Below are 121,896 nucleotides of genomic sequence, written 5' to 3'. Positions count from 1 at the left end.
TTGGGTCCTACACAGATCTCAACCCTCCCCTACCAAAGAAAGTGTTGAGTCAGCTTCACGCTAAATGTATTAATACCATGCAACTTAGCAGAAACTAATGGAAATATTTGATGGTAATCACCATGAGGATCATGATGATGGTGATAATAGCTAACATTTATTGAGAACTTACTGTGGTCCAGGTCTTGTGCTAAGCTAGAAAGAAGGGAAAAGTGGGGAAGTGGACAATATGGGGTACAAAGATGGAAAAGACATAATCACCATCTAAGGGACAGACACACCTAAACAAAAGTTCTCACAATAAAATGAGAGGAGAGTTTTGATTTATATAAAATGCAGTGGGAGGGCAACCAACCCGCCAATTATTTCAAAAGGCAATAGTGGGCAACCAATCATTTTAAAGGTCAACCCATGATCCATGCATAGTCAGCTTGTGCACAGCTTGTGCACCATGGGGATAAAAGGCATGCTGTTGTTCCGGTCAGGGTCCTTGCCTGCGAGAGTGGCCACTGCGTTGGTGCTCTGGGGCTTGGACCCTGGCTAGCCAGAAAATAAACCACCTCTTGTATGATTGCAAAAAAATAATAAATAAATAAATAAATTAAATAAAATTCAGTGGGAGCATAGCAGATTTAGAACCTAGTTCTGCCTAGAGAAGTCTAAAACGGCCTTCTGAAAGAGTTTCATTGAATTAAGTCTTCAAATACGAGTGGGAGTTTCCCAGATGAGTAGACATGAGGATATAGTGAGGCAGTGTTGCAGACGGAAGTGAAATTATAAGTGAAAGCATGAAGGTGTGAGCCAGCATAGCCAAGGAAGTGCAAGAGTTGATATTGAAAGGTGGGTGAAAGCCAGAGCCTTGTACACCTTGCTGAAGTATGAATATATCCTCTCAGTATATATGGAATCCATTGAAGGTTTATGAGTTAGGGATGTGACATGAGAATGATTTGGATTCCAAAAAGATAATCTGGTTACAGTGTGTGAGATAGATGGTAGAGAGATAATATTAGAGGAAAGATAGTTTTAAGTCTACTGGGATAGTTCAGATAAAAAGAATGAGGGCCCCAACTGAGGCACTAACAATGACGGTGAATGAAAGGATACAGTTTCATGATATTTGGGAGTCACTCTGTGTCCAGACCTGGTGCCTCGATGGATATGTGGATCCAGATGGGTAGGTGATGATGATCATGATGATCATGATGATGATTCAGTTTTCGTATATAGATTTTTGTGAAGTGGGATGTCTTTTCTAAGTGCTCCCATGGTGCCCAGGCTTACCTCTATCTCAGAACTCACTATATCATATTTGTCTGTCTATTCCAATGGGTGATAAGCTTCTTGAGGTGGGAAATTATGTATATTTTTTCGGTTCTAAGCAGTGTGCGCAATAAACATTGGATTGGATTAGATTGGCCTTAACTGAAATAAATGGAATAACTCTAAGCTTTCTAGAATGGAGCACTGGGTGGATTACCATGTCTTTAACCAAAATATGGAATAGAGGAGGAAAAGTCAGTTTGGAAAGATGCAAATACATGGGTACATAATCTGCTTCATTTTTAATTAGTTACATTTAGGTGACTGTCAGAGATCTCCTGCAAGATACTGTTGATACTATGTATTAGCATTGAAACCAGTGCTTACCAGAGGTAGGGAAGGGGAGGTACTGTATTAATTTCATTGCCATAGAGTAGGCAAAAGTCTCTTTTAGAAGCTTAATTACTAATGAATGTTTTGCTTTTGCTTGTTAAATCATACAGCAAGATAAAGAAACGACTATAGCACCATGGCCTTCAAATGAGAGAGGTAAATAAATAAATAATATCCATAATTGTACTGTGTTTTTCAATTAAATAATTAGTTCTGTCATATAGTTTTTCAAGTTTGGCTGACCCCTGATTAAAAATCTGTGTTCATTTTCGTACAGGAAGATAAGAAAATATTCATGATTATAAATGTTATCATCCTACATTTTGGGGTGATTATTGGCTGAATAGGCCTTTTGGAATTTGCAAAGTATGGACAAGTTAGAGTCCCTTCTGTGACTGCCTATCCTCATAGGCAGAGTAAGTTCCTGACACCTTGTGATTTGGGATTCCTGATGCAGAGAATTCTCCCCAGGAAAGTCTTCATCCTCTGTTGCCATCTTTTCTTCTCAGACATAAAAACACTTCCTATTTCCCATCTCTGTAGGGCTGAACTAGAGGTTAGCTAAGTCTCTGCCAGTCTCTGCAAAAGATTTCCATGTGAATTCTACCTACACCAAAAACACTAGTACATCACTCAGGTGACCATGGAGCACCTCAAATCTCAAATACACAAAACCAAATTCATCATCCTCGAAAACCCTGTTCTCAGTTCCTCCTGTTTTTATCCAGGCACAAAACCTGACTCATCTTTGACACTTTCCTATTGCTCATATTCTGCATCCCAAAGGTGTCACATTCTGTCTAATCTACTCCTTACACTCTCATAAACTTCCTTCCCTTTCCATTCATGTTACCCCTGCCATTAACTGTTGCAAGCATTTGTCTCTAATCTCTTCTTCTTCCTTTTAACCTCTCCTACATTTTGCTGTGAATGCAATCTTCCAAAAATACAGCTTTGGACATATAATCCCTCTACTCAAAAGTCCTCGGTGGTTCCCCCTTGCCTACTGAATAAAGTACAAAACAGGTCATTCTAGTGGCAGGGGGGCAGAGTGAGGGAAGATTAAGCTGGCAAAGGAATTTAGGGCCAGAAGTTAGGGAGTTCAGGCTTGTTCCTAAGGGCAGTGATGAGCCACTGGAAGTTTTCAGGCAAGGAAATTCAAAAAAATCATCAAGTCATATTATCCTTGGAGCTACTGCCTTAACTTGCATAAGTAAATACACCCTTGACAATGGTGATACCAGACATTATGGTACCCAGCAATGAAAACTATGTCATTTCTTATCTTTAACATTATTTCTTTCCCCTAGGAATGAGAAGTGCCTCATTTCTCACCCCAGCTGTTTCTGCTAAAACATCAAGTGTCACCAAACAACCTCTACCAGATGTTCCAAGACAAGAAGCAAGTAACATTTCTTTTGTACCAGATATACACAGAACAAATGAAGTATGAAATTATGATCAAATATTGGTATAAAACACTTTCATTCATTAAGTGACAATTTAGAGCAGACTTACCTCCTGAAATTTGCTAGGCACTACAGTAAGATTTTATAAAAATTGAAGTGAAAACCCCTGTAATAGTCCTAAGCTACTTCAGTGTATCAGTGTTCATGGCTATCATTGATTTTAGTATTGCCAAGCTACAAATGTGGAGAATACCAGTAACAATTTGTCAACTAGCAAAAGAAAACTGGTGAGCCTGAGATTTTAAATTTGTTAGAGACATCCAAATTTGAATACTGTATTTGTCTCAATTTTTAATTTTTAACAGTGATTACCTGAAGCAACTTGAGTGTTCCCACTTAATAGCCCTTAGGTAATGGGCTTCCTAACTGGTGAGCTACAAGAGATTCAGGGTACATATTTGTGCCCTGGAGAGGAAGCATCAGACTGAGCTTTTGTGAGTCACTTCTCTTCTAGTGCTGCTGCCTGGTGCAGGAACAGCCATAGTGTCTCACTCTGTTCCCTTTGTCACCAGTGCTCAGCCATCTAATATTGGAAAGTTAACAGCAGACATTCATGGTGCAGCTCTTGGTCACAGCATAGGTTGCCTGTGTGGGCTGCCAACTAGGTATTACAGGAATGAAATACACATCCTTGGCTCTGTTAGCACTGTATTATTAATAATTGGTTCTGCTGCTCTAAAAAGTTATCAAGCAGGAAATTACTGACGTCTTCCCAAATGAAATCTATATAACTAAGCTAAAGAGTGACATCATGTGCCATATCCTGTGTTAAATACATAGTAAGTGACAGATTCACTTATGTGTAATGGCTAAAATATAGCACGTCTGCCACAATAGGCTTCATTGATAAACATTTATGAAACACCTGCTGTATGCAGAGCACAGTGCTACTCTGTCAACATCCATAATCAGTATAGTCAGTGTCTAAAGAAAGAAACTTAACTACTTTGAGATATTAATAGTTTAATAATTGTACATAGGAATTAATTTTTTTACTAGCCTCAGAATAGAGCCAGAAAAAAAGCATCCCCTGAGTATGCCCTGGATGGCAAACTTAATAACTACATATCTCACCAAAAAAAGTCAATAAACCAGTTTAGATCACCAGTTTCTAAAGGAGGCTTTGAAATATGTTGGATAACATGAGTACATCAAACAGTAACAAATATCACATTTATTTTGACAAATAGCATGAACATTTTATGACAATAGAATAAGACACTATTTTCCAACTTGTTTTGCCCATCCCACCAGTGTCACGAAACTACTTCTGGTGGCTTGTGTTCATCTCTCAGGCCTGGAAAAAAATTAAGTCTACTTTGTTAAATTTATCTCCCTGTTCAATTACCAAAGCAAGTAGAATTCTTGGCCAGGTCAAAGAGTCACATTCCATGTTTGCAGAGAACCCGCTCTCTGTTTCTCCTATAGTTAGCTTTGTTTAAAAACCTCACATTGGCCAGGCACAGTGGCTCATGCCTGTAATCCTAGCACTCTGGGAGGCTGAGGCGGGAGGACCATTTGAGCTCAGGAGGTCGAGACCAGCCTGGGCAAGAGCGAGACCCCACCTCTAAAATAAAAAATAGAAACACGTTATTTTATTTTAACTGTTCAGGTGATTACCTTCCATGCTGATCAGTGTGTCTCTTCAGTTAATTTTGGAATACCGATAAATTCAATGAACCTTAGAATTATGAAACTAATATATATATAATCTAAAACAAATAAAATATGGATATTTGTTAAAGTGGGCATTTAAAATAAGTTATTAAATCATTTTCTTAAATTTTTATATTTTATATGTGAAAAATAGCCAATGTTCATATTATTTAAAAACTCCTTTGGGGACTTTTGTTTCATTGCTGAATTTTTCTCATGGCATACATAGGTGACACATGCTGATTCGAGTATAAAAATGACTAAGAAGTCAAGCTTCAGCTATGACTCAGGTAAACATTATCAACAATTATTAAGTATATCTTACAACCCATTAATTAATTCATTCACTTAACTAACATTTATTGAGCTCTCCTGCTACATGCCAGTCACTATGCTAATTATTGAACATACAAAGTAGAAAAACCATGATCCCTATCCTGGGTTTTTACAGTTTAGTGGGAAAAAGATACGTCAATAATCACAACCCAATATGATAAGTACATACTGGAGGTATATACAAAGTCCAGTAGAAGCATAGGGAAGCAGAGGAAGCTTTTATAGAAGAAGCCACAGTTGAGCTACAAGTAAAGGAGGAGAAATAATTTTCTAGGCAAACAAGTGGAAGACGGTAGAAAAAGCCTATCAGAAGAAGGAAATACATTTACCAAGATATAAACATTAGAGCATAGTGTGTTTAGAATTTCTTCAGCTAAAAGTTCAAGTTAGAGAATTACACAAGATGACACTTGACCGGTAGATAAGGGATGGTCACGCTGGAAGCTCAGACTTGTGGGGGGAGGGGGGAGGGACACTTTTTGAAACCTTAAAATTTGTACCCCCATGATATGCCAAAATAAATAAAAAAAAAAAAACTTGGACCATTGAGATAGTGGAAGGCCATGCCAAGCATTGACCTTTTTTCCATTTATCCAAGAGTAACTGTTGAAAAATATCAGCAGGGGCATAACGTGGTGAGAATTGGCCTTTTCAAAAGTGAGAAAATGGAATTAGAAGTAAAGAGACAATAAAAATAATAACAGCATTTATTAAACACTTGCTATGTACCAGGTACTATGTTAAGACATTTATATCCCCTCATTGAACCATCTCAATAATGAGGTCAGTAATATTGTTATCTACCATTCTACATATAAGTAAACTAAGCCTCAGAATAGCAAATTATCTAGCCCAAGATCACACAGTATGTGGCAAAGCCAAAGTCTGAACCCATGTCTGTCTTAATCAATCCTTACCATAACACCATGCTGCCCCTTAACTACAATTAAGGAAGTTATTATAATAGTCAAGGTGAGAAATGAGTCCTGAAAAATGCAGTGGCAGTGAGGATAAAGAGTTGGACCTAGATTTGACTTAAATTAAGGAAATTGAATGGCCGAGATTTGTTTACTAATTGAATATGAGAGATGAAGGAGTTGAGGACAACACCCAGATATCTTGACTGGGCAACTAAGTGGATAGTGAAGAGTGGTGCTATTCAGTAGATAGGTAATACAGAAGGAGAAACATGTTTGGAAGAAAAGAAATAGTTCAGCTTTGAATATTTTTATGAGTTTGAGATGCCTGCAGGCATCCAAGTAGGACATGTAAGTGAAGCAGTCAAGCAAGAAGTTAGAGATACTGGTCTAGGACTCATGGGAGAAGCAAGAAAAAGAACACTTTATATCAAAACCTATGAGAACAGCTTTTGTTATTTCCCATAAGGTTTGATATAAGGTGTACTTTTCAAGGTAGAATATTCTATCTCCTTTTAATTCCTTCTTTGATCTAAGAGTTATCCATAAGTATGTTTCTTAATTGCCAAGAAATTAACATGTTGGGTCACATTTTTTATTACGTTCATAGAATTTAGCCGGGAAATCTCTACCACATTAAAGTTGTTAAGGTTTTCTTTGTGGCCAAATATGTGATTGATATTTGAAAGTGTTTCGTGGCCATTCCAAAAAACATATATTCTCTGCTTGAATGGTATAAGAGACTCTAAATGAATATTAAGTTATGGTTATTGACATTATTCAATTATTCTATCTTTTGTCTACTAGACTATCTTTTCTTACTGTGTACTAGATGTGTGCAGCCGTCAAAGATGTGTATTGAAATTCTCCATTATAAATGTGTTTCTATCACATTCCCATTGCATTTCTAATACGTTTTACACATTTAGGCTCTTCAAGATATTTAATCCTCTGTATTGCTGGAAACCATAGAGTTATTTATTTTTTTAGAAGTTGCATTACAGGCCAGGCACAGTGGCTCATGCCTGTAATCCTAGCACTGTGGGAGGCAGAGGTGGAAGGATCACTTAAGGTTAGGAATTTGAGACCAGCCTGAGCAAGAGTGAGACCCCATCTCTACTAAAAATAGAAAATTTAGCCGGGTGTGGTTGTGTGTGCCTATAGTCCCAGCTACCCAGGAAGCTGAGGCAGGAGGATCGCTTGAGCTCATGAATTTGAGGTTGTAGTGAGCTATGATGAGGCCACTGCGCTCTAGCCAGGGCAACAGTGTGAGACTCTGTCTCAAAAAAAATTTAAAAAAGAAGTTGCATTAGATACCTATTTCTGAGTAGCAAATTACCCTAAAATTTGGCGACTTAAAAAACAAAACAAAACAAATCATCTTCTTACACTTTCTGTGGTCAGGAATACAGGTGCAGCTTAGCTAGGTCATTCTGACTCAGGGTGTCCCATGAGGTTACAGTCAAGGTATCATCCAGCAGTGCTGCAGTCATCTGAAAGCTTGATTGGGACTGGAGGATTCACTTCCAAAGTGGCATGCTCAAAGGGCTGTTGGCAGGAGGTCTCAGTTTCTCACCATGTGGTCCTCTCCATAGAACTTCCTGAGTATCCTCATGATATGGCAGCTGGCTTCCCCTAGAGCAAGTGATCCAAGAGAGAGGGGCTGAAGTCACAGTATATCTTATGATCTTGTCTCAGAAGTTACACACCATCACTTCCATCATATGCTGTTCATTAGAAGCGAGTCACTAAGTCCAGTCCATGCTCAAGAGGAAGAGAATTAACCTTCACCCTTTCGAGGGAGGAGTATCAAAGAATTTGTGGGCATAATCTAAAACCACTACAACAGTGTTATCTTCACACTTAATTTATCAAGCTTGCACAGTATTAATTCCAGCTCCTTCCTTTCCAAAACTGAACGCATGCAAAAACATACTCGCCCACAAAGAAACTCAAGAAGTTACATACAATTTAAGTAAAACTTTTAAAACAGACCATTGGAATTTATTGATTACTCACAATACACTTGACATTTATTGGGAAAAAATAAATACCAATTTACCTTGACTTTGAACCAGCCCTAATTGGTAATACTACCTTCTATTATTCAGAGAAGTCTGTTTGTCTAAGACTTTCATTTAATCATGTTTTTCCATATTTGATATGCACCATTCCAGGATTCCTATGGACATGTTCTATATGAAGATTTGCTCTAGTATCATTATCCAGATATATTCACTAAAATCCACTTGTGGAACTATATGTTATACAAACATGTTAGACAGTGTTTGAGTGGGAAGAGATTAATGATATGAAGACTAATGAACAAACTTTGAGCAAATACATATATAAAGAATTCATTTAACAAATAAATGGTATTGGGTGCTCGCTATGTGTCAGGCACTAAAAACCAGTCATTCTAAAACAGCATAGGAAATTCTATATAATAAAAGGGCCTTTTGGGGACACTGACAGAGGATGCCTGGGCAGACTGCAAGGAAGATTTTCTGGAGGAGGTGGCACAAGATGAACAAACCCTAAAGGATGGGAAGTTTAAAAGAGGGACACAAGAGTTGCAGACAAATGGAATAGTAATGGCAAAGGCCCTCGGGTGTGAAAAACGTGACACGTGTAGGGAATTGAATGTTGTTCAGTACCTTTGGACTACAGAATACATGGCCGGAGATTAGGACGGCAAGGTGGGCAATGGCTCCAGGTTTTAAGGTATATTTTGTGCCACACCAGAAGCCCCTGTAGAGTTGAAACAGAGGGAAACCACAGGGAATAAGGACCTAGTAAGATATGTTAATTACCATTTTACAAGTAGCTTGTAAAAGATACCAAAAAATAATAATTTTCTTTTTTCCGTCTGAAAATCTACCTGCAGCTCAGACAATCATCCCTCCTCAGGATTCACCAAAAAAGTAAGTGTCTAATTCTGATTAGAACATAGAATACAATATCATCATACCTAGAAAAGGGCTTCATCTAATCTGGTATTGAATATGATTAGAAAACTATAATTTTAATCAATCATTATCAAATAATGATCTTCAGATGTTTTCTTACTGTAGAGCAGGGGGAGGAAACTAGGAGTTTTGAGGAGTTGGTAGAAAGTTAATTATGAGACAGCTCTGATCAAGCAGAGCAGGTAAAAGGGACTCACCTATCCTCTCTGCCTCCAACCCCATGTTCTTCCCAGCTCACTACAAAATAAACGTAACTCTGGTGGATCAAGAATCTAATATCAGAATTTGAGGGAACGTTCCATAAATTATTAGCCCAAGTTATAAAATCAATCTCTCTTGACTTTTCAGGCAACAGAGCAGCCATCAAATCTGCTGTCAACAAAAAGTAAGTATGATGAAATTCACTCAAAAAGCAACATATTAAGGATATTTTCTAATACAGTATAAGAGAAAAATATGTGAATCAGACAACCAGCAATCATCTGTTGACAGTCATTCTCCCTCTTTGCCCTTTTCTCTTCCTTGACTTTCACTCTCAGTTAATCTTAGGTTTTGCGGGGTCCAAAGTCAATGTTAAGAGAGAGTGTTGGCTCTTTGGGCAAGGGGGCTCAGGAGGATAGGTTAGGGAGCTTTAGGAGGTCTAGCTATCACAGGAAGAGCATCACATATCACAAACCCATTCCATAATGGGAAGCCATTAAGGGAAATGCCTTTGCAGTCCACTGCAGACCTGGCTCAGGGATGAGCATCCTGCGCCGCAAGCAGGCGAGCCAGGCTGCCTGGATTTGTCTCTTAATTTTCTCGGGAGCAAGAAGAATCTTAGGTTGGCTACTCTTCGTGATCACCTGAGAACTGCAATTTGGACCAGGCAAAGATAAGAAGGTGAATTTGATAAGCCCCAGCTCTGGGGCTAGACAGCAAACATAAGCAAATCAGGGGTTCAGGGAAGTAGCACACACTCTCACACACTCTTTCACACATACACCAGTTCAACTTATATACCATGCAACAAACACAAAGACACACTGGCACCAAAAGAAGGATATTTCTCAGTTTAATAATATAGTGAAAATAAGCTGAAAATCATAGAGTATTTATCACATTTCACTTCATTAAAAATTATTTTAAGAATGCCCCTATTTTGTATATCAAGCTTATAAATGCTTCTTCTCAACTGTCCTAAAACCAAAAAGGTAGGTCTGCTATATATGATCTCTGATAATAAGAAAATAATACATATTGAAATTCTCAGTTCATATGTATTAGAATGGATTTAGATTAATTTAAACTAAGAATGAGTTAGTAACTTCTCTTTTTATGTCTGGATATTATTCTTAGAAGTGCTTGCTTTACTACATGTTTATGTAAAACAAGTGTTTTTCAACCATATGCTATCATCCCAAAATATGTTTTGCAAACTCAATTGCCATTTTCCAGTCTGTGGTTAAAAAAATAAATGCAGTGAAAGAACTAGATAGTTGTGAAGGTTGCACAGTATTGTGAATGTATGTTATGCCACTGGACTCCTTGCTTTAAAATGGTAAAATGAAAAATTTTATATCATGTGTACTTTATTATAATAAAAACGTATTAAGAGAGGAATAAAATGACTCATCCCTGGGTTGGCCTTCAACCCTCTAATGGGTCAGGAGAGAGTATGCTACATACAGCAAGGTGTTAACTTTTCTTTCAATGTTGGCCTAAACCTAAACCATCTGGGAGCTAACATGGAGATAATTGGGCTGGGGGCAACAAGTACATTATAGGGATCCTATTATTCCCCCTGGTGCCCAAATACCAGGTGTTCAGCCTTTGATGCCACTGACTTGTATATAGCCTTGAGGAGTACAGTTCCTATGGAAGGTAAGTATTCTGGGTCTGGCTGCTTAGAAGGTAACAACGTAAAACCATACTGTTTTATTACAGGCAAGAGGATTTTTGTGTTCCCAAAATACATCTGCAATAAGTAGGAGGATATAAACAGATACAGAGTTTTACAGATACACTTTTGTTCTATCCATGAGCCAGTCTGAACTGTGACAGTGAGCATAATTCACCACTGAGGAAATGGTCATTCATGTTTGGTCCCTGGATTTATACTTCAGCTCAGATAGAAGGGGACCCCAACCTCCCTCTATTGCTCAGCCTTCTTGGCTCTCTTTGAACCCCATTTCTAGCTAAGCCCTTTTTTCTACCTAAATTAAGATGTTTCTTTAATTCATCATCTGTCCTCTGCCCCCTATCCAAGATAGTTTGCACTGATAATATTTTGTTGGACCCAAAGCCTATTCATTCTCCCTAAATTGTCCGTGCTAATTGTTGCCCATCAATTAACTCTTAAAAATTAGCTATAGTTATTTGCATATATAAACACAGCCAATTGAAGGAGGAAGATACTTGGGCAGGTCACAGAGGCCACAGGCTGACTCTTGCCACTAGGGGGCCTTAATTTTATCCTTATATCCTAGCTAAACAGATGCCCAAGCAGAAGGAGGCTATCTCCATGAAAGCACATAAATGTTTTGACGGCAAATTTGCTTCATGAAATAGTCTGTTAGAGGTAATATGGTCTGTATTTTTAATAAATATTTCCTAGATCATAAACACAGTTTTACTTCTTGCCAAAGCATTTCTTTTGTATGAGCCCAGGCACCCACTTGGCTAATTTTTTTAACCACAAAGCCATTTCACTCCAGTACTAAATGCTAAAAATAAGACTTCCAAGGGCTGTTGAACCAAAGGGAATCATATTCAAAGACTAGATCACAGCCATGGATAATAAACCAACTTGAAATTTCTGATATTCTAAAGAGACCCTTTCCTATGTTCTCTCTATACACCATGACTGTATTCTAGCTATGCACTGTTTGACATATGAAATTAAAGGTTAGCCCCCATCCCTAGAATAGAGTAAATTTATATTTGATTTTCCTTGTATCCTTGCTCGCCTTCTTTCCAGGTAACCTCTGAAGAACTGAACAGTATAATTCATAATGTAATGACATGGGTTGTGGCTGCAGTAACCAGTATATTATACCCAGCCATCACAAAATATGAAGAAAGGTTGCAAAGTAGTACATACCCAATGTCTGCTGGCTCCCTCCAGTCTTCAGACAGTTTGAGTTGCTGTAGCACATGCAGTGATACATTTATATGGGAAACAACTAAGATATTTCAGGCAGAGCCCTGTATAAAGGCAGCAGCTGACAGGTCAATGAGGCAACCAGCCACACCTTTAAAGCCATCTTCTGCCCATAAAGAAAGAACAGTTGTGGAAAAAACTCATCACAGGACAGAACAACCTATAACCTCTGAAATCAAACATAGTGAGATCTATAAAGACCCCAAGATCAAAGCTGATAAGCCCGATAGTAACCTTTTCACATCAACTGAAACAGACACAAAGGAATCTAAGAATGCTACCACTCACACGGATGACTTAGAATGCCCATTGTCTTCTGATGGGAAAGCGAAGGCTATAAGTGAGATGCAAGAGTTAAAAAATACCTTTGGTAACTTTAAATGTTACCTAAAAGAGGAAACTGAGTTGATTTTAGGAAGCATTTTTCAAGAAATGCTGTCTGATTTAACCCAGCCCATTCCCACCCTTCCCTCGGTTACGGCTAAAGTTTTGGTTGACACAACCGATACTGACAAAGGAGACTTGCTGTCCAGTGGTGCTATCTCCTCAGCAGCTGGTGAAATTGTAGAAAATGTGCTTGAGAAGCTACAGTCTGCAATCGAGAAAAAATGTATTGAGGTATTTTCACAAGAAGATGTGTTGGCCCACTTTAAATCAAACTTAAGAGCCAGCGGAGAAAATTTCATTTCCCCCAAGGAAAAATCTTTAAAAGCTTCACTGATGGCAGTGACTTTAGAGAACATGAGTGATATTGCAGAAGACATGGTTCACATGATTGTAGAAAAGCTGATAGCTCTTGCATCTTCTAAGCAAAATGAACTTGCTCATATTGAAAACATACATGAACCTGCTTATCAGCAACAAATGAAACATCCAATATGTACATTCCTTCAGGGAGCCAGCAAAAGGAAAGCTAGTGCTGAGCCTGGTGCAGCCAATTTGTTCACCAAACAAGAAATACAAAATATGGTGTCAAGTAGTTTGTCCCAGTCCTCTCTGATTGATTACATAAAGGAAGCAATTGGCATTGTACTAGGTCATATACAAATTGGACTTAATAATGATAGCCTTATTGCAACTGAAGAAACGGTGGTCATCCTTCAGCTACTTGATGATATCTTGACTCAGCTACATCGGAAACCAGTGAAAACAAACATCCAGAAGAGTAGACGCCCCAGACTGAGCAGTCCTTCTGACACTGAAGAAGAGAACAGACTCACCGGCACTACAGTAGCTGATAGTCGTCCTAGATACGGGCAACAATTTCCACCTGTTAACGTTCCTGGCATGGCTCTTTATTCCGAAGATGAAAATGAAGAAATAAACAAAATTGTGGAAAATGTGCTGATTTCATCTATCAGGGATGAAAAAGCAAAATTACAAGAACAGGTTCCTCATCACTGGTCATCAAGGGGAAATGCTGGTCTTAAATTCAAAAGAAATATCAACTCACCTACAGAGCCTGCTTGTCAGGGCAAAGTGGCATTTCAGGATTGGGGTTCAAAGAGTGACCTTAAAACATTTAATATTAAAAACCTTTTTGAGGACAAGCCATGTTTCAATAAAGACATTCGGATTTTCAGCCATGATGAAAAGCATCAAATACAAAAAGCATCGGAAAACATAATTACAAGTATTTTATTAGAAGTGCTCAAAGACATATCTTCTGTGTCCCCTGATCACTTAGATAATAAAAATGGTCAAGAAACTTCACTTCTTACCTCAAGAAAACCACAAGGTCTGTCACATCAAGAGTGGATGGACCAGATGTTCTCTGTGTCAGAAATACATACAGTAGCTCAGGAAACAGCAGATGTTGTGTTAAAAATACTTCATGTGGCTTCTAGTGACATCACCAATGCCACCAAACATCCTGTTTCTTCAGCAGTACCATCAGTGCACCAGACTTCTCTAGATGATGTTGACATACCATATAAAGACCCATTAGAAGTATGGTTAGAGAGTAAGAAGAACATGAAATTTTTAGCAGCACTTGATGTAGAACCTATAAAACCTCCCTGGTTAGAATCTGCAGAAATTGAATCAATATCTGAACCTATAGTTCATGTTGATAATAAGATCACTCAAACAATTTTTAAGATGCTTAAGTCATTTATTTGTCCAAAATTGCAAAAATGCTTCAAACCAGAAAGCCATGCTACCGGTTTGAAGCCGGCATCTGGCAAGAAATCTTTGTTTCAATCTCAACTTGGAGCATATACAACTAAAGTGGTAAAAATTGTTCTGGATACTATCCAGAAGGAACTGAAATACAATCAGAAAAATCTACATCATAGGCAGAGGGGCCCTCCCAAGAACTTTACAGATACAGGATTTCTTGATGACACAGAAAAGGAATTTGACTATATTGTCACAAAGCTAAACAATGACATTATGACAAGTTCATTAGCAACTTGCATTTGTGAAGTGTTAAGTGGGAAGACAGATGAAAGCAATGTTACACTCCCTTCAAAGAAGCAAAGATCTAAAATTTCATATGGAACTGCTGACATTGATCAACAAACATTTTCTCCTTTTCATTGTCCTCCTAAGCAAAAGGGAGTTCACGAATTTTCCAGATTACAAGTATTAGACAGAATTGGAGATACCTTATACGACATGTTATGCACACTCGTAGGAGACCATTCGTGTTCTCCCCCATCCGATAATGAGCCAAAAAGAGAGTGGATTGATGAGAATTTGAGAACAACCACTGCATTACAGCCTGATATTCATCTCATTTCTCATACAATTCTGGAAGATATTGTTACAAAATTATGCAGTGCCGAGATGAAGAGCAGTTTCACAAGTTCAGACATTAAAGCTATCTCGAAGTATATTGACCTTGACAGCCTCTCATTTGCTTCACTTATTGAAGAAATGAGCAGGTGCTATGACATAATCTCGAGCATGGTGTCCAGCATGATCCAGCAAGGCAGTCAAGAGGTGACCACCAATGAGGAGAAAACTAGTGCCCCCAAAACAGGGAGCATAAAAGAAAAGTGCCTAAATAAACTGGAAGTCATGACTTCAGACATCCTTGAAACAGTTCTTGCTAAATTGGAAGCGTTTGTCAATAGAAATTCTGAAACTCTGGGCACTATCCTCAATGGAGATAAAAAGAGCAAGAAGACAGACTGGGAAAAGGAAAGTAGCAACATTTGGGCTAACCCACTTGAACTGTTACAGTCTGCTTTACAAGTGCATGCAAAGAAGGTGTCAAGTGCTATTTTGAAGGCTATTCAAACTGAATTAAATGTGAGCTTGCCAGATTTGGAAACATGTATACACAAGCCACTACAACAGAAACAAATGCTGAAGAAGCTAGTCAATTTAATTTTAGATGTGATGTCTCCAGATATGTTTGATGAAACTGAACCCGAAGAGAGAGACATTGAAAATTACAAATACAGGCCAACCTATGGAAATTTTCTTCCTGGAGGAGCTGGGCCAGACTCCTATCTAGAAGATCCTGAAGATACAGGGAAAGAAAGTGCTGGGGCAGAACAACCACCAGAAGAAGAAACTAAATCAGATTCTCTTGCACAACAGAAATTAGAAAGAACATTGAAAAAAATTGAAGTAGAACTCAAAGAGCCACAAAAGTCCCCAATTGCACCCATTATAAGAAATATTCTGAATAAAATTTTTCAGAATGATTTAATTGATCAATTAAATGTACTTCCTTTCCCCCAGTCCCATTTATCTGACATCTCTCATGCTGGCAATGAATCAGTTACTCAAACATCTGTTCAATCTCTGGATAAAACAATGTGTTCTTTAGTGTCAGAAGCAGATGTAACCATCGTTTCAGGTGATGTTGTGAGAACCGTATTTCAAAAACTTTATTCTGCTGCCGTGATAGATAGAAATGCAAATGAAAATAAATGTGACACTATCACCATTCCAGCAAACATCTCTTTTCCTGAACATGCCAGTGGAGGAAAGGCCTCTGTGTTTTCCTCCTTACTGGACAGAAGTCGATATACACTTCAGCCTACATTCAACATTGAAAAACTACCCAAAGGAAATGTAGTTGAAGATATCATACAGTCAGTATTAACAAATTTAGAAATGTTTGCTACTTCCAAAGTAAAATCTCTCTTTTGTCCTCATATCAGTTTCACAGTTCCAGTGACTTTGCCTTTCCAGCAGGATATGACTGCTTTAAGCCAACCATGGTTATCAACCAAAGATTTATATTCTGGAGATCAATCTTCCTGTTGCTCAGTGGATAATAATAAGTCAGGAAAGAACACCATAGTATGTCAACTGACTGTATCTAAATTAAATATATATGCGACACAAGTGGCTAGACAGATTTTACAAGGAATCAAACTTAAGTTAGATAAAGAAATTAAAAGTTCATTCTTAACTCATAATGTTGTAGTTTCTGAAAGTATTACGACTCAGATTGTTAACACAGTGTTAGATATTGTATCTACTAAAGGCAAGTATGAAAAATACATATCTGACAGAGGGTTTGATCCAGGTTGGCCAAGAAACATTGTAGAAGAGTTGCTCAATAAAAGTGATTATCAAAAAAAACTTCAGTTCCAAATACTAGATACTGTTGGAAGTATCTTAAGTGACATTTGTGAGGAAGCACTGGATGAGAGTCATTTCTCACTCAATGCATCGAGTCTTAAAGGTAATGTAGGTGGGATACAACTAGGAGCAAAATCTGGAATGTTCTCTGAGTACGCAAATAAGGCTATTCCAACTCTTTCAGTTCCTGAGTCATGGGTTGTTATGATTTCCAATGATATGGTGAATATTATTCTTCAGAATCTCAGTTCTGCTGTCATGCTTCGCATAAATGCAAAGGATTCTATTTCTGCAAGATCGTCCTTGGCATTGTCTGATGCATTTCCCAAAGCAGAGTGTCAACCATCTCCTGTTATGGACTCATCCAATGAAAGGAATAGAAAGAGCTTTCTGTTACCAAGAAAGATAAAAGGTGTACAGCTGAAATCAGCTTATTCTGATGATAATCAGACAACTATACTTAAGAAACAAGACACCAAGCAATCTGCTCCTGACCCGTGTGAGGAAAATGCTAACTTCATTACTAAAGCTATTTTCAATAGGTTAAAATCTTTTGCCTCAGAAAGAATAGATTTGCTGTTTACCCTTGATTCCAAGACTAGGGAAAAACCATTTGTCGGCCCAGAATTTACAAATTGTAAACAAGAAAACAGCATATTTCTTGAATCACACCAAATCCCATCAGGCATGAATAGCCTGAAAATATCAACAGGTGAAACCATTCTCAGAAAAGAGGCCACAGATTATGCATTTTCTAATTACAGAGAAAAACATGGACCTGAAATTCACATATCACAAGCTAGTCTTGAGGAATATGCTGACACCATTGCTAGTACCATTTTGATACTTATTAAACATGACATAGACCTAGAAATCCAAAAGATGTATGCATATCCAAACAACACTTCATTCCAGGAAAACATCATTGCAAGTGAAACTGTCAACAATATCTTGAAATGTCTGCATAATAAAATATCTTTAAAAGAAAGTAGGTTTTACACAAAACAGAAAACTATTCTCTTCACACAACAGGCTGCTGTACAAAATGAAATATTGCCAGTTCGAGGAAAGATAGAAGACAGTACTGAACTGTCTCTCTTGTCTGAAGATCAAAACCAAATTATAACAGAAGGGGAAAACTTGAAAAGGGTTTTAGAGGAAATATTTAGAAATGGAGAATCCAGACAGGAAAAAGCACCTGCTTTGTTAAGTGCAGTTAAGAAAATTTTAAAGAAGGTATATCAAAGGGTAATGGAAGACATAGGCCATTGGCCTCCATTTAATGAACTCTCATACTTTACATCTGATTCTAAAATTAAAACATCATTAGCACACAAAAAGCCCTTGCAGTCACATATAAGCAGTGTCGCACATGACATAATTGAAAGTGTTTATGGAAAAATGTTCTCCATAGTTGTGACATCCTTATTTGAAAATGAGACCAGGAGAGAATCAGAAACATCTGGCAGTGATGAACGGCCCATGAATCCATCATGTTTTAAGGTATTGAAACAAGCAGAAAAAAGAAATGCTCCCCCTGGACGTGTGATACTGAAAGCGCATCCTTACACACGCATTAAAAGTGTCACTTCACTAGAAATTACCCTATTGCAATTTTCTCCATTAAGAGTGGGTGAAGAATTGGTGCAAAAGGTTCTCAAAAAGATCACAAATTTTGCTTTGCTGAATCTTGAAGAGAGTTCATCCCCTAAAGGTCGGTCTGATAAAATGCGATCTCTGAGGCCATGCGGTTCTAAAGCTGGTCCTAAGGGCAGCCTTAGGCCAGGTTTTGGGAAAAAAATTGAAACAAAACCAAGAGCTACTTCTTTGCCTAAACTTGGAATAAAACCACAGCTAGGAACTAGTGGCATTAAGGCCAAAAGCAAGACCAAGTTAGGTCCTGGAGAGAAGACTCCAAGAGGCAGTCAATCCAAGACTGCCATTGTGCTGCAACATCTACTGTCAACAGACGACACAAAAAAACCCTCAGTGAGAACAGAACTCCCCACTGGGGAGCTAAAAATGTATGCCAACGATACAGTATGCAATATTCTGGAAACAATTATGAGTGAATTTCAAATAGTAAAGCAAAACAGAGGAATGGTCAATTTAACAGCTTTACTTGCTAACCTACTTGCGACAGCAAGTGAAATAGTTGATACAGTTTTGCAAGGATTATATGCTATCAAGAATAATTTATCAAGCCCAGTAAAAGGCTCACATCTGGATAACCTTAAACTTTCACAGAATTTAAGTACAATCGGTCTTGCAAGTCCAGAAGCACATTTTTCTATGGACAATGTTTCCTCACAGCTAGAGAAAATTTTTCCTAAAGAAGATATTTTTAAACAAATGCTTGATAAATGGCAAACAGAAACTAGTAACAAAGAAAATGAAAAATACAAGCTACTGATGGTAGCTGAGACTGTTTTGAATGAAATTTTAATAAAAGCAAAAGAATTAGAGCAGTCTGTTTCACTTTTAAATTTGTCAACTCTTGAGGCTTACGAAAGCAGGCAACATACCTTTAAAAGAGCTTCCACTAGATCTGAGGATTCACAAACACAGATTAGTATATTTGGCCAAGAAATTGTTGCAATGCTACTCGAAAAATTAGAGCTGTGCTTCTTGACTCCGATGTTCATAACAGACAGTAAAGAAACTCAAGTAAGAAAAAGACAAGCTCTAGGAAGGACAAACAGCACCAACAATGTAGCAATCTATAATGCAAAATTAAAAGACAAAGTTTGTGTGGGCTCCGGCCACCAAATTGCTCAAGAGATCATTGAAGGAATTCTAAACACCTTAGAGTTGTTTGTAGACCTACAGTTTAAGCATGTTTCCACCTATGCTCTCTCTGACATTGTGAAAATACCTATTGAAAACTTTTTTGCTGTCCAACAGAAACCATCAACGAAAAAAATATTGCCAAAATTACAACCACTGGAAAAGTTCCCAGATGGATCTAAGTCAAATACTATGATTTCTCAGGAAAACATACAGGAAACACTACGACAGCTTCAGTCATTCCATTCAGAATTGCCTACTTATACTGTTAATACTGTCAATAGCATGCTTGGCATAATTAAGAACAACCTCGACAAAGAAAAACACCAAGTGGAACCATTTTCGATTAGTGTATCCGAAGAAAACACTGTAATAAGTCAGATCATTGGCACACTTATGGAGCAGTGTATGCATGTCTGTGATTCGTTGATCAGAAAGCATCCAAAAGAAAATCTATTTCAAGGAGCTGAAAATGCCTACACTGTTAATTGGGCCAAATTCACAAATGACATGGAAAAGCCGACTTCAAAGTTAAAGGGAGTTAGCTGCAAGGATGATCCTCCACAAATCCCTGACTTGGCGTTTTATTCAGAGGAGGCTATGAAAAGAAAGGACAGGGCTTCCTCAAATTTACCTTCATATTTTAGATACTCTGCGGGATATACAACTAAAACCACCGATGCGATGGGAAGGTGTGAATCAGAACTTAAATCATCATACTATACAAGTGATGCCCAAGACATCGGCCATTTTGATCAAGCCATGAATGGAAACAGTCCTCTCCCCAAAGACAGTGTCTTACAAAAACTATCTCACAAATCCAGTGTTTCTGCACAACCAGCACTAGAGCACTCCATGTCCTTTAGGGAAATGGAAGAAGGTGAAAAACAAAGAATGCTTGACTCAAACCAAATACAGACAACTGTTTCTCCACTCAAAATATGTTTAGCTGCAGAAAATATCGTCAATACCATACTGTTGAGTTATGGCCTTCCAGGTTCACCCACAAACACTAATGAAAGTATTGAAAGAATGAAGCCATTTTTTGTATCGAAGGAAACAGCTTTCTCTGGGATGTCTGAAGAACACAATGATGAGAAAGGCTTGTTTAAAATAGGGGAAGAAAGAATCACCTGTAAAACAGAAAAAGAAAACAAAACGCTTGAGGCAAGTGGAGATTTCACTTTACTGAAAAAGTGGGAAAAGAAGTCCCCATGGTTACAGAAAATTGCAACCTTTGAAGAGGCTGAAGTCATTGCTTTTACAGAACAAGAACTGGGACCAAATGAAATCCATCAAGTAGCAAGATATGTTACTACATCTCTGGTCACACGTTTCAAGAACTTCAAAACCATTGGTAAGTGAGAGATGATTTATAAAGAATAGATACAATTTTAGGGAAGAAATCAATGATAATTTTAAGAATTTTGTTTTTTCTCTCCTATGCAAGAAGCTGCATTCACTGGCTTGTGTGTTTTTCAACTGGTCAGCATCCAAAAAGAAAAAATGTTATGCATTTTCACAATTTTTATTTCGAGGGATGTTGTTCAGTTTTCTCTATCTACAGATGAGAGTAATCAGGAATAATTTAAAGCAGGAGATTTTGGTTGGGGCACAAGGTATGTTTAAAATGATAAGACCACTTTCCTTGTATGGTACATACAACTGCTCTAAAGGAAATTTCCAAAATGAAGTTCCAAGGGGGGTTTTTAATGGTTGTTCAAAAAAGACCTCTTACATTATAGTCAGACCTCATGTGTAGATAACTAATGGCAAAGTGATGATCCAAATTCTTTTTGAGGTATATAGTTAAAGTCATTGCCATTATTATTGGCAGAGTTTACAAGGACAATGGCATTAAATTTCTTGTTCTGCTCACATTCCAGTGTCTGACAAATTCTTTTTAGCTGTAAAGCCATAAGCCCATACTCACAGAGATGGTATTTGCGCTTCCTGTCTATGAATGAATCCTTACATACATAAATTGGATTGAACCATATGAAATAGCCATTTCTGTATGTCAAAAACTGTCAAACATCAGCAGTTTCATTCAGTTCAATTTAATATATACTAAATAGGATAATTAGATGAATCGCTGAAAATTTTTTCAAGGATTATATGAGGTCTCCAGAAGTCATTGGAATCCTTCTAGGACACTGTAACACTAAAGCTAGAAATCATTTCTCGGCCTTAGGATTTCCAGCTTCTTAAACACAGGTATTCAAGGAAGAAACCAGCAATTAGAGATCACAATTCTGCTAGGCTATCTTTTTTTTTTTTTTTTTTTGAGACGGAGTCTCACTTTGTTGCCCAGGCTAGAGTGAGTGCCATGGCATCAGCCTAGCTCATAGCAACCTCAAACTCCTGGCTCAAGCAATCCTGCTGCCTCAGCCTCCCAAGTAGCTGGGACTACAGGCATGCGCCACCATGCTCGGCTAATTTTTTGTATATATACTAGTTGGCCAATTAATTTTTTTCTATTTATAGTAGAGACGGGGTCTCACTCTTGCTCAGGCTGGTTTCGAACTCCTGACCTTGAGCAATCCGCCCGCCTCAGCCTCCCAGAGAGCTAGGATTACAGGCGTGAGCCACCGCGCCCGGCACTGCTAGGCTATCTTCTTAACTTCCTAGCTGAAGTAAGGATTCCACAGATGGGAAATAGACATTTGAAGACTTGGCTAGATTTTTCTATTTCTTGAGTGAGGTGCACCCAAGGTGAACTTCATATGTAAAATATTGTCAGTATTTTGAATGGTCAACATTTTTCCTTAATGCATATTGAAAATAGCAGTATTTTCTGTTTTAAGGTCTTCATGATGAAAACGTATCTATTGTTTCCACACCGTCAAGGAAAATCTATGAATCAAAACAGCCTCTAAAAAACATAAGCAACAATTCTTCACTTAATCGATTTTGTGAACATCTCACTAAATTGGTTATTTCGTATATAATTTCAAGAATTTCAGATTGCCCTGAAGACAGTGGATCAAAACAGAAAGCACTGGAAAGCCATGATCCAACCTTTAACAAGGTTATTTTAGTTCATTCTCAAGTGTTTGAGAGTCGGTCAATTTCTGTCAGAGAACTTGCTTTAAGCATTTCTGAAATCATTATTCGAATCCTGTTTAACAGTGACATTTTAAAGACAGACGTTACACAAGAAATGGTTTCTGTAAAAACAAAATATATTTACTGCCCAACAGTGGCTGTGACTGACTTTGACGATCTCTTTCAGGATCTCTTAATAGGAGTGATCCATATTCTGTCCAAAGAAATAGGAATAAATCATCAGCCTAACTGCAAAGGAAGAAACAAATCACTTTCCATGCCTAGAAGCCATAATTTGGCCATTTGCAACAAAACCAAAACTACGAAAAGACAGACAAGCCCCAGCATTTGGAAATCAGCACCTACTCCCCAAATTGATCAACTCATACAGAAAAATAAAGTAAATTATCTGGCATGTCAGTTAGGTACTATGGTTGGTAGTCTAAAAACACGTGAATCCAAAGAAGTAGTCAATAAAATTTTTAATATTGTCTTAGATTTGTTTTTGCCAGATGAATGCCCAAACTGGTATATGGATTCTGGTAGAATAGCAATGAAGATGTTCCCACCAAGTAACCAGCAGAGTCATTACATATCTAGAAATAACCTGCAGCTCTCCCCCAAATCAGATTTTCTTCTGAATGTTGTATGTGAGAAACTTATTAGAATGCTTTTGGAAGAATGCACAAACAGCAACTCCCTTACAAATGACCCCCTTTCTGATGAAATATCAGCAGAATGCCGACTGTTCAATGTACCTCAAAATGTAGAGGATGAAGAATTTGGTTATTGCAGGAGAGCAATCAACCATGGCTCACCATTTGAAGAATATGACATGTCAGGACTTTTAGAAAATCTGGCAGAAATAGATCAAGAATCTATGCTTAGTTTCATTTCCCATAACTTGGTAAAATCCTTAATGGAAAAACTGTCACACCATGTACAGCAACCCCCGAGAAGTCCACCCTTGGCAAACAAGCACTTAATGTATAGGACAAGAGAGAGACTTCATAGTTTTGCAAAAGCAAAAGGGCCAGAATCAAAAGAACCAAGACAGGGTAAAGGCCCTGTAAGTTTCATGAGTTATGACAGCAATTCTTTGACGGGGGCATTGCATAATCTCAGGGCGATCTGTTCAGAAATAGAAGCCCCATTTGGTAAAAAATTTCCAAGAAAATCCCCTTGTCTACCTCCTCTTCAAAAACCAGAACAAAAGGCAATGAATACAACAGGTATTCATAACATAAAACGTCCAGGAGGCATGAGTACAGCAGTTTACTCCACCACATTTTTAGAGGAAATAATTGCAGGCATTTTTCTTAAACTCTGTACCTCATTGCAGGCCAAAAATGCAAACGTCACTGAGGCCCGGCTCGATGAGATGACTATAGTAGGGGTTAACTCCGTGGTGAATGAATTTAATAATGCTGGAGTCTCTGTTTTACAGGGTGTCGAAGAAAGGATATGTTTCCCACCAGTCTACAAAGAAATTGTTCATGAGATTGTTGACTCAGTTTATAAAGATGTTTTCTGGGAATATGAATTGCAAGTGACCTTCAGTGATCATAAGGCACAGGCTATCACCTCAGTAGCAAAACAGATAACGAACGGCATATTGATAGAGCTTGTAGACTACCAACTCCCATCATGCTTTGTAGAAAGGCTCATGCCTAATTCATATTACCCTCTCAAAGCTGGAAATATACTACAGAAACTTCAAAATAACCTGAGGGACCTTAATTATCAAGTTCAACATTCAACAGGCTATACTACCATGTTGTCACACTCATTTTTACAAGATGTCATCGGAAGGCTATTATCTCAACTCCTTCCTCTATCCAGCATGGCTTCACACTTGGGAAAGAACTATTTAATGACTTCAGATTTCAATGAGATATGCACTTGTATAACAAATAAAGTTATGTTAGCCATTTCAAAGCATAAAATTTTGCTCACTAAATATGATCATCAATATCTATATACAGAACAAAACCTCCACAATATTGTAGAATCTATTTATGATAACATTTTGCAGATGTCTGACTCTCCTGTGTCAATACAGAAAAGTATAGTAAGCCAAAGCCCAATTATGGTTGACCTAATGGCCAGTCTGATAATTCAAGAGATTATTGAAAATCATCTTCAACCCTTTTTGTGTGGAGAGGGCTTACCTCATTCACAGACTCCACTGGATGAAATATCAAGTATGGTTAAAGAGGTCCTCAGTGAAGTCACAGAGTCACACAAACCCCAGAAGACCTCTTCATCACCAGGTATGGGGTTTTGTCCTAGTTCATTTGTAGAAGAAATTATTGCCAGGCTTCTATCAAAGATCTTCAGTCCAAACCATAACACTGAGCATGAACTGGACAAAACAATCCCCAAAATAGTAAACGCAATAAATAGTCATTTTAACAAAGCTAAAATCTGCATTCTTTGTGATGACCAGGAACAGTCTTTTCCTGCTATAGACACAGGCACTGTGGATGAACTTGTCAATTCAGTTTATGAGAATATTCTGAAACAGCATGGGCTCACCCCTGAGGTTGAGAATAAAGAACTCAAAGACAGTGATATTTTTGCAGAAAATATTAGCAATTTAATTGTGGCAGCTATTTCTGATTATCTTTTTCATCCACTGTTTTCTGGGGATTTGTCAGCATCTTCCTATGCTGCTCTAACAACAGAGAATATTATTCAGAACATCTATAGTGGCATTAGTAAACCTACCAAGCCAAGCCAGAATTTATCTCCATATAATACCTTACTGCCGTACACATTTTTGGAAGACATAATCAAAGTACTATTATCTAGAATCTGCCCTTCTGTAGCTAGCTTGCTGTCATACAGTGAAACCTGGGAAGACAAATCAGAAATTAACTTTGATGAAATCTCTTCAAAACTAATTGGTGATATTAGGATGAGAATTTCCCAACATGAAATTATATTTTCAAAAGATGAAGAGGAAACCAACTCTGTTTACTCAGAGGATGATGCTCAGCATCTCGTTGATTCAGTGTTCAGAAATATTTTACAAGACTCTGGGTCTCAGGAAGCAGATGGGCACAATATCATAAGCACAAACAATGTTCTGATTGATAAAATAGCAGGCTTTATAATTAAAAATATCTGTCAGCAACATCTTCATCCATTTGTGTATGGAAATTTGTTACATCCTCCATCACATACATCCCCTGATGATGCAAGAAGGCAACGGTTTTTTGCTGGTGTCTACCCCTCAGCCTTTTTGGAAGATGTGATTTCTGGGGTTTTAAGCAAAATATTCCACAGGGTGTCAAGCACTGTGCAAACAAAATCACAAAGAGATTCAGAAAGAGAACTTTTGGAAATAGCTAAAGAATTCGTATGTTTGGTAACAGAAGAATTCTCAAAAGCTCAAGTTAACATCCTAGAAAATGCCGAGGAACAACTGTGTTTGCCACCAGTAGATAGAGGTGTAATCATCAAAGTTATTGACGTAGTGTATAGCAAACTCTTACAAGAATATGAAATGGGACTACTACCTGATAAACATTTTCTTAATGACATGAAGACACTGGCTGAGAGGGTAACTAAAATTATCCTGGCTGAAGTTTCTGATTTCCAAATTCATCCAAATTTCATAGCAAAGCTGCCTTTTAAATCATATTCAAACCTCAGTGTTGATGCTTTGATAAAGAGAGTTCATTACGGTATTAATAAATCAATCCTCCAAAGACAGACCTGTACAACTTATACCACCATATTATCACATACACATTTGGAAAAAATAGTCACTCAGGTTTTATCTCAGATAAGTCCATTGGACTTCTGTGTGGAAGACCCAGAACTTTCACAATCAGACCTCAGGAACACAGTCATCAGACTGATAGATGAAATCATGGCGATCATTTCTAAACATGTAATATGCGTTATTAAACACGGAAATGAAAAACAAAATGTGATTTCAGAAAAAGATGTTCAGGCTATGGTTGATGCCATTTATACTGATATTTCTCATTCAAATCTGTGTCAGTCTCTTACAAAAGATAAAAAAGGCATAAGTAATATACCTGTTACAAAAATAGCAAGTTATATAATAAAAGAAATATTTAACCATCATCTTCAGTCATTTTTACCTCAAGGTAAAACTCTTCCTTCAGATATAGCTGGTCAAATGTACAAACAGAGAGCAAGAGATCCTAAACAAACAGAATTATCTTTTATTGTGAATTCGGCTGTCTTTTGGGAGGAAGTAATTTCTGAGCTTTTGTGCAAAATCCTTTATGTATTCTCACATAATATCTTGGCTGCTGAAAACCCACATAAAGCAAAAGCCAACATTACTGATATTGTCACTACATTAGTAAAATCAATTGTGCTGGAGTTCACCACATCCCAAATTTTAGTTGCAGATAACTTGGATAAAAATCTGTATTTTTCAGAAGGATATACAGAAATGGTTCAAAAAACTGTCAACCTAATTTATGAAAAAATACTAGATGATTATAAGTCTCCGATTGATATTTATACAGCTATCCAAAACAATGCCATCAGTTTTGGAAGTAAAATATATTGTTTGCTATTAGAAGAAATGTATGATTATCAAGTGGAGTCTTTAGTTGCAGGAGAATTAGCAACATCATCTTACTCCACTCTCCAAGATGAAAACATCATCAGAAATGTACTCGACATCATCAACGATGATATCCACATCTTGCCACCGTGCATCACTGTTTTGCCTCGTTCCCTTTTAGAAGATATGGTTTACAAGCTTCTAACATATATATTCCCTTCATCTGAGACTGAAACCAAACTAAAAGAGGAAGTGATGCCTCCAGATTATGAGTTTGTGGATGCAGCTTCAAAACTGACTGATGAAATAATAGCAGAAATTTCTGAACACGAGATTAGACTTGCTCCTGAAGAGGAGCAAACAGAAACCATGCCACCAGAGGCAACTGAGAACTTCGTTGACTCCATAAGTAACAATATTATGAAAAAGTTTAAATTCCAAGATACATGCAAAAAGGGAGGCTCCTTCCTTGGAGGAATAGCTGGTTTTATTATCAAGGAAATTGTGGATCGCCATCTGCAGCCCTTCTTATGTGATGAACAGTCATCTCCCATATCAAACGACCATGTCGTTGAACTCTCAAATCCCGATAAAGAAAAAACTCCATTCTTACCACAGGCTTCTGTGTATTCTGCTACGTTTTTGGAAGATGTTATCATCGACCTTGCTCACAAGTTTTGTACTCTCCAAAGTATTGCTGAAAATCCTAAAGACAAAGAAGTATCGGAACAAGACCTCATGGACATGGCTATAAATTTTGCAAATGCCCTGGTAGGGGAATTTAGGAATAATGAAATTAAAGTTCTAGAAAATGCTGAGGAAATGTTTTCTTTTCCACCAATAGATAAAGAAACAGTTGATAAAGTATCTGATTCTGTGTATCATGAGGTCATAGAAATGTATGGATCTCACAATGTTCAGAAAGATGATAGAAGTAACGTTATTGAGATGATTGCTGCTTTAGCCAATAAGGCGATCTCTTCTTTTAAGATTCAACCACTTTTTTCAGGAGACTGGTCTTCTACCTTCGCTTCATTTCTAGATGTGGATAACATTATTCAAAGAATTCAACACTTGCCATATAAAACCTTCACAAAGATGAATGGAAGCTTAAAGGAGAACCCAATTTCTTCTTCACTAGAACAACCATCCACCTCAGGCCTAAAAAACAAAATGGATGTTTTGGAAATAAGTAGAGGAGCATTCAGTGGCAAAGAGGATTTCAAAAAGGAGGAGATAGCAATGAAAAAAAGCAGCATCCATGAGCCAATGTGTACCACTAAAACTAGCATTAAGAAGAGCAAAGTAACTACCCTAGCATCAGGGTTATTTGGAGGTGTGGCAGATAAAAAGAAAGGGAATGATAAGAAAAGAAGTTCAATTAGAGAAGACAATGAGAAGGTATCAAGAGTTACTTCTCCAACAACCAGTGCGAAAAGTAAGGATACTCAGGGGCCAAATTGGAATGCCCCACTTATGAAGGATGAAATTAAGAAAGATGGTTCAGCTAGAAAGGATGAAAGAGAGCAAGGTGATGAAGTATACCAACATTTTTCACCAGCTACCAGTGACACAAAACACAAGAACTTTGGACTGGAACAAGATTTTGAAATAGGCAATAAACAGAAGAGTGGCAAGAAAAGAGAAAGTTCATTAGAAAAAAAGGATATACCTTTTGAACTACCACCCCTGAAATCTAAGGTGAAAAACACAGAGACTCAAGAGAAGAGGAGAGATTCTCCAACTTACGGAGTTATGGATGACAAACAAATCTGGCATGCTAAACACATCCCAAATATCCCTAAAAGCTTTTACAGCAATGTTTCAGAAATATCTTCTATTCAAGGACCAACATATGATTCAAAATCCCAAAGTCCCCTAAATGATAAAGCAGCGTATGTAACTCAGGTGGATGGCAAGGATTTTGCACAGCCTGCTTTAGTGAATTCAGCTAGCCAAAATGTTCCTACGACCAAGGAAAAGAATGAGAAAAGTAAAGATAAAGAGATTAAAAGTAAACCTAGTAAAGCAGAGGATCCTCAAAACCAACCAGAAAATAATAACCCTGGGATTTTGCCTGCCAACTTTTTAGAAGATGTTATCTCTGAAATAGTTAACAAATTGATTTTTTCTTCCTCACCAGACACAGATGATGCATGTCAAAATGCAACCAGTGATGTAAATCACGATGAGTTGTATGATGCAGCTATGAAACTGATTGATTCCCTGTTAAAAGAGTTTTCAGATGCTCAAATTAAAGTATTAAACCCAGATCAGGAAAATCAGTCCTTTCCGTCTGCAAGGAACGTTTCGTCTGTTCATAAAGTACCTCTCAGGCAGAAAAAGCCATCTGTGGATAAAGCACCACCTGAGATTAAAATGATAATTATGGATAAAATATCATCCATGCATAGAATGCCACCTGCAACTAAAACACCTCCCTCGCATGAGATACCATTAATGGCTAAAACACCATCGATTGATAAGACATTGGTCAATAAGGTTGCTCACTCCTCTGTATGCGATATTTTGCAGGAATATGGATCTCAAGACTCCATTTGTAAGGACATTAATAGTAACAGTGAAAATTTAGCAAGAAGACTAGCTAGCGCAGTAATGGAAGAAATTTTTCAGCATCAGTCAGACTTGCTACTTTACGATGAGTTTCCAGCTTCAGGATGTTTGCCTCTAGAATCTAGGGAGTTTCTTAAAAAGGTCCAAAAGGTGCCCCAAACAACCTGCAAAGAATGTCAGACATCATGGCCATATACCGTAATCCTGTCTCATGAATTTTTAGAGAGTATAATTTCTTGTCTTCTATCAAAAATTTTCTCAACAGTAGCCAACACTACAACAGAAATATGTGAGGATCATTTATACACAGAACTGGATTTCCTTCAAATGAAGTTAGTAAGTACAATTCTGACAGCGCTCTCCAAAGATGAACATATGATTGTACAGTATGTAGAATCCTTACATCCTAATGATGATGAAATTATACAATTAGTAGTTCAGACTATTTATAATAATCTCTTGCCACAATTTGGATCTCAAGAGAACATACAAAATTGTGTCACCAGTGGTTGCAGAATGCTTTCAGAGGCCATAGTTAGTTTAGTTGTACGGGAAATAGCTGGCAATCAGCTACAGACTTATTTTTCTGGAGAGCTAACTCCGTATCAGTGTACAGAAGTCGACAGTGTGGTTGAAAATATCCTTAAAGATGTTGTCCAAACCACTGAAGTCCGCCAGAGTCAGCCATCACAGGCTTACAAACTAACCTTTAACATAATAGAAGAAATTTCTGTAAATTTCTTAACAAAGCTTTTATCTATGTTTCCAAAAGTGCATAAAGAACCAAACAAGTCTCTAAATGCTGAAATGCAAAAAATAACCTCAAAAATCTTACATTCATTCCAAGAATATATGTCTAAAAGTCATATTAAAGTTGTACCACAAGCCAAAGGATCACCCACTGTGTCTGTAGCAGACAGGGCAACTATTGAAAAAGTAGTTTCTTCTGTTTATAGCAGTGTTTTAAAGCACTCTGGCTCACATATTTCAGTGTATAAAGATTTAATGGGTAAGAGCAATGTCCTGTCTGATATAATTGGATTTTTAATGGTGAGGGAAATTTCCAATTCAGAATTTCATCCTCAAGTGGAAGAAGAAGCATCGAGTTTAGAATTAGTTCTGGAAGCTGTCAAAATTCTGGAAAAAGTGGTTAAGATTATTGATGACCTTAAGACAAAGGAACAGGAACAGCTGTTCAAAGGAACAGCCAGACAAGATGCTGTGGTAGATGCCACGTTTTTAGAAGAAATATTGGCCTTGTTTTTGGCCAGACTAGTGAAGTTGCCAAGTGCCTCAAGCAAAGATGCTAAAACCTTATCAAAGCCTGAGATAAGTAAAATTGCATCTCAATTAACAAAATCCGTGACAGCTGAAATTTCCAGGAAAAACATCAGTGTTATAGCTGCTAATCCTGAAGAACACGTTTTAAATCCAGAAAGTGTAGAAATGATTTCTCAGGTTGTTGATTCTCTTTATAATCATGTACTACAACAATCAGGAACAAGTGAAGAACTTTATTATCATATGAAAGACACAAACAACTTCTTCCCTAATAAGGTGGCTTCTTTGATTATTAGCAAAGTTTTAAATTGTCCATTAGAAACAATTCGCTCAAAAGATGCACCTGCTCATTTCTTTGGCGATCTGGACGTTGGTCGAATTGTTGAAAGGTTGCATGAGCATGCTGATAAAATGGAGCCTGAGCTAGAGAAAAAAGAGTTAGATCAAGATTTAACTGGAGAGGAACTTCCAGTTAAAATAATTCCTCACCGTGGAAAACAACCAATCAATATCGATCCAGATATTGTTGCAGAACACTTAGGAGTTATTTCTGTGAAAACGCAGCCTATTGAGAAAATGCAGATAAATTGCTTATTTAGCACTGGATGCAACATAGAAGCACTGAGAAGAGCGGCAATAACTGGGAGGAGATACTCAAAAGACTCATCTGCTGCAAGAGACAGGAAGAAGGACAGACGAGTGTCATTGGATAATAAGGGACAACTGAATGTGAAGCCATTGGAGGTAAGTGCAAAAGGCAGTGATGAAAAAAAGCGAGGGGCTACTGAGAACTGGCTGTCCTCCTGTGACTTCCTTCCTCAGGGAGGTCTACGGAATACATTTGCCAATGTGATCAATTTGCTCCTACCCAGCCCAGTAGAATTGGGTGCTCTTGATTCATCTGATGCAACTCTCTGCCTTCCTAGAACTTACCCCATCAGCTATTTGGCTCTGAATAAAGGTGTCATGCTAGTTTTCGTTAGCCAGTCAGACTGCACTGCCATTTCTTAAAGAATGGCAATACAGGGAAATACCCTTAACAGCGAACCAGACTGAATGGAATTGTAGTCCTCATTTGGCAGCTTAGAAGAAATATAATCTTTTACAATTCTCACAGTTGTTGAGTATGGATATGCATTATAGTAGTACTCTATGGGTGCAAAAGGGCCAGTCAGAACCACAGCTAAACCAGCCTCTACTAGTCATTTAAATCCTCTGACTTAAGGCTCCCCAGTAGTAGTGTTTTTTTCTTAGCGACATTCATCAACAAACATGAGACTGCAAGCTCTTTAGATTTCATCCTTCTTATTTCACTTCCATCATATAAAACTTTGCCCAGATATGGAGTTACATTGATCCAGCCCCACGTTCTCATTTAGTACCAAAGCCCCTTGGCATAAATGAGCCTCTTGCACTGATGGTGAGCTTTCATACTGAAGATGTGGCCTGTGGCTTAAAAACTGAGCAAAATTCTGTAAAACCAACCTGCCTGGAGTATAAAGCATGTTTTCCTTAGCATTATTTTCCAACTCACTGAACTAAGACTCAGAGCTAGTAAATACATTGATGGATACTTCTTTAAGTCTCAAACACTGAGATTGTTATGGGCTGGGACACTCATGGAGTCTCCTTGGTCCTTAGTTTCTGGAACCAGATGAAGGTCCTTTCCAGCTCCAAGATGTCCTTGTCTCTCTGGGTTCTCAAAATAACATTAGCATTTACATGATAGTCTTCATTTATATGTAAGTAATTCCTTGGGCACAAGATCTGTGAGACTAAACTGTAGGACATTACCCCAAGTCTTAATCATCTGCAGAAATATGTCACACTTCTTATTCTTGCTTGCCTGCTCTCTTCACTTGCACCCTTTATCAGTACTTTAACCATCTCTTTATAGCCCTTAGAAAGTTGGAAGAGAATATTTAATCCAAAACAATTATCCCTGCCACACTTAATGGGAGCAAATGCAGTCTTAGGGAAAGTTAAACAGACTTAGGCAGCACAGCTAAGACAGATGCTTTACAGCAATCTGGACAGCAATGCCATTCATCTCAAGATTGGGGGTAGAGGTTGTAGAAAGAACAACAGAAGAGTTTAGGGAACCCAGACGACTCACCAGCTACTCCTTAGTCAGGAATCCACCAGCAGAGGTTTGTTTGCTGTTTTGAGGCGCCAAAACATCCCAACACATCAGATACATGCATATTAAAGGCCCATATATTTCTTGGTAACTCATGGTAAAGAGGGAAAAAAAGGCCCATACAGTGACAAATTCCAAAGCCATTTAGCATTATTTTTTGGTTTGAATTTTGAGCGACTGTTCCTCTCCATCAGCATAGATAATCAAAATTGATTGTTTCCATTTCTTAGAGAGTTCCTTTGTTTGGTTTGCACACAAGACATTCTTTTAGGGAAACATTTATTGGAAAAGCTAGTGTACAGTGTTTCAAAGAGATGATGAGATCTAAGATTGATAACACAAATTAATTTAAAGGTTTCGTAATATCATCAATGGCTTTGGAAAAGGGAAAATTCATTTACGTAATTATAACGGTCTCTTCCTTGAGCCGTCTTTAACTTTGCAAGATGAAAAGTGACATTTGACTATGGAGGTGAGGAGAAATGAAGATTTATTTTTTGAAGCTTCTTTAGGAAAACATGGTCAAAGAACTAGGGGCAGAGGGGTGAGGAGAGAACATTCCAGGGCCTTCACAATTTTGACTATTATTCATCATTTTAAAAACTCCAGGTCAGCCAATATCTTGTCTTTCCTCATGGATATATCTGTATTTAGATTAAATTATGACTAGTTCCCTACTAAGAAGTTTAGAAAAACATGTTCTCATGGCTAAGTCTGTTATAAAACCTTTAAGGTAAATGATGAAAACGGAACATAATTACAGTATTTGTGCATTTTGCATTTCTTGGCAAGTAAAAAGTAAACTGTGAAGCAAAAGAAAGAACCTTAATCAGGTTCTCTTCCTTGGACTGGAATGACATTATTTATGAATGCAAAATCCTTTGAAAAATGAGCAAATACTGCTTATGATATACATTTATTTCTTTTAATTATATCATTAATATATAAATACAAGACATTTGAAGAGAAATAATTTTATTAAATTGAAACTGGAAACCATATGAAAACTGCCTTATTACAATAGAAACACAGGAAAAATGACTGAGGCAATTGTTTCTAACACTCATTGTCTCTTCAATTCCAGATAGCTAGTAGGAATTCCTTTCACAATCTAATAAAGCCTGACATCACCAAAGTAGAACTATTAAAAGATGTCCAGAATAAAAGAGATCTTATCATTCGGCTGGTAGCTCATGATATTGATCAAGAAGAGTCAGTAAACGAAGTAGAAGAGAGCTTAACTTCTGATGAAGATGAAACTATTTTACAAGAAGTTTTAAAAGAAGACTTTTCAGAAGGCCTACTTGAAGATCAAGTAAAAGAAGACATGAAGCCCACTGCAAGCTCAGTGGCTCTTCCCACACCACCAATGAACAAGAGCAGTGTGAAAAGGTTTCCATCTCCAGACAACAGTCGTCAGTTCAAATCCGGGCTAAGTACAAAAAGTACTGAAGCATCTCTAAGCCAAACAGAATGTGAGGAGATAAAAATAACAAGATCTTTCTCTAGAAATAATGAAGCTACCTCAAAATCTACAACAGACACAGACAATTCTTTATGGAGGAGTAGGACGCACTTTAGTGTAAGTGAGAAATGTGACTATCAGTGACGGGATTTCTATGGCAAGGGTAGAGGGTTTCACAAACAGTCCCAGCAATGTAGGAAGAAATGGGATTCAGGCAGTCTCTCCCAACTCTGATATTTCCAATAAGAGGGAAACGAATCCAGGAACCTTGATCAAGTAAAAGGAGATCATGGGAAGAGTCCTAGGTTAGACAAGAACACAAGAAAAACAGAAAATAGAAGCCAGTTAGGAGAGATGCAAGGTACTTATTTAAAATGGTAGCTTTCATACTTTTTTGTACTCTGGCTGGTAAATACTCATTGAAAGTTTGGTGCACAGAAACTCCATGCCAGTGGGCAGGACCAAAAGATGGGCTGGACATAAAAAGATTCATGCAAATTCAGCCTATCTGGGTTAGATTTCTGGCTCTGCCCCTTACTAGCTATGTGACCTTTGGGCAAGTTTCTTAGCCAACTTTTTTACTTTTTTCCTTTCCAACTTGTGAACTTGTGGAAACATAGCAAGTTCATCAAAATAAGTTGAATATTCCTCCTACAATCAGCCTGTAAACCCCACTATTGCTTTGACGTACAACTCCTATGTCTTGTTCCCTATCCCTCTATTAATAGTCTAGGCCTCACTAACCTCTTGGGTTGGCCCTACCCGAAAAGTTGTAGCATACCCTATGTTTGGAGAATACGTATGATTCAGGATTTCCTGGTGAAATAATTACCTGGATTATCCATTTGCAATGATGCCCAAGTTAAACCAGAAGCTTCAGTGAACCGAAACCAAAACACAGAGATACAACCCTGTTCAATTCAGGAGCTCACTAGGCCAGTTTCCTTAACACAGACTCTGCTCTATGTTCTGGGAAGCCATGTGAGATTGCATGACCAAACTCAGAGTACCTGGTCAGAAATGCTGGCTATGAAGATAACTAAGGAAATGTTACAGTAGATTTTACTTGATTTATTGTAAGCTCTACTTTGTATAATGCCTGCCTTGTATTTTTCTAGGAAGAAGAAATGACATCTTCTACAGAATCAACATCTTTCTTTATACACAGAATGATGAGTTCTTCCTCATATAACGAAGAGGATTTGCCTTCATTTTCTAGGTACTATCGATTAAAGCGATATGAGTTGGCTAAGAAAATAGAAGTCTGAAATGAAAATGATGCTTACAGGAAGAATAAGGCCCTCAAGTATGTCTGTGAGGAAGCCAGTATTTAGCCCCTGAACCTCCCCTCACTCTCCCCTTCTCCTGGTTCCCTGCCGTGGCTACTTCCTGGGCCTCCCCTTCTCATCTTCTCTCCCATTCCTATTTATCTGGCCCCTACTTCCTTCTCCTGGGACATGCTTTTCAGCAAAGTGATCTATTTAGTATAGTTAGATCAAGTCATTCATAGGTGAGGTTCCTGAACCTGAGAGACAGGCACTGGGTCATTAAGAATTGACTAATGTTCCATCTAATGGTCCATCCAGAGGGGTTCTTACTTAGTTCCTTAAGTATATAAATACGCAATAGTATGGCGCTATCAGAGGAATCCCAAGAAGGAAAGGGTGGTACAAGTTGCAGCATTCAGACAATAATTCTCCAAAGCAGTGGAGTTTGAGTGGAGCCTTTAAGGATGGGTAAGATGTACATAAGAAAAAGACTATCCAAGTTGGGGAAGGCTATGGGAGCAAAGGCTAGACTGTGTGGTATTTATAGGGGACAGAGACAAACAAAATACATTATAGACTTGCAGTCTGATTAACACTTTTGTCTGGCATAGCCAAAAAATGTTTAAAATTATTTTTCCATTTATAAGAATATTCACAAACCTCAAGGGGTAGCACTTGGTATTATGGGAGAAACTGGGCATAAGGAGCAAAATCTACCTGGTTGTAACTACATTCTTTTCCACTTAGCACTATGAAATTAAGATTTCTTTTTTACCTGATGCCATTTTAGGACATTTACTCCTGGCCCACCATTGACAATATCACCCCTCATGATGGTTTTAACATAATTAGTAATATAGGCAACTCTCAATTATTTCTATCAATGGGAGAGAAAAAAGGGGCATATATAAAACCAAATAGGCCGGGCGCTGTGGCTCACGCCTGTAATCCTAGCTCTTGGGAGGCCGAGGCGGGCGGATTGCTCAAGGTCAGGAGTTCGAAACCAGCCTGAGCAAGAGCGAGACCCCGTCTCTACTATAAATAGAAAGAAATTAATTGGCCAACTGATATATATATAAAAAATTAGCCGGGCATGGTGGCGCATGCCTGTAGTCCCAGCTACCCGGGAGGCTGAGGCAGAAGGATCACTCGAGCCCAGGAGTTTGAGGTTGCTGTGAGCTAGGCTGACGCCACGGCACTCACTCTAGCCTGGGCAACAAAGCGAGACTCTGTCTCAAAAAAAAAAAAAAAAAAAAAACAAATAAAGTCAATGTAGTATTTTCATTTGCTTTGACAACTCAGAGATACATTATTCCTGTCTGTTTCTATGTGCACAATGAATTTACAGATTGTTCTTTGGCTTAACCAGTATTCCTCATGTATTAAATACACACAAAATGAAATGTCTTTTACTTTTTGTTTTTAGTAGTGATGTAGACCATCTCCAAGATCCAAGTGCCAAAATAACAGAAGGTTGGACTGATTTTTTTTCTTAATTTTAATTAGATAATATTTAAAAGACCACTTTGTTCATTGCATTGATGAAATTGCCTGTTGTCAATTGTGAAGTTAATAGTGGGTTTTCCAGTGAGTTAGCTACCTTAGGGGACTGCTAGGTCAATAAACTGGATACCAGGAGCCAACTAGATTGCTTTGCCTGACTCACTACTAAGATTTCATTGATGATTTGAGTGTAGAATATGTGGTGTGATATTATGAGTTTACTGTTACTGTGCTTCTCTGGGAACTAGCCAGTAATTAAGGGTTTATCACATCATCACGTCCATAGTTTAAGTAGGGACCAGAGCCCATACTACTAGGATTTTATCATCTCTTTAAGAGTATATACTTGATTTATATAACGACCCTTGCCCTACTAAAATATATAAAAAGCTTTTAAAGCTAAAGATTAAACCTATTCGGTTACATTAAAATCTAGCTAAGGTGGACCCGACTTTATTTTTTCTCTCTGTTAGAACTGACTCATTAAAATATTTATGTGTTGAGGTTTTGGTCCTCTATTTGTTGAAACCTCAGGATCAATGTGGTTCTAGCAAGGACAGCACTGGACTAGAAGTAGGAGTGTCATGTTTACTGTAAAAGTGGCCTTGAAACTCAAACCACAGGGCTAGAGTTGACCTTGACTATTTCAAGCCTCCAACCTACTCAAGGAGTTAAGAAAGCTATCCTCCCAACCCAGGAGTGGAGATAACATTCATTAAAAGATGAACCATAGAATAGCAGTAAGTATACCAGAATTCCATGAATATGTCATAGTCAGAAGGTGATATATCACTGATATGTATGCTGAATTGTGGAATCATGGGATGTGACAGCCAGAAAGAAGCCATCTAGTATAATTCCCTGGTTTTGGAGATGAAGACACTGAAGTTCAGGGTAGAGAGATGACTTGTCCAAGGTCATACAGTGTATTAGAGTATACATCCCAAGTCTCCTCAATCTGAATCCAGTGTCAGTCAGTATTTTCTTCAACTTCATTGCTTAAGTGTCATGCTTAGTGCCTGTATCCTTTGGTAATATAACACCTGCACAATTCATTCATTCATTCATTCAGCAAATATTCACTGAGCACTTTCTTTATGCTGGACACTGTGCTAAGTGCTGGGGATATAGCTGTGAATAAGATAGACAAAGTCGTTGCCTTCATAGGACTTACATTCTAACTTGGAGTAAGTATGTTTATGTCAGGGTGGTGGGATATAAACATGATAATTCTAGACAGGAATAAGTATTTCCCACGTCACCTAGGGATTACAGAGCCCTCACAATGGATAAAAGTCCCTAGATAGTCTGGACACGACTCCCCCTCCCCATGACTTCTCTGACCACCTCAGCTGATGATCCCTATAATCACTCCACTCCAGCCAAAATGACCTCAAACATGCCAGGCATTCTCCTTTCTCAAGGATATTGGCACTTGCTAGGCTGCCTGTATAATTCTTCTCCCAGAGATCTGCAGAGTTCACTCCTCACCTCCTTCAGGTCTTTGCTCATATATCACCTTCTAAATGAAGCCTTCCCTGACCAACCTCTTCAAAATTGCAACCTCAGTGCCACCCCAATATGTCCCATTCTACGTCTCTGCTTTCATTTTATCCCTACCGCTTATACCACCTGATAGACAGATTTTTATTGTTTATTAACTACCTCCTCTCCCTGGAATGTTAGCTCCATGAGGGCAGGGATTATCTGTTCACACTACCCCCCATGCCTAGAAAAGAGGCACATAGTAGGTGCTCTGTAAATACTTGTGGAATTCATATATGAATTTGAAGAAAATGAAGAGTACACATGATAGAGAGGAACTGCCTATATTTGTTAGTTTGGTCCAAGAAGTCCAGAAACATCTGACCTTAATGACAAGAAGGAGAGAGCCACGGGAAGATTTGGAAGCAGAGGGTCTCATGCTCAGGATACAGTAAGTGCAAAGAGCCCATTGGTGATGAGCTTGCCATGTTGGAGGAAAAGAAAGGTCATTCCTGGAGCACAGTGAGCAGGAAAGTGATATAAGATGAGGCTAGAGAGATAGCCAGGGGCCAGATCATTTAGGGACTGTTGTAGGCCATGGAAAGGAATTTGGGGTACTTTCCTACTTGCAGTGGAAAGCCTGTGGATGATTTTAACCAGAGAAGTGACATAATCTAATTTATGAATTTGAAAAAAAAAATCCCTTTGGCTAGAGTTGGGAGAATGAGCTGAGTAAGGATAAGGTTAAAGTAGGAAGACCAGTTAGGAGGCTGTTACAACAAGGCAGCCAAGAGATTACAGTGGCTCGGACTAGAGGTCGCAGTGGGAGGTTGTAAATAGTGAACAGATTTGGAAAATACTTTTAGGATTGAGTCAGCAGATCCTGCTGCTGGATGGGATGTTGGGGTGAGGAAAAGAGAAACATCAGGCTGATTTCTATGATTTTGGCTTGAGCACACCCGTGTGGCTGGTGGTACCATTTGGTAAAACAGGTAACACTTCGAGAGGAACAAAAGTGAGGAGGAGAGTCAGGACAAGAATTCTATTTGGACTATGTTGAAACTGAGAGGCCCATCGGACGTTCAAGCAGAGAGATCGCACAAGCAGTGCCTATTGAAGTCTGGATTCTGCAGGGAGGTCAGGACTGGTGATACACATTCTTAGCTTCACAGAATAGACAATAAAATCTCAACTTGATTCAGATTATCTGGGGCCTTCAAATACACTGAATTTTTCTATGCCCTTTTCATCAGAATGGCTTCCTAGGTATATCTGGAGGGGTCAGTATGCGTTTAGCCTAGACTCTTAAAAACTGATATTTGGAATGATGGCTCTGAGTGGCCTCAGTCATCAAAAAAGTCAGTTCAGATGTGTGCACTATACAAAACTTCCTAAGGTAGAAAAGTATGTTCTGATGTTTTAGAATAACTAGCAACAGATGAGGAAATTTACAGGATATTCTGGTTAACCACTTTCACCAAATAATTCAACTATTGGGACCTCCCTCTTATTCAATGTCACTGAGGTTTTATTAACAATACATTTTTTCTAGAACACAAGGCCCAAAGGATAATCAAGAAGAGTCCTCTCTTCTTGGTCCCTTATGGTTACATATTTATAAAATGCATATCAAATACATACACATTATTTTATTTCATCCTCTTGTGAGAAACTAGGCACACCCCCATATGACAGATGAGGAAACAGAGTCAGAGAAGTTAGAAGTAACTTGCCAGTGATCACTCATTTCTAAGCAGTGAAACTAAGTGAAGTCCACTGCTCATTTTACTACCAGCTGCCTCCCTAACTGTGGGTCTTTTTGAAAGTTCTCTTGCTAACATTTCTATCTTCTTGGGTGAATTTTAGTCACTGGCATATTGATATCTCCTCAGACTCAGAGTGGTGCCTCAGCATTCTCCATATTTTACAGGAAATACTGATTTCCTACAACCAGCACCTTCTTCTCTCCCATTCCTTTAGCTGGAAGATTTGTTCTATGTTTTTAAACTATCTATGACCAGAGAGTTGTAGGGTTCTTAGAAACCATCCATAGCCTCTCTCATTGTACAGATGATTTGCCCAGAGTCCCACAGAGTGTGAGTGGTTGTGCAAGGACGTGCGGCTGGTTTCAGACCCTACCTGTCTTGGCATTCTGGCCAGTGCTCCTTCTACCACATCTCACTCTATCTTTCCCTGGGTCTGAGTAAAGAGCCAGGAGCTGTGCCCAGCATTCTAGTGATCTCACCTCTCTCAGCTTTCACTGTTTATCCAATTTCTATGATTCTTTGACAAATGCATTGAGATTATTTTTGTACCAATCATCTCTACATGTTTCAGAAATAACTACTTTCCAACATTGTCTTTGATCACAGAAAGTATTGCAGTTTCAGAGAATGCAAGCCATGTTGCCGTAAGTATTTTTCACTGCCCCATCAGGGTGATGCATGGTGCCTTGACAGAAATGGCCCAGAAGTCAAAGTGAAATACGAGGGACCACCTGTGCAGTGTGCTGCCAAGGGCTTCCAGAAGCACTCCCGTGTTGATACCTTCCCATAGCCAAATATCTCCCAGCCAGGGCTGGCTTCTGGGGCCTGAAAATCCCTTCATCAAAGTCCTCACCTTTAGGTTAAGTCACAGAGTAAGCCACCATTGCCCTTATCCCCATAGCACACTTCCACTCATCAGCATTTTTTCTATAGCCTCTGGAGAAAAGCCAAAAGGGAGTGAGTCACATGACACTCGCAGGCAGACCAGATGAGAGGCCTGCTGGGGGCAGAGATCAAAGAAATGCTCAGAGAAGAGGGGCACTGCTAGAGCGAAATGTGTGCTGACTCCAACTGTTTTCCAGTGTCGCCAAGGACTGGCCCTTTATAGGCAGCTTTCCAAAACACTGGCCAACTCCTTGCTGTGATCCCAGGAAACCCCTTTCTCTAAGCCCTCTTAGGAAGTCTCCCATGAGGCCTGATTGTACAGATCATCTCTGCTTTGTGTCATTTTTGCTTTCCTCTTGGTTCGCTTTAATTCCCATCCTGGCAAGTACATACACACACACCACCATCACCACCACCACCAACTTTCCAGTCACTTCACATTTATCAATAATAACATTGATTTGTCAACCTCAAGCTTTACTCAGAGGCCACAATTTCCAAGTAAGACTATAAAGAGGAGAGGTAGAATCCTGAGTCTGGAAGCCTACTGCCAAGCCATTCCTTTTGCCAAGCTGATTCCCTGGTTTGTCTGGACTTTCTTTGCTGATCTCACTTGCTAGGTTTTTTTTTTTCCTTTGTAAAACTATAGTTAAAGATATTCTCCATTAAGATACTCAACATGCTTTATTGAATAGCAAAGAAATTCCTTCTGGCATTTACCTCCATGAAAACAGTAGTCTCTGTATATATGAAGACATATGTTCTCCAGTGTCAGGCACAAAAAAGAGGCCATTATCTTTCCCTTAATGCGAAAGTTCTTACTGTGCTCTACAAGTCCCTACATGGGCTGCCTACCACTTCCCTTCCCCACATCACTGTTCTGTCACTCCACTCCAGCCACACTGGCCTCATTATTGCTCCCCTAACATGCCAAGCATGCTCCCACCTCAAGGCCTTTGCATTTACTCTTCCTCTGCCAGGAACTCTCTACCCTCAGATAGCTGTGCAGCTCACTCACTCATCTCCTTCAGGCTTTTCTCAAGTCACCTTAATGTGGCCTTCCCTGTTACCCCATGTAAAATAAACACACACACACACACACACACACACACACACACACACACTATTCCCCTAATCCTGCTTTATTTTTCTTTTAGAGTTAATTCACCATTTAGTCATTCACTCATTCAACAACTGTTTATAAGGTGCTTGCTACCTGCCAGGCAGTAGAGATTCAGCAGTAACAAGGCAGACAAAAATCCGTGCCCTCACCCTCTAGTTAATGATATATTTACTTGAATATATATATATATATATATAATATTCATGAAAAGCAAGGATTTGCCTGTTTCATTGACAACCACATCCATAGCACCTAACACAGTGACTGGTGATGTACAGTAGCCACTCAACAGACATTTGTTGAATGGACTAATGCTTTAGCTGCCAGAGTCAAATTTAGTCTCCACATCAGTTAGCCATGAATCTGATTTGTGAACTACTACACAGAGCAGAGCTTCTCAACCCTGGCTGCACATCAAAACCATCTTGCAAATCTTACAAACAACTGACGCCAAACTCCCCCACACCCTCAGGATTCTGATTCCATTGGTCTGGGTTGCAGCCCCGGCAGTAGTGGCTTTAAAAGTTCCCGAGGTAATGTTTTGTTTTGTTTTTTTAATGTACAGCCAACACTGTGAACCACTGACTTAATATACTCCTGTCAGGGATTTGGTAGCTACTGCCCCTCTGGCTTCTCAACCTGGCTGCACATTAGAGCCACCTGGAGAATTTAAATTCATGCCAATACTTGTCCCACCCTCAGGGAGTCCTATTCAATTGGAGTGAAGCCCAAGCATGTGTGTTGTTTAAATTTCTCCTGGTGGTTCTACTGTGCAGCCCGGGTTGAGAACCACTGCTTTAGATTTCCCCTGTCCAAGTTTATCCCTTTAAGTATCCTACTTTGAAATGTCTTAATCTATAATCTGCCTCAAATGCTCTTTGAAAACTTAGAGTCAAGGCCGGGGGGTGGAGGGTGGCTCAAGCCTCTAATCCTAACACTCTGGGAGGCCGAGGTGGGTGAATTGCTCAAGGTCAGGAGTTCAAAACCAGCCTGAGCAAGAGTGAGACCCCGTCTCTACTAAAAATAGAAAGAAATTAATTGGCCAAATAATATATATATAGAAAAAAATTAACCGGGCATGGTGATGCATGCCTGTAGTCCCACCTACTTGGAAGACTGAGGCAGTAGGATTGCTTGAGCCCAGGAGTTTGAGGTTGCTGTGAGCTACGCTGACACCATGGCACTCACTCTAGCCTGGGCAACAAAGTGAGATTATGTCTCAAAAAAAAAAAAAAATAAAAAGCGTCAAATTGTTAATGCTCTGCTCTCCACAAAATCAAAACACACTTCCCTCATCTCACACGTATTTAGGCCTTGCTTCATTGATTTTCTACTTCCTTTTGAACTGCTACCACCATGGATTGGCTACCCTGTAGCCCAGCCACCTGCCTCAGCCTATTCTGTGCCCTTCTGAGACCATTCTGCCTCTACATCCCCAGAGGTGATAAAAGTCCACAGAAGAAAGCCAATGCCTTAGCCATTATCTCCCCTTTCCAATACATTCATACTCCTGCAGCCTCACCTGCCACTTTCTTGCTCAAGAACCCATGATTGCTGAGAATTTCTTAAAAGCAGATTGGAGTGGTAAAATACAAATTCCTCCCTCTCCCTCTCCCTGTCAGACCTCTACTATCATTATCTTCCCTCAGAGAAGGACCCCATAATATTTTCTTAATTTTTCCAAGCCCCAGGAGGGAGGGGCAGGCATGGCTGGCATGTTTCCGTGACGTGGGACACCTGAGCCCCTGAAATGATCCTATAGGGGCAACCGAGGTCTGCATCCAAGACTGGGGCCCGTGCTGAGTGTCATGAACACTGAGAATTGTGAGAAATCAAGCGTAGGAACAGCCAAAGCCTCAGAGAATAATTCTTTGAGACTGCAGAGCACAGAGATTGCTGTGTAGGATGCCACAGTGGCTGTGCTCCATCCCTTGAAGGTCTCTAGTTGTTTCTAGTATTCACTTTCCAACAAAGGGCAGAGGCCTAACATAGTATTTCGCTTTTGTCTTCACAGTTCAGCACACTATATCAATGTGAAAGTATCCTTAATCCACATACTTCAGATGCTGCTGCTGCAGGTACAAAATATCTATCATTTTATAATACAACTCTCAGTTATGTCATTTTAAATATAGACCGTTTTTTATTCACCCTCCCTGCCTTACAGCACCTCCACCCACCACCAGTTTGGGGTTGAAAGAATATCACCTGCTATGTATACAGATTGCGATTTGCAGGTTATTATGCAGTTCTCTGACTTAAACCTCACAGCAGATGGGTGAGGGGTACTAGAAGTAACATTAGGTTCCAGCGATGTGCCAGGCATTCTCCTAAGTGCTTTTCTCACATCTATACTGCGAAGCATTATCTCCATTTTATTGACAAGGAACCAGAGTCACAGAAGTGAAATGTTATAGCTTACCATACCATGAGTCCTCAGCAAGTTTTCATGTCCTATTTTACAGAAGCCTGAGGTTGCACAGCCAGAAAATGGCAGCACCAGGGCTCAAGCCTCACAAGGCTTGCGGCTTTCATCACACACACCTTCTAGCCACCAGCCAGGGGCTACATATTCTTGCCACTACCTCCCAGAATTGAGCAATGATCAAGGACAGCCTGCAGCGTTCAGTAGCAAGTAAAAAAGACGCCATCTAGTTTTCCAACTATGTGCCCCACCAAGTAGGAAAATCACATTCTTCTGTACCTTTAGTAGGACAGGGATACCTCCTCCCAAACCCTACCATCTGCACAATGCAGGAACTCCCAGGGCAGGTTATCAATTCAGATAATTATTTTTGCTCTGATAACAGCTTTTGGAGGAAGAAATGCACAAATGGCCAAACTCGTGCTAACTGGACAGCTCATGACAGGAAAAAGCACATTCCAATATTGCATTACTAATTGGAAAAGATAAGCTTTTCCCTTTTTGTTCAAGGGTAAATTCTCTATCTACTACCTTAGCTTAAACCCTAGATTTTTGAGGTTCACAAGGTTATACTGCTGGAGAAGATAAAAACTAGGTAACCACAAGAAGTATAAGAGAACATAATCTTTTACAGGAAATAAGAAAAGATGTGCTTTATGATCCTGTACCCTGTGTCTTTTCATGTGATATCACATCCTGTCATGATGCATCAGCAACATAAAGTTCATTTCTGCCCTTACAGATACAATAACCATTTTGTTACCATGTACTAGGATGTGCTTTTAAGAGCCCTATGCACAAAACAAGTGGTGCAGAAAAATGGGTCCAAATGGAGACCACACAAGTCCTTTATAGCTCACACAACAAACAGATCACTTCAGGTCAACTGAAAATTTACCCAAAGTGGATGAAAAATGATGGCCTTTTGAAACGCACTACTGCTTTCACCTGGACATGCTGAAATGGATGCCCACACTTGAGCTGAAATTTACCTTTTCATATGGAATTAGCTCATTAGGCTTTTCAGACAGACATGCGCTAGGATGAGGGAGGCAGGCTCTGCAGAGCTGGCTGGAAAAGCATCAGGGCACACAGAGTGCAGAGCTGGCCCCAGTGCCAACTCAGGCCACTTTCTACCCATGTGACCTTAGGCAAGGTATCTGGCCTCACTGTCCTCTCTTCTTCTTTCACAGGATTGTGGAAAGAAGCAAATACTCTTTAGGAAAGCACCTTAAAGGCCATAAGTTATTCTAGAAATGCTTCTTTCTGAGCCTTAAATTATCAATCCCCTAACATGACAGCTTCAATTGGAAAGTCCAGTAAACGTCTGTATCTCTTTTGGTTTGTTCACAGATGCTAAGCCCAGTACTTCCAAACAGGGCTTTAAAATGATGAAGAAGGTATCATCAGCTCTGTCAAAGGTGTTTTCAAAATCGAACACCAATCTTCCCAAATCTTCCCCACCCTGACTTTCTAACCAGGACAGAAGTTGAAGTGCCTATACCTGACATAAATAAGCATGCTGACCTTCCTCCAAAAATAAATGGATTTTTAAGTATGACATGCTATCCTACATGCTGATCCTTATAAATACTGAAGAGAAAAATACAAAACACAGCAGGAGAAAAGAAGGGTTGATACATGCTTTTACAATCCATTCTGGCTGTGGGTCATATACAGATTCAACGCCCAGGCACTGTGGTATTTAAGCTCTGCTCCCGAGGGCCCTACAGTCTTGATGGGAAGATAAGACTGACAAGCAAAAGTGTGACACCAATGAGACAGTATGTCATCAAGTATTTCAGGTGCTCTAGGGGGTTCCAAGAAGGGAGTCATTGCTGTAAGCTGGAACAGTCAGGAAAAATTTCCCAGAACTAGAATTGAACCGACCCTCAAAGGACCGGTAGAGTTTAGGTGGGCAAGGAAAGCTCCAAAGAGGCTTTCACCGTGGATCAAACAGCTATATACATCCTGCTATGCCTGAACAGTCCAGTTCAGCACTTTCCAAGAGAATATTCTGGGAAATGGGATTGGCTATATATGCACAGTCCACTACAGGAGTCACAAGCCACATGCGCTTATTGAGTCACTAGTGTGATGGAGGACCTGGGTTCTTCATTTTATTTCAATTTAAATAGCTACATGTGGCTAGTGGCTCCCTTACTGAACAGTGCAGGTCTAGGTAGTACATGGCCTCATGGGCACAAGCCAATTCAGGGGAGATTGAGGGCTTCCCTGTAAGTTCGTTTCCAAAGTCTATCCCTGAACATCTAGGGCAGGCAGTTCAGAGATTTGACTCCTCAGAGGGGCTGTGAAGCCTCCAGGTGTCCTCTTGACCTCTCTAAGACACATGAACTACTGATGTGGCCATTGGGCAGCTCATGCTTTTCAGTCATACCCGTTCCCCTGCAATTGCCAAAACTCACCTGATGGAGAAAGGACAGGCCCCATCTAGAACACCAAAGCCAAGTAATCACAAAGAGCAAATCAGAACCTGCACGCATCAGCTGACCTCAAACACGGTGCTTGGCTACAAACAGCTTCATACACAGAAACACCACTCTGGTATGGAAACCACCACTCTGGCCTCCGTCTATCCACTCAGTATACAAGAAAATGCTCACTCAACTAGTTGTTCTCATACCCTAGCCTTCAAGAAGCAATGTCAGAGGAAGGTCCAGCCTTATCCAGAACCCCACAGAGAAATATTTTTAGGCAAGCAAATTTCACTTATGGTGTACCTAGTCCATAAATGTCAGGTTAACTGAAAGTTAGAAAATAGAATGGCAAGCAGTTCTACTCCCCAAATATCACCTACACCCAGACTTGGATGCTTCCATCTGCTTATTCATTCTTGCCTGCCCTTACATACTGAAGTTCATCACATGTAGTAACATAAGCTTTAAACCCATTTGTTAAAGGTCCACAATAATGACAACCACTGATCTTACATAGGGCTTTAATTCATTTTTATTAATAGGTAATATACATTCAGTACATAATTCAAAAGTAAAAAAGATACAGTGAAAAGCAAGCCTCTCCCTCCTCCTTTCCCTCCCCTCCTCCAGCTGCTACCTGTTTGTCTTTTCTAGAAGCAATCTCTATTACTAATGGATGAAGTATCCAAGATAGTCTATGGCAGCGGTCCCCAACCTTTTTGGTGCCAGGGATCAGTTTCATGGAAGACAATTTTTCCATGGACTGGGGATAGGGGGGATGGCTTGGGGATGATTCAAGCACATTACATTTATTATGCAGTCAAACCTCTCTGCTAGAGATAATTTGTATTTGTAGCCACTCCCTAGAGTGGCTACAGCATTGCCGCCTCAGCTCTACCTCAGACCATCAGGAATTAGATTCTCAAAAGGAGCATTCAACCTAGATCCTTCACATGTGCAGTTTACAGTAGGGTTCAAGCTCCTGTGAGCATCTAATGCCACGGCTGATCTGACAGGAGGTGGAGCTTATGCGGTGATGTGAGTGATGGAGAACAGCTGTAAATACAGATGAAGTTTCACTCACTCACCCACTACTCACCCCCTGCTGCGTGGTCCACTTTCTAACAGGCCATGGACCGGTACAGGTCCACAACCCAGGGTTTAGGGACTTCAGGTCTATGGGACAGCAAGTATATTAACATCTGACTTTACAAAGAAGTCTAATTGTGTATCCTCCCTCAGAAAGGCAGAAAATAGGGACAGGCAGAGAGATAGAGAATATCAGTGTGTGCTTATATGGAATCCACTATTTCCTGGTGGCACTACTTTGATCTGTTTCTATTCTTGCAATTGTAGCTTCAAGTAAACAGCCCGGCCTCATTTTCAAAATGCTTTTTGTCAAAAATATGAAAAGTTGAGGACCAGAATGGTAGGAAAGGTACTTTCATAGCTGTTCAAAGCCTGCTGGCCAACATATATTAAAAATGTATGACTTAGTATCTACTGTCCTTGGAGATGGAACCATTTAAATATTTTTAAAAAGACAAAAGCACTACAAGGAAAAATATACAAACAGCCTCACTTGCAATGATAGAAGATGCAAATTAGAATAACCTGAAGGTATCACAACACTCCTTCCTGAGAAGGAAAAAAGTAGTAAAATGGTGAAATCCAGGGTTGTCCTGAATGTACGAAAAGAATTACACTTGAATTCTACAGTGATCATGGTGCTGCAAATTTGATATTTCTGAAAAGCAATCTGACAATACGACAAGATTTGATTCTGTCTGTTCTTTTGGACCTGATAACTCCACTTTGACGAGTGTCATCCAAAAGAACCTTAAAGGAAAGGAAAAAAATTTAAAGGCCCTCAGTATAAAAATGTTCATAGTGGTACTATTAATTATAATAAAAACTAAAACAATCCAAGTGGGAGACTGGTGCGGTGTATTAGCAGGAAAGAATGCTGTGTAGGCACTGAAAATGATAATATAGTGACAATATATAAACACATATAAATGCACCTATAAGTGAAAACAGCACACAGAGTAAGACATACACTCCAATAACAATCACACAGTATACTTTACCATTTAACAGTCATATGGTGTACTAATAAAAATTCAACAAACTTCGGGATCTAAATAATCATGAAAGTCCTTTTGCTATTTTGATAGCTCCTTGTTAATAAATCCCTTCCTCTTGAAGAAACATTATCATAATCATCACCAACATTTCTTAAACAGATCCTAATCCCAACCTAACGTGAATGGAATGACATCAAACGCCTCAGCTTCTCATGAGGCATGAGAAAAAAAGCAAGCATTCATTCAGACTTCTTCAAACAGCTTAAAAAGGCTAGATCATCTTCAATAACCCCCAAAGTATTCCAAATTCTAAGTTGGCAAAAAGTAACCAAATTTTGACTGATTTTCATTTTAGAGAGCATATTGGTTTCACTTTAAATACACAATATAAATATACAATAACAACAGCTATACATCTCTGTGACAAGTGTATATTTTAGAATAATATAATTCAGGTAGCATATGGTTTTGCCCCTTTATAAGACCTGGCACATAATTTCAGTATTTTTAATGATACATCTAGGGACCAGTTATCTTCGGTGACATACTATTGGTCATCCTTAATTTATGGAATATCAAATGCTTATCACAAATGTAATTGTCAATTATTTCCTGCTGAAAAATAAGGCCTGTCCTTATAATCCATTTTATGATGCAGTTCCCAATAACACCTGCAGAAATCAGGGGCCACTTATTTTGTAAAGGAAGAAGTCTAGGTTAAATCCTTCATAGTGAAAATAATAAACCCAAAATTATGTCTTCTAAATTTACATTTTCAGATAAAATAAAAAACACCAGGAAAGCTTTGGCTTTATTCTTAGGCCATAACAGCACAATGCAGAGCACTTTACACTTCACTAGAATACCATTTAGGCAATGACCAGGTTATTCCTTTCAAAGAGCTTCAAAATATGTTTACAGAAAGAATGGCCTATACCAGACAAGGATTATTTCCAATTTAGGATTCACTGAGTCCATAAACTGCCCAAGACAGGAACTTACTGGGTACATGTCCCACTAGATTAGTGGGAGCAAAAAAACAGAGAGATGCACTCAGGTGTAGACCACATCCAAAGAATATTGACACACCAAGAACTAAAAAGCATCATTTGTGAGCATTTTATTCAATGTGCCTGTTTAGGTTTGAGGTCACTGGGAATTTGTCCACCAATGAATTCCAACTGTCTTCTGTGAAGTGAACCCATGAAAGCAAAAAGTAAACATTCACTGTTCCCAAAGCTTAACAAAAACCAATGGCTAGTGGGTTATTTCAGGCTTGGCCCAGTGCAGGGTATATATGCATTTCTCAGGTCTCGGACTGCAGAGAGCATAACTGAATGATGGCCACAGCTGTTGAGCCCAGGAATACAATACTGTTGTGACTGAAATACAACATGGCTGAAACCCACCACCCATCACTGCATTTTCAACACACCCAAACTCCCCACGTGCGCTTCTTGGTGTGGCAGACACTAAAGCAGGCCATTTCTATGTGACACAGGACTCACCTAAAAGGTGACTTTGGGTCAGGGATGCTGTCAAGGCAGAGCACCAACCTCAGAGAGGATGGCAAGGAGTAAACCTGCCAAAGCTTCATAGGTGTGGCACCTAGACAGTGAGACTTCATGGGTTAGAACAAGACAGTTCATTACAACACAGCAAACAGCATGAGCATCAGTGCAGTTTCGCTCTCCAGCCCCGCTTCCCCCATGTCCCACAGGCAGTGCAATGGCTCAGGTGGATGCTACGCATGCAGGGGTTTGCATCGCAGCTGAGGAACCTTGGGCCAAGGGTTCAGGACTTCCTGGGCAATGAGAAAACAAAATAATGCCCCTCCCCTGGGAAGTGAGCAGTTAAACAGTAGTCACACTGTGGCCACCTTGCACTACTTGGTTGCCTTTGTGACTATCTGCAGCAATGGCTCAGTATTAGGAGATGGATAAGTCTTGCAGTTTAAGACACTCACCACAAATGTGCAGGGGTGCTCAGGGCCCATGATGAACTGCCATTCCCAACAGACACATTTGTTCTGCTGAAACGTTCTTAGAACTGCACAATTCGTGATGGATGTGTTATTTAGCTTCATCTAACCGTTCCACATTTTATTCATAAATCATAGCATCATTTTGTACACACAAATAATACAATTGTAATTTATCAATTTACAATAAAGTAAAATAAAAATAAATTTGAGAACTGCACCCCACAGCCTAAGACTCTTCCCTCTCTCCCTCCCTCCTCCACAGGGGTTAGACGCGCATCTGGGCTCTCCCGGAATCCTCTGGCTCCCTCCTCATTTTCTCTATGGGTGTTTTCCCTAATAAATTTCTCATATGTCTAATCCCATCTTGGCATCTGCCTCTCAGAGAACCCAAACTAGCACAAGCAGTGGTCCAAACAAACAGGCATGATGAGCTGCAAGGATTTCTGTGGAGATAACCTGGGAAAACTGGGCGAATGGCCTTGCAGGTGTGCTTACTCAGACCTTTAAAAACTCTTGGCAGAATAAGTCCTGCAAAGATAGTGGAGACAGCTGCATAACTTAAGAGTGTTAAGTTGTCTTGATGCCCTACAGCAGGGTAATGAGAAATGGGTGACTTCTCATTTAACATGGGTGAATTCTCAGTTAAAAACGGCTAAAGATTGTAAGAGAGCCAGAGGGCTTCCATGGAGGTTACCAGGAGAACTTCACCTCGTGCAGTGGAGGAGCAGACACAGGTGAGCCAAAGAGAACACATGATCGAGTTGCAGAACTCCAGGGAGATTAAACAATCGATATTGATTACGCAGCAGGTCTGTTTGCTGAAGTCAGGGCCAGGCGACTTCATGTAGTTGGAAAGACTCTGAAATGAGGGATGGGAACATCTGGCCGGACAGCCCTGGGGGTGCGGGCTCTGCAAATATTCTTAGTTTGCAGAGGGGCCCACACTGCCCTAGTAGAAGCCAGCACCTCCCCTGTGCCAGAAGATGCCGCATAGGCTGTGCTCCACACTGGGCAACCAGTGGGCCCCTTCAGAGGAGCTGTCCCCAGCCCTCCCTCTCTTCCTTATTAAACTGGTAACTAGCATTTAATCCCAGCATGACCTGGCTGAGGAAGTACTGGGCCTAATAAAGGAGAAGGGAGTACACATCAAAGAGCTTCGAAAGTTAGGGGGCACTTACTGGCAGGAACAAAGCCAGCACTGGGTTTAGATTTTGAGAGTGCACAGCAAGAGTGCAGGAAAAGCAAGAATTCAGAGACTTGGAAGCACTTACTCAGGATACAGGATTTATATTTACTCCTCTGGCAAGGGTCACAGACAGTGAGAAGTGTCTACTATGGCAGATCTCAGAGGCCTGGTGAGAGTAATGGCCAACGCTGGGCAAAGTAGAAAGGCCTGAGCTGCCCTGGCAAATGGCAGAGGAAGGAATGAAGGGAAGTAGGTATGCTGGAGTAGACGGATCACAGGAGGTCAAAAACCCCACCAGAAGACATCATTCCACGACAGGGCCAGAGGACACCCCATGCACCAAGGACATCAGGAAGGCAATGGTGAGAGGGGCACCAGTATCACTAAGATTAGAGGTGACCTCCTCTGCAGGCCAGGACTGACAGTTAAGAGAGACCATCACAGATCTCGGCTCATCAACACCCAGGGCTATGGTGGGACCCCCAGAGTTACAGAGACCAGGTAGAGATGCATAACCTCCAGAAGGCAGGAGGCTGCATATACCACAATGAACCACAAGGTCTAAAGGACAGTCAAGGGGGCTTTACCTTCAGGGAGTTATGGAGACGGCTAAATGAATATGGTGTCCTTAGGAGCAATATAGTCAGTAAACATGGGTATTGCTCAGTATCTACAAGCTGAGAAAGAGTGGATGAACAGGAGGCAGAGGCAGGTTCCTCCAACACAAAGTCCTACTGCCTTGCTCAGCTCCCAGACTTCAGCCCGTTTTCAGATCCGGAGAGTGCCTGGGTCCCCAGGAAGGACAATGGCAAGTATGTGATGATTCACCCAGTACTTCCTCGAAGGGACCTACAGCCACTTACTTGGGTGTATATACGCTGTGGAAAGAATACCCAGACATTCAGAGGAATACTGGACTCCAGATCTACGTTGATTGGCACTTGGAGAACCGACACATCATCATGGCCCCAGTTAGACTGGGAGCTTATGGAAGCCTAGTAATAACTGAAGTGCTGGCTGAAACAGGGTTCACAGTGGGTCCGCTCACCCTCCCAGTGGCCATTTCCTAGCCCCCAAGAGTTGTAACTGGAGTTGACTTTGTAGTTGGCAGTAACCCTTGCATGGCCCCTCGGCCTACTGAGGTAAGAGCTGTCATAGTGAGGGAAACCAAATAGAAATCTCTGAAATTGCTCTCCCACCGCAGACAAGATAGTAAATTGTGACAGTAAATGTTGTATCAATTTGCCTTAGACTACAGTACCCAGTTGTCCAATCAGACACTAGTTTAGGTGTTGCTGTGAAAGTATAGTAGTCCCCTCTTATCCTTGCTTTCTTTCCATGGTTTCAGTTACCTGTTGAATGCAGGTAACTGAAATGCAGCATTCAACAGCTGTCGGAAACTGTAACATACAGTAAGATTTTGAGACAGAGACCACATTTGTGTAACTTTTACTACAAGATTGTAATAACTGTTCTATTTTACTATTATTGTTGTTAATCTTACTGTGCCTAATTCATAAACTATCACAGATATGTATGTACAGGAAAAAGCTATATGTAAGGTTCCGTACCATCCATGGTTTCAAGCATCCTTTGTGGGTCTTAGAACATATCCCCTATCAATAAGGAGGGACTACTATACTTTGTAAATGTGGTTAACATCTATGATCATGGGACTGCAAACTGGTTCAGCCTCTGTGGAAAGCAATATGGAGATACCTTAAAGGGATACAAGTAGATCTACCATTTGATACAGCAATTCTACTACTGGACATCTATCCAAAACATCAAATGACACTCTACAAAAGGGACACCTGCATCCGAATGTTTACAGCAGCACAGTTCACAATCGCAAAGTTGTGCAAACAACCCAGGTGCACATCAATACATGAGTGGATTAATAAAATGTAGTATATGTATACTATGGAGTACTATTCAGCTATAAGAATCAATGGTGATATAGCACCTCTTGTATTTTCCTGGATAGAGCAGGAACCCATTCTACTAAGTGAAGTATCTCAAGAATGGAAAAACAAGCACCACATGTACTCATCAGCAAATTGGTATTAACAGATCAACACCTAAGTGGATACACAGGAATAACATTTATCGGGTGTCAGGCGGGTAGAAGGGGAGAAGAGAGGATGGGTATATACAAACATAATGAATGAGATATGCAACTTGTGGGGGATGGTCACGCTTGAAGCTCTGACTCGAGGGCGGGGGGGCATGGGCAATATACGTAACCTTAACATTTGTACCCCCATAATATGCTGAAATAAAAAAAAATCTATGATCAATTAAGCAATGACTACCCTTGAAAATGTGGGTGGGCCAAATCCAATCAGCTGAAAGCTTTAAGAGCAAAACTGAGGTTTCCTTGAAGAAATTTCTGCCTGTGTCCACTCTCGTCCCGTGAATTTCAGGCTGCCTAACCAAGCCCCCACAACTGTGTAATCTAGTTCCTTGCCATATACATAAAAACCAGACAAAATGACCCAGCCAAGTGCATGGGCCTTTGTCACTGGATACCAGAACTGACACGATGGGCACATGATCAGAGCAGCCACAAAGGCTGAGATGGAAGCCGACAGCATGAACTCCTGCTTACCAAGGAGACCTAGCAGGACTCCTCTGATGGGTGACTCTAGCTCAACTCACCTTGGTCTTGAAGATTCTTAGAACTGTACCAGAAGGCTTCCTACCCACCCTTCCTTCTTTCCCTTTTTTCTCCAAAGCTTACACCTACATTATAGTCTGATAGCTTTCCCAGACTCCTCCACTTCCCCATCTTCCCTCAAAATCTCCTGCACATCTCATCTAGGACTCAGACTAACATAGAGACAAATCTAACTTAGTGTACTCACTATTGAAGCTCTGTTCTTCCATTCTGCTTGGTCAGAAATTCAAGTTTAATAATTTACCAAGGGGTATTAAAGGTCCTTTGAGCTAGTTCCTGCCAAACTCATAACAGACTGGCAGATAAAAGAAACCTAAGCTCAAAATGAGAAGGAATTACCCAGCAGACCACAGAGATTTCTAATGGAGCTAACAAAGTCTCTCATCCCAGAAGGAGCAGCTACTTGAACAGTGGACTAAACCTAGAAGGTAGCCTGGTATGTCTGGAACACAAAAAGGAAGCTGACTAGCCAAAAGGTGGAAACAAACAAAATATCCACCTACCAAGGAGTGGATAAACAAAATGATATAGCCATAGAATGGGATACTATATAGCCATAAAGAGGAATGAAGTACTGAAACATATTACACTGTAAATGGACCTCAAAAACATTATACTCAAACAACTCCGTTAAAAAGTGGGCAAAAAACATGAACAGAAAGCTTTTCAAAAGACAGGCAAAAGGCCAATAAACATGGAAAAATGCCCAATGCCATTAACCTTCACGGAAATGCAAATTAAAACCACAATGAGATATCACTTTACCCCAGTTAGAATGGCTTTTATTAAAAAGTCCAAAAACAACAGATGCTGGCATGGATGCAGAGACAAAGGAATGCTTATACACAGTTGTTGGGACTGCAAGTCAGTACAACCTCTATGGAAAACAGTACGGAGATTCCTCAAAGAACTAAAAGTAGACTTACCACTTGATCCAGCAATACCACTACTGGGTATTTACCCAAAGGAAGTCATTTTATCAAAAAGATACCTGCACCCAAATGTTACTGCAGCACAATTCTCAATTGCAAAGATGTGTTATCAACCCAGATGCCCATCAATTCATGAGTGGATTAACAAAATGTGGTATATGTATACCATGGAATACTACTCAGCCATGAAGGATGACTTAATGCCTTTTGCAACAATATGGATGGAACTGGAAACTATGATCCTAAGTAAAGTATCTAAAGAATGGAAAAACAAATACCACATGTACTCACTATTAAATTGGAACTAACTGATGAGCAAACATGTGTGTAGAGGAAAGTATAACTCAATGGAAATCAAAGAGGGGAGGGAGAAGGAGGGGATAGCTGAAAACCTACCTAACAGATACAGTGAACACTATCTGGGTGACATGCAAACTTACAATCATGACTCAAGCATTACAAAAGTGATCCATGTAACCAAAAACATTTGTACCCCCATAATACTTTGAAATTTAAAAAAATTATACTAAGTTAAAGAAGCCAGACACAAAAGGCCATGACTGTATGATTCCACTTCTTTGAAATTCCCAGAATAGGCAAATCCACAAACATAAAGCAGATTGGTGGTTGCCAGGGACAGGGGACCGGGAGGGCAGGGTAGGGAGTGGGGCCAGATAGAGACTTAACTTATTGCTTAATGAGTACAGGGTTTCATTTGGGATGAGGAAAAGGTTTTGGAACTAGATAGAGGTGATGGTTACACAGCACTGTGAATGTACCCAATGCCAGTGAACCGTTCCCTTTAAAATGGTTAATTTTACCTCAATACAAAGAAATAAATAAATTGCAAAGAAAAATGTGAAAGGAGACATATCAACTAAAAATGATTTTAAAAAGTGAAAAAGACATTTAAAAAAATTTTAACACAGGGGTTAGGGAAGGAGCTGGCTGATTTTAAGAATCCTTTCACATTCACACTGAGCTGTCTAAACCTAGCATACCACACTTCTCACTGCATAGTTCTACCTGCCAACTGGAAAGGTCCTACGATGCTGGTTCTTCAACATCTATTAATAGCATGAAGACTAGACTTCTAGAGTTGTCTGGTATTTTCCCTTTCCTGGCAATTTCATCTTAAATTGGGGTCTGTGGGTCCAAGGGTCTACACGAACCAAATTCGGGAAACATATTCTGGTAAGTACCAAGTATATTCTCAGGGACAGTGAATTGTGGATATGTGGCTATTGAAACTACAGCTCTTTCAATGACTCTAACATTCAAGGGATTAAAAGAATTCAGCGGTTTTATACACAAAAATAGTAACAATATAACTGAATTTGACTGCATTTTAAAAACACAGTTCATTTCCAAATCTAGTGAGCAGCTGAACAGGCTTCAGTGATGCCTGCGGTCCCTGGGATTCGAGGAGTCCCGCTCCCGGGAGCGCCGGGCCCTTTTATGCCTGTGGGATTTGTCATGGCTCCTACTTCTACTTCTATGACTACGCCCTTCAGAACGCCCGTTGTTCCTGCCAGAATGTGTATCTGAGCTTCGCCCTCTGTCCCTGTCCCTGTTCTTTTCTTCTCTTGCCTCCCTCCTACTTGAGGACTTGTGCTCACGTTTGGGTTTCTCCTTCTTCGGCTCCCTCTCCAGGTCCTCTGCTCCACCACGCCAGGTGGTCCTGGCCTCAGGGGAGGCTGAGTAGCGCTTCCGGCCCTCCTTGGACTCTGGCTTCTGAACTCTCTCGGAGTTCTTGCTGCTGTGCTTCTTAGGGCCAGGTTCATCCTTCTCCTTTATTGCCTTGCTTCTGGGTGATGAAGAGGAGGACGGCTGCTCTGCCTGTACTGCCCAGTCAGTCTTCTCCTTTTCTTTCTTTCTTTTCTTTTTTTCCTTTTTTTCTGGAGGAAAATGGGGGGGGGGGGGCGGGCAGACAAGAAGAAAAGGGAAAAAGTAAAGAATTCCTTCAATAAAAGGAGTTTTATTGACTGACTACATTACTGTAAGACAGATGTTGTAGTTCAAAATATTCACATGCTAGGAGGTCGAGAGTGTGCATAAGGAAAACATCCTTGGAAGCAGCGTGAGGCGGTCATAGTCCAGCCTTCCAGAAAAGTGCCTCCGAGAAGGCCACTGGGATGTCTGTCACCCTTGAAATGTCAAGTTGCTGTACAAGGCAACTCCCATCCTGAATTATCACTTTGAAGACATTATCTCCAAATACAGTCACATTCTGAGGTACTGGGGGATAAGACTTCGACATACCAACTTGGGGAGACACAGTTCTACCCATAACACTAGCCTTCCACTGATACCTCCCCTTTTCCTAATTAGAATAAGGTACCCCATGCCTTCCCTCTTCACACATAAGAGCTGATTATCAACTATCAGTGAACACTAGCAAGAGCATATACTAAAACGACCCAGAATCTTCTCTTGGGTCTTAACGCTTTACCTTTTTTGTGTTTTGTGGGTTTGTCATCTTCAGAGCCCTCAGAGAAACTCAGTGGGGGGGTACGAGCCCCACAGCCCTTCTCTTGGAGCTCTCTGGTCACATCATCCAGTTCTTCTGAGTCCTTAGGAGCCCGATAGTTAGATACATGATCCACTCGGATAGTTCGCCCTTTAATCTAAGCAGACAGGAAACACAGCCTTCATACCAAACTATTTGAACCCAAGCTACAGAGAACCATGGTTTGAACCACATCTGTTACCTTCCTGTTAATTCTATCACTAAAGCAGACCTTCCCCACTGGTGTTTCACAGCACATATGTCTAGACAATAATACGCTAAGCCCTCAGGGAAGTCAGGTGGGGGCCTGGGGCAGCTGGAGCCCCTGGGACAGTTGTACCATCAGCCTCACTAGTTTACCTCAGGGTGCCATACAGATAGCCTCACGTTCTACCTGTGCCATGAAGTGTAAAAAGACAGGCAAGCACTGCGCCAAAACACGAGCATCAGGGAAAGTGTGAGAATTAAATGCACAATGAATTATCCCAAATCTCTAACATTAGTTTACGGTGAAACATACCCTGGGAAAGCTTGGCAACTGGAAGGAATTCTTAAAATCTACCTTAATGCTACCCTGCTTTCTCAACACAGAATTAGAAGAAGGCAAAGTCAGACCAATAATTGGGAGGGAGGATGGAATTGAGAAAAGGCCAGTTTCTTTTTTCTTAAGCCCTCACACCTTGCTCTATCCCTACCATAATGGAAATGGCTCACTCTCGTTCTTGTGCTATGATTCACAACTGTCCTAGTGAAAAACAACAAACACTTAAAATAAAAATACTGTATCTTCAGGAAGATACAGACTTACTCCATAGGAAATGCCATCCAAAATTTGAAAAATGTGGCTTTTATTGTTTCAATAAAAAATCAGATTTTTATTCTTACCCTGAAGCCTGAGTGGCCTCTGTCACCTATCCTAGTCCCCATTTTGAAACATTTTTTAAAACCTTCCTTTTACAGTGACTCCCTCTGACTACTGGCTCTCTGAAAAATCAAGCCTAGAACCTGCTCCACCCTGTGCTATAATCTCTGGCTGTTCTATAATCTCTGGTGTAATCAGTGACAAACTCTCCAGGTCAAGGGTTATCCTCACCCTATGATCATGTTCATTTCAAATGCAGCATTTTCCTCAATGTGTACAGGGACCCCGTGGAGCATACATAATAAGCCTGACTTGCCCTGTCTCCTTCTCTCAGCTGAGTGCCCCACAAGGGTGAGGATGAGAGGGACAGAGGATAGAAAATTTCAGAATGAGTAACTTTTGTAAAATTTGTCATCAGATTTTAAGTAGAGGATTCCCAGCGCCCAATATGTAGGTCACTGGAGACATATGACAGATATACATGGCTGTGTCTTAGGTTATGAGGCCATGACGAAGCCCAAATCCCCTGACACAGAACAATATGGAAGAGCAGTGTTTGCTAGTCTCTTGTTCTCCAGTGTGCCAGAGGTGAGTGGAGGGCGAGGAAGAAGAGAGAAAAAACAGAGGCCTGGATGGGGAGCAGGCCTGGTACATAGGCTCCTGGAGAGATGGTTTCCTAACAGATGAGGGAAAAAACAAGTCCCGACAGGGCCGTGAGCGAAAAGAATTATTCCCTGGGATTACCTCCTGGCCAGTATGTCTCCACACCTCTGCAGCCCTCAGAACACACACAAGCTAACCAGTACTGTCCTTATGCCTGTGGGAACCAGGTAGAAAACAAAACCTAACTCTACACATGGAAAGAGTCCAGCCAAATCCTGCTTAATAAACACACTTACCTTGATCCCATTAAAATTGTCAACGGCCAGAATTGTGCTCCTCTGGTCTTCATAGCAGAGGAAACAGAATCCTTTGGATTTCCCAGTCTTCTTGTCCCGCACGAGATTGATGTTAACAATCTCCCCATACCTATTTATTTCATAAAAGAGTAAGACACTATTGACTTAAAATGCAAAAACTTGTAGATTGGGTCATAAAACAAAATTCAAATAATGTAGTCTGTACAGGAGATACATCTAGAACAAGATGACACAGAAATGTTCAAAATTAAAAGTCAGACTAGAAAAGGAACACACAATTAAAAAACGGGTGGCAATATCAAAATCAAAGACAAATTCAAGGCTGAAATAAAAACATTAAATAGGACTAAGAAGGTGATTTTACACTGAAAGAGGTGCTAATACATAACAAGGGTCTAAGTCAGGAAACTTTATGCATCAATTAAGAAATCAAAAATTTAATTAAAATAATATTAGAAATACAAAGAAAAACTAAAACAGAAAGTTATAAGAGAATTGAATACATCATTTTGAACTTTATAACATACAAAGTTGACAGAAATAAAATCAGAGGAATTTATAATTATGTAATATAAATATAAATCAACATGTTACTATAATTATATTAACAAAAATTAATGTCAGACTATTAGATACACAGATGTCTTTGAATCCTGCATGATGACAATTTATTTTTAAGAATTCATGAAACATGTATTAAAATTGACTATAGATTAGGTCTCAAAGCAAACCTCAATAAACTCCACATAATAGACCATGTTCTCCAATCCCAATGTTATCAAGCTGGAAATAATATTTTAAACAAAAAACACCCTACTAAAACTTGAAACCTACTCTCCTAACAACTGGATGAAAGAGAAAATGCAACAGAACAAAGAAAAAAAATTAATGGCAGACTATTTTGAAAATAACAAAAGTGAGATGAACACTTACCGAAACTTAACAAATATGGAGAAAGCCATACAAAGGAATATTTGTAACCTTAAGAATTTTATTGTTAAAAAAATGAGTATAAGAGAAGAAATTAAAATCTAATGAAAGCAGACAGGAGTTAATAAAAAGAAAAGCAGAAATTAAATAGTAAAATGTCAACCTCACTCGTTATAAAAATATAAACTCAAATAAGTTAAAGCGTTATAAATTAAAGTCATAAGAATAAAATAGAAATTAATAGATATGTTACATGATCACATACATATACCTCAGCCTGAAATCTAGCAGCTTACTTAATGAGAAATACTAGAGGTGATTCTACCAAGGCTGGAACTATTTAACACTGTATTGAAGGTATAGGCCAATGTAATTAGTTAAAACATACAAAAAATGAAAAAGTAAAACTACCTCTGTTTGCAGATTATAAATGATAGTATCTATAGAAAACCTAAGAGAATCAATGATAAACAATGATTAAAAACTATGACAATCCAGTAAAGTAACAGGATATAAAGTAAAAATCAATCACCCTCTTACATATAAAAAATAATCAGAAGAAATACTGGAAGGGAAATCCCATTTATAATAACAACAAAAAAGGTAAAATACTTAGAAATATACTTAACAACCCGCAATGTATTACTGCAAAGCCTATATAAAGAAAACTTTTTAAAATCTCCTAAAAACTCACATAGATTTAAACAAATATAAAGGCATTCCTGTTCTTACACAGGATGACTCAGTATCATAAAGATATCAAAATTTTCTCCCAAGTTAATACATAAATTTAATGCGATCCCAATAAAAATACAAGTTTGTTTTTTCCTGGAGCTGGGTAATTCTAAAATTCTTATGGAATAAAAATGCACACGTAATAGCTAGGAAAACCAAAAAGAAAAAAAATGAGGGGAAGTAACTCTACCAGATATTAAACATACTGAAAGCTTCTATGAGTAACCAGTGTGGCAAATGAATAGACAGACCAACAGAACAGAATAGAAAGGTGAGAAAGAGACTCAAGTATATGTGAAAAAATTAGGATATGATAAGAGTGACATCCCAATCTGCTGAGGAAAATATGGACTTTTTAATAAATGGTGTTGGGACAACTAGGTAGCCATTTGAAAAAACACAAAACTGGATCCAAACCATACACTGTACAACAGAATAAACTATAAATGGAACAGAAACTTCAATGTACAAAATTGAAACCATACAAGCACTAGAAGACAACATAGATGGGTAAATGGGGAGAACTACTTTCTACTTATGACTCAACAATGCAGAAGCAAGAAAAAAAAACTGATAAATTTAACTATATAAACATAAAATACTGAAGGGGGAGACTATAAAGGGAAAGGAAGAGGGATTTTAGGAGGATGATGGAACTGTTCTGCATTCTGAGGGTGATTACACAAATCTATACTATTTGTACAGATGAGTATTAAAACTCATACACTCCCCCCATAAGTCAATTTTACCAAATATTAATTTAAACATATAAATGAATGAATGCATAAAAATAAAATGATTTTGCTTAGTAAAAAAATTGCAACAAGCAAAGTTCAAAGACAAATGACAGAAAGATAAAATGAGAAAATATTTATAATTTCTAATTATAAATAATTTAAGTTATCCATAACATTTATAACATATTACATGTAAAGAACTAGAAAACATTTTATTCTTTTGCCATAAAGGACATTATCAAGACAACTGATAAAGCTGAGTAAAGTCTACAGATTAGATAATAATACTGTATCAGTATTGATTTCCTGAATTGGATTACTGTACTGAGGTTAAACAAGAGAATGTCCTTATTTTGAGGAAATACATATTGACGAATTCAGCAATAAATAGACATTATATCTGCAACTGACAGATGGTTCAGAAAAAAATTATAGTATATATATATACACAGAAATAATACAAAAAATGTGGTAAAATGCTAACATTTGGGAAATCTAGGTGAAATAGATACAGGTATTCTTTTTTTTGATACAGGTATTCTTTATACTATTTTATATCACTTTCCTGTTTTAAGCCTAAAATTATTTCAAAATTAAAATTAGAAAAAGAATATACCGTGTTTCCCTGAAAATAAGACCTACCCATAAAATAAGCCCTCGCCGGATTTCTAAGCATTTGCCCAATAGAAGCCCCACCTCGAAAATGAGACCTAGTGATGGGCATGGCTACACAGCATATCTGCACAACCCATGCATCTCTGAGTGGTAAAGAAGACAAGCAGCCCATCTGTCCCATGAGAGCTCTATTGCTCGACATGCGAGATTGCGGCCAATGATTCTAAAGGAAACAGTCGCAAGAAATTCAGAATGGAATTTGGGGTTTGGAGAGTTATGATGATGTTCCAGAAGAAGATGACTTAACTATATTTGAATAAATATAGATTGTTGTACCGTACTTAAAAAAATAACACATCCCCTGAAAATAAGCCCTAGGGTGTCTTCTTGAGGAAAAAAAATATAAGATCCTGTCTAATTTTCTAGGAAGCATGGTAGGATCTGGCTTGAAGGGACTCCTGTTGACCTTCAAATAGGGACAGCTTGAGCATGAAGAAAAAATAATGAGGCCTGGCGCGGTGTCTTACGCCTGTAATCCTAGCATTCTGGGAGGCCGAGGCGGGCGGATCGCTCAAGGTCAAGAGTTCAAAACCAACCTGAGAGAGATGCCATCTCTACTAAAAATAGAAAGAAATTAATTGACCAACTAAAATATATATATACAAAAATTTAGCCGGGCATGGTGGCGCATGCCTGTAGTCCCAGCTACTCAGGAGGCTGAGGCAGTAGGATCGCTTGAGCCCAGGAGATTGAGGTTGCTGTGAGCTAGGCTGAAGCCACGGCACTCACTCTAGCCTGGGCTACAAAATGAGACTGTGTCTCAAAAAAGAAAGAATAATGACAAGACATTATATAAAATTTTTAAAAAAATCCATAGTCCTGATTGAGCATCCCTAATCCAGAAACATGAAATCCAAAATGCTCTAAAATCCAAAACTTTACAAGTGCTGACCTGATGCCATAAGTGGAAAATTCTACAGCTGATATCTCTGTTTTCTGACAGTTCAATGTATGCAAACTTTGCTAATATTCCAAAATCAGTAAAAAAAAAAAAAAAAAAAAAGGCACAAAATCTTGAAACACTTGTAGTCCTAAGCATTTCGGATAAGAGATACTTGACCTGTAATACACTGGATGCCTAAGGGTTGTAGCAAAGAATTAAATTCTTAATACAAGAAGGGCTCACATAAAATAAACAAAAAATAAGGAAAACATCACTACAAAAAATTGGCAAAGGATATGAATAAAAAATTCACAAACACAAAGAAATAATATTAGGCTGCAAATTTATGAAAAGATATTCAACCTTACTGAGGATTAAATAAAGGCAAAGTAAAATAACGATAAGAAACTTACTTGGCAAATATTTTTTTTCCAGCCTCCGGGATTTTGAGCATTTTTTTTTAAATAATCATTGTTCATCAGGATTCAGAAAAACAGACTTTCTAGTGAAAAGAAATGAGTACAACCTTTCCAGAGAGCAATTTGGCAACGATTACAAAACATATTAAGAATGCTAACACACTGATCCATATTCCTTTTTCTCTAAGGAAACCATCAAGGATGCATACAAGTATTCATACAATATAATGTACACTGCAGTATAACTTATAATAGCAAACCACTGGAAATAATACCCAACATTTTAAAAAAGACAATAATAAAGAAATATACCAAACTGTTAAGTCTTTCCTTCAGAGCATTTTCTATTTTTTTTTTGCTTAGTATATTCTTTTGCCAAATGTTCTATAATGACTGTACATTACCTTCATATTCAGAAAAGAAATCATTTTTTCAAAATCCACTGTTATCCATGACAAAGGCAATCTTCATGGGGAGCAATGTGTGTAGCCAGAATAGAAAATGAAAATGAACACATACACACTAACTGATCATCACTCAATGCAAGTAAAACTAAAACAGCTCCAAGATGGAAGGCTAGATCAGGTAGAGGTATCACAAAGGGATGGAAATTATAGGCTGCACCTTCTGTGAACTTTCTGACAGTCCCAGCCTTTGTCCCTGCCAGGGCCCTCTGCCACAGCTCTCTTATACCGTGTATCCTGTGTATTGCCCAATTCCTTTCCTATGGCCTTCTGCCCCGTAAGCTGCCCAACCACTCAGCCAGGGCCATCTGCCTACGGATAGGCCAACCATCCTGCCACTGCAATCCCTCTCCAGGGTATGCTACCTGTGTTTACTTGGCTAGCCCCTTTGGCCATGGTCCCCTGCCTGTACATGCTGTCCAACTTCTCTGAAATAGTCCTGTGCTCCTGAGGGCTACAAAACCCAAAAGTAGTGGCCCCCTGCTCCTGTAAGCTGCCATGGTCCTCTTAGCCTGTGCACTGTCTAACCACCCTGTTTAGCTCTGGGGTTGTATCAGCTGCCCAGCCTTTCTCCTACCAGCTGCTACTACCAATGTGAGCCGCCAACATCCTCTCCCACCAAGCGCCACTACTATAATCCCATAGCAAAAATAAAGAATATACAGGTCTCCTAATCATTCTTATTCCTCATCAGTCTGTGATTCTCAGCCTCTGGGTAAAGAGAATGACTCTGTTCACTAACCTTATACTCCTTTAGAAACAGAGAAAGCAAACTACCACCTAAACCTTCTGTTTTTCCCCACAGTTCCTCTGTGCTTTGCCCCATTCCTACATTGCCACACACATGAGGGCCTAAAAATGTCCTGTGATCATGGGTTACCCCCAGTTTGCAGAAGCCCAAGGAGGTGGGCCAGCATAGTACCTTCCTGAGAGTTCCTCCAGTCTGTTCCAGTATAGGCCCAAGCTGAACAAGTCTCAGTGAAAAAACAATACAAATAGACCAGAATTCCTAAGATACCCTTTCCAAATTATCCAAATTCTGGGATCTTCCACATGGGAGTTTTCTAGAACCATGCCCTGGGAATGACCTAGCCTAGAGCAGAAGCTCCAACCCTCCCCATGTAGCCATACCATTCGGCATAGAATTCAAATAAATGGTTTTTATGACGCCACTACTCTGTTGACTCAGAAGGCAGGAAATAAAAGAGGACTTACTGTGAGAAAACACAGATGATGTCTCCTTCAGTCAGTTCATAAGGAAGCCCTCCTAGAAGACAAAATCACATTTCAGTTCAACAAACATTTAGCAAGCATCTACTAGGTACCATGCACTAGACCAGACACTGGAAGTGCAAAGAATGAGCCACAGGGAAATCACAGTCTGATGCAACGACAGAAGTGCCAGTAGCACAGAAAAACGATTAACTTTTTGAGTGGAAAGGTTAGGGGGACACCACTAACCAAACTAATCTGATCAGTCAGTCTTCCTCACATCCAAAATCCTATAGACAAAGCAGAAATTTCCATCACAAAATTCTGCTTCCAAAAATATACCTTGAATTCATCTGCTCATTAGCCACAAACTGCTGTGACACAAAAGGGGTTTAAATATGTCAGTATTAACCCCATCTATGTATAGACTAAGGATTATGAAGACACTGTTAAACATGTCATAGGGAATAATTTCTCCTCCAAATGTTTCTTTACTCATGTGTAAAATCGGGATACTAGTACTTACATCACAGGATTGTTTTCAGAATTAAATAAAGCAATATATGTTAAGTGCTGAGCACAATGACTGGTACAATAACCTCTTTGAAGAGTCAAAGTGTAGAACTGCTCATTGTGACACAAAGTAAACACAGGGATGGTAATATGGTCATGGACAGAAAGCAGGAGCTAATGAGAGAAGGAAAGTGAATTCTGAGGGAATTGAATGGGGGAAGGAGGTTAGTAGTGATATCCGGTAGTGGCTAAGATCATGAGTTCTAGAATCCTACATTTCTGGCTGTTGCACTTACTATCTATGTGAGACCTTAAGGAATCCCCTTAACTTCTCTCCACCTCAGTTTCCTCAGCCGTATAATGGGTCCGTGTGTGTGTGTGTGTGTGTGTGTGTGTGTGTGTGTGTGTGTGAGAGAGAGAGAGAGAGAGAGAGAGAGAGGGAAAACAATGGTCTCTGAGCCTTAGCACGCTAAAATGGCAAACAGTAACTCTCGTGAGCTCTGATTTGGCAGGGAGAGCAAACTAGAAAATGGGGAGAAGAGAGGTATGGAACACGGATTCACCGGCAGACAGCACATGGAGATGAAAGTGGACAATGAATGTGCAGGGGAGTGCAGGGCGGGAATGGTGAGAAGCAGGCCAGGAGAGAATGAGGAGAGCGTTACGGGAGAAAGATGTGGACCTCACCCAGGAAGATCCAGGCGCTGTCCTTGTACTCGGAGTGCCAGGACACCTTATCAGCCACCCCAAGCTGGACCTCTCGCTCATTCAGCTCGTTGATCAGCTTCACCTTAGTTAAAGGGCTGCACGGGGGCGGGGGAGAAGGAGGAAAAGCGGACAAGTGAGTGCGGCCCGCCCTGAGCTGAGGGAGAGCAAAACTACAGGCCTAGCTGTTCTCGTCTCCGCGCCTCCCCCGCCCGTCGCCCCCGCAGACGCTCTGCCATCCCAGCCCCAGTGAGCCACTCTCGGTTGCCCGCTCCCCGTTCCTCAGAGGAAAACTGACGCCTTACTTCATCTTAGCGGGTTAACGGCCGCTACCAACTCCTCAGCTTCCGGACGAGGCTGCAAGACGCATGCGCGGCGCCGGCGCTGCGCGCCCATTGGACTTGATGAGCTTGCTCCGGAAGACCTCGGGCCGCGCCGGCTTGGCGCCTGCGCACTAGCGCGGGAGCGGCTTTCCGGCTCCGTGAGTTTCACTCTTACAAAGAGAGCTGTTCTGTGGTGTCTCCCGGCTCCTCTCTGAAGTGAGGCAAGGGTATGTAACGGACCTTCACCTACTGGACGATGCCTGACACTGATTGAGTTAGCTGTAAATGGTTGCTGAATGAAGACTCAACAGGTGCCTGATGTGGCGACTTTAGTTCAGCCCTCGCTCCTAGTCAGAAGCCCCAAGTGGTGCTTACGGATATCCCCTTCAAAGCATCCCTGTTCGGGAGTTACAGCAGAAAAGTGAGGCAGACAGGTGAAAGAGTAAATCTTTTGATGTCCGTCAAATCCCAACACATAGGCAACTGACCAGTCTGCTTCTGTAGGCTGAATCCCACAGATTTGTGTGAGAGCTGCTACACTCACTCTTTCCATAGTCTCTCTCCTAGTTGAGCAGGGGCAGAAGTTAGTATTAAATAGCTAACAATTGAGTAGATCATATGGTAAAGGATGCTAGTTTATGTGCTAAGCAATTTACATGTATTGTCTCTCCGTCCTCACAACCACCCCAAGAAGGAGATACAATTACCTTCTCCATTTTATAGAGAAAGAAACTGAGGCTCAGAGAAATTCATTGGCCGGAAAAGCACTCCGCCTGCACCCATCAGGTCAGGTTGATTTAGTCAGCCCTCACTGAGCATCTGTATTTGTCCTGTAGAGCTGATGTCTGTAAACACAAGTGTATGGGTGGGTCTCCTACCCTCAAGGAGCTAATAATATAATTGAGGAGACAAGATATATTTGCTTGATAGATTTCACTCCAGAGACATCTAGAAACCAGTAGAAGAGATGCTGGTTGACATACAATGTGTGATTTAACCCATATGGAGGATCTGAATCCATTTTGCATGTGTCCACATCAATATCTGGTTTTGGACCATGATGTTCTAAAAGTGAAGGTCCAGAGCTGTGTACTTCCCTGTGTAGGCCTGGCTCAGAATGTCAGACATAAGGCACTTCATAGAGGCATTATAATGATGATGACAGCTGTACCCTCCGTGACTCACCATGTAACCAGTGTCCTGCCAAGAAGCAGTACAGAGGATGTCCATCAATGACAGTTTCTCCTCATTCTATCTGTGCCCCCTCCCCCACTCCAACCCAGCTATTCATTAACTTTGTAGAATTATCTTGGCATTGAAAAATAAACAGTGACAGATTGCAGATGGGTTTTATCTGCTCCTAGGAATCTCAGGTTGCTTAGTTGTAGGTTTGAAGTAGCCACTGCAATGTGGTGAACTAGCATGCAGCATGGACTTGCTGTCTTCTTCAGATGACTGTGAAATGAGACAGTTGGGGCTACACTCGGAGCTCAGTTATCAGCATCCAGAAGGAAGCTGGAGCAAAACAGCAGTGTAAGACCAACCAAAGAGAAGAGCAATCTAGATTGAGAACATGAAAAGACTGTAACTGTCCAGCTGGTGGGTTCAGCAGAGGTATTCCGAAGCTGGGAGAGCAGAAATCCACCCCAATTTGTCTGGAACTGAGAGATTTCCTGGCATTCCTGACTTTTGGTGCTAAAATTGGCAAGCCCAGAGCAAACTGGGATAGCTGATCATCCTAGGAGAGCCTGAAGTAAATAAAGAAGCAAGGAAGTTGGATTCTCCATGGATGTGCTAGCAGTTGGTAGAGACTGGTAGGTAAGATTATGCCTAGAGATATCCATAAGTCTGAGCTGAAAAGAGATGGGGATCCAGAGAACCCTCTGAACTTAACATCTGGAAGGAGGGCCAGGGTTTGCCATCCAAGGTGGCTGTTAGTGATCTCTACTAATAACATCCATTTAGCGCCTATTATATGCAGTATTTAGTTCTCTCTAGCTTCTGCAGGTAATGCTAAGGAAGTGAAAGGCAGTCCCCACATCCAAGGAAAGGCTGAACAATTATCTAGCCAGAGTCATCTTATCAATTCCCACCACCACACCACATCTCAAAACAGTTTTTCCTCCTAACCTCCCTATTTTGGGCAATGTTATTACTATTTTCCTCGTTACCCAGGCTGAAAAACATGAGTGTCATATTTCAGTCTTCCCTAATCCTCACCCCAACATAGCCATTCAATTACACAGTCCTAATAATTGTACTACTGCAATGTCTATAAAATGCATCTCTTCCAGTCACAGTCCTATTCTGACTCATTATCACATGCTTCCTGGCTCTTCCCGAACTCCTCTAACTGTCCAAGCCCCTATTCTCCAGTCTTTTCTCTCACTTCTCCCGGATACAAATGCTCGACATCAGCCAGGCTCCAAGTCTAGCCATTCTCTGGATGGCCCCTTTCATTACCCAAGCTAGACGCTTCTGCTGAGAGAGCCCCATACCTCTCTTACTAAAATCCGACCAAACTCCAAACCCCCATCAAGTCATTTCTCATGCAAGAAACCTTTCCTAATCTTGCCAGCCCACAGTGATGGCTCCCACATCTGGACTCTTCAGCACCATAAGACTCCTTTATGTTCGCCCCCAAGAAAGACTGTGAGATCCTGGAAGGTAAAGATTCTGCATTCATAAGCTTCTCAGCACCTCAAACACTTTCCTGTACACATAGAATGCACCCAATATACTTACTGGTTAATGAAATTGAAAAATCATATAACTGTGGTTACCTTTAAGAATACAGATGAGGGTAGCGGGAGAGAATCCTTTATTTTCCCTCTGTTCCTTTCTATATTGTTGGAATTTTCTTACCCTTATCCAGATATCACTTAGATTTTTTATTGTCATGTTATCTTAGCAAAAAGTTCATGATCTTTATTTTTTTGCTTTTCTCTTTTATTCATTGATTTAATAGATATTGACTGAGCACCTATTATGTGCCAGACACTGTACTAAGTGCTGAGGTTATAACAGTAAACAAGGTAAGCAAAGTTACTATCCTCATGAAGCTTACTTGATCCAAAACTTGTGGAAGAGAAATGAACATACAAATATAGACCTGCTGTTGATAAGTGCTATGAGGAAAAAATGAAGTAAGTTAGGGAGACAGAGAGTACTGGGGTGTTGCTATTTTATAAAGGGTGACCAGTCGTAAAAGGCCTCTCTAGAAAAGTAATATGGAGACAGAGACCTACAAGAAATTGGGGAGCAAGCCATCGTGGCCTCTGGGGGAAGAAGAAGAAGCAGGAGAAAGTGTATTCAAAAAGAAAAGAGAGTGAGCATGACCAATCTTATCAAGCACTTCAGAAAAGTTCTCTTGGTAGAAGCGTCTTTAATTTTTTACTATTTCCACCCACTTCTTTCAGTTGATCCAAAACAACGTCACGAGCAGGAAAGTTGACTCAAGAGGACCCATAAATCTAACCAGTATGCCATCCTGTCCTGACCTGCTCCCATGTTGGGGACTCATGCATAATGCTGTCTGATGGAAGCAAAACACAAGTCTAAAAGGGTGGAGGTGGGCCACACTTTCCTGTGTTAAGAAAGCTGCTTAAGTGTATTTGTTTAAGAGGTCTGTTCTTTAGTTGTAGGTTGCCTGGGAGAATAAAGAGAATAAGAAATGAAGCATTGTGTTAACATATCACCTCTTCTGGGATCCATGACATGGGCTTCAGGAAATTTATGGAGACCCTGGATCTGTTTGTATGACATGTATGTGGGCAAAGACTTGCAGTTTCTCTGGCCTGCAGGAAGCACGGCTAAGATGCAACACAGTCAGAGCAAACCAGAAGTGCCTAAAAGGATCTTTCCTTTTAGAGACCATTCCTAGTTATGTAAACAGGAGCAGAGCCTTTCCAGGGATCGCTTTCTCCCTGCAGAGTGCCTTCTGCTGAGCTTCCTGGCTGCTGGCATTTTGGCATCTCCAGCCAACAATGCTGCTCTTTCCTGGCTAACAAAGAACCTTTGTATTAATAGTATTGCAACCAAATGCCTCTTGGGCAGTAGCCACTGCCAAGAAGTAGTATAACTAAGGCCTAGTTTTTTAATTGTCTCCTCATATTAACCTTTTAACCCAGCGTAGTAATTTCCTTTGGTGCTTTAACAAATTACCACAGACTTTGTGGCTTAAAACAACATAACTCTTCCAGTTCTTGAGGCCAGAAGTCTAAAATCAGTTTCACTGGGTTAAAGTCAAGAGTGTTGGTGGGGCTGGTTTCTTCTGGCCGCTCTAAGAGAGGATCTATCTCCTGACCTTCTCTGGCTTTTAAAGGCCACCTGAATCCTTGGCTTGTGATCCTTTCCTTGCATCACTGCAGCCTCAGGCTTCTGTTGTCACATCCCCAATACCGCTCACTCTGACTCCCTCTGGTAGCGACCCTTGAGATCATATCACTGGGGCCACCTGGAAAATCTAGGATAACCTCCCCATCTCAAGATCCTTAACTTAATCACATCTGCAGAGTAGCTTGCCATGTAAAGTCACATATTCGTAAGTTCCAGGGATGACAATGTAGACATCTATTGGCAGTGGGGAGAGGGACTTTATTCAGCCTACCACACCCAGGCTTCTGCAACATGGAATACCAAAAAGACCTTTTGACCAGGAGTAAGGAGAACTAGATCCAATCCCAGCTCAGCTCTCCCACTCTTTTCTAGTTGGGTAACCCTGAGTAGGTTCACCTCTCCAGACCTCAACTTCTTCACTCGTAAAATGGAGATGATAATAACCCCTCGCTCACAACATGTTAACTGATTGTATGAAAAGCTCTTTCCTGGTACAGTAACTAGCATAGAGTAGGCACTCAAACGTGCTAGTAGAGGGGGTGTTTATGTGGGGAGAGACAGGATGAGCAGTAGTGCAGATGAAAGATAACAAAGTACTAAATGAAAGAGGAAATAGCAAGAATGGAAAGCAGGAGTGGGAATATAAATGGAGAGGTATACATGAGTCCAGATTTACACATTTCCTTGGGCTCAGGGTAAAAGGATCTTCACTTTCAATGATCACTGGATTTTATTGACAAAGAAAGGCTTCCACTTCCTATAAGCCCAACTACCTTTGAAAAAGCCCAAAGCGTACAAGTGTTAGCTTGAAGGTCAGAGGTAGTAGGATGTGCAAAGGCACAGAGACACAAACTGGCAAGGGGACAACGTGTAGTCTCTATGGTGCATGTGAGACAGTACAACTTTTGGTGGCTGTCCACAGGTCCCACACAAGCTGCTGACCTCTCTGACAATTTCCAACATCTTCCACTTACAAGCTGAAATAAGTCGCCTCTCTGTGTGCCTTGATTTTCTCATTTGTAAAATCAAGGTGTTAAAGTACCTGCCTTACAGAATTGTTGTCAGGATTACATGAAAATCCACGATGTATATTTAGCACAATACCTGGCACTTAAAGGCCCCATAAATGTTAGCTGATATCATTGCAACAAGGATCAGATGCCAAGAAGTCTAGGGTTATTTCTTCAAAGTGCCACCCACTCCAAGAGGAGATTAAAGCCTCAAAAACTGACTCTCCCACCCTGTCTTGCCCTACCATTTCTCTCAATCCACACATACGCTGTCTCTACAACTGCAGCACAGGCAGGTTAAAAGCAATATGAGCAAAAGGAAACATACATTCTCTCACTCTCTAGTCCACAGAGAGAGTGTATATATATTTATGTGCATTTTAATGTTTATTATATAGTATATATGTATATATTTTATATATATGTATTACATATATACAATAGTGTATTACATATATACAATATACTTCTATGTATTTACATATATATATATATACACACACACACACACACACAAATCCACAGAGTCATGTGCCACATAGCTATGTTTCAGTCAATAATGGACCGCATATAGGACACTGGTCCCATAAGATTATACCATATTTGTACCGTAGCTTTTCTATGTTTAGATGTACAAATACTTACCATTGTGTTACAACTGCCTATGGTATTCAGTAGAGTAACATGCTGTACAGGTGTGTAGGCCAGGAGCAATGGCTATGCTCTATAGCCTAGGAATGTAGCAGGCTATGCCATCTAGGTTTGTGTAATTACACCATGTTTGTGTAAATACACTGTGATGTTCACACAATGACAAAAATTACTTAATGATGCATTTCTCAGAATTTATCCCTGTCTTTAATGATACATGACTGTATACTGTGTGTGTGCACACAGGCACGCATGTATTTCCACATGGTCTAGAAAAGCCCTTTCTTTGTAAAATGGTGTCTGAGCTGAAATAGTACATTTGGGAGAAAGGTTTTTCTTTCAAAATCACATAAGTACATTCTTAATGTGAAAACATATGACAAGTAAGAAGTATTCAAAGTAAATCGTGACTCTTCACTCCCTCATCAATCCCACGCCCCTCTTCAAAGTTATTCACTCTTTGTTAACAGTCTCCTTTCTATGCATCCTATGCATTTATATACACATATATTTGGGATTTTTGTTTTTTTCCATAAATGGACCTAGACTGTACATACTGATTTATGCCTTGATTTGTCAATCATTAGTATGTCTTGGAGGTCTCTCTGTGTCAGTACATATAAACCTATTTCATTCTTTTCACACAGATACATATTTTGCAGTAAGTAATATATGTACCAGTCATTCAGGAATACACATTAAGTGCCACTGAGCATTTGTCCTTAGGCAAGATGGAGCTAAATCATTGCAGGCAGATGGCTGGTCTAGGCACCACAAGAAATCAGGCACACTTGTCTTGGCTGCCTTCCTAGAGCTCCTCTCCAAGGAGCCTGGCTTCAATGCTAGGCTCTGCTGAAGGGGAGGATGGAGAGGAAAGATAGATAGATAGATAGATAGATAGATAGATAGATAGATAGATAGATAGATAGACAGACAGACAGACAGACAGACAGACAGACAGACAGACAGATAGATAGATAGATAGATAGATAGATAGATAGATAGATAGATAGATATAGCAGAGAATACCAGTGTGGAAGGCAGAAAAATGCCTCCCTCAAAGATGTCCATGTCTTAATCCTTGGAACCCATGAATATGTGACTTTACATGGCAAAAGGTACTTTGGAGATGTGAGTAAGTTAAGGAGGTTGAGATGGGGAGGTGAGCCTGGATTGTCCAGGTGGACCCAAAGTCATCACAAGGGTCCTTAAAAGAGGGAGGCAGGAGGGTCAGAGTCAGAGAAGTGAATATGGAAGCAGAGGTTGAAGTGGTGTGTCTAGGAGCCTAGGAGTGCAGGCAGCCTCTAGAAGCTGAAAAAGGCAAGGAAATCGATTTTTCCCTAGAGCCTCCCAAAGGACACAGCTCTGTTTATACTCTATAAGACCCATTTTGCACTTCTGACCTTCAGAACTATAAGATAATACATTTGTATTGTTTTAAGTCAGTTTGTGGTAGTTCATTACAGTAGCAAACTGAAACTAATGCAGCTAGGCTCCTGAGATTAGGAGACAGGGAAGCATAAATTTAATGTGCATACAGATCACCTGGAGATCTTGATAAAATGCAGACTATTTCAATAGGTCTCGTGCAGGGCCTGAGATTCTGCATTTCTACAAAGCTCTCAGGTCATACCAGTGCTACTGAGACACACTTTGATTATCTGTGTTTATATGATTAAAAGAGTAGAAGACAATGATAACTGTGTAACATTTTACTGCTTATGAAGCTTTTTCACATCCATCGTACCTCATTTTATCTTCCTGAAAGCCTTGTGATGTAGGTATTATTGTACCCATGTTACACATGAAGAAAGGAAGGCAAAGTCAGAAAGGTGAAGTTACTGGCCCAACCAAAGTCACAGAGATAATGTCAGGTGGAACCCAGATGTCCTGACTCCAGATCCTGTGCTTTTGTCATTGGATAGTGGTTCTCAACCTTGGCTGAATACTAAAATCACCAAGGAGCTTAAAACTCCAGATGAATAGATCCCGCCCAGACTAATTATGTAAGAATCTTTTCCTGTGTGACTCAAACAGCAGTATTTTTAGAATTGCCAAGTGACTCCATTGAACAGGTAAAGTTAAGAGCCATCGCACCAGAGCAGTGGTTCTAAAAGTGTGGTCCTGGGGATCCGAATCAAGATGGTGGACGAGAAATACTGCCAGACAGAGTGTCTCTGCAGAAAAGACAGATTCTAGCAGAAATTAGAAGAAAGAAGCAAGAAGCGGCCGGGCGCTGTGGCTCACGCCTGTAATCCTAGCTCTTGGGAGGCCGAGGTGGGCGGATTGCTCAAGGTCAGGAGTTCAAAACCAGCCTGAGCAAGAGCGAGACCCCGTCTCTACTATAAATAGAAAGAAATTAATTGGCCAACTGATCTATATATATAAAATTAGCCGGGCATAGTGGCGCATGCCTGTAGTCCCAGCTACTCGGGAGGCCGAGGCAGAAGGATCACTCGAGCCCAGGAGTTTGAGGTTGCTGTGAGCTAGGCTGACGCCACGGCACTCACTCTAGCCTGGACAACAAAGCGAGACTCTGTCTCAAAAAAAAAAAAAAAAAAAAAAGAAGCAAGAAGACAAGCATACATCTGATGAGGGTCGGAAGGAGGGGTACCTGAGACCACGGGAGACTCCACGGGAGGAGGTTGCAGAGGAGACCTGGAAGCACAGACCTCTGGGGCAGCGTGGAGACCAGCAGCAAGGGTAGGTGGAGTGGTTAAATTTCCCCTCCCTTGCATCTTGGACTGCTGGTGGGCTCCCTAGTGGGTGGAGAGACCTGCAGACACCAGCCCAGAGATGGCAACCACCAGTGAGCGGTAACCCTATAGCAGACACAGCACCAGGCTCCCAACTCCCGTAGGGCACTTCCCTGTGCACAGACCCAAGCTGCGCGGCAGGCCCCATATTGCCTCATTCTCCCCTCCCCCGAACTTATCCTTGGCTGCTGAGAGAGACAGTGGAGCCACCAGCCGGAGGCACCTCCAGGGAACGGGACCTTCCCTTTTGGGGCCCTATAGCTGACTGAGGGGAACTCAGACGGTGAGCTTCCCACCTGCCAGCCCTCCCAGGAACTGCTGGCCCGGTGATCCCAGGAGAACGGGGCAGACCCTGAGGCTGAGAGACATAGACCCAACTTGGGTTCCCCATGGGTGAATTGGGACCAGCACTCATCTCCCTGGTGGGGATATAGTTTGAACTCTGGGACCCAGAGGTCAGACCTGCAGACCAGATCCCGTGCACCAAGGTCTCGCATTGCCCGGGACACATAAGGGATATATGCGAACAGCCTACTGAGGTGTGTGTGCCTTCAGAGGCAGATTAGCGTCCTAGAGGCCAACCCTCCTCCCAAAAGGAGGCCGTGCACCCAGCCCAGGTGGTGTTCCTGCACAGGGAACCACCCGGCCTGCATCACAGCCAGGGGAGGCCCAGTGGTGTGAGGTCTGACCTGCTGGCAGAGACTCAGGAGTAGCCGTGGAGTTGGGGAGGGTGGAAAGAAGCGAGGCCTGCTCCAGACTGCGGGTCTCAGACTGCCCCACCCCTACACGCAGACTTTCTGACTGAGCGGGGCCATTCCAGCCCCTCCTTGGCAGCTTTTCCCAGAAGCAGAAAACAGAACTTTGACCCCTACTAACAGCATTGGTGGTGCCTGAGGGCAGGCTTACCCAACCCAGCTCCGCCCAGACTCACTCCCAGACCAGCCCTCACTGAGAGGGAGAAAAGGACATACCTGGAAGTCCCAGGGTCCCACCAACCACCAGAGGCACTAGAGTGCCTCTCCAGAGGAACAAGAGCTGGTCACAGGTCACAAAAACAACATTGTAGCCTGTTCCTTCAAGCAAGCACCACCTACTGACATGGAGGACACCCTGCACACCCTCTTCACGGCATCTACTGACTCATTATACAGGGAGTGGTGGAACCTCACCTACAGACACCACCTACCGGCTCATAAACTAAACAAGGCGTGTGAATACCCAAACGAAAACCTAAAGGAAAGAAGGAACAACTGATCGACGTGGGAAGAAATCAGCGAAGGAACTCCGGAAATATGAAGAACCAAACGGAAAACACACCCCCAAAGGGGACCACCAGCCCCTTAGAAACGGAGACCAACCAAAATCAGGCAACCAAAATGACAGAAGAGGAATTTCGAATGTGGATCATAAGAAAATTCAGCGACCTGCAAAAACAACTCAATAACCAACACAAAGAAACCACAAAAAGCCTCCAGAACCTAGAATGAAAGTTCGCTAAAGAAATTGATACAATGAAGAAAAGTTTAACCGAACTCCTGGAAATGAAGAATCAATTCAAGGAACTACAAAATTCAGTGGAAAGCCTCAAGAACAGGGTAGATCAAACAGAAGAAAGAATCTCAGAGATTGAAGATAACACCTTCCAATTAAATAAATCAGTCAGAGAGAGAGAGCAGAGAAACAAGACAAAAGAGCAAAGCCTACAAGAGATATGGGATTATGTGAAGAAACCTAATGTGAGGGTCATAGGGTTGCCAGAAGAGGAAGAAAACAACACTCAAAGGTTGGACAAGCTATTTGAAGATATAATAGAGGAAATTTTCCCAGGCCTTGCTAAAAATCTCGATATACAAGTTCAAGAAGCTCAGAGGACCTCTGGGAGATTCAATGCAATTAGGAAGACATCATGACATGCAGACATCAGACTGACCAAACTATCAACTAAAGAGGCCCTTCTAAGAGCTGTAAGACGAAAGAAGCAAGTAACGTACAAGGGAAGGCCAATTCGAATAACACCAGACTTCTCTACTGAAACTTTACAAGCAAGGAGAGACTGGACCCCCATTGTCACTCTTCTGAAACAGAACAATGCCCAGCCTAGAATCTTATTCCCTGGAAAACTAAGTTTTGTATATGAAGGAGAAATCAAGACATTCTCAGATAAGCAAAGACTGAGGGAATTCACTAAGACAAGACCAGCCCTTCAAGAAGTACTCAAAATAGTGTTACCCACGGATCAGCACAATAAACACTCAGGAATGTAAATCTACTCAAAGCTAAAGATCAAAGCCCAGACACTACAATGGCTCAAGAGAGAAAACAAAGCAACAAAGTTCAAACCAACATAATGAACAGAAATCTTCCCCACCTATCAGTTATCTCAATAAATGTGAATGGCTTGAACTCCCCACTCAAGAGACATAGGCTGGCCAAATAGATAAGAAAAAACACAAGCCAAGTATCTGCTGCCTTCAAGAAATACATCTAACGTGCAAGGACATTGGCCTAGGCAAAGAATTTATGAAGAAGACCCCAAAGACAATCACAACAGCAACAAAAATAAACAAATGGGACCTAATGAAATTAAAAAGCTTCTTCACAGCCAAAGAAACTGTCAAGAGAGCAAACAGACAACCCACAGAATGGGAGAAAATTTTTGCAAGCTACACATCTGACAAAGGGCTGATAACTAGAATCTATTTAGAACTCAGGAAAATCAGCAAGAAAAAATCAAACAACCCTATCAAAAAATGGGCAAAGGACATGAATAGAAACTTCTCAAAAGAAGACAGAATAATGGCCAACAAACATATGAAAAAATGTTCAACATCTCTAATCATCAGGGAAATGCAAATCAAAACAACAATGAGATATCACTTAACTCCAGTGAGAATGGCCTTTATCAAAAAGTCCCCAAACAACAAATGCTGGTGTGGATGTGGAGAGAGAGGAACACCCCTACACTGCTGGTGGGACTGCAAACCAGTTCAACCTCTGTGGAAAGCAATATGGAAATACTTCAAAGCAATACAAGTAGATCTACCATTTGATCCAGCAATTCCACTACTGGGCATCTACCCAAAAGATCAAAAGTCACTTTATGAAAAAGACATCTGCACTTGAATTTTTATAGCAGCACAATTCACAATTGCAAAGCTATGGAAACAACCCAAGTGCCCATCAATTCATGAGTGGATTAATAAAATGTGGCATATGTATACCATGGAGTACTACTCAGCTTTAAGAAACAACAGTGATATAGCACCTCTTGTATATTCCTGGATACATCTGGAACCCATTCTACTAAGTGAAGTATCTCAAGAATGGAAAAACCAGCACCACATGTACTCACCAGCAAATTGGTTTTTAAGGGATCAACACCTAAGTGGACATATAGGAGTAACATTTATTGGGTGTCGGGAGGGTGGGAGGGGGGAAGAAGGGACGGGTATATACAACCACAACGAGTAAGAAGAGCAACGTTTGGGGGATGGACATGCTTGAAGCTCTTACTCGAGGGGGGTGGGGGGGATGGACAATATAAGTAACCTTAACACTTGTACGCCCATAATACGCTAAAATCAAATTTAAAAAATCTAAAAAAATAAAAGTGTAGTCCCAGAGCAAGCAGCAGCAGCTTCTGGGAACTTGTTGGAAATGCAGATTCTCATGCCCATCCCAGACCTAATGAATCAGAACCTCTGGGGGCAGGGCCCAAGAATCTCGGTTTTAACAAGCCCTCCAGGTGATGCTGATGCACTCTCAAATTTGAACTTGGCCTTGAAAAGGGCCAGCTTGATTCCATGGAGTCAAAAGCTGGCAAAGGAAAAGCACACCTTAGGTCCAGGCATAAAATTGGGCCAGGTTCTATGCAACTAAATCAGTCTCCTAATGGATGTACCAAATAATAAGAACTACTGGAAAAAAATTGAAGTAATAGGACTTGGGGGGGAAAAAGGAACTTTTCTCAGACTGGCATCTAGAATAGCAAGTCCCCACACACAGCCATTCTGATCTCTTTTTAGGACCGACATCTGCCAACGGCCCTCTTGGACTGTCAAAACATCCTGAAATATATCTGCCTCCAGCTCTTAGCCTTGTTCTCCACTTCCTCACTTAAAACACTAACCTTTCCCATTTGTGCTCTCACCTGAACTGAGTAAATAAGCTTCTAACCACTCTTCTCCCCACCCCTCTCTTCTTGGTATCCAAGATGAGAGTGGCAGGCAAATGGTTAGCTCTAATGTGCCCAGGCAAATGGATACACGACTTAAAATAGGAGTGATTTACACAGCTGGCCCCACTGAGACCATCTCACCTGCTTCAGCAACACTGCCGCCCTTTGGTCTAGCCCCACGTGTTCCTATCCCAGGAAAATTCCACAGCCAAACATTGAGCAGACACTTTCCAGAATGCCCCCCACATCCTCTGCTCCTCCTCTCCTCCTCCTACAGATATCTCAGGTACACAGGGTCAAGAAAGTCAAGCCTGGCAGCTGCCACTCACTGATCAGAGATGTGGCCCAACACAGTGCGGAAACAGTTCTCATTAAGTTTACTTCAGAGATAGCAGCTTTAGGCAGGGAATGGGCTCCAGTCTAAACCAGCGGTCCCCAATCTATGATGAGTTGTATAATTATTTCATTATATATTATAATGTAATAATAATAGAAACAAAGTGTACAATAAATGTAATGCACTTGAATCATCTGAATATAATCCCCCAGTATGTACCAGTCTATAGAAAAATTGTCTTCCATGAAAACGGTTCCTGGTGTCAAAAAGGTTGGGGAACACTGGTCTAAATTGAAATTCACTTCTTCTGATACCTGGGACCCCAGGCCTTCCCAAGACAGGATGTACTGGGCTGGTGATCACTAAAAAAAGAAAAAAACTTACAAGGCAAGTAGCACCAGGAATGGCTGGCAGGAAGGGAGTTCTCAGTCTAAGCTCCCCTCAGTCCACTGCAGGGCCCAAAAAAGAAAGGTCCAAGCCCCGTTCCCTGTAGAGGCCTCTGAGTGGTGGCTAAATTGTCTCTCTTGGCAGCCACAGGTAAGGGAAGGTAAGGGGAGAATGAAGGACTAGGTGGAGGAAGGACTGCATTCTGAGAGGCAGTCCTTCCACAATGACGGGACTCTGGAGTCCTACAGATCTCCTAGAACTCATTGGACCCCTGTGGCTCCTGCAGTCTGGGCCATAGTTGTGAAATGTCTGTGTGGGGACAAGCAAAATGGATACTGAGGAGTTGAGCTCCCCTAGGGAGGACAAAGGCACCCAGTGGGCAGAGAAGCAATATGGCACCTGCCGACCACCTCAGGTCTGTGGGGTGGGAGGTACCGCAAGAGAGCTGGGAGCCTGGTGTCCAGTCCACAAGAGGCTCTCTGCTGACTAGTGGAAGAGTCTCTGGGCTGGTGTCAGCAGGGCTCTCCAGCAGCTCAGGAGCCCACCAGCAGCCTGAGAAGGAAGGGAGGGGAATTTTAACCGCTCCACCTACCCTTCTCACTCGTCTCCAAGCCTCTCAGGGCTTAATCCCTCCCCATGCCTTTCTCCTTCCAGTTGTGATCTGTAACATCTTCCAGTGGAGTCTCCTGTAGGTTCAGGCACCCTTCCACATCTGATCTATATTTGCCTATGTTTTTCTCTTTAATCTAAAATTTCTCCTTGCAGAAATGCTCTGGCTGGAGGTGTTTCTCGTCCACCATCTTGTCTCTACAACTATTTTTTTTTACATGTTCATACACCACAAACATCATCCTGCACGCTACTATTAGCATGCATATAACATTACAGGAAATTGTGCTTTTACTATATAGTACAGGTGATTCCCTCCAAAGCAAAACATTACTGGTAGTCTTACTGGTTTCTATTCAGTTTTCTGCTTGCACCTATTTTATCTGAAATGCCAGTCAGTATCATGTTTTTAATTGATTCTGCCAATCTCTATCTTTTAATTACTGGGATTAGACCATTTACATTTAAAGTAATTAATGATACATTTTGGCTTAAGTCTGCCATTTTACTACTTGTTTTCTGTTTGTTTTCCCTGTTTAGCATTCTTCTGTTTCTCTTTTCTTGCCTACCTATAGGACACATGAACATTCTTAGAAATCCATCTTGATTTATTTATAATGTTTTGAATATATCACCTTGCATAGTTTTCCTAATGGTTGCTCTTAATGTCATTACCCCAGGGAGATTAGCTACTTCTCCACACAAAAAATCGGAACCCTTAGGCAGGGGTAGCCACAAAGGACAAGAAAATAATAGAATATAGAAAATAATGGAAATAAAAGAATACACAGAGATGAAGATATAGTTTTATAGATTTATATAAAGAAATTAGGAAAGCAAGGGTACTCAGGGACTACACAATATCCCTATCAATTGTGAGGCCAGGAGTGGAGTTTCACATAGGTATTTATAACTACAGGTTTCGGTTGTCAGGGGTAACAGGTTGACATAATAACAAGTAGTTTGTTTGGGGTTAAAAGTTTTCAAAGGGCTTCCAAAGATTCCTTAATGAACTCTTATCTATATGAACAAATGGTTACAAAATCTTTCAAAGGCAAACTTCTAAGTTCTAACAGATAGTTATCACTTAACAGAGGAGTAACACACAGATATAGCGGCTCCATATTTCTTTATCTTGTTATTGTGGATTGAGAGAGATACTCAGGAGTAAGCAGGAACTTGGCTCTTTTGGCTAATTGCTTTTAGCCACAGGTGTCCGTCTCTCAGGCTGGGCACTCTTTGTTTGGCTCTCATCCTGTGGCTCATGCAGACCTGCCTTGTCGTTCAAAGCAGGCAAAAACCACAGGTTTCAAATTGCAGAAGCCACCTTAGAATGCAGCTGCTACTAGACCTTTGAGATGCCCTCCGGAAGACAGGCAGCCTTTGATTTGCAAACAAACACGTTCACATATTCCTTCAGGACAAAGCCCTGCAAAACTCCTGAAATAATTTCTGTCTCTAATATAGCAATATTGGGCAATACAATAAATTAATAATTTTATGAGCCAATATCTCAACAATTATATTTTGTATGACTTACCACAATCTGCTGGTATTAATATTTTATCACTTCAAGTGAAGTATAGAAACCTTATTTCCATTTATCTTTCTTTACCATCTCCATTTTTTAAAAATAATTATCTTAAATATTTTCTTTAAATATATTGACCACGATAGATGCTGTTATATTTTTTGTTTCAACCATCACATATGATTTAAGAAACTCAAGAAAAGTAGGATTATCTATTATACTTATCCACGTTTTTACCCATTCTTCGGGTCTTTCCTTCCTGAAGTTCTAAGCCGCCTTCTGTTATTCTTTCCTTTCTGCTTAGAGTGCTTCATTTAGACACTCTTAAGATAGGTTTGCTAGCAACACATTCTTAGTTTTCCCTCATCTGAGAATGCGTCTATATCTTAGTCCATTTGTATTGCCATAAAGGAATACCGGAGTCTGGGTAATTTATAAAGAAAAGAGGTTTTCCGGCTTCACAGTTCTGTGGGCTGTACAGAGTAGCACAGAGACAGTATCTGCTTCTTGTGAAGGCGTCAGACCGCTTCCACCTATGACATGGAGATGAAGGGAAGCCAGTGTGTGCAGAGATCACATGGCAAGAGGATACAAGAGAGCAGGGAGGTTCCAGGCTCTTTTTTAACAACCAGCTCTAGCAGGAACTAATGATTAAGAACTTACTAATTACCATGAGGATAACACCAAGCCATTCATGAGGGAACCTCCCCCATGACCCAAACACCTCCTGTTCAGCCCCACCTCCAACATTGGGGGTCAAATTTCAACATGAGGTTTGAGGGAGAAACAAACATCCAAACTATAGCACTCTATTTGTTCTTCATTCCTGGAGGATATTTTCACTAGGTATAGAATTCACAGTGGACAATTTGCTTCTTTCAGCACTTAAAATATGCTGTGCCACTTTCTTCTGACCTCCATGGTTTCAAAGGAGAAATAGTCATTTGAATTGATTTTCTCCTATAAGTAATGTTTCATTTGTCTCTGGCTGCTTCTAAGATTTTTTTCTTTGTCATTAGTTTTCAGAAGTTTAATATATATATGTATATATATATAATGGAGACAAAGTACAAATTCCTGACAAGCAGGTATAGTCTCAGTCCTTCATATATTTTCAATCAAGTGAGCTTGTTGGTGGCAGGGAGTATGTTTTACTCACTGTTGTATCACTATACTCATTGTCAGCACTTACCATTTTCTGGCATAGGGCAGGCACTCAATAAATGTTAGCTGACTGAATGAGGAGGCAGAAAGAAAGAACTAGAAAACAGAGAGTAAAAGAAGACAGGGCAAGAGAGATCATGGGCCCAAGACAGGAAAGAGAAAGACGAGAGAGGAAGGCATTGAACCCTTGAAGAAACCAAAGTGTCCTGTGTGGGACTGGCATGGAGGGCCGCAGCGTCTATAAAAGGGGTAGATGTAAAAAACCAGCCCTCTGGCCCTAATAAAAACTACTCACGGACATTTGTCAAACTGACATCATAGCACAAGCAGCAATCCATGGATACAGCTTGATACATTTGGTTTAGCTTAAATGTCCCGGATTGGTTTCAGAGAGATACAAAATCTCAACCGTGGTCCTCTTATACCCAGACTTTTGGACCACTTTCCCAACTCTGAGGCGCTGAAGCCTCGTGCGCATGCGCGTCCAGGAAGGCCACGTGGTCACTGCTCCTCTGCCCCCACCGCAGCCCCCCCTGACTCCGACGGTGACGCTCATTGGGGCGACGCTGTCGCCCGTTGTGGACATCAGCTTTCCAGCCTGGAGCACAGCATTGTGAGAGGCGTGTCCTGGGGGACAGGTTACCCTGGTAACCATGGCCTTGGCGGCAGGCCAGACCTGATCAGGGCACAGGGCAAGAAGGGTGTGTGTGCAGAGAAGAAACGACAACAGACTTCGACTCCAGCCCCCAGCCCCCTGGGGGCTGACGGGTGGCCATGGAGCTGTACCTCAGGAACTGCTATAAGACTGTCGAAGCCGCCGCCAAAAAGGCGGCCGCCAGCAACCTAAATGCAGACAAGGAACACTGTGGCACCGTGAGTGGCGGCCAGTCCCCTCTCTTCCCCCTTCTGGCCCCAGGGTGGGGTCTGGAGTGGGCAGGCAGACCCACGGGGCGGAGATCTCGGTGAGGGGGAGGGAACGGGGCGTGTCCTTGACTGTCTCACTCAGCTCCCCCAGAGGGTGGCTGGGGCTGACACTGGCCACCACTGGGCAGGGTGGCCTTGGGCGGAGCCCAGAGATAGTTCTGGTGACCCAGGGAAGCCAGGAGGTCTTCCAGGCTGTCAGCCGGCCAGGCCAAGCAGGTTCCTTCAGCCCTGAATGTGTAGTTCTTTGATTTATCTGGAGGTATTAGCCCATGAAGTGGGAGTAGATTGGTCTAAACTAAATGAATACTTCCTGGACTGACTTTCCAATTGTATCTGACAGAGCACAAAGAAAAACCCCTTTCCAGAGGTCGGGGCATCTCACCTACTGGATCTGCCTCTTGGGGTCAAACTGCCGGTTATCCCAGGAAGCAATAGTGTATTCTATACTACAAATATAAGTGAAAAGGTAAACTGCTTTTTAATAGTGCTTAAGTGATTTTCCTTACCCTGTTCAGCTTGCTGTTAAACTTTGCTATGATTGTTTTATGTCTACTTCAATGTCACACACCAAGTGGAGTTAAACGAGTTAAAGGGTTTAAGCTTCTAAACCTCACTTTAATGATATTAATAGAAGGCCTCTCCATGATGCTCCCAGCCCACCACATCCAGCCTTATCTCCAAACCAGAGCCTTCACTCTGACAGGTTGGGGTCTCTTCTGCCCACCCACACATATCATGATGATTCTTACCTCTGTGCCTCTGTCCATCTGGCTCCTAAATCCTGGCATGCACTGTCCTCCTCTCCTTCTCAAAAGTTATTTTCAATGTCTGTGTCCAGGAATTGGACTGAAGTTGAGTTACATGCAGATTGAACACAGCGTTCACAAATTGGGATTCTGCAGGCCACCTACATCCTTAAGACAGGTCTGGGAGGACAGAGGAAGAGAAAGGCAGTTAGGTTTACCCAAATCAGTCCATTGTCTGTATTCCCTCACTTCAGATTCTGCTTGCATGCTTTATTTTCAATGAACATCCTAGTAATTTCAAAAAATTGATGTTTAAAAGTGTGATTTTATTCATCTTACATTTGTAATACTTTTGAATCTGTTTGCAGCTTTATCAACCTTCTTATGGTTTTAATTTGACTGATCCTTACTGCCGACTTTTGGAAACCAGCTATAAAAGTCTACATGATCCACATTTAAAAACATACTATAAGCGAAAAGATATCCTCAGGAGGTTAAGAAAAAATGGCTACATCACCACCAATAATAAAGTACGTTGAAGCCTACTTCCTGTTAACCAGCAAAAACCTACGCATTTCTTAGATGCTTGCTTCTGTATCTAACTTTGAGTCTGTGTCAACTTTTAGTTCAGCAATAGAGGGTACCTAATTTAAAAAACTCAATGAATTACTCAGTATTTGGGCCAAGGGAAAAAAGGCAGCTGTTTTCTCTACATAAAGCTACTTGTTCCTACCTGACCTTTTTCTTTTTTCTTTTTTTTTTCTTTTGAGACAGAGTCTCGCTTTGTTGCCCAGGCTAGAGTGAGTGCCATGGCGTCAGCCTAGCTCACAGCAACCTCAAACTCCTGGGCTCAAGCAATCCTGCTGCCTCAGCCTCCTGAGTAGCTGGGACTATAGGCATGTGCCACCATGCCTGGCTAATTTTTTCTAAATATATTAGTTGGCCAATTAATTTATTTCTATTTATGGTAGAGACGGGGTCTCGCTCTTGCTCAGGATGGTGTCAAACTCCTGAACTCGAGCAATCCGCCTGCCTCGGCCTCCCAGAGTGCTAGGATTACAGGCATTAATCCAGAGTGCTAGGATTACAAATGGTTGCACCCAGCCAACCATTTTTCTTTTATTGCAACAAATATAATTACCAAATAATTTGGGTCTATAAGGACGGACACACACACCCTTATTTATTTTCCCCAAATATATTGTAGTGTTTTCCCCCCTGGTTCTAAAAATAATGATGTCATTTTATACTTGTCAAAAAATATTTCCTATACCCTTTGAGCAAACTAGAGACAAAGGGGGAAACTAGCAAAATACAACTTGATAGAGTAAATGCTTTGGGGAGTTAAACATCATTACTATATTAGTGTTTTAATGAAAAACTGATTGGGAATGGTAAATTCCTAATTATGATGTTAATGAAATAATATTTGGATACAAATTCCATTCTTCTAAGTGAAGTATTGTGAGAATGGAAAAGCAAACACCACATGTACTCGCTATGCAATTGGAACTAATTGATCAACACTCACGTGCACACATGAAAGTAAAACTCAGCAGTAATCAAGCAGGTGGAAGGGGGGAGAGGGGCAGGAGGAGGAGGGGATGGGTGAAATCATACCTAATGGGTACACTGTACACTATCTCGGTGATGGGCACACTTATAACTTTGATGTAAACTGTACAAAAACAATTCATGTAACTAAAACATTTGTATCCACATAATATTCTGAAATTTAAAAAATAAGAAATTGATCCCAAATTGTTACTATTGTTACTATAATGAATGTTTTTTTTTTTACTTTCTTCTCTGTAAAGTGTTATGATCATTACAACTTCGTACTTATATTTTTTGTTTTTGTTTTTGTAGGTTATATGTTCCTTGAAGGAACTGAATAAGTACAGGCATTATCTGAGCAGTTTAAAAGTAGACTTTGAAAGAAACTATATAAAAGAACAAGTAAGTTAAATACTTACATTTGTTTTATTTGGGGCCTGTAACAAAATTTTTATGTAAGGTTTGGTCCTATGCAGAATATTTTCTTATAATATTCTGTCCTAGAAGTATTAATAACAAATCAAATCAAATTTCTATAAGAGATCTATAAAAGATAAAATGAGACACTTGCCTTTCATTTAGAGAGAAAAATTTTCACTTGTCTGGAATGGAGCCACACTAGACTTAAATGCAGGCTAACTGAATTAGCCATTTGCAGAGTACAGGATGTTTACTAAGCCTGAAACATAAGAAGGCATATCAAATGACAGGTCTATTTCTGGGAAACAAAAAAACCACTAAATCTTTTTTTCTTTCAGAAAATGATTGAAAAACAAGTAAAGAAATTATATGAAACCAAGAGAGCTAATGAAAGTTATAATGTTGCTCGATTCCAAAAATGGTTATTACAGGAAAGTACACGAACAACTCCAGTGCAAGAACGGTTAGTAAAACACAGGAATGATCAAAATTAATGCATATTTCATGGAGACATTGTGCATCCCTATAGTCTTCAATGTGGAGACAAAGAAAGGTATATCAAGAGATTCAGGGATTGGGAACCTTGGTACCAAGGCTAGAGAGGAGCATTTCTACCTGAGAAACTGCAGCCTCTAGGAGCCCAAGAGGTAGGCCAAAGTGCCATCTGAAAAAGAAATCCAAAGCACAAACTCCTGATCTTGGGAAACCCAAGTCCATAGCGGCAGAAGGAGACACAAGTGTCTTTAGCCCATGTTTCAAATTTAAGTTTAAGGAAATTACTGCAAAGTCAGAAAACGAGGGTTCCTATACCTCTGTGATGCTAGTGTAAACCTGTGTCATTCCCAACCAAGTGTGTATGATTATTCAACTGTTACCCACATACATTCAATGTTACCATTCAGAGGCCAATCCCATGCCTCGGGATGTAAAGGGATGAGTTCTAGTTCTCTTTCTCCTTTATCAGGCCTGAGTACCAGTTCCCCATCACCTGGCTCTTACAGTGCATGGATTCATCTCCCATGTTTAGGGACTTGGGAACTGCAGAGAGACGAGTACCCATTTATTTTTCAAAAGAAATTCAAATCTGCTAGTTTTTTGAAGTCAGTCCTTCAGTTGATTTCAGCCATCTTGGGAAACTCATGTTCCCCAAACTACTTGAGTTATCAATAATTTCTGTATAAAATACTTTTGATCACTTTATTCCATATTTTGCCATTGTCCCAGCCACAGTAACAGAGAATTGTATAACAGGGACTAGTAAAACAAGTACAGCATGGTCAGTTGATGGATCAGGCTAGCTTAAAGGTCCCTGAATACCTCTAAATTTCCTGTAGTTCAAGAAATAAAAAACAACCAATCAGATCTTTTGGGAATATCAAAACAGATGAAGTCATTGTAAAGGCAACACCCAGTTTACCTTCACTTTTATTTGCACTTTTACTTAGACATTTAGATACGGTTGCTAAGGAAATGGACAAGATTGAACACACTGCAGAAAAACGGAGTGCACTCCGGATGAAGGAAGAAGAAAGCCGACATCGGGACCACATAAGAAGAAAACTTCATCTCCGTAGACAAATTGAAGAGGTGAAGAATGCCACATTTTAAATATTAAGGGAACAATTATGTCTGGTTGTTTGATTGCTAAACATTTTTAGCAGTTTAACACATTACCTGAAGTCATTTCAGTTCTAAAAAATAAATAAACCCCTATTAATCTTTTATCACTATTATAATGGACAAGTTTTTATTTAAAGTAGTGAGACTGATCACCACACATTATATATCCATTACATTAGTCATACCTCATCTGCTCTTTAAAGTTTTAGAATTTAGCTCTAGTGAAAAATAATCATGCCTGAATTCTCAGTTCCCCAAATTCAGACAAGACCATTATTTGTTTGGTTTCTCTGTCAAAATACATTTAAGAGCAGCATTTCTACACATGTTCCTGGCCAAAAAAAAAAAAAAAAAAAAAAAAGCAGCAGATTACATGTGACATACCCCTGAGTCCAGAAGAGAAAACTCTCTTGCCAGCATCCTTTTAGATCCATCCTTGGAGCCAGGCTTATGCTTGAATTAAATGTCTTAATAGCAAAATACTTTCTTTTTCCATTCCATTGCATCCCTCCAACACATTCCCAATAAAAGGCAGTAAAATAAGCCCATTCTAAAGCCAATGTGAAATTTTTCATGATGGTTCACCCAATTTCTGTTAGGCTACTTATTTAGTACAATTTGCTTATTGGTCGTAGATAGACACAATACTAAAAAAAGAAAAAAAAAATATGAAAGACAATCCATACTGACTAGTGTAACATTGTGCTCCCTAGGAATGGAAGGCAAAAGAACTGTCACTTCTAACAAAGATTGGAGAAGAAGTAAAAAGAGAAGCAAGAATTGAAGAACGACGTCAAAAATTCCGAGAAGAAACTAACCGGAAGGTACAGTGAGCTTTCACCAATGACTTGAGCTGTTTGAGAAAAGACTTTTGCCATTTTTTATATTTTAAAATGTGAATTGTCAGAAGTGGCCTAAACTCATGAGGATAGCTATTGATGGAGAGACCCAGCCCTGCCTAAACCTATAATTCAAGGACTGGTCTGAAATGAGACTACTCTTCACAAAGTGAGAAATGAGGTCAATTGGATCTCGTTATTAACATTTATTTTTCTTCATGCTGGACCACAAAAGGAAACTTACCTCTGACTACCTTTCCAGCTTTGTACTTATTGTGACTTTAGAAATCTCAAGACAGGAATGAGGGTTTACTTCAATTATAGCATCCCATTTGAAATATCTGGTTTGCTTTTCTACTGGAAGGTTGACATTAAATTTATATATTAAATATATTTTTTAACATTTTAGAAACAAGTACTTCTAGAGAAAAAAATCGCTTATCATTTACAAAAAATGCAAAAGAATGACCTTAAAACAGAAGAACCAGAGAAGAATATATATAAAAACAAAGGCCCAGATGAAACACAAGGTAAGATAATGTAGCTAAGTAGAAGACGCATATTTATATATTAAATATTAGTGTCTTTATAAACCCCTCCCTCTGTTTTTACAATGAGATTACAAGGCCCTTCCAAAGGGAAGTTGTAGATGCTCATTTCCCCAGTGCCAGGCACTCTCCAAGGCACTTCTCAGTTACAACACCAGTTGTAAAGCATGTACACACACACAAACACACAGAGTTTGTATGTATATATATATATATATATATATGCATTTGTGTGTATATATATATAATGTACATGATAATTACATGTAATATAATATATAATTAATATATATTAATTATAATTAATATGATTAATTATAATATAATTAATAATAGATTAATTGCTCTTACAAAGGCTGCCTATACTGCAGGTTGAAAAGGGAGCCAATAAGAGGAAACAGAACACACACAAAAACAGATATCAAAGACAGAAAGCAAAAGAGATGGATATACATATATAGAGAGAAAATAAGCCAAGAGAGAAAGAAGTTTAAAAGGAGGAGGAGGAGTAAAAAAAATTATATGATACAAAGCAGGAAAGAAAGAAATGTTTAACAAAAGGAGCCAATAAGAGAAAAAAATACAAAAAGGACTGAAAAAAGGAGACAAAAAAAGAGAAAAATAGGGGGAAAAGTTTAAAATGAGGAACCAATAAGAAAAGACTAAACAAAACTGAGAGAGAGAGAGAGATTGCTAGTGAAAGAGAAAAAGATCCCCTTTTGAGGGATATAAAAAAGACATTTTTAAAAATATAAAACAAAAAACAGAAAAAAGTAAGAACAAAAAGGTTGAAAGGAGGCAGTAAGAAAAGATGGTACAAAAAGAAAGAATGAATGAAATAGAGAGGGGGAGAGAATAAGAGAGAGAAAGAAAGCAAGAAAATTGAACAGAAGAAGCCAGTAGACTAACACAAGCACATACTCTGAAGGAGGGAGTGGGGAGCAGACAAAGACAAACAAACAAATAGACCAAAAGAGATGGGGTGAGAAGACAGAGAAAGGAGAAAGATAGGCAGAGTGAAAGAAAGGGAGCAAGAAAAAGACACACAGAAAAAAACATATGGGAACAAAGAAAGGGTAGAGGAAAGAAGGGAAGGATAGAGGGAGAGAGGGAGATAGAAAAGAAAGAAGTTTAAAAATGATAAGTCAGTACGAAAAAGTAAAAGAAAGAAAAAGACAGAATATGAGAGTGAGAGAGAAAGAGAGAGGAATTTGAAGGAGAGAAGCCAGTTAGAAAACCAAATACAATTAGGAGGCAGGTGACAGAAAGATTCAAAATGACAAGTCATTTAAAAAAAATAAGAAGTTAGTAAAAGAAAATATTTAGATAAGCAGATAGATAGACTAGACTTTAAAAAGGAGAAACCAATAAGAAAAGGCAGTACAATGAAGATAGACTGAAGAAAAGAAAAGGACACAGTAGGAAGGGGAGAATAGGAGAAAAACAAAATAATAAAAAAGGAGGCAGTAAGAAAGGCAATACAAGAAAATATAGAACTAAAACAAAAAAAGAAAAAGAAAAAGAGTGAAATAAAAAGGGGAAATAGAGACAAAATGAGAGAAAGCAAAAATAAATAAAATAGAAGTTTAAAAGGAGAAATCAGTAAGAATAGTACAAAAAGGAAAAAGATTTTAAAGGAAGACAGTAATGTTTAAATCATAGGTAGACAGAAAATATGAACAAACTTTTAAAAGAAAGACTCAATAAGAAAATCAGTACAGGAAAATACAGAAAAAAACCATGGAATAAAGACAGACAGAGAGGTGGGAAAGAGAGAGATAAAGAGACAGAGAGATAAAGTAGGCAAGTAAGATAATGTTTAAAGAGAAAAGCCAGTAAAAAGACAGGACAAAAAAAGAGGAAATAGAGAGACTTAGAAAGAGAGAAAAAGGAAAGCAAACAATTTTCAAAATGAAGACAGGAAAAAAATAAAAGAAGACCAAAGGGAGGATGGGAGGATGGGAGGAAGGGAGGAAGGCAGAAGTACAAGCAACAAAGAGAAAGAGACTGAAAGAAAAGAGCAAGAGATATTGAGAAAGGGAAGGAAGAGAAAGGACAGGGGAAGGAAAGTAGAGGAGGAAAAAAGGAAGGCTACAAAGAGAAATAGAAAAGGGAATTGAAAAAGAGCAGCCAGTAACAAATCAATTGTGATGAGGGGAGGGGAGGTGGGGTTTAAAAGGACATTCACTAAATTAAAAAAAGTTTAAGAGGAGCCCATAAAAAATGAATAAAAAGGGGGGAAGGAAGGAGGGAGGAAAGGGGAAGGAAGAGAGAGGGAGTGGAATGGAGACAGAGAGAAAGGAGGAGGGAGATGAAGGAGAAAGGGGGAGGAATATGGAAGGAAGAAGGAAGGTGGACAAGGAAATGGGAGGAGGGAAGGGGAGAGAGGGAGGGGAGAGGGAGGAAGGGGAGAGGGAAGTAGGAGGAAGGGGGAGATGGGATATATGTTGGAGGGAGGAGGAGAGGGGAGGTAGAGGGGTAGAGAGGGAGGGGAGAGGAGGAGAAAGATGAACAGGTAAGTGTGAGGATCTAGGGAAGGGGAGAGAGGGGGAAGAGGAGAGGGAAGTGGGAAGGAGGGTAGGTGGAGGACAGGGAAAAGGTAAGTGTGAAGGAGGAGGGGAGGTGGAGGGAGAGAGAAAGAGTGAGGAACCAAGGGAGGAAGGAAGGATGGATGAAGTGAAAAAGGGAAACTACAGAGAGAAGAGAAGGGGGAAAGAAAGGACAAAAGGCAAAGAAAATTGAATGAAATGGTGAAAGAAAGGGATGGAGTACAATTCATAGGTATAGTGGATAAACAAGTAAAAGGAAGAAGAAAGAAAAAAAGGAAGGGAGAAGGGAGAGACGGGAGGCAGGAAGGAAGGGAGGGAAATTTTGAAAGGATAAGTCATAAGAATAATTAAATGAACAGGGAATGTGATTGTGTGAGAGAGGGATTTAAAAAGGAGGAGCCAGTAAGAAATTCAAGTACAATTGTGGAGAGTGAGAAGAGTTTAAAAGGAAACTTCAGTTACAAAAAAAAACTAAAATAAATTTGATAGATAATAGACAGGGAGACAGATAGATAGATCTGACTTTAAAAGTAAACCAGAAATAAAAGGCAGTACCAAACAAGATAGTAGGAAACAGAGAGAATTAGAAAGAAAAAAATTTTAAGAAAAGGAGCCCATAAAAAGTGAGTTTTAAAAATGAAAGAAAAAGAGGGCTGGAGAAAGGAAGGAAAGGATGGAAAAAGGGGGAAGGAGGAAGGATGGAGGGATAGAGGAAGAGAGGATAGGGAGAGAGAGGGAGGGAAGGAAGGAAGGCAAGGCGAAGAAAAGAGAAAGTGAAAGAGAGCCAGTAACAGACATGTACAAAGGCATAAAATGAGAAAGGAAGGGCGGGGTAGAGGCGTAGAAGGAAAGAAAACAAAATACAAGTTTAAAAGGGATGGAACAGTGTAGGAAAAGAGTAAAGTAAAGGAGTAAATGGAAAGGGAGGAGATTGAAAAGGAGGAGTCTGTAAGAAAATCCAGTACAATATGGTGGTAGGTGGGGGATGTTTTGAAAAGCCACTAAAAAAGAGAGTTAAATAGAACAGAGATGATTGATAGCTAGTTAGATAGGCAGAGAGGCAGGTAGATAGGTATCTGGATAAGGCCCTAAAAAGGAAAAGCCAGTAAAAAATAGGTCAGTAGAAGATAGAAAGAAAGAAAGAAAAATAATTGAGGATAAAAGAAAACAAAAAACTTAGAACCATAAGTTAGAAAATCAAGTATAATATGGGGGGATTAAAAAATGTAAAATTTAATATAAAAACACAGTAAAATAAAGACAGACAGACAAATATGTAGGATAGACTTTAAAAAGTAGAAGCCAAAAAAAAAAAGACAGTATAAAAGAACAGTTAGAAAAAAACAGTAGGAGAAAAGAAAGCAGTTTGATAATCAGAACTAGTAAGAAAATCACATGCAATTGTGTATGCTGTGTGGCTTGGCAAAGTTGAAATATAAAAATCAGTTTTAAAATTATAGTAAAATAAATGAGTACAATGAGCACCATCTGTGGGATGGACATGCTTGAAGCTCTGACTGGGGAGGGAAGGGGGAGGCAAGGCAACATACATAACCTAAACATTTATACCCCCATAATATGCTGAAAAAATAAAGTAAAATAAAGGTAGATAATTTGATAGCTAGATAAGCAGATAGGTACGGGTAGAACTGTAAAAAGAAGTCATTGAAAAAGACAATACAAAATGAAAGAGTTACAAAGAGAGATAGAAAGATATAAAAGACTTTGAAAACAGAAGCCAGTAAGATGAGAGTAAAAGAAGGAAGGGAAGGGACAGGGCAGAATGGAGGGAGAAAGACAGGAAGGGAAAAAGTAATGAAGAATGAGGAAGGAAGGAGGGAAAGAGGGAGGGTGAGAGAGAGGAAAATGCATGCAGGCAGGCTGACAAAGACACAACAAGAAAACTTGACAGAGACTGAGGGAAACTCTTCAAGAGATATACAGAAAGGGAAAGAGAGAAGGAGAGAGAGAGGGTGAGAGGGAAGAAGGAAGAAAGGTCAAAAGTATAATAGGACTGAGTAACTAGGAAAATGTAACATAAAAAAAGTTAGAGATAATCTGAGAGTGAAAGACAGAGGAAAATCTTTGAAAAGGAGGAGCCAGTAAGAAAATTAAGTATATTGTGGAGGGCAGGGAGAAAAAAGAGGTCTAAATAGAAGAAATCAGTAAACATACAATAAAACAAGGATTAATGAAGCCTTGACAATAGGAGGTAGTTAGCTACATAGACTAATAGATAGGCACATAGAATGGACTTTAAAAGTACAGGCCAGTAGAAAAGACAGTATTAAAATGATAAAAGGAGAAAAAGTGAAGGAAAGAAAAAAGTTTAAAAGAGGAGATAGAGAGAGAGAGAGAGTTAGTTTAAGAAAAAAGGAAGAAAGGAGGGAGGGAAGGAGGAGAAGAAAGGCAAGCATGTAAGCAAGCACACAAAGAAAAGATGAAGAAAGGCAGAGAGAGGAAGAGTAGTCCCAGGTACTGGGGAGGCTGAGGCAGGAGGATCCCTTGAGCCCAGGTATTCGAGAGCAGCCTGAACAACATAGTGAACCTGTCTTTATTTTGTTTAAAGTAGAGTAAAAAAAAATACAAAGAGAAATATGAAAACTAAAAGTAAGATGTATGAAAGCTAGGTGGTAGGTGGGTGGACAGATGGATAGGATATATGGATAGATAATGATGTCAAAAAGGAGAAGTCAGTAGTAAAACAAGACAAAAAATATAGAAAGAAAATGAAAGAGAACAAAAGAATAAAGTATTAAGGTGATCCAGTATAAAAAATAGTAGAAGGAGGGAAAGAAAAATAGAAGTAAGGAAGGAAGGCAGAATAAAAGAAAAAAGTTTATAAAGGATGAGTCAATAGATAGCAGAGTTAATTAAAAAAAGAAAGGGAATGTGAGAATCACAGGGAGGAGCAGGTAAGGAAATCAATTACAATTATGTGATGGGGACAGATTTTAAAAGTAAGAGTGCAAAAAAATTAGTAAAATAAAGATGGAAATTTGATAGATGATTGATAGCTGAATATTAATAGGTAGGCAGGTAGATGATTGATTGATTGATTGCACATAAAAGACAGGACCCAGAAAAAAAACAATGTACAAAAGATAGTTATAATTAGAGTTAGAAAAAGAGAAGGAAACAAAAAAAGTTTAAAAAGAGGAGCCAATAACAAGAGAGCAAAAGAAGAATGGAAGGAAGTGTGGAAGGAGAGAAGGGAAAAACAGAAGGAGAAAGGAAGGGAGGACAAGAGCAAGAGAGGGAGGGAGGGAGGCAGAAAAGAGGAAGGAAAGGAGGAAGGAAATAAAGGAGAAAGACAAGAGGGAGAGACACTAGAGAGGATGGATGGAGAAAAGAAAGAAGATAAGAAGAAAGAAATGAGGAAAAGAAGGATAAAGGGGGCAGGAGGGAAGGTGGGAGGAAGATAAGAAGACAGACATACAGCAGGGAAGCAAAGAGATATGGGGAACAAGATAGTGAAAATAAATAAATAAATATGGTTTGTATTAAAAAATGAGTGGAGTAATAGTCTTGAAATACCCCAATTGGGGAAAAAAGCAGGTTACAAAATAGTATGTGCAATATGATTCTAATTTTAATAAATGTATGTGTGTATCTATGCCCAGGGAAAAGAACAGAAGGCAAAAAAAGCAAAATATCATTATATCTATCTCTGAGTGTTTGGATTTGGGAATGATTTCTTTTATTTTCTTATTGTGTTTTTATGCATTTGCTAAATTCAAAACAATGAATATTTAATATAATAGAGTTTTAAAATTAATATTATTTCCAAATGTTCTGTCTTATAAATTTATTCCATACCTCCAGTGTCACTTTAAAACTGAAAATAAATTCAATAAATCAGCAGAAAAAAAAAATAAATGGAGCAAGAATAGATAAAGGGTATACAGATAGGAATGATGGAAGAAAGGGGGGAGAGAAGGAAAGAAGAAAGAAAGAAGGAAGGATGGAAGTGAAGGACAGGGAGAGGGATCTATAAAGAAGTCTGACAAAAATACAATAAAAATGATGGATGACACCTAGGTAGCTAGGTAGGTTGACAGGTAGATAGGTGAGGTAGAAAGGACATTTAAGAGGAGGGGCCAGTAGAGAAGAAAGTATTACAAAGAAAATAGGAGATAGTAAAGGAAAAAAGTTTGGAAGAGGAGCCACTTTTTTATTAAAAAGCAAAAAAGTATAGGAAGGAGAGAGGAAGACAGAGGGAGAAATAGAGTAGGAAAACTAGGTAGAAGGAAGGAAGGGGGAAGGATGTATGGAAAGCAGGAAGCAGGGAGGAGATAGGAAGGGAAACTGGGGCAATAGGCAGGCAGGCTTATAGGCTTCCAAAGAAAAGACAATGCTAGAGAAAGGGTAAAGGGGATAAGAAGGAGACATAGAGGCAGGTAGTAAATATAAAAAATGCAGAAGGAATGAAAGGAAATGAGGGAAAAAAGAGAGAAGGCAGGGAAGAAGGAAGAGAAAAATTTTAAAGGGATGAAGCTAGGAAAATAGTAAAATAAAAAAAAAAAGCAAAGCCAGGCGCGGTGGCTCACACCTGTAATCCTAGCACTCTGGGAGGCTGAGGCAGGCGGATTGCTCGAGATCAGGAGTTCGAAACCAGCCTGAGCAAGAGCAAGACCCCGTCTCTACTATAAATAGAAAGAAATTAATTGGCCAACTAATATATATAGAAAATTAGCCAGGCATGGTGGCGCATGCCTGTAGTCCCAGCTACTCGGGAGGCTGAGGCAGAAGGATTGCTTGAGCCCGGGAGTTTGAGGTTGCTGTGAGCTAGGCTGACGCCAGGGCACTCACTCTCACCTGGTCAACAAGCGAGACTCTGTCTCAAAAAAAAAAAAAAAAAAGCAGAAAAAAAGGTGACACTAAGACACAGGAGTGTAAACAGAGTAAGAAAATTAAGTACATCTATGAAAGACAGACAGGCAAAGAGAGATCTAAAAAGAAATCAAGTAAAATAAGTATAAATAGCTAGAAGGATGACAGGTAGGAGGAAGGGAGGGAAGTAGATAGATAGGTCTATGGATGGACAGAAGTTTTAAAGGGATGAATCAGTAAGGAATGGAGTTAAAGAAGGAAAGAGGTTGTGAGTGTGGGAGAGAGAAGCCTATAAGAAAATCAAGTACTATTGTGTTGATGGGGAGGAGATTTTAAAAGAAAGTCAGAAAAGAAACAGTAAAATAAATATGGATAGCTAGGTGGGTACATAAGTAAGTAAGTCAGGTAAATCAGGGAGACACATAATAGATGACAGATAAATAGATATAGATAGATAGGATCATACTTTAATAGGCATAAGCCAGTATAAAAGACTATGAAATAAATACAAAGAAAGAGTTAGAAGAAAAGAGATACAGATAAAATGAAAAATGTTTGAAAACAAGACCAAGTACAAAATGAAAGAATGGAAGGAAGGAAATAGGGAAGGGAAGGAGGGAGGAAGGCATGTAAAGGAAGATAAAAGGAGAGAGTGAGAGAGAAAGGGAGGAAAAATAAAGGGACAGCGGGAAAAGAAGGAAGAACAGTAGGAATACAGGCAGGGTAAGAATAGAGAAAGAAAGAGACAGAAAGAAAATGAGGTAGAGTAAGAAAAAACATAGAAAGGGGCAGTAAAGGAAAGAAGAAAGGATGGAAGGGAGGGGTGGAAAGGAAGAGAAGTTTAAAGTGCTTCGTCTGTAGAAAACAGTAAAATAAAAAAGAAAAGAATGAGAGAAACAGAAAGAAAGGTTTGAAAAGGAGGAGCTAATAAGAAAATTAAGTACAATTGTGAACAGCAGGGAAATAGAAAGATCTAAAAGGAAGAAGTCAGTTAAAATATTGCCATAAAACAAGATAGATGGATGACAGCTAGATAGGAAAGGAGGGAGGTATAAAAAGAAAGAAAGAAAGAACTGAAAAAATCTGTTTTCAAAAGGAGAACACAATAAAAAGTCAGTACATAAAAACAGAGTTGGAAAAGTTAAGAGAGGAAATGAAAACATTTTAAAGAGGCCGTTAAATAGAGGGTACAGGAAAGTGGGAATATGGATAGCATAGGATAGGATGGAAGAAAGGAATGAGGGAAGACAAATCAAAGAAGGAAGAAAAGAAGGCAAGTGAGCATGCCTGCAGACAGGCACAGAGGAGAAACAGAAATAAAGAGACGGAGGAAGAAAAAGACATAGGAAAGGAATAAGGGAAAGAAAGAAGGAAAGAATGGAGGTAGAACAGAGTAAGAAATTAAGAAAGAAAGAGAAGATGTTTAAAGTTTACTAAATGAAGGAAAAATATAAGAATGAGAGACAGTAAGAATAAAGAGACAGAGAAAAAAGGGAAAAGGAAATAGAAACAAAGAAATGCAAGCAGGAAAGAGAAGTAAGTATAAAGTGTACAAAAAAGATAAGAAAAGAAGTGGAGAGATAGGAAAGGAAAAGGAGACAGAAACAAAGAGAACAAAAACAGGAAAAGCTGCCGGACGGGGTGGCGCGCGCCTGTAGTCCCAGCTACTCGGGAGGCTGAGATGGGAGGATCGCTTGAGCCCAGGAGTTCTGGGCTGTAGTGCGCTATGCCGATCGGGTGTCCGCACTAAGTTCGGCATCAATATGGTGACCTCCCGGGAGCGGGGGACCACCAGGTTGCCTAAGGAGGGGTGAACCGGCCCAGGTCGGAAACGGAGCAGGTCAAAACTCCCGTGCTGATCAGTAGTGGGATCGCGCCTGTGAATAGCCACTGCACTCCAGCCTGGGCAACATAGCGAGACCCCGTCTCTAAAAAAAACAAACAAACAAAAAAAACAAACAAACAGGAAAAGCTTAAAAACACAAAGTCTATGAGAAAACTTTACAAAGAAGAGAAAGACAAAAGAAAAGTTTGAAAAGGAGCCAATAATAAATGAAATTTAAGAGAGACACCGAGAGAAAGATGTAAAAAAAGGGGGGAAGAAGTGATTAAGAAAAACTAAAAGATGGTAAAGACAGAAAGAGAAGGAAAGAAAGACAAGAGAAAAAAGTAAGATGTTTAACAAAGAAGAGTCAATAAGAAATGCCACTGTAAAAATAATGAAAGCAAGACAGAAAGAGAACAAAAGTTCTAAAAGGAGGAGCCAATAAAGAAAACTATGCAAAGATGGAAAGAGTAAAATAAAATCAAATACTGCATGTTCCCACTTCCAAGTGGGACCCAAATAGTGTGCACACACGGACATACAGAACGGAATGATAGACACTGGAGATTGGGAAGGGTGAGAAGTGGGTGTGGTATGAGAAATTACCTAATGGGTACTACGTACACTAATCAGGTGATGGTTACACAAAAAGCCCAGCCTTCACTACTACACAATAGATCCATACAACAAAACAGTACTTGTATCCCCTAAATCTATAAAAATAATTTTAAAAAGTAAAACTATACACCAAAAAAGAAAGTAAAATAAAGTAAGAGGGAAAGGGAGGGAAGGAGGGAGGAAGGAAGGTACTTAGGAAGAAGAAAAGAAGTTTATAAAGAATGATCAGTAAGAAAAAGGAGATTCTAAAAAAGAAAGAGAATATTACAGGGAAAGAAAAGAGAAAACAAGAAAATAACCTAGTTCAATTGTATACTTTTTCCATTAAAAATGGCTAAGACTAGAAAAAATTCAAAATAAAAAGGAAAAGAATCAAGTACAATTGTGCTGTGAGGAACTGATTATAAAAGAAGTCAGGCAAAAAATGGAGACAGAGAGATAGATGACTGATAGCTGAATAAATAAATAGATGGTAGGTAGGTTGGCAGGTAAGTAGATAGATGAGATAGATAGATAGATAGATAGATAGATAGATAGATAGATAGATAGATAGATAGAATAAGAAAGGCAGAAACCAATATGAAAAAGAGAGTTAGAAAGAAAGAATGGTGACGGGGAGAAAACAGTTTTAAAAGAGCTGCGAATAGAAATCGAATAAAAGAAGAATGGAAGGAAGGAGGGACAGAAGGTGGGAGGGAGGGCAGGTAGGCAGGCAGGAAAGAAAGAAGGATGAAGGGGGCAGAAGAAAGGAAGGAAAGTAGGGAGAGAAAAATGGAGGAAAGAAGGAAGGCGGGTAGGCATGGGGCCAGAGAACAAATAGAGAAAGAAAGTCCAGGATAGAGACAATTAAAGAAATGGAGTGAGAAATGACAGAAAGGTTATAGAGGCAGGCACAAAAGAAGGAGGAAAAAAGGAAGGGAAGAAGTGGAAGCAGAAAGAGGAGAGATCTTAAAAGAAGAAGCTAGTTGAAACTAGCGTAAAATAAAGAAAGATACAGGAAGACAGATTAGATAGATAGATAGATAGATAGATAGATAGATAGATAGATAGATAGATAGATAGATTTATAGAACAGATCTTAAAGGTAGAAGCCAGTTTTTAAAAAAGACCATATGAAATCAATAAAAAGAGTAAGCGCAAAAAAGACAGGGAAGGAAATAAATGGTTTAAAAAGAGGAGTCACTAGAAAAAGTATAAAACTAGAACAGAAGGGGAAAAGGGAGGGAAGAAAAAAGAGAGGAAGAAAGGATGGAAAGAAAATAAGAAAGAAGGAAAAAAGTTTATAAATAGTCAATAAGGAAAAGAGCTAAAGAAGAGAAAGGGAATATGAGGATAAGAGGGAGGAGCCAGTAAGAAAATCAGCTATAATTGTGTTGATGGGGAGGAGATAAAAAAAAATAAAAGTCATTTAAAAAGAGAGACAGTAAAATAAAGATGGATAAATAGCCAGGTAAGTACTTAGGTAAGTAGATAGATAGTTGATTGATTGATAGATAGATAGATAGATAGATAGATGACAGACAGGCAGACACCTTGGACTTTGAAAGGCATAAGCCAACATAAAGGACTGAATGAAACAGATATAAAGAAAGAGTTGGGACAAAGAGATAGAGGTGAAGTGAAAAATGTTTAGAAGCCAGAAACGGTAAAAAAAAAAAAAAAGAATGAATGAATGAATGGAAGGAGGAAAGAGACAGTAAGAAAGGGAAAAAACAAGGAAGGAAAGAAGTAGGTTAGGTAGGTAAGGATGAAGTGCAGGAGACTGGAAGAAAGAAAGGAAAACATGCAGTCAGGGTAAGAATATGGAAAGAAAGGAAAAGAGAGAGAGACAGTGAACAAAATGGAGTGAGAAAAGACACAGGAAAAGGCAATGACAAGAAAGAAAAGAAGGGAAGGGACAAGATAGAAAGGAAGGAAGGGGTAGAAAGAAAGAAAGTTAAAGCGATGAGTCTGTAGGAAAGAGCAAAATTGTTTTTATAAAGAGGGAATGTGACACTGAGAGACAGAGAAGGGCTTGAAAAGGAGGAGCTAGTAAGAAAATTACATCCAATTATAAACATCAGGGAAAGAGACCTATAAAGAAGAAGCCAGTTCAATATTACAGTAAAATAATATAGATAGATGGATGAATGGCAGCTAGGAAAGGAGGGAGGTATAAATGGAAAAGAAAGATATGAGAAAGGAAGGAAGGGAAGGAGGGAGAGAGGGAGATTTTAAAAAGGAGAACCCAGTAAAAATGTCAATGCATAAAAGATAGAAAATTAAGAAGGGAAAGAGGAAATTAAAAATATTTTTAAAGGGTCCAGTAAATAGAGAATGAAAGAGGGAATACTGAATAGGATAGGATAATAAAGGAGGAAGGAATAAAGGTAGAAGGAAAGGAGAAAGGCAGAAGGTAGGAAAATAGGCAGCATACAGATTGGCACAGGTTAAAAGAGGGAGAAAGAAAGAAAAGGAAAAAAGAGAGAAACAAAGAAAAGGAAGAAGAGAAAAAGAAAGGAAGGAAGGAAGGAAGGAAGGAAGGAAGGAAGGAAGGAAGGAAGGAAGGAAGGAAGGAAGGAAGGGAGGGAGGGAGGGAGGGAGGGAGGGAGGGAGGGAGGGAAGGAAGGAAGGAAGGAAGAAAGGAAGGAAGGAAGGAAGGAAGGAGAAGGGAAAGGAAAGGAAAGACAGGAAGAATAAAGTAGGGAAGGAGTAAGAAAAGAAAGAAATAAACATTTTAAAGGATTAATTTTTTTAACAAAAGGTAAAAATATGAGAATGAGAGAAAGATAAGAAGAAAAAAGGAAGTAAGAAGAAAGGATGGGAGGAAGGAGAAAAGAAATACAAACAGAAAGAAAGGGAGAATATTACACACGTAGGAAGGAGCCAGTAAGAATAAAGTATACAATAAGATAAAAAGAAGAGAAAGATATAGAGAGACAGAAATGGAGAACAAAAGAGAAAAGTTTAAAATCTAATAGCTTATAAGAAGACTTTACACAAAAAAAAAAGAGAAAACGGAAAGTTTAAAATGAGGGGCCAATAATAAAATAAATTTAAGAGAGATGTACCAAAAGAAGAAGAAGAAAAGATTACAAAAAATGATAGAGTTGAAGAGGGGAGAGGAGGGTGGGAGAGAGACAGGGAAGGAAAGAAGGGAAGAGAGAAAGGTGTTTAACGAACAAGGGTCAATAAGAAATGCCACTGCAGTAAATCATGAAAATAAGCAAGAAAAATAAAATAAAATAAATTCTTAAAGAAGGAGCCAATAAAGAAAACAGTGCAAAAAAGATATAAAGAATAAAATGCAGTGAGAGAAAGAGGGAGGGAGGAAGGAAGAAGGAAGGAAAGGACAAACTTAGGAAGGATGAAAGAAGTTTATAAAGGAGTCAACAGGGAACAGTTAAAGGAAGAAAGAAAATATGAGAGCGAGAGGGAGGAGCCAATAAGAAAACCAAGTACAATTTGGCAGGGGTGGGGGGGCAGATTTTAAGTTGGAAATAGGAAAATAAAACAGAAACATAAAGACAGAAAGAGAGATGATTAATAGCTGGGTAGATAACTAGATAGGTAGATGGATTGGTAAATAAGTAGATGGATATGAGAGAGAGAGAGAACATACAGAAGCAAGTATAACGAAGAATGTATAAAAAGATAGAATGAGAGAGAGTAATTTAAAAAGAGGAACCAGTAGAAAGAACATAAAAGAAGAATGGGAGGAAGGAAGGAATAAAGGATAGAGGAAAGCAAGTAAGAGGGAAAGGAGAAAACTTGTGGAAGATGGAAAGGAGAAAGGAAGGGAGAAATGAATGAAGCTAGGAGAGAGGTCAGGGAATATGGATGGGGAAACAAAAGAAGGAAGGAAGGAGGAAAGAAGGGAGGGAGGGAGGGAGGGAGGGAGGGAAGGAAGGAAGGAAGGAAGGAAGGAAGGAAGGAAGGAAGGAAGGAAGGAAGGAAGGAAGGAAGGAAGGAAGGAAGGAAGGAAGGAAGGAAAATTAAGGGGGCCAGGAGAGAGGAAGAAAACAGGGAAGGCATGCGGGCAGAGTAAGAATAGAGAAAGAGAGATAGCGAAGAAAATGGAGTGAGAAAAGACATAGAAAATGCAACAAAGGAGAAGAAATGAAGCAGGCAGGAAGAAAGGCAGGAAGATATGGGAAGAAAGAAAGTGATGAGTCTGGAGGCCGAGGCTGGTGGCTCACACCTGTAATCCTAGCACTGTGGGAGGCCAAGTCTAGAGGATCACTTGAGGTCAGGAGGTCCAGACCAGCCTCAGAGACCTGCTCTCTAACAAAAATAGAAAAAATTATCCGGGCATAGTGGCACGTGCCTGTAGTCCCACCTACTCGGGAGGCTGAGGCAGAAGGATTGCTTGAGCCCAGGAGTTTGAGGTTGCTGTGAGCTAGGCTGACGCCATGGTACTCTAGCCTGGGCAACAGAGTGAGACTCTGACTCAAAAAATAAATAAATAAATAAATAAATAAATAAATAAATAAATAAATAAATAAAAAGTGATGAGTCTGTAGGAAAGAACAAAATAAAAAAGAAGAGAATGTGAGCAGGACACAGAGAGGGATTGGAAGAGAGGCGCTAGTGAGAAAATTTCATACAACTGTGGAAAGCAGGGAAAGAAAAATCTAAAAAGAAGTCAGTCAAAATATTACAATGAAGTAAGACTGAAGGATAGGTAGATGATAGCTAGATAGAAAGGGACGCAGGTTGGTGTAAATTGGAAGGAAAGGAGGGAGAGAGGGAGGGAGGAAGGAGGAATTGATTTTGAAAAGGAATGCCCAGGGGAAAAAAAAGTCACTACATAAAAGAAAGACAGGTAGAAAGGGAAAGAGAAGAAATAAGAAGTTTTAAAAAGGGTCCAGTAAATAGAGAGTATTTTTAAAAAGAGGGAAGATAGGATAGGATAGGATAGGATAGGATAGGATAGGATAGGATAGGATAGGATAGGATAGGATAGGAAAGGAAAGGAAAGGAAAGGAAAGGAAAGGAAAGGAAAGGAAAGGAAAGGAAAGGAAAGGAAAGGAAAGGAAAGGAAAGGAAAGGAAAGGAAAGGAAAGGAAAGGAAAGGAAAGGAAAGGAGGCACGCATGCAGACAGGCACAGAAGAAAAATAAAACATAAAGGGAGCAAGAAAAAGACAGAGAAAGGAAAAGAGAAAAGGACAAAGAAAGAAAGATGAAGGTAGGAAGGAGTAAGAAATGAAGAAAGAAATAGAGAGGAGATATTTATAGGGAAATAATTAATAAGAAAAAGTAAAATAAAGGAGAAAATAAGAGAATGAGAAAGAAAAAGAAACAAAGAAAAAGCCAGAAAGGAAAAAACAGAGAGAGAATCACAGAAAGGAAGAATGCTTCACAAGCAGGAAGGAGCCAGTAATAATAAAACATACAAAGAATGGTTAAAAAGAAATAAAAAGACAAAGATATGGACAGGTAGAAAAAGAAAGTAAGACAGAAATAGAACAAAAAAAAAGAAAAGTTTAAAAACAAAAAGCCAGTAAGACTTTACCTAAAAGAGAAAGAGAAAAAGAAATATTTTAAAAGGAAGAGTTTATAAAATAAAGGGGGGATTAAAAAAAGAGGAATAAATAAGAAACAAGTATAAAAATGATAAAGACAGAGAGAGAGAAGGAAAAGGGGAAGAGACTGAGAAGACGTTTAACAAGGAAGAGTCAATAAGAAATGTCACTGCAATAAATAAATCAAGAAAGAGAATGAAATAGGTTCTAAATGGAGGGGCCAATAAAAAAAACACAGTAAAAAAGATGGGAAAAGTAAAATAAAGTTAGAGTGAAAGATGGAAGGAGAAAGGGAGGAAAAGAACTAAGGAAGGAGAGAAGCAGTTTATTTATAAAGGATGAGTTGGCAGAGAACAGAGTTAAAAGAAAGAGAATATGAGATTGAGAGGGAAAAGCCAATAAGAAAACAAAGGAACAGATTGTAAGGTTGGATACAGGAAAACAAAATAAACATAAGACAGATAATTGATAGCTGAATAGATAGCTATATAGATGATAGATAGATAGATAGATAGATAGATAGATAGATAGATAGATAGATAGATAGAACTTAAAGGCAGAAGCCAGTAAAAAGAATGTATGAACAAAGAAAGAGTTAGAAAGAAAGAGGGAGAAGTAAAGAAAGAGGAAATATAGGAGAGGATGGGAAGGGAGGGAGGAATAAAGTCAGAAGGAATGAAAGAAAACAGAAAGAAGGAAGAAGGGAAGGAAAGAAGGCAGGCGGGTATTATACTGACAGATACAGAGGAGAAATAGAAATAAAAGGAGTGAGAAAAAGACATACAGGGATTAAGGAAAGAATTAAAATGAAGAAAGAAATAAGGAGATGTATTAAAAGGACTAGTTAAAAGAAAGTAAAATTAAGAAGGAAAAACTGAGAGAATGTAAAAAAGACAGACAGTTTCACTGACAAGAAGGGGCCAGTAAGAATAAAATGCACAAAAAAAGAGAGAAAGATTTTTAAAAAAGGAGAGAATGACAGAAATAGAACAAAAAAGAGAAATGTTTGAAAATGAGAAGCCTTTAAGAAGACTTTTACACAAAAAAGAGAAAGAAAAGTTTTAAAAGGAGTGGACAATAATAAATTTGAGAGAGAAAGGAGGAAGGAGTAAGAAAAGATTACCAAAAAATGATAGCATTAGAGAGAAAGAGAAAAGAAAGAAGGAGGGGAAGAGAAAGGGAAGGAAGTAAGATGTTCAACAAGGAAAAGTCAATAAGAAATGCCACTGCAAAAATAATGAAAGCAAGAAACAAAGATAACAAAATAAGTTCCCAAAAGGAGCAGACAATAAGGAAAACAGGGAGGGAACAAGGATAGAGAAAGAAAAGAAGTTTTATAAGGAAAGCAAAAAAGAAAAGAAGTTTAATGAGAGAGAGAATGTGTGTGCAAGAAAAAGTTTAAAAAGGAGGCGCTAGTAGGAATAGACGATTGAGAAGGAAGAAGGAATGAAAACTGTATAAAGGAGCAGTCAGTAAGACAAGCTCATAGTTCAGTTCAGTGAAGCAATGAGGCTGGAACATTCTGCCTGTGTGATGCTAGATCACTTTGGCAGCTATAGAGCTCCCTCCATCTTCAACTGTTAACTTCTACCTCTGGTAGAAAGTTTCGGGTAGGCATCTTACACTATGGTCATCTCAAATCCTTTTGGAAAAAGAAAACAGAAATGAATTTAAATTAATAATATTACAGAGGTAACAGAAGAGCGAGGATACCTATTTCACATACGAAATTGACTCATACCACTATAATAAGGCTGTCATCTTCCACCATGCCGACACCTAAGGACGCACATCTTATAACTCTAATGAAAACCCAATTAGCACACATGCAGTTTGGAATCCTTTTGTCTATCTAAATGGTTAGAAACAGGAGCTGTAATCACCTTTTTCCCAAATGAGGTCTATGTATATGGTTGCTTCTGCCAAGTTGTGAGGCACAACCAAGAATTGTCATTGTCCCTAGCCTGGAGGGTTTCCAGCACAGTCATTATGCTGGACTGCCTCCCACACAGAGAAAAAGCCATGTTCTCATGGAGCAGGAGGTAGTTTTTCCCTTCTCCCAGAAGACGATTCTGTCTAGTTAGAACTAAAGCATAACTTTAATTAGACAAGATGATTTTATAAAAGTAATTGTCCTTCCTCCCCATCACATCTTTCTCTTCTAGGGTCTCTCAACCTTGGCATGATTGACATTTGGGGCCACATAATCCTTTGTTTGTGGGGGCCATCCTGTGCATGCTAGGGTGTTTAGCAGCATCTCTAGCCTCTACCCATGCCAGAAACACCCCTCCCCCAATTTGTGACCATCAAAAATGTCTCCAGACATTTCCAAATTGCCTTCCATCGAGAACCAGTGCCTATCACCTCCAATTCCTTCCAACAACCCCACATATATATTGATTGTTAGCTCCTCTTATTGGGCATGAAAGAATAAATAGAATCTCTCTGGGATAATTTTGTCATCTCCACTATGAAAAATAAATGTTTCATTATATTTCTTTAAGAAGTTTCTCCGAAGACAAAGAAAACGAATTACACTTCGGCTCACCAGGAAACACACCAAGCACACCAAGCACACCAAGCACACCAAGGACACCAAGGACACCTAGGACACCAAGGACACCAAGGACACAGAGGTGATTGAAATGTTATGATTAGAAATTAGTAGTTTGTGGAAAGACTGGATTTGGTAATGGCCTCTTCTGCTTAGCATGCAGATAAATCCTCTAGCCTCTTCTATCCAGTGATGGATTTTGACTAATGCTTACCAACAGTGATACAGCTTCTATTGCCATCTGGTTTAGATAGACTCCCTAATTATTCAGTTGGTGTCACTGCCTCTGCACTCCTATGAGCAGGGCAGCCCACAGCTTGCAGCTGACCAACCTCCAAGCACAATTCAGAGCCCTGACTTCCTCACAATTCCTGCTCCTGATCTGATCTCTGTACTTTTCCATTCCCAACAAGTTCCTGAGGTATTTTTTCAGCCTGTGCCTCACTAGCTGCTGCCACCGCTGCTGCCACCCTTGCTCAGCAGTTCTGTCTCCTAGAATAGCAGTCCCCAACCTTTGTGGCACCAGGGGCCAGGTTTATGGAAGACAATTTTTCCAGTTCTTTTTTAAGTGCCAGCCCCATGAGCATCACCTAGGAGCTAATTAGAAAAGCAGATTCACAGACCTCGCTCCAGACCTACTGAATCATAATCTGCATTTTAACAAGATCCCCAAGTGCTTAATGTGCACGTTAAAGTTTGGGAAGTACTGCCTTCCATGACCTCATAGAGGCAGAATAAAGTTAGACTGCTTGGATGGAATGTCCACTACCTCCTTTGGTCTCCAGAGAGAGGCCCCTGTCTCCATTCACATAGCACTTAGCCTGTTGGCATTCACAGTTGAAGTCTGCCACTGCCATAATGACCCATGCTCTGGACTCCTAGAGCTCAGTAGAGCCTCTAGCTTTCCTGTCCTCCCTGCCTCCAATTCTGGCTACCTGCTCCATAACACTCAGGGCCTTCTTACCTCTACCACAATGACTCCCTCTGCAAGCTCCCCAGCTCCACTCTCAGCCCTTTCTGGGCCATGCTTACAGTACATGAGAACCAAGAGTAGCTTAAGAAAATAAAACCTCAGAGAGAGCCTTGCTATGCCTGACCACACCCTGGTGCTAAGTTGCTGGTCCATGTCCCATGAGGAGAGGAGGAAGTATGGGTAGGGGCTGGGGGGAGGGGAACTAAGTAATCTCTTTCTCCTAAATGGGGAGTGGAGCTATAGTCCCTCTTGTCTGTTCTCCACAGTAATCTCACTTACCTAAAGCAACCAAGGCCCAGAGTAAAGCAAATGTGAAGCCACATCTGAGTTCTTTGCTCTTCATCCTCTCTCTCCCACCATCCTTCCATCTTTCCACCATCTCTGAGCTGCTAAAGGAGTGGCCTTTCTTTGGTACCTTTCCTTAAATTATATCCCCCTTCTTGACCCCAGATGACTCTTCATGGTGGGCAAGGGTATCTCCAGTACACTACAGGAGAATTTTCTGAGATAAGTATTATAAGCTGTTGCTACACAAAAAAAGGAAGATGAAAGTTAGAAAAATTCTTGAGACAATTGCATGGCTCACAAGGTGTCCTGTCTTGCTGTGTCATCTTACTTTTGGCTGACAGGTGCTGAATATTACCTTGGTGTTTATCATGGCATTCCTCCTGTTACAAATTCTAATCTCACCTCTCTGTCTCCACTCTCAAACTAGCAGATGCCTATGAAAGGCTAAGGTAAAGAGTACTTAAGGAGTCAAAAATGATATAAAATTTTTGAAATAAGAGCTCTGTTGCACAATAGCTGCTTCACATGTGTCAAGCCCCTAAATGTAGACATAGAAAAATATGGGTCTGTAGACCTCCATCCAGAAGGCATGCTCACTGTAAATAGATGTAAATATAAAAACATATGTTATATATTGAAATAATAACCTCATAAAAATGGGCAAAGGCACAACAACCTCATAAAAATGGGCTAACAGATATTTTACTGAAGAAGCTATACAGATGGCAAATAAGCACATAAAAAGCTGTTCAACATTATTAGTCATTAGAGAAATGCAAATTAAACCACAATAAGACTACACACCCAGTAAAATGGCTAGAATTTAAATAACTGATCATACCAAGTAGTTGCAAGAATGTGGAGCAACTGGAACTCTCTTACACTACTAGTGGGAATGTAACGTGATACAACCACTGCAGAAAATACTTTGGAAACTTATATTAAACTTATATCTACCATGTAATTCAGCCATTCCACTACTAGGTAATAAAAGTGAAAATATATGTCCACATAAAGACTTGAACACCAATGTTCGTAGCAGCATTATTCATCATAGCCCAAAACTGGAAACAACCTAAATGCCCTTCAATGAGCAAATGGATAAACCATAGTACATACATACCGTGGAATACTGTTCAGCAATAAAAAGGAATGACCTATTAATACAGGGAACAATATTGATGAATCTCAAAGTAATTCTGCAGAATGAAGGAAGCCAGACGAAAAATAATACATCTTGTTTAGTTCCATTTACATAAAATTCTAGAAAATGCAAACTAATTTATAGTGACAGCAGGATCAGTGGTTGCCTGGAATACAGCAGAGAGAGGGATGAACGATTAGAGAGCACAAGGAAACTTTTGGGGGTGATGGATATGTTGGCTATCTCTATTGCGATAATGATTTCATGGGTTTATATGTATGTCAAAACCGAACAAATTGTACATTTTAAATATATGCACTTTATTGTACTTCAATTATACATCAATAAAGTTGTTTAAAAATTATATGATTTCCCTTTCATTTACTTTTAGGGTCAGTACACCATTCTCAAAGTGTCACCAAGACTGTCATCAAAAAGTCAATAACCATGTTAAATTCTCCACGGGAAGAGAAGACTAACACAACAGAACAAAAGGTAGAAATTGCATGTTTCAAATGTTTTGTATTGATCATTAATTTCTGGCTTAGTACTGACTGGATAGAGATCATTGGGTCCTACACAGATCTCAACCCCCCCCTTGCCAAAGAAAGTGTTGAGTCAGCTTCACGCTAAATGTATTAATACCATGCAACTTAGCAGAAACTAATGGAAATATTTGATGGTAATCACCATGAGGATCATGATGATGGTGATAATAGCTAACATTTATTGAGAACTTACTGTGGTCCAGGTCTTGTGCTAAGCTAGAAAGAAGGGAAAAGTGGGGAAGTGGACAATATGGGGTACAAAGATGGAAAAGACATAATCACCATCTAAGGGACAGACACACCTAAACAAAAGTTCTCACAATAAAATGAGAGGAGAGTTTTGATTTATATAAAATGCAGTGGGAGCACAGCAGATTTAGAACCTAGTTCTGTCTAGAGAAGTCTAAAACGGCCTTCTGAAAGAGTTTCATTGAATTAAGTCTTCAAATACGAGTGGGAGTTTCCCAGATGAGTAGACATGAGGATATAGTGAGGCAGTGTTGCAGACAGAAGTGAAATTATAAGTGAAAGCATGAAGGTGTGAGCCAGCATAGCCAAGGAGGTGCAAGAGTTGATATTGAAAGGTGGGTGAAAGCCAGAGCCTTGTACACCTTGCTGAAGTATGAATATATCCTCTCAGTATATATGGAATCCATTGAAGGTTTTTGAGTTAGGGATGTGACATGAGAATGATTTGGATTCCAAAAAGATAATCTGGTTACAGTGTGTGAGATAGATGGTAGAGAGAAAATATTAGAGGGAAGATAGTTTTAAGTCTACTGGGATAGTTCAGATAAAAAAGAATGAGGGCCCCAACTGAGGCACTAACAATGACAGTGAATGAGAGGATACAGTTTCATGATATTTGGGAGTCACTCTGTGTCCAGACCTGGTGCTTCGATGGATATATGGATCCAGAGGGGTAGGTGATGATCATGATGATCATGATGATCATGATGATGATTCAGTTTTCGTATATAGGATTTTGTGAAGTGGGATGTCTTTTTGAAGTGCTCCCATGGTGCCCAGGCTTACCTCTATCTCAGAACTCACTATATTATATCATATTTGTCTGTCTATTCCAATGGGTGATAAGCTTCTTGAGGTGAGAAATTATGTATATTTTTTCGGTTCTAAGCAGTGTGCGCAGTAAACATTGGATTGGATTAGATTGGCCTTATCTGAAATAAATGGAATAACTCTAAGCTTTCTAGAATGGAGAACTGGGTGGATTACCATGTCTTTAACCAAAATATGGAATAGAGGAGGAAAAGTCAGTTTGGAAAGATGCAAATACATGCGTACACAATCTGCTTCAATTTTAACTAGTTATGTTTAGGTGACTGTCAGAGATCTTCTGCAAGATACTGTTGATACTATGTATTAGCATTGAAACCAGTGCTTACCAGAGGTAGGGAAGGGGAGGTACTGTATTAATTTCATTGCCATAGAGTAGGCAAAAGTCTCTTTTAGAAGCTTAATTACTAATGAATGTTTTGCTTTTGCTTGTTAAATCATACAGAAAGATAAAGAAATGACTATAGCACCATGGCCTTCAAATGAGAGAGGTAAATAAATAAATAATATCCATAATTGTACTGTGTTTTTTAAATTAAATAATTAGTTTTGCCATATAGTTTTTCAAGTTAGGCTGTCCACTGATTAAAAATCTGTGCTCATTTTGGTACAGGAAGATAAGAAAATATTCATGATTATAAATGTTATCATCCTACATTTTGGGGTGATTATTGGCTGAATAGGCCTCTTGGAATTTGCAAAGTATGGACAAGTTAGAGTCCCTTCTGTGACTGCCTATCCTCATAGGCAGAGTAAGTTCCTGACACCCTGTGATTTGGGATTCCTGATGCAGAGAATTCTCCCCAGGAAAGTCTTCATCCTCTGTTGCCATCTTTTCTTCTCAGACATAAAAACACATCCTATTTCCCATCTCTGTAGGGCTGAACTAGAGGTTAGCTAAGTCTCTTCCAGTCTCTGCAAAAGATTTCAATGTGAATTCTACCTACACCAAAAACACTAGTACATCACTCAGGTGACCATCGAGCACCTCGAATCTCATATACACAAAACCAAATTCATCATCCTCCAGTCACACGAAAACCCTGTTCTCAGTTCCTCCTGTTTTTATCCAGGCACAAAACCTGACTCATCTTTGACACTTCCTATTGCTCATATTCTACATCCCAAAGGTGTCACATTCTGTCTAATCTATTCCTTACACTCTCATAACCTTCCTTCCCTTTCCATTCATGTTACCCCTGCCCTTAACTGTTGCAAGCATTTGTCTCTAATCTCTTCTTCCTTTTAACCTCTCCTACATTTTGCTGTGAATGCAATCTTCCAAAAATACAGCTTTGGACATATAATCCCTCTACTCAAAAGTCCTCAGTGGTTCCCCCTTGCCTACTGAATAAAGTACAAAACAGGTCATTCTAGTGGCAGGGGGGCAGAGTGAGGGAAGATTAAGCTGGCAAAGGAATTTAGGGCCAGAAGTTAGGGAGTTCAGGCTTGTTCCTAAGGGCAGTGATGAGCCACTGGAAGTTTTCAGGCAGGGGAATTCAAAAAAATCATCAAGTCATCTTATCCTTGGAGCTACTGCCTTAACTTGCATAAGTAAATACACCTTTGACTATGGTGATACCAGACATTATGGTAACCCAGCAAGGAAAACTATGTCATTTTCTTATATTTAACACTATTTCTTTCCCCTAGGAATGAGAAGTGCCTTATTTCTTACCCGAGCTGTTTCTGCTAAAACATCAAGTGTCACCAAACAACCTCTACCAGATGTTCTAAGACATGAAGCAAGTAACATTTCTTTTGTACCAGATATAGACAGAACAAATGAAGTATGAAATTACGATCAAATATTGGTATAAAACAATTTCATTCATTAAGTGACAATTTAGAGCAGCCTTACTTCCTGAAATTTGCTACGTACTAGCAAATTTGCTGGTAAGATTTTATAAATTTGCTAGTAAGATTTTACAAAAATTGAAGTGAAAACCCTAGCAATAGTCCTATGCTACTTCAGTGAATCAGTGTTCATGGCTATCAGTGATTTTAGTATTGCCAAGCTACAAATAGGGAGAATACCAGTAACAATTTGTCAACTAGCAAAAGAAAACTGGTGAGCCTGAGATTTTAAATTTGTAAGAGACATCCAAATTTGAACACTGTATTTGTCTCAATTTTTAATTTTTAATAGTGATTACCTGAAGCAACTTGATTGTTCTCACTTAATAGCCCTTAGGTAATGAGCTTCCTAACTGGTGAGCTACAAGAGATTCAGGGTACATATTTGTGCCCTGCAGAGGAAGCATCAAACTGAGCTTTTGTGAGTCACTTCTCTTCTAGTGCTGCTGCCTGGTACAGGAACAGCCATAGTGTCTCACTCTGTTCCCTTTGTCACCAGTGCTCAGCCATCTAATATTGGAAAGCTAACAGCAGACATTTATGGTGCAGCCCCTGGTTACAGCATAGGTTGCCTGTATGGGCTGCCAACTAGGTATTATAGGAATCAAATACACATCCTTGGCCGGGCGTGGTGGCTCACGCCTGTAATCCTAGCACTCTGGGAGGCTGAGGCGGGCGGATTGCTCGAGCTCAGAAGTTCGAAACCAGCCTGAGCAAGACCAAGACACCGTCTCTACTATAAATAGAAATAAATTAATTGGCCAACTAATATACATAGAAAAAATTAGCCGGGCATGGTGGCGCATGCCTGTAGTCCCAGCTCCTCGGGAGGCTGAGGCAGGAGGATCGCTCGAGCCCAGGAGTTTGAGGTTGCTGTGAGCTAGGCTGATGCCACGGCACTCACTCTAACCTGGGCAACAAAGCAAGGCTCTGTCTCAAAAAAATAAAAATAAAAAATACACATCCTTGGCTCTGTTAGCACTGTATTATTAATAATTGGTTCTGCTGCTCTAAAAAGTTATCAAGCAGGAAATTACTGACGTCTTCCCAAATGAAATCTATATAACTAAGCTAAAGAGTGACATCATGTGCCATATCCTGTGTTAAATACATAGTAAGTGACAGATTCACTTATGTGTAATGGCTAAAATATAGCACGTCTGCCACAATAGGCTTCATTGATAAACATTTATGAAACACCTGCTGTATGCAGAGCACACTGCTACTCTGTCAACATCCATAATCAGTATAGTCAGTGTCTAAAGAAAGAAACTTAACTACTTTGAGATATTAATAGTTTAATAATTGTACATAGGAATTAATTTTTTCACTAGCCTCAGAATAGAGCCAGAAAAAAAGCATCCCCTGAGTATGCCCTGGATGGCAAACTTAATAACTACATATCTCACCAAAAAAAGTCAATAAACCAGTTTAGATCACCAGTTTCTAAAGGAGGCTTTGAAATATGTTGGATAACATGAGTACATCAAACAGTAACAAATATCACATTTATTTTGACAAATAGCATGAACATTTTATGACAATAGAATAAGACACTATTTTCCAACTTGTTTTGCCCATCCCACCAGTGTCACGAAACTACTTCTGGTGGCTTGTGTTCATCTCTCAGGCCTGGAAAAAAATTAAGTCTACTTTGTTAAATTTATCTCCCTGTTCAATTACCAAAGCAAGTAGAATTCTTGGCCAGGTCAAAGAGTCACATTCCATGTTTGCAGAGAACCCGCTCTCTGCTTTCCAGCTCTCTAAAAATGTTTCTCTTATAGTTAGCTTTGTTTAAAAACCTCACATTGGCCAGGCACAGTGGCTCATGCCTGTAATCCTAGCACTCTGGTAGGCTGAGGCGGGAAGACCATTTGAGCTCAGGAGGTCGAGACCAGCCTGGGCAAGAGCGAGACCCCACCTCTAAAATAAAAAATAGAAACACGTTATTTTATTTTAACTGTTCAGGTGATTACCTTCCATGCTGATCAGTGTGTCTCTTCAGTTAATTTTGGAATACTGATAAATTCAATGAACCTTAGAGTTATGAAAATAATATATATATAATCTAAAACAAATAAAACATGGATATTTGTTAAAATGGGCTTTTAAAATAAGTTATTAAATCATTTTCTTAAATTTTTATATTTTATATGTGAAAAATAGCCAATGTTCATATTATTTAAAAACTCCTTTGGGGACTTTTGTTTCATTGCTGAATTTTTCTCATGGCATACATAGGTGACACATGCTGATTCGGGTATAAAAATGACTGAGAAGTCAAGCTTCAGCTATGACTCAGGTAAACATTATCAACAATTATTAAGTACATCTTACAACCCATTAATTCATTCACTTAACTAACATTTACTGAGCTCTCCTGCTACATGCCAGGCACTATGCTGATTATTGAACATACAAAGTAGAAAAACCATGATCCCTATCCTGGGTTTTTACAGTTTAGTGGGAAAAAGATATGTCAATAATCACAACCCAATATGATAAGTACATACTGGAGGTATATACAAAGTCCAGTAGAAGCATAGGGAAGCAGAGGAAGCTTTTATAGAAGAAGCCACAGATGAGCTAGAAGTAAAGGAGGAGAAATAATTTTCTAGACAAACAAATGGAAGATGGTAGAAAAAACCTATCAGAAGAAGGAAATACATTTACCAAGATATAAACATTAGAGCATAGTGTGTTTAGAATTTCTTCAGCTAAAAGTTCAAGTTAGAGAATTACACAAGATGACACTTGACCGGTAGATAAGGGATGGTCACGCTGGAAGCTCAGACTTGTGGGGGGAGGGGGGAGGGACACTTTTTGAAACCTTAAAATTTGTACCCCCATGATATGCCAAAATAAATAAAAAAAAAAAACTTGGACCATTGAGATAGTGGAAGGCCATGCCAAGCATTGACCTTTTTTCCATTTATCCAAGAGTAACTGTTGAAAAATATCAGCAGGGGCATAACGTGGTGAGAATTGGCCTTTTCAAAAGTGAAAAAATGGAATTAGAAGTAAAGAGACAATAAAAATAATAACAGCATTTATTAAACACTTGCTACGTACCAGGTACTATGTTAAGACATTTATATCCCCTCATTGAACCATCTCAATAATGAGGTCAGTAATATTGTTATCTACCATTCTACATATAAGTAAACTAAGCCTCAGAATAGCAAATTATCTAGCCCAAGATCACACAGTATGTGGCAAAGCCAAAGTCTGAACCCATGTCTGTCTTAATCAATCCTTACCATAACACCATGCTGCCCCTTAACTACAATTAAGGAAGTTATTATAATAGTCAAGGTGAGAAATGAGTCCTGAAAAATGCAGTGGCAGTGAGGATAAAGAGTTGGACCTAGATTTGACTTAAATTAAGGAAATTGAATGGCCGAGATTTGTTTACTAATTGAATATGAGAGATGAAGGAGTTGAGGACAACACCCAGATATCTTGACTGGGCAACTAAGTGGATAGTGAAGAGTGGTGCTATTCAGTAGATAGGTAATACAGAAGGAGAAACATGTTTGGAAGAAAAGAAATAGTTCAGCTTTGAATATTTTTATGAGTTTGAGATGCCTGCAGGCATCCAAGTAGGACATGTAAGTGAAGCAGTCAAGCAAGAAGTTAGAGATACTGGTCTAGGACTCATGGGAGAAGCAAGAAAAAGAACACTTTATATCAAAACCTATGAGAACAGCTTTTGTTATTTCCCATAAGGTTTGATATAAGGTGTACTTTTCAAGGTAGAATATTCTATCTCCTTTTAATTCCTTCTTTGATCTAAGAGTTATCCATAAGTATGTTTCTTAATTGCCAAGAAATTAACATGTTGGGTCACATTTTTTATTACGTTCATAGAATTTAGCCGGGAAATCTCTACCACATTAAAGTTGTTAAGGTTTTCTTTGTGGCCAAATATGTGATTGATATTTGAAAGTGTTTCGTGGCCATTCCAAAAAACATATATTCTCTGCTTGAATGGTATAAGAGACTCTAAATGAATATTAAGTTATGGTTATTGACATTATTCAATTATTCTATCTTTTGTCTACTAGACTATCTTTTCTTACTGTGTACTAGATGTGTGCAGCCGTCAAAGATGTGTATTGAAATTCTCCATTATAAATGTGTTTCTATCACATTCCCATTGCATTTCTAATACGTTTTACACATTTAGGCTCTTCAAGATATTTAATCCTCTGTATTGCTGGAAACCATAGAGTTATTTATTTTTTTAGAAGTTGCATTACAGGCCAGGCACAGTGGCTCATGCCTGTAATCCTAGCACTGTGGGAGGCAGAGGTGGAAGGATCACTTAAGGTTAGGAATTTGAGACCAGCCTGAGCAAGAGTGAGACCCCATCTCTACTAAAAATAGAAAATTTAGCCGGGTGTGGTTGTGTGTGCCTATAGTCCCAGCTACCCAGGAAGCTGAGGCAGGAGGATCGCTTGAGCTCATGAATTTGAGGTTGTAGTGAGCTATGATGAGGCCACTGCGCTCTAGCCAGGGCAACAGTGTGAGACTCTGTCTCAAAAAAAATTTAAAAAAGAAGTTGCATGCTCATGAAATGCTACGGAAAAAAAAAAAAAAAGAAAAAAAGAAGTTGCATTAGATACCTATTTCTGAGTAGCAAATTACCCTAAAATTTGGCGGCTTAAAAAACAAAACAAAACAAATCATCTTCTTACACTTTCTGTGGTCAGGAATACAGGTGCAGCTTAGCTAGGTCATTCTGACTCAGGGTGTCCCATGAGGTTACAGTCAAGGTATCATCCAGCAGTGCTGCAGTCATCTGAAAGCTTGATTGGGACTGGAGGATTCACTTCCAAAGTGGCATGCTCAAAGGGCTGTTGGCAGGAGGTCTCAGTTTCTCACCATGTGGTCCTCTCCATAGAACTTCCTGAGTATCCTCATGATATGGCAGCTGGCTTCCCCTAGAGCAAGTGATCCAAGAGAGAGGGGCTGAAGTCACAGTATATCTTATGATCTTGTCTCAGAAGTTACACACCATCACTTCCATCATATGCTGTTCATTAGAAGCGAGTCACTAAGTCCAGTCCATGCTCAAGAGGAAGAGAATTAACCTTCACCCTTTCGAGGGAGGAGTATCAAAGAATTTGTGGACATAATCTAAAACCACTACAACAGTGTTATCTTCACACTTAATTTATCAAGCTTGCACAGTATTAATTCCAGCTCCTTCCTTTCCAAAACTGAACGCATGCAAAAACATACTCGCCCACAAAGAAACTCAAGAAGTTACATACAATTTAAGTAAAACTTTTAAAACAGACCATTGGAATTTATTGATTACTCACAATACACTTGACATTTATTGGGAAAAAATAAATACCAATTTACCTTGACTTTGAACCAGCCCTAATTGGTAATACTACCTTCTATTATTCAGAGAAGTCTGTTTGTCTAAGACTTTCATTTAATCATGTTTTTCCATATTTGATATGCACCATTCCAGGATTCCTATGGACATGTTCTATATGAAGATTTGCTCTAGTATCATTATCCAGATATATTCACTAAAATCCACTTGTGGAACTATATGTTATACAAACATGTTAGACAGTGTTTGAGTGGGAAGAGATTAATGATATGAAGACTAATGAACAAACTTTGAGCAAATACATATATAAAGAATTCATTTAACAAATAAATGGTATTGGGTGCTCGCTATGTGTCAGGTACTAAAAACCAGTCATTCTAAAACAGCATAGGAAATTCTATATAATAAAAGGGCCTTTTGGGGACACTGACAGAGGATGCCTGGGCAGACTGCAAGGAAGATTTTCTGGAGGAGGTGGCACAAGATGAACAAACCCTAAAGGATGGGAAGTTTAAAAGAGGGACACAAGAGTTGCAGACAAATGGAATAGTAATGGCAAAGGCCCTCAGGTGTGAAAAACGTGACACGTGTAGGGAATTGAATGTTGTTCAGTACCTTTGGACTACAGAATACATGGCCGGAGATTAGGACGGCAAGGTGGGCAATGGCCCCAGGTTTTAAGGTATATTTTGTGCCACACCAGAAGCCCCTGTAGAGTTGAAACAGAGGGAAACCACAGGAAATAAGGACCTAGTAAGATATGTTAATTACCATTTTACAAGTAGCTTGTAAAAGATACCAAAAAATAATAATTTTCTTTTTTCTGTCTGAAAATCTACCTGCAGCTCAGACAATCATCCCTCCTCATGATTCACCAAAAAAGTAAGTGTCTAATTCTGATTAGAACATAGAATACAATATCATCATACCTAGAAAAGGGCTTCATCTAATCTGGTATTGAATATG

General features: G+C 39.7%; 2 protein-coding genes across 3 annotated transcripts; one reads left to right on the top strand and one right to left on the bottom strand.

The window, feature by feature from the left end:
* Nucleotides 1–4,284: 4,284 nt before the first annotated feature.
* LOC105871725 (RNA binding motif protein X-linked 2) lies at nt 4,285–68,281 on the bottom strand. 2 transcript variants are annotated; one of them, XM_012765186.3, is made up of 7 exons: nt 68,175–68,281; nt 67,852–67,967; nt 66,655–66,706; nt 60,576–60,705; nt 58,758–58,932; nt 57,925–58,203; nt 4,285–7,669 (listed from the first exon to the last, which is right to left on the bottom strand). In XM_012765186.3, the coding sequence occupies exons 1-7, from the start codon at nt 68,177–68,179 to the stop codon at nt 7,599–7,601; spliced, it is 828 nt and encodes a 275-aa protein (XP_012620640.2). In that variant the 5' UTR covers nt 68,180–68,281; the 3' UTR covers nt 4,285–7,598. The 2 variants fall into 2 exon arrangements, with proteins under 2 accessions (XP_012620640.2, XP_075855497.1); XM_075999382.1 differs by lacking the exons at nt 4,285–7,669; nt 68,175–68,281 and adding an exon at nt 64,970–65,058 and having other exon boundaries at nt 14,238–58,203; nt 67,852–67,928.
* Nucleotides 68,282–85,765: 17,484 nt separating this feature from the next.
* Nucleotides 85,766–109,745, top strand: LOC105871724 (fibrous sheath-interacting protein 2-like). The gene is made up of 8 exons (XM_075999145.1): nt 85,766–86,025; nt 86,417–86,542; nt 87,191–87,352; nt 88,692–88,781; nt 89,231–89,262; nt 90,245–90,386; nt 91,133–91,243; nt 109,641–109,745. The coding sequence occupies exons 1-8, from the start codon at nt 85,927–85,929 to the stop codon at nt 109,743–109,745; spliced, it is 867 nt and encodes a 288-aa protein (XP_075855260.1). The 5' UTR covers nt 85,766–85,926.
* The last annotated feature ends 12,151 nt before the right edge of the window (nt 109,746–121,896 follow it).

The sequence above is a fragment of the Microcebus murinus genome, chromosome X, assembly GCF_040939455.1.
Source record: "Microcebus murinus isolate Inina chromosome X, M.murinus_Inina_mat1.0, whole genome shotgun sequence".
NCBI classification, from domain to species: Eukaryota; Metazoa; Chordata; class Mammalia; order Primates; family Cheirogaleidae; genus Microcebus; species Microcebus murinus.
The sequence above is the reverse complement of the archived record's forward strand: the minus strand, read 5'-3'. Positions and strand labels throughout refer to the sequence as shown.

Bases quoted from the DNA above. Each gene is read 5' to 3' on its own strand.
- LOC105871725 (XM_075999382.1), bottom strand. From the start codon at position 65,010: ATGCTCAAAATCCCGGAGGCTGGAAAAAAAATATTTGCCAA. The intron at 60,706-64,969 runs GTAAGTTTCTTA...TGAAATAAATAG, and splicing joins GGAAAAAAAATATTTGCCAA to GTATGGGGAGATTGTTAACA. The intron at 58,204-58,757 runs GTAAAGCGTTAA...ATTTTCCTCCAG, and splicing joins ACCCACAAAACACAAAAAAG to AAAAAAAGGAAAAAAAGAAA.
- LOC105871724 (XM_075999145.1), top strand. From the start codon at position 85,927: ATGGAGCTGTACCTCAGGAACTGCTATAAGACTGTCGAAGCCGCCGCC. The intron at 89,263-90,244 runs GTTAGTAAAACA...ACTTTTACTTAG, and splicing joins ACAACTCCAGTGCAAGAACG to ACATTTAGATACGGTTGCTA. The intron at 90,387-91,132 runs GTGAAGAATGCC...TGTGCTCCCTAG, and splicing joins TCCGTAGACAAATTGAAGAG to GAATGGAAGGCAAAAGAACT.